The 144,179-nt window shown below is 37.0% G+C and overlaps 9 protein-coding genes across 16 annotated transcripts in view; 3 read left to right on the forward strand and 6 right to left on the reverse strand.

The window, feature by feature from the left end:
* Nucleotides 1–1,235: 1,235 nt before the first annotated feature.
* LOC143031480 (uncharacterized) lies at nucleotides 1,236–15,739 on the reverse strand. Of its 4 annotated transcripts, none has more exons than XM_076195385.1 (2): nucleotides 15,616–15,739; nucleotides 1,236–4,334 (listed from the first exon to the last, which is right to left on the reverse strand). In XM_076195385.1, exon 2 carries the CDS (start codon nucleotides 4,159–4,161, stop codon nucleotides 2,854–2,856), a length of 1,308 nt encoding a protein of 435 aa, XP_076051500.1. In that variant the 5' UTR covers nucleotides 4,162–4,334; nucleotides 15,616–15,739; the 3' UTR covers nucleotides 1,236–2,853. The 4 variants fall into 4 exon arrangements, with proteins under 4 accessions (XP_076051500.1, XP_076051501.1, XP_076051502.1 ...); XM_076195386.1 differs by lacking the exon at nucleotides 15,616–15,739 and adding an exon at nucleotides 14,654–14,749; XM_076195387.1 differs by lacking the exon at nucleotides 15,616–15,739 and adding an exon at nucleotides 14,043–14,351.
* On the forward strand, nucleotides 14,494–23,876 carry LOC143031478 (uncharacterized). 3 transcript variants are annotated; one of them, XM_076195383.1, is made up of 3 exons: nucleotides 14,494–14,660; nucleotides 17,891–17,951; nucleotides 21,001–23,876. In XM_076195383.1, exon 3 carries the CDS (start codon nucleotides 21,045–21,047, stop codon nucleotides 22,878–22,880), a length of 1,836 nt encoding a protein of 611 aa, XP_076051498.1. In that variant the 5' UTR covers nucleotides 14,494–14,660; nucleotides 17,891–17,951; nucleotides 21,001–21,044; the 3' UTR covers nucleotides 22,881–23,876. The 3 variants fall into 3 exon arrangements, with proteins under 3 accessions (XP_076051498.1, XP_076051496.1, XP_076051497.1); XM_076195381.1 differs by lacking the exon at nucleotides 14,494–14,660 and adding an exon at nucleotides 15,651–15,721; XM_076195382.1 differs by lacking the exon at nucleotides 14,494–14,660 and adding an exon at nucleotides 15,666–15,717.
* Nucleotides 23,877–29,813: 5,937 nt separating this feature from the next.
* LOC143030344 (uncharacterized) lies at nucleotides 29,814–32,635 on the reverse strand. Its single transcript, XM_076193497.1, has 2 exons — nucleotides 32,353–32,635; nucleotides 29,814–32,186 (listed from the first exon to the last, which is right to left on the reverse strand). The coding sequence occupies exons 1-2, from the start codon at nucleotides 32,633–32,635 to the stop codon at nucleotides 31,636–31,638; spliced, it is 834 nt and encodes a 277-aa protein (XP_076049612.1). The 3' UTR covers nucleotides 29,814–31,635.
* Nucleotides 32,636–41,673: 9,038 nt separating this feature from the next.
* LOC143030697 (uncharacterized) lies at nucleotides 41,674–44,226 on the reverse strand. Its single transcript, XM_076193881.1, has one exon. The coding sequence runs from the start codon at nucleotides 43,409–43,411 to the stop codon at nucleotides 42,608–42,610; it is 804 nt and encodes a 267-aa protein (XP_076049996.1). The 5' UTR covers nucleotides 43,412–44,226; the 3' UTR covers nucleotides 41,674–42,607.
* An 11,074-nt stretch (nucleotides 44,227–55,300) lies between these two features.
* LOC143030345 (uncharacterized) lies at nucleotides 55,301–75,817 on the reverse strand. The gene is made up of 7 exons (XM_076193498.1): nucleotides 75,497–75,817; nucleotides 67,513–68,823; nucleotides 65,683–65,815; nucleotides 65,048–65,174; nucleotides 64,513–64,744; nucleotides 63,295–63,564; nucleotides 55,301–56,844 (listed from the first exon to the last, which is right to left on the reverse strand). The coding sequence occupies exons 1-7, from the start codon at nucleotides 75,639–75,641 to the stop codon at nucleotides 55,562–55,564; spliced, it is 3,501 nt and encodes a 1,166-aa protein (XP_076049613.1). The 5' UTR covers nucleotides 75,642–75,817; the 3' UTR covers nucleotides 55,301–55,561.
* A 2,555-nt stretch (nucleotides 75,818–78,372) lies between these two features.
* On the reverse strand, nucleotides 78,373–87,718 carry LOC143031481 (uncharacterized). 2 transcript variants are annotated; one of them, XM_076195388.1, is made up of 2 exons: nucleotides 87,418–87,718; nucleotides 78,373–81,447 (listed from the first exon to the last, which is right to left on the reverse strand). In XM_076195388.1, the coding sequence occupies exon 2, from the start codon at nucleotides 81,369–81,371 to the stop codon at nucleotides 79,719–79,721; it is 1,653 nt and encodes a 550-aa protein (XP_076051503.1). In that variant the 5' UTR covers nucleotides 81,372–81,447; nucleotides 87,418–87,718; the 3' UTR covers nucleotides 78,373–79,718. The 2 variants fall into 2 exon arrangements, with proteins under 2 accessions (XP_076051503.1, XP_076051504.1); XM_076195389.1 differs by lacking the exon at nucleotides 87,418–87,718 and adding an exon at nucleotides 81,834–83,144.
* Nucleotides 87,719–93,431: 5,713 nt separating this feature from the next.
* On the forward strand, nucleotides 93,432–109,607 carry LOC143031484 (uncharacterized). The gene is made up of 2 exons (XM_076195392.1): nucleotides 93,432–93,538; nucleotides 98,208–109,607. Exon 2 carries the CDS (start codon nucleotides 98,285–98,287, stop codon nucleotides 99,392–99,394), a length of 1,110 nt encoding a protein of 369 aa, XP_076051507.1. The 5' UTR covers nucleotides 93,432–93,538; nucleotides 98,208–98,284; the 3' UTR covers nucleotides 99,395–109,607.
* An 11,887-nt stretch (nucleotides 109,608–121,494) lies between these two features.
* Nucleotides 121,495–133,369, forward strand: LOC143031488 (uncharacterized). Of its 2 annotated transcripts, none has more exons than XM_076195403.1 (2): nucleotides 121,495–121,633; nucleotides 131,916–133,369. In XM_076195403.1, the coding sequence occupies exon 2, from the start codon at nucleotides 131,963–131,965 to the stop codon at nucleotides 132,677–132,679; it is 717 nt and encodes a 238-aa protein (XP_076051518.1). In that variant the 5' UTR covers nucleotides 121,495–121,633; nucleotides 131,916–131,962; the 3' UTR covers nucleotides 132,680–133,369. The 2 variants fall into 2 exon arrangements, with proteins under 2 accessions (XP_076051518.1, XP_076051517.1); XM_076195402.1 differs by lacking the exon at nucleotides 121,495–121,633 and adding an exon at nucleotides 121,770–121,857 and having other exon boundaries at nucleotides 131,916–133,368.
* Nucleotides 133,370–142,056: 8,687 nt separating this feature from the next.
* Nucleotides 142,057–144,179, reverse strand: part of LOC143031482 (uncharacterized) — a 47,266-nt gene continuing 45,143 nt past the window's right edge. The window contains exon 5 of the mRNA XM_076195390.1: nucleotides 142,057–144,179. This exon is cut by the window's right edge and continues 14 nt beyond it. Coding sequence (XP_076051505.1) covers nucleotides 144,032–144,179 — 148 coding nt within the window. The 3' untranslated portion in view covers nucleotides 142,057–144,031.

Here is a 144,179-nt window from a genome sequence, read left to right on the forward strand (position 1 = left end):
GCACGTGTATTCCTTTTAACCAGTTTTGGCATTTCGTTATATCTTGATCTAAGGTGTGATTCCCCGTTTTTTATTTTTACGTAAAGTCCTCTTTTCATTCCGATCTCATGTTTCAATCTCTCCGTCATCCATCTGGGAGTATTACTATTTTTCCGTATTGACTTTAGGGGGATAAATGTGTTTTGTGCATTAATAATTAATCAGTTAGATTGCTATACATTTCATCCAAATCGCTGACCTGACTGTTGAGCCCTCTCCTTCAAGTGACCTGACCCAAGGTATGCATATTACCCTCCGTGACCTGACCCCCAAACACGCACCGAGACCCGACAATGTTCGAAACGTCCGCACGACATTTCGTATTCAATTTCAAATAGGTTTTTATATTGTCAAAGTTTGCTTTCCTGAAGTCTGGTATTTAGACGTTATTCGTACTTTTTTTTTTTTTTAAGGAACAGAGAGCTTTGAATCGATTGCAATGTTTGGGTCACTGAAGGGAGTAGACAGGATACACGGAGATCTCTAGGATTAGGATGAGAGACATCATGAAGCCATAGGGACAAGCTGAAAAAATCCACATGTATTCTGGATGTGAAGAAATAGCTTTCCACACAGATGTATAAATGCCTGGAAGTCTTGATAATGCAACCCAAGCTAAACCATACAGGACTTTAAGTCTGGGTATGGTAATTAAAGAATAAGAGACAGGACCTTCCCTGTATACTACAATTAGGTAAATACATCTTCAAGTGAACCCATGAATAAAACCTGTTCCATTTGTTATCTTGCATCTTATTCTTCAACTTACCTTATGCTGATAGCATCCCTTAGACTTTTGAGCATCCACTGAAAGAGGCTCAAAACGACTGCTAACTCATCTTTCCCCTTTCAAAGGAGCTTTTGGTTCAACCTGACATTTCCTGTACAACTATTTGGACAATTTGGACCCCAGCAGCCTTGAAACTTACAATCATTTGGGTGGTTCCCTCCATCCAGGGAAGGTTCGACAGTTATATCTCATAACCTTTGAAATATACAGACACATAACAGTTGACACATTGACAGTTATATCTCATAACCTTTAAAATATACAGACATATAACGGGATTTATCCAACTTTTTCTTTTTCCTTTTGTAATCTAGTTTTCTTCATTCATATGTATTATCACTTGATTTCAAAGCTTCAAATACTATTTCTGGAAGGATGAATGATAGAAATAACAGTCAACCTTTATTGCTCATTTAATGACACAATACATATATCCCCCAAAATGTATGTCACAACTATGTAAGTCATAAGATTCTTTACATGAAACATTACTGCCCCTAATGGTTAGCCCACATACCCATTATCAGACAATATGAGATTACCAGTTTGTTTTTTCTTGCTGTTACAAGGTTGATCCCTCAACAGGCAAAACAGCTTTACTGCTTTTCTTACCGACAGTGGCCAGAACATTCTAGTCTGCCATCCAGGTGTCCTGTGCCAAGAAAAGGGTTATTATAGGCCCTTGGAATTTTATAGTATACAAGTTTTACAATACTGTAACTGTGCCTTAGGACAACTGAGGTGGAATACGAAGCCCTGCTCTACACACTTGGGTTCACTACCTCATATCATCTACATTTTACTATGCTGGTCATAAGTTTTATCCTACAGCAGTGAATGACTCCTGAAAAGTGATGCACCTTCCTCCAACAGAGATAATCCAGTGGACTTACTGAAATTTCCCATGACTGCTCATTTCTTTACTGAACATTCTGAGTCCTTATGGTTTTCTTTTGTGACAATTTCCCACCTAAAGTCTGTACAATTTTCTTTTCCTAGCAAGGGAAAACCAACTTCTTCTATAAGCTATCCACTGGGATAAAACAAAAAATAGACCTTCCAATCTGTACTGACTGAGGCAAATGCAGGGATACCAGCAAAGCTAAGAAATCCTTAATATATAAAATGGTGTCATGGCTATCTACACAATCATGACAATGCCACTGTACAACCTAGTCAACTTGATACCTTTTGTAGTGTAACATTTTATACTGAGAGTTTCAGTAAGTAGAACTATTCAACCTCAACCTTAAGAATTTAATACTCTGCTTCCAAGCTTTCATCTGAATTCTGGCTTATATATATATATACATGCACATTTTACATGGCTCAACCATGAATAACAGAATTTCTGTTCTCTGCAAGTACCTCCAGTGTGTCAAGTGTAAGATAATTTAGAGAAAATGTATTAAGCACAACCGTGCAACAATAAATCTGACATGCTTCTTTACTGCCTTGTCAAATAGATTATGTGCTTGTGCATTTCTTTCCATAATTTTTGTCTCAATTAGGAAGTGCTGTCTTTCCTTATATCTACCTCTGAGACATCTACAGTTTTTACATCAGTGCACTTGATTGTGGTGCTTTAGATAACTTGCCCAAGAAAAATTTCATCGCACTAAGCAATTAAGAGTGTATTTCCACATATATTTTTCTAAGTACCTCCACAAGCACATGCTGAATAGCAAATTGAACAATGGAAACATTTCTTACCTGAAAGTGTGTGGATTCAGCTAACTTCATTCAATAAATGCTGCATCACATATAATGAACACTTTAATCTTTCACCTGCATGCAAACAATGCCATCTTTTCAGATTGCTAAAAAAAAAAAAAAAATCATACAATGAACACTTGTGGGATTTTTAATTTGCTTGTGGAAGCATATACGACTTCAGACACCCTTTATAAAAAGAGCAATGCTCCTTATACATGAGATTTTTCCCATGCATGTAAAACACATATCCATTGTATTTTTTACATGGGTATATGCAACATCATAATTCACATTCCCAAAGTACTCTTTTATTTGACTGAATCTGATACTGCAGTTTCAGTCTTAACATCTGACTCTATTTTGACAAGAGAAACATCTACAAAGTTTTGACATGCATGCACCTGAAGGTGCTCCTCCAAATAATTTGCCTGAGAAAATGTCTGACCACACTCGAAACATTCATGCCTTTCAGTATTATGTATCTTGGTGTGCTTCTTAAGGCTACCCTTATGAACAAATGTAGAATCACACATTGAACAATGGAATGGTTTCTCAGCCGAGTGCATCCGCTGGTGTGACTTTAGGCCACTGGAGTCTACAAATGTTTTATCACACTCTGAACACTTGAATGGTCTTTCTCCCGAGTGCACACGAAGGTGTCTTTTCAGACTACCTGGTTGGCAAAAGGCCGAATCACACAATGAACATTTGTATGGCTTTTCGTCTGAATGAGTAAACATGTGTGACTTGAGGCGAGCTTTTTCCGAGAACGTAGCTTCACACGTGACACATTTGTAAGGTTTTTCCCCCGAGTGGACCCGAAGGTGTCTCGTGAGATCGCTACTTTTATAAAACTCGGAGTCACACAATGGGCACTTGTGCTGTTTTTCACCTTTGGGACGATTTTTCTTGGAGTGTCTCACATGATGTTGTGTCAGAAAAGCTGCACTAGTAAAAGTGGCATCACAAATGGAACATTTGAACGGTCTTTCGCCCGTATGTTTCCGAAAGTGATCAGTCAGTCTCCCCGGGGTAATAAACGAAGCATCACAGTGTGTACATTTGTAAGGTTTGTCACCGGTGTGTGCTTGTAGGTGTTTTCTTAAATCACCTGCTCGTACAAACCTTGCGTCACACATTGTGCACTGGTGAGGCTTTTCGCCCGAGTGTGCCATCAGATGGCCCTTCAGAGTTCCTGAATGGGCAAACGCCGCATCACACAACGAGCACTTGTAAGGTTTCTCGCCTGTGTGTGTCCGATAGTGAATCGTCAAGCTCCCAGAAGAAATAAAAGAGGCATCGCAAAGCTTACACTTCTTTGGCTTTTCACCTGTGTGTGACCGATAGTGAACAGTTAAACTTCCGGAGGAATTAAAAGCGGCACCACACAGGGTACACTTGTTTGGCTTCTCGCCTGTGTGTGTCCGAAGGTGAACATGCAGAGTCCCTACCTGAGCAAATGACCTATTACACAGAGAACATTTGTATGGCCTTTCCCCTGTGTGTATGCGAATATGATTTTTGAGAGCGCTGCCACTAGATAGCTTAGAATCACAAAAGCTACATTCAAATTTCTTTGCCATCTTGTCAGAATTCACATTCCCTATCTTCTCCATACTGTCCAGTTCTACTGTAGTTGGATTGCATCTACTATGGTGGATCCAGTCATAAAGTATCAACTAGACTTAGGTGATACCTTCAATATATTCAAGGAAGTGATCTGGTACACATGTCACACTTCCCTGATATTTTTTTCAAATCCATGTCATCATCTTCAGAACAGTCATCTCTGAAATTGCAAACAAAACCTTTATTTCACAACAAAATATGAATTACCCTGGACACAACTACCACAATAAAAAATTAAAGAGGACAATATGATGTCCACTTCAATATCCTCTGAAAAAAACATAATGGTGATCTGAGACATCTAGTGTACAAAATTAACTATTAGGGACTGAATATTTTTGTCACTTTTAATTCCCAGGAAATTGAATCTATGGGCCAACAGGAAGAAAATTTAAAGAGCATCCTACTTTGTGGCAAGTCATATGGAGCATAATTCTATCTGATGAGGAAAGTTAAATTTGATAGAAAAGAAGCAAATGTATGATAATATACAAGAACCTAATGGATGTACAGCTCTTCACAGCAGGAGGGATAATACTGTCTAAACTTCAATCCTTCCTATGTAGCATTATAGAAAGAGAGGGAGGGAGACAGACACAGAGAGATGAAAAGAGGTTGAGAAAATAAGGGTGACAAAGATGCTTTATTGGTCTGGTTGAAGAACCAGTATCTTCTTCCACCAACCCTTCCCACTTTCAGTTAGGGACTGTGGAATGAAACACACACACATATATATTATATATATATATCATGACAGGTGTATGAATGGTAAGAATGGAAAGACACGATTGGGAACATATATATATATATATATGTTGAGACATTCTGACAGGTTGACTTAATTGCGAATAGGAAACACAGGAGTCTTAGTCTGAGTTTATTTCTGCCTACCTTCACAGGATGTTTTTTGGGCTTTTATGGATCTGGAAAAGGCTTATAACAGGGTAGACAGGAAGGCACTGTGGAAGGTATTGCAGATATATGGGATAGAAGGAAAGCTTTTAAGAGCAGTAAAGAGTAGATTGAGAGAAGCGAGTAAATGCCTTGGTGGATTAAAGAGTGTAATGAGGAATAGACATTTGGGAATGGATGCTAAGAGGAGACTGTATGAAGGAGTGATTGTGCCAACAGCACTGTATGAGGCAGAAACATGGAACATAAGAGAGGAAGAGAGAAGGAATTTGAATGTGTTTGAGATGAGGTGTCTGAGAAGCATGATAGGGGTTACTAGGCAAGATAGAGTGAGAAATGAGGAGGTGAGGAGGAAAACAGGGGTGGAAAGGGAGTTGGGAGATAGGGTTGATGAAAAAGTATTAGGGTGGTTTGGACACATGGAAAGAATGAGTGAAGAAAGACTAGTAAATGAGGAATGGAAGGCAGATGTAGAGGGAGTGAACATGAAGGGGAGACCTGGGATGAGATGGATGGATGGGGTGAAAGGGGCTTTGGGGAAAAGGGGAATGTCTGTTGAGGAAGGACGGGAGAGGACAGAAGACAGAGGTGAATGGAAAATGGTTGTATATGGAAGATGTTGTGATGCATGAGGTGGAATGGGTGGGGGGATGGGGGTTGAGGTAGTATGTGTGAGCAAAATTTGACGCAGCCCGAAGGGATTTCTCCCAGTCTTCTCCTTTTGTGCATGGGGGGACAGAGAGGGGGGGGGGGGTCGCCGGTTTGATGAAGCGGCCTTGCTGTGGATGTGCTGTGTCTTGCGACACTGCTTCTGACCCAGGGCAGTAGACAGGGTGCAGGGATGACCCGTCATCCGGGAGGTGATAAGATAAGAGGGAGGGTGGAGAGGTGTGGAGTGTATTCAGGGATGGAATGGGTGGGAATGATTTTATGCCTTTTCCTTTTTGGCTACCTCCCTTGTAAGGGGGAAAAGTCTTGCTATATGTATGTATGTAAAGAGTTTTTACAAGAGCATGTGTTAGGATTAGAAGTGGAGAGAGTGAGTGGTTTGAAGTAAAGATGGGACTTCATCAGGGATGTGTTATGTCCCCCTGGCTGTTCAATTGATACATGGATGGGGTGGTGTGAGAGGTAAATGCAAGGGTAGTGGGTCAGGGATTGGAGATGGTATGGGAAAGTATGTGAAAGAAGGAAGTTAAAGATAAATGTGGGTAAAAGTAAGGTGATGAGATGTACAAGGGGAGAAAGTGACAGCAGACTGGAAGTGAGTATTAAGGGAGAGAGATTGAAGGAACAGGATAGTTTTAGATACTTGGGTGCGAATGTGGCAGGAAATGGAGGAGTGGAAGTGGAGGTAGAATGTAGATTGAGAGAAGTGAGTAAATGCCTTGGGGGGTTAAAAAGTGCAATGAAAAATAGACATTTGGAAATGGATTCTAAGAGGAGATTGTATGAAGGAGTGATTGTGCTGACAGCACTGTATGGGGCAGAAACATGTAATATAAGAGAGAAAGAGAGGAGGAGTTTGAATGTGTTAGGGATGAGGTACCTGAGAAGTATGATATGAGTTACTAGGCTGGATAGAGTTAGAAATGAGGTGAGGTGGAGAACAGGGGTGGAAAGGAAGTTGGGGGGATAGGGTGGATGAAAGAGTATTGGGATGGTTTGGACACATGGAAAGAATAAGTGAAGAAAGACTAGTAAAAGAGGTGAGGAAGGCAGAGGTAGGAGTGAACATGAGGGGTTGACCTAGGATGAGATGGATGGACGGGGTACAAGGGGCTTTGGGAAAGGGGGGAATGTCGGTTGAGGAAGGATAGGAGAGGACAGAAGATAGGGGTGAATGGAGAGTGGTTGTATATGGATGATGCTGTGATGCATGAGGTGGAATGGGTAGGGGATGGGGGTGAGGGAGTATGTGTCAGAAATACATTGATGCAGCCCGAAGGGATTTCTACCTGTCTTCTCCTTTTCTGCATGAGGGGACGGAGAGGGGGGTCACTGATTTAATGAAGTGGCTTTGCTGTGGATGTGCTGTGTCTTGCGACACTGCTTCTGGCCCAGTGCAGTGGGCGAGATGTAGGGATGACCCGTCATCCAGGTGTCAAAATGGGAGGGAGGGAAGAGGGTGGATGGAAATGGAGTATGTTGGGGATGGAATGGGTGGGAGTGGTTTTTATGCCTTTGTTTTTTGGCTACCTCCCTTATAAGGGGGTAAAAACCCTTTGGTATATGTATGTACTTTCACAGGTATACTTTCTCAAAGGTATTCCTTTGAGAAAGCATATCTGCAAAACTAGTCTGGAATACACTCAGACTAAGGGAGGCAGCCAAAGTCAAATGCATAAATCCACTCCCACCCATTTCATCTCCACATACTCCACTCCCATTCACCACCACTTCCCTCCCTCTTTTCTTGACTCCTCCTGTATGACTTGCTCCCTTAATACTCACTTCCAATTTGCTGCCATCCTCCCCTTATACATCTCATCACCTTACTTTTACCCACATTTATCTTCAACTTCATTCACACACCTTTCCAAACTCCATCACTAACTTCTTAATCTCTCTCCTGATCCTGCTACAAGTGTAGTGTCATCAGCAAACAACAATTGGCTTATCTCCCATTTTTCTCCATTTTCTTTAACCATCTCCAATCCCCAGCCCATTACCCTTGCATTTACCTCTCGCACCACCCCATCCATGTAAAGATTGAACAGCCAGGGCAACATAACACATCCCTGGTGATGTCCCACCTTTACCTCAAACCACTCCCTCTCTCCATTCTTGATTCTAACACAGGCTCTACTACTCTCATAAAAACTCTTGACTGCTCTTAACAGCTTTCCTCCTATTTCATATATCTGCATACCTCACACTGTGCCTTCCTGTCTTCCCTATCATAAGCCTTTTTCAATTCCATAAAGGCCCCCAAAAATAAAAACATCCTTACCATTTCCTAAAGCTTTCTCACATGTCTACTTTACCACAAAAATCTGATCCCCACAACCCCTTCCTGTCCTAAACCCACACTGTTCCTCACCAATTACTCCCTCTGTTCTAATCCTGTCAACCAAAACCCATAAGCCTTCCCAACTACACTCAACTGATCCCTATGATACTACTACACTCACACTTGTCCCCTTTTCCTTTGTAAAGCGGAATATAAAGGCACTCCTCCAGTACTCTACCCTCTTTTAGACAAACATTAAATAACCTCATCAGCCAGTCCACCATCACTGTACCTTTTTTTAGACAGTCCACATGGCACCCATCCAACCCAGGTGCCTTACCTGCTCTCATCATTTTAATAACTACTTTCACCTCATCTTTCCTTATTTCTCTTTAATTTTCCTCATTCCTCATTGTCATTGTCTTAGCACTTCCCACTGCAACTACCTTTTCCTCTCTATCCTCCTTCACATTTAGCAACTCCCTAAAATACTCAACCCATCTTCCTCTTATTACTGTCTCCTCCATTATCATCCATCCAAAACACATTTTTATAACTTTAAAAAATTTCTATCATAATCTTACACCCTTTCACATCTGCACTCCTCTTTGCCTCCTTTATCTTATGTTTTTTTGATCTTCTGTTTCTACCTCTCATATGATTCATCCTATTTTGTAACCAATCTGTGAATGCTCATTTCTTCTCTTCTATAACCTTCTTTGCTTCATCATCCCACCACTCATTACCCTTCCTTCTATTTCCTACCATCCCCCTTGCTCTACACACCATCTTTGCACACCTTATGACTCCTTCCTTGAAACATCCCCATTCCTCCTTCACTCCTTGTTCTACTTTATCCTTCACTCAGCTTCTTCTTGTACTCCTTCTCTTTTTCCTTTAAGTAGTTTATTCTAACCACCTCCCTGCCTTCTGTCATTTTCCTTTCTCCATCTATCCTCCACTCTCAAATTAACCTTCACTAAAAAGTGATCTGATATTCTCCCACTCTCTCCCCTTAGAACATGTACATCCAAAACCACTATATAGTCCATTAAAACCCTATCTACCACTCTTCCATCCACCATCCTCTCCCATGTGTACTTATGCTTGACTTTCTTCCAAAACACTGTATTTGCTATCATCAACTCTACCCACATCTCCACCATCTCTCCACTACTATTTTTTCCTGGCACTCCACACTTACCAACCACTCTGTCTATTGGTTCATATCCTACCCAAGCATTGAGATTTCCCAATACCACTACATTGACATTTCTTCCTAAACCCTCTATGCACTTATTTAAATCTATCCAAAAAGCCCCCCTTTCATCTACACTCTTCTCACTACCAGGCCCACATGCACTTACAAAAACCCACATCTCCCTTCCCAGTTTCACCTTTATCCACATTAACCTTGAAGAAATCTCCTTCCACTCCACCACATGTTTAGCTATCTCTTCACTTACTAGGATAGCCACCCCTTCTCTCCCTCATCCTCTCTTCACTGGTTGTTTTAAGAGATCTGATAACTTTATGGATAGGGATAAGTGATAAGGGACATGGAACTGCTTAACCCATTCAACTCCGATGACAAGATGTCTTGTCATTTGGTCAAATAAAACAAAAAATCATAAAACACCAAAATGTTTGATCAAACACCAGAAAAATATGACGTCAATCCTCGCTTCGCTCGCAGCGAAACGAGGACTGACGTCATATTTTTCTGGTGTTTGATCAAACATTTTGGTGTTTTATGATTTTTTGTTTTATTTGACCAAATGACAAGACATCTTGTCATCGGAGTTGAATGGGTTAAGGTCAACTGAGGTTTTCAAAGAGGTGGTGAATACTTGCTAGCTTTATGGCTTAGTCACTTTTTGATCAAATAATGCAAAAAATAAATTCTAATTATTACACAATGTAATAAAAAGCCCAATCAAAATTTTGGTAGCAGATGAACTTTCCTTCACTGATCTTCAGCTGTTCTCATAAGACTGTGATGTCAACCTCGCTATTTACATTCTGATGCAGCCATATGTGTGCACTATAAAATGTCATGCCATGTTGTCAACTTCATCAGTGATCTGTCATATTCCATGTGTTAGCAAAGTTTTATCAAGTATTTAGTTCGAAAATGGTTTATTGTGTCACCGCATATTGTAACAGTGATTCGACGAAACATTCTGCTGCAGATGGACTTCATTTTCATTCTTTTCCAAAAGATCCTGTTTGCAAAAAGGACTGGATCATTTGGTGCAGACGGCATGAGTCATGGAAGCCTGGATTAAAAGCAAAACTCTGTTCAAAACATAAAAAAAAAGCATGGATCCCATTCTAAAAGAAGATGCAACATCAAAAATTGTTGTCATAGCCAAAACCCCAGGTTCGGCAAGCAGATGCTGTCAAAGGAGCACTGCTATTGGAGAGAAAAGAAAAGAAAAGAAAGAAAAAAATGGAGTATCAGTCTGTATCATGTGTATAGGTAGGCTTGTGTAATCTACAATGTCACTGACAATTATTAACAAGCATGGTTACACTTGATTAATGATTTTTGGGCTAGGCCTTAGCAGATTAGGGGTACAGTCATGACATGGGGTGAAAGGCATGACCATGATGACAGGGGCTTCCATAATAGGCCTATAACCATGTCTTGTCAATTGGAGTCAACCAAAGTCTGTTTTTTGAGAGTCAAACAAGTAGATTCCCCCCCCCCCCACACACACACACCACCCCAACAGGAGTTAAGCCTAATTATCCTGGACCAGGAGGGAGAAATTCATACTGATGTAGACCTAATGATTATGTTTAGCTGTTACAAAGTGCCTATGATGAATATTCACCTTCTGCAAGTATCATTACCAGCAAAATTGAGATAGAAAGTGAGTGACCATGGTGACAGTGCCAAACATATGATTGATAGTTTCTCTTCCTCCACAGCAACCCCTACCTATGGCAGATAATTCTATAGACATGTCTGCGAGTATCTTTGGCTAACCTTCCTCTCCCCTTCAGTCAAATTATTTCTCTATTTTCTACATAGGCCTGTTTTATTGTACCTTATCACAGAAAAAAAAAAAAAAATTGTAATTCATGAATCCTTGAAACTTTTGCCTGTAAATATGAAGCTTGGCATCCAAATCTGATAAATCTTCATCTCTTGATGTGAAGTTACTTTCATATCGCTGGCCATGTCCAAGAATGTAAACAACCCTTACATCATCAGTTGTCCTAGAGGTGGAAAATGTAACTACAATATTGAAAAGTTCGTCTGCTATCAGGCATTTTTAAGATCTTACTATTTGGATAAAATCAAGACTATAAATTGCTAGAAACATACATTTTTGTGTTCTAAGCTATATTTTCATGCATGAAATAACAAAAATGAAAGAAATCCAAAATCATTGCAGTTGACTTTTAAGGTTTCTTGCAGTCTCCTTCATCCTTATGTTCTAAATAGTGAAGTACAAGATATTGCTTTATTTTTTTTTAAATATATTTTTGTATAAATATGTAAACACACACACTGAATGGTCCCCAGTGCCCATGCATACATACTGCCATTGCACCATCATAGCGGGGATGGGTTGAGCATAAGATTCGTGTATATGTATGTAACTTGAGCATACAAATATAAGAAACTGTGCTCAACTTATATCTCTCTTGATGGCACAGTGGTTAGAGTCACTGTTCACTTGGTACATCAGAGCTGAGTTTGAGTCCTTGTCTTCACTATGTATCAGTTTCTGCATGTGTCTCCATCGATTGCATTGTCAGTCTTGATAATGATGACATGGAATTAAAGTGAAAAAGTTAATGTGGTTGAAAAAAAGATTAATATATGTATATATACATATTTTACCCATTAAAGACGCTTGCAGTATACATCATTTCTTCAGTTAGGCAATATAGTTTGTATCCCCACTCCTCCTACAATGAACAGAACTAAATGAATTCAATCAATCAGCCATTCTGAGTCTACTGCTAAACAAAGGCTTCTTTCATAGCATTCCATGACTCACACAATTGCACCAATCTCTGCCACATCACTCCTGCAAACTTCTCAATCTCATCTCTCCACCTTCTGTCTAGTTTCTCTCTTCCACTCTTCCCATCATGCAGCATCCACTCAGTAACACACTCCACTCTTTATCATTCATTATCTGCTTAATTTCATTTCCTCTCCACCACCTCCACAATATCTTTCACTCCAATCTATTTTTTTTTTAACCCAAATTGTTCTCTCTTTACAGCTATTTATAATTCCTAATAAGGTAACCTGAACTTCTGGTGATACAATACATTGTTGTCATTTATTTTGTGGTTCAGCATGCAAGAATGGGGGACCAAATCATGCCTCTGGAAAGAAAAACAATAGGTTCCATGACTTGAGTACTAACATCTATTGTCAACATTGAATTTATAATTAAAATCCTCATATTTATGTCAAATCACCACTTGATATGCAGGGGGACAGTCTATCCTCCAGAGGGCAAAGAAACCTAGGGCAAGTCGCATTCACTATGGCACGAGGTATGTAGGCTCGTAAATTTGTTGATTTGTAGTAATATGTGTTGTACGTCCACGCCTCGCATGCGATAATCTAAAATTTCATCTTAAAAATCGAGATCAGACCCGACCCTCAAATGTAACGAAGGTTGACATCTACACTCTTTTCCTTTTGGTTGAGCCCCCAGTACCTTAGCTTGTTATCTTATAAAATAAACATTGAGGAAATGACTGAAATACTTACGACTTAATAAGAAGGGATGTCAATGAAAAAAGTAGTATTCTACCTTTCGCTACTGATGACCTCCCAAAATATTTTTCTACATCCATTTGCTTTTCACTAAGATAATGTTGAAAACATCAGATTTCACCAATTCCTTATGAGGTCGTTTATGTGAACCGAGTCAGAAAGATATGTAAATGTTCCAAGCTTAAGTCAGTTGGCATATTCACCTTTTAGCGTGTCAAAGAGCTACATTCAACGTGCACGAAATTGTGCATTGCCTTGTTTCAGGCCACTAAATTTATTCAGAAACCGATGAATGTGTAAAATTCACATTCAACGAAACTCCTACAATACCGATGTTTCAGATTGTTTACATTCCTCCGAATACTTACTATTCGCACTGGCATAACTTTAATTGATTTTAGCACTTAGCCTGTATTGTAGCAATATAATACTTTTAAACATTAGCAATCAATTCTACTCTGTATATTAAGATATACAACTTTGAAAGTTATAAGAATAAGATAAACAATAAAAACTACGTGGCGACTCTAATCATACAAATGCCGAAATAAGTTTTTGACATCAGTTATATTAGAGGAATATTCATTGCATATTTTTAGATTTAGACATACCTCATATAAGGACAGAATTTTTTTTTACGAATAAACTCTTAGAAAAGCAGTGTGCGCAAATAGCGACCCGTGTTTTATTTGTTTATTTAGAATTGTCAAGCGCTATTATGTTGCTATAGTGTATAGCGACAATATATTACAAATATAATAATTATGTGGTATGCAAGTTACATATGATAATACGTTATATATCCTTGTAGCACAGGTTTGGTTAGGTGAGATATAGTGAGGCTACATCAATTTTTGTTTCGATTTTGACAAACATTATTTGTTTAACCCTAGAGTGTAGAGGTATTGTAATCGAGGTAAAGTGTGTGCTGAAACAATTGTTGTACCTAATTGTAATAATCGGAGTTGGGGCTGTGGTGATGGGGGTTCATCTGCATTTCCATTTGTAAGGCTTTAAATAATCTATGGTATCTGCCTGGATCATTTCTTCTCACAATTCATTAAGTAAATTCATATAACTAATAAATCTATTTTCTTTTCCTTTTCATGGTTGCCTTGCGTTTTACGCACATATATTAGTTGTTATAGACATTTAATCAATTTCCAGATATCTAACAGTCTCAGTTATATTCCTGTCACAACCCGATTTAGTCAGTTCTCTTTCTTTCAGGATCAGACTTTTCTTACCGTCTGGCCAGTCCTCGAATACATGGTTCAGATAGAATAATTGTGAATTATTTCCCTTCTAAAAATTAAAACTTTCCATAAGCCATCTGGCCTTTGATATATGTTGTGCGAATAAACTAGCCAGGGGGCAATGTGTAGTGCTTTTGCGTCAAATGCTGGAGGTCCGAGTTTGATAACAGGAACTACAAACCGATCAAATCGCATTTGAACAGCTCCCAAACCCCTCTTAGGGGTCACAAGTATCAGAAGTTCAATTTTTTACTTTAGTGGTAGCACTGACCATGTAATAGACATAATCCAACTGATTATGTCGTTTCAACACCCAAAACTTCGCGCACTATTCCTCCATATATCACTATTTAGCTGGGAAGAATATTTAAAACCAAGACAAGGCCCAAGTGGTTCCCTGTCTCTATTCGTAGAGGATTTAGTATTCGATTCCTTTCTGTGGGACCAGAAGAACCTTGCCTAACCTCCCTTGGAAACTCGCCCACTCGATAGAACCGTCGAGGGCTCTTCTCATACTAAGAAAATATGCGTATTCTTCTCCAATTTAGGCCTAGCAGCAACTATCTACAAGAGATAGAACTAGGCACACGCAAGCCATACACCTAACAGGTACCTCTCTCCTTTTTTCCTCAATGTACCACACATATTCCTAGATTATCCGAATTACACAAACAGTAATGATACTACACATCGTCGACGACTACACACCAATACCTAATCTGTTAAGCATAAGGACACGAAAAATAAACGCCAGCGAACTAGACCTACACATGGAATGCAAGTTAACATTCTATTGTAGTGCTTTGGTAAACAGAACCAACAATCTTCGACATGGAAAAGTCGTGATATTATATATTACTATCCATTTTTTCTCTACAATTTTTTGTTGTTGCAACAAATCCATCTCCCTCTAAAATCGAAAGATATCTGTACTTTCAAATGAATAAAATTGCCACTATACATACATAATTCTCTAGTATGCGTGCGACTCCCTGTGTAAATTATTACCTAATTTACATTTTGAAAATGTGAACAATTGTGAATACGAAGGGTTGTAATTTTTGCGTACTAAAACTACACGAGTTATTTATTTTCTATATCTAGTGCAACTTCGATTTGTATATTTTTATAACGCACTAGGGTAATTGGAGAATCAGACAGCCCTAATAGTGTATAAGGACACCTCTCTACTGTGCTGTCAAATCACAAGTAACTCAAATTACATGTTAAGTATATAACCAGAAATCCTCATAAATCATCTCAAACTGCGTACTACCTACGCCGAGAACAACAATGCCAGACATAAAGGAATTCGTATGACCTTGCTCATTAAGGATACATGTAATTCATCATCTCGTACGTTAATGAATTTACCAAGAACAAATATCGGTTCGAGACATTAGTAAGAGTAATGAGGAAGCTGTTAAGGAATTATGTTCAAATAAGTAGGAATTATGTTGATTTAAAAATAACGTAGTGTAGTATTCATCTTATATGGTACTAATGAGAAAACATATGAAATTATGAAAAATAAGGTATTAGATTTTATCTTGACTCTACTTACATTCCATGTAATGAGGAAAGAATAACGTCTTGATTCTCTTATAGAAGCCTCGCGGCGCTTATATCGGAGACGTAAACAATCCCATTAAGAGGCTGCCATTTTGTAGGTAAATTGAAGAAAATCGTTGTTAATGGTTAATTAGTCATTGATCGGTGTATTTTTTAATAGTTGTGGTAATAAGAATTAATTATAAATACTGTAGAGTGGGTCTTTTCTGTAGATAATATTTTTATGTTATGCATGAAATTGGAAAATGGCAACCACTGGCTAACTTCGTATTTATTGATGAAGGGGGGTGTGGATCTTCTAACTGTTTGTCAAATAAGATTCTTCGACACGATCGACGACAGTTATGGAATAAGTTACTGTATGCTATGAAACATTAAAACCCAAATTATCTTGATGTCATGTCTCCCATCCACAATAAAGTAAACAATCCCCAATCCCACTTTTGTTTGTTTTTGTTTTATTATTAATATGGTTTAATAATGCACCTAGAGTCCATCACAACGAAACCTATTTGAAAGGAAATTACAGCATTATTATTTTTTTTTTGGGGGGGGGGCAGGTTAGATGTTTGGATAATGTTAACAAAGGTAATTTCTCAACCAAAATTGAAGAAGATGCAAGGCTGTTACTGGCAATTAGTTACTCTATTTTGTAATTGATAAATGACCAACAATGTCACCGGGTAGAACAACTGCCCTTGGACTTAAGAATGATAAGAAATTAACATCCTGTCCCATATGCATTCTAGTACTCCTCCCACCCTCTCCCAGAGGTGAGGAAAGGGATGTTTTTGATGAAGTCTGCAACTATTTTATTTTGAAGGGGATTGAGAATGATCCGATATGTAGTAAAAAAATTCATTTTGCATCAAATGGTGATTTTAGGCCAGTGTGCTATTTCTACCAGATAATATGCAATTTTTTGTGTCATTTTCTATTACCAATACTATCACAAAATAGGCCTTGTTACACATGTAAATTGATTTATATTCGACCATCACAGAAAATACTGAACACTACATCTAATACTGCTCTAACCTTCCCAGACAATAACATAATATCTCTTTTGTGAATCAAGAATGAGCCAATCCAGTAGATGATATTGACTATATAGGAGTCATAGGTATTCTATGGAGGAAACTTAAGCAATGGATTAATTGAATAAGCCAGTTGTAATTAGACAACAGTGTTTTCTTATTGTTGAATCATGTAGGTGGGTTAAAATAAGGTTTGATTGGTTACAGAGGTACATTATTTTTTTATATATATATTTTTTTAATGTGTCTTGCTGCATTGCTCCTGACCCAGGGCAGTGGGTGGGATACAGGGATGACCTGTCATCCATGAGGAACTAAGATGAGATGGGGAGGAAAGGTGGTGGATGGGAGCAAAATGGGTGGGAGCAGGTACATTCCTTTGACTTGGCTACCTCCCTCATAAGGGGGAAATAACTTGGTATGTAGAATAGAAAGTTATACTTTGAAATAGATGAAACTTATACCCAGTGCCTATGAATGTTATATGGTTTTTCTTTCCTATTAAAAAGAATGAATGAATAAGATTAAATGTATCTTCCATGTGACAACCTTTCTGTTCAGCATTCATGATTTACTCACTCTCATTTCTCTCACTTTTTCCCCTTTTTTATGCTTAAAGTATCTGCCTCGCAACATACAACCCATGTACTCTGTCTCACTGGTTGGATTCAGATCAGTAGAAGTACTCGTTAGTGAAGCATGTTAAATGTGCTTCTTTACACTTGAACTCTCCATTTTTTCCATGCTCTATCATTTAATCCTCCAAAAAATTACAAAGAAGTAATGCTATAAGGAGTTTGCACCAAGTGTGATGTCGCTTGTGTCACCTTCATCTTCACCACCTCTTTCATGTCCTTGCACATTCCATCACCCTCCTCCCATTCTGTGACCTAACTCTTACCTACACCCATCTTTCAACACTGACAAAATCTGCTAAATAACATCTACACCTGATATGATGGTACCAGAAGTATCAAGTGATAATGCTCCTCCTAGGAGCAATACTGACCTATTCACACATAACCTATCTTAAACCCAACATATAGTGTATCTTGGGGAGATTAGGTGACTGCTCTGTTTGTTGGAATTTAGTATGTTTAGGTTGAAGGACAAGAGTCAGCTGTTATTGCCTGACTTCACAAAATTTACTTCGTTAGCCAGAATTATGTTGCAGTACTTCTTGCATGTTGATATTGCTTAGAGTACTCATACTTTATTATTTTACAACAGATGGGGCATGGGACCCTATTTTTGGAATGCAAGAGAGGAGGAATGGACAATCTAAGTAAAAGTAAGTTTTGTACTTGTTAATTTATTATGATGGGGGATTACAATATTGATATTGTATTATAATGATTATTGTTGTTTCATTAATAGTAATTGCAGTACCTTCATTATAACAGAATTCCAAAAGGGATTGGTCTGTTATACATTCAGAATGTGGAGGCTTGAATGTTTTTTGAGAAAATTGACCAGTGATTAGCAGACTTTTTAGCCTTGAGATTGGACAAAGAATAGAATAAGATGGAAATAAAATAATGATAATAATAATGATAATTATATTAACAAGAGAACCTAACATATTATTGCTTAGAAGTTTGTGAAAGTGAATTACGAAAAAAAATCAAATCATATCACATTCAGTCATATCTGGTGATAAAGTTGGCAAAATTTGTCTATGCACAAGTTGAATCCATGCCCTGACAGCAAAAGTCCATTATTTTTCATTTAGTTACTATTCAGTATGTAAATGTTTCAGTTTTGCTATCACTTCCTTTTAAAATCTTGAAGGTTTGTATCAAGTCCCCTGGGTCTCCACTTTTTAGAGAAATTAGGCTTCAAAGGTTTTAAGTTTTTTCTTATATTTGTTTTTAAACTCTAGTATGAGTTTTGTGGCTTGGTGCTGTACTCTATCTAATCTGTCATTGTCCTTAGGTATTTGGTGATCAGACAGAAATACATATTTCATATGTGAGCAGACCAGTGACTGGGTAGATTATTTTAAGGTTTTATATGAATGTAGAAGAGGACAGGGGGCTTTGATTGTGGCATTGGGAAATGCCAGGGAAATTACTGTGATGGGAGGGGAATGTTAAGGCCATAGGAAAATAATAAAAAATGAAAAGAGAATACATGAAAGTTGCTAGGGCACATAGATGATAATCCTGTTGAGTGTCTGACAATGGGAGAAGTATAGTGGAATGGATAGTGAGATTGTTCAATGTGTGTTTAACCTTTTCAATATGAGTCATATTCTCACGCACAGCATTGGATGGCTAATGTATGATGCATCACACTACTTGCGATGTAAAATATAAAGTCACTGCTGTATTACTCATTTTTTCTCATTCTGAGTAATGATAAACACAGAAAACATGATCAGACCAGTTCACAGAATTCGGGGGGTCATTCATCTACAACTACAAAATGAATATAATGAAGATGCCAATCCTGGCATCATCTTATACCCATTCACATCTTATGACACCTGTGTAGGTGTCATCGTATCGAAGAGGTTAAGGAAAACATTCCAGTGGACCAGAGGAGTGCATGTATCATTCCACTATACATGGAAAAGGGTGTAAATCTAAATCCATTAGTGTTGAGGCTAAGGTGTATGAGAATGTGTTATTGAGAGGCTTGGGATGGGAACAGTGTGGAAATTGAAGGAAAAGCATTGTTGGTTTAGGAAAGGAAAAGGGACATGGAGGAGCTTAGGAAAGGGTAAGGATGTTTTTTTGGGCCTTTATAGATTTGGAGTCCCCAGAACAGGCTTGACAGGTGCATAGGATGTGCTGTGGATGTATTGGAGGCAGTCTAAAGTTTTTACATGAGTAGTAGAGTTATGTTAGGGTAGGGAATGGAGAAAGTAAATGTTTTTTTTTTTATGAAGTTGGGACTGTGCTAGGATTGTGCAATGTCACCGTGGTTGTTCAACATATATATGGATGGGGTGGTGAGAGAGATAATTGTAAGGGTGTTAGGTAGGAGTTTGGAGCTAGGGAGAGTGGAGTGAAGTGGGAGGTGAGCAAGTTGTTTGTGGATGACACTGCACTTGTAACTCAGAGGGTAGACTGAAACAGTTTGTGGTGGAGTTTGGGAGGACATGTGAGAAGAGGAAGATGAAAGGTGGTATGGGCTGAAGCAGAGTAATGAGATGCAGAAAAGGTGAAGGTAGTGAGTTGGAGGTGGGTTCAAAGAGGCTGGAGGAACTGGAGAGCTTCAAGTATTTGGGGTCACACACACACAGCCAGGAATGAAGAAGTAGGGGTTGAAGTTAATTATATCACAAGGGAAGCAAATAAATATATGGGGAGAATGAAGTGTCATGAAAAATTGGTGTGTGGAAATGAATGCATAGAGAAAACTGTATAAGGGAGTGGTTTTGCCCAGAGCACTGTATGGATTTGAGGCAAGGAGGTTGATAATAGTAGTAATAAATGTTGCCTCAAGTTTTACAGAAAACCCACAGCCCTACAATAGTTGGCAGCAGTTTTCATACTCTCCCATAGATCTCTCTGGGAAGACACTTTGAATTGTTGTACTGGTGTAGGTCACTTTGTGTCACTGGCTCAAAGTATTAGTTGGGGAGCAGCCAGTGGTCGTCAGCTCTCCATGTGTGAAAAGGTGTAAGAAGTAATTCAAGTTGATAGAGAGAGATCTTGGGCCCAGTCCAGAGACTTGATGGGGGGTTAAGGGGGTTGAATGGTTTTAGAATTGGGCAATTCTACATTCCATCTTGCTGGAACACTACAAACTGGTCCTCATCATTGGTTCCTTATGGATTTGAAAGAGGCAGAAGGAAGAGTCTAAATGTGTTTGAGATGAAATGTCCAAAAAGTATGGTGGGGTTATGAGATTGAATAGAGTGAGGAATGTGGAGGTGAGAGTGGGGGATGGAATGAGAACTGGTAGATAGGGTGGCTCCATTCATTAAACTTATTTAGGTCTTCCTGTTGCAGGTTACAGTCCTGTTTTTCACATTTTTTATGATCTTAGCATTATCTCCAAATAAGCTTGCATAGCAAGATGACAAGAATCAAAGTAAGAGAAGGGAAGGACCACCAATTGTAGGTACCTGCCTAAAGTCACTCACACGATCAGAACTTGTTATGTGTGTAATGCCATTGGTTATTAAATTAACCTGACATGCCTGAATGAATGAGGGAATGATGTTGATAATTGTTCTATTATTTTTGTGTTCAAGAACTGTAGACCTCATGTTGTTTGGTATTTTAGAGTACTTGATTGTAGTGTATTGTCATTGATGAAAGAATGCTATATTTTGTATTATAATCATAGTATTATAATATTTTTAATTCTTTGTAAATTAATTTCAGATGGCTAAATGAAATGTTTGTAGCAGTCCTACAGCTGTGACAAGATGTCTGTGATAAAAAATACCAATGATAACCCCTTAGGAAAGCATGGAATTTCAGAGAAGGAATCCGCAACAAATGAAAGTGATGCCAGTGATTCCTGGGTATCATCTAATGAAGTTTATGTAGTTGAAGCAAATAACTTTGATGCATCTGCAGAGGTCTCCCCAACTGATACAGATGACATGTATACATCATCTACTGAGGTGTCTTTGACCCCGAACACAATTAACGAAAGTCATGAATGTCACATTTGTCAAGCTTCATTTTTTGAGGCATCTGCCTTAGAAATTCATATCAAGTCACATAAGGATAAACCTCACAAATGTACAATATGCAGCGCTACATTTTCTGTAGCGTATCATTTGAAACGTCACATCATGACACACACAGGGGAAAAGCCGCATAAATGTACATATTGCGGAGCTTCGTTCTCGCAGGCATCTAACCTAAAGACCCATACAATGAAACACACGGGGGAAAGGCCTCACAAATGCACATACTGTGAGGCATCGTTCTCCTCATCCTCTAGTCTAAAGGTTCATACTAGAGTACATACAGGCGAAAAACCTCACAAATGCACATACTGTGAGGCTTCATTTTCTGTGGCATATAATCTCAAGCACCATATCCAAACACACACTGGTGAAAAGAATCACAAATGTGAATACTGCGATGCCACATATACTCGTGCAGCTCATTTAAAACGTCACGTTATGTCACATACAGGAGACAATCCTTACAAGTGTACAAGCTGTGAAGCTTCATTTCCTCACTGGTCTAACCTGAGGGCTCATATTATGACCCACACAGGAGAGAGACCCTTTAAATGCATACAGTGTGATGCAGCATTTACACAGGCATCTGATCTGAAAGTACATATTCGCATACATACAGGAGAACGGCCTCATAAATGTAAATACTGTGGTGCTGCATTTGCTGTAGGGTGTCATTTGAAACGTCACATTAGAGGACATACTGGTGAGAAACCGTATAGTTGTAGATGCTGTGATCTTAGATTTGCTCAAGCATCTCAGTTGAAACGTCATATAAGGACACACACGGGGGAACGACCATATAAGTGTTCTCTTTGTGACAGTGCATTTTCTCATGCCTCGGGTCTCAAACGTCATATTATGATACATACAGGCGAAAAGCCTTACAAATGTCCATCATGTGAGGAAGCATTTTCTGATCCATCAAATCTGAAAGTTCATATTAGGTCACACACTGGTGATAAACCTCACAAATGTACAATTTGTAATGCTTCATTTTCTCGGCCTTCTCAACTAGAAATTCACTTTGGGACACACCCTGCTGAGATTCCTCATAAATGTAAAGACTGTGATGCTTCCTTTAATACTATATCATCAATGAAAAGACACGCTAGGAAACACAAAGCTAAAAGATCTTCTGCACGTATATCCAGTGCCGTTTCTAATGTTGGAACACGTCTTATACAAGAATATGAGGAATCTGATTCAGATGAGCCTCAAAAAAAGGAGAGGAACTCCCAGAATTCAAAAAATAAGGAATTGGAAGTTGTTTCTGAGGTCCTTAGCCCAACTATATCTCCTGAAGTCCCTAATGAGAATGCATTATTGAGACCAGTAACACATATTGATGTGACAACTTTTGCAAGAAAAATAAAAGAGGAGCCAGTTGAGAGAGGTGGTGTTACAGGGACAGAAGGCTCGGAAGACCCCGCAGCAACTCGAAATGTGATTATCAAATCGGAGGATCCTGAAAGACACAGTGATAATGAGGTCACAAGTTTGACTCTCATAAAGAATGGAGGGGATGTGAAAAGGGACTATAAGGCAGATGGTTATGTTTTTTGAAAATATATTTTTTTAGAGCAAGATGGATGCAGGAAGATGCATCATATATAGAGATGGTATTGTTGATATTCCAGATAATTTTAATGGTTATATAAATATAAAAAGTTGAAATAGTTTACCAGTAATAAGGTTTAATGAAAGGTTTAGAGTACTGATATCTTGGTCTTGCCCCTACAATATGCATCCAAAAATTCTCATGGTATTGGATCAACATTTCTTGCCTACAAAAAACTACTTAGTGTAGATATGAAATTTGATAGTCACTTATTAATCATAGCCTTGTTCAATGAAATTTCTATTTGAAAATTTCATTTGTACATCTTTTGTAGCTAACTTAGTTTTAAAGTGGCCAACCAGGAAGGATAATTCTTACTCAGGATACATGGACCATGAGAATAGCAGTGTTCTTGGAAATGGATGGATTTTTCAGATGGATGTTATGTATGATTGCAGATTATATGATAAATATAAAACCTGTAGGTAAATATACGAGTTTGATTATATGAGGTTTCAGAATTTGTTACTTCTTGCCTTTCTGCCAAATAGATCTGCTTGTTACAAATCTAAAGACATTATCTGCTCTTTTGAGTCATATATATCATTAATTTTCTTCTAAAGAAACTGTTGCTATGGTGTGTCTTGAAATGACATACCAGTGCATGCTATGTAATTTTAAGAATGCCTATGTGATAGGTAAATGTTATTCATGAATAAATAACCTATATATTCAGAGTATTGGCTATAAACTGACTAGTACATCACATAGATATTTAGTCTTCAGCGAAGACATTATGATGTCATTTATATAGCAGGCCAGATGCTGCTCGAGGTTTTTTTTCGTAAAAGAATAAAAAGTTGCTTCCCATCACTGCTCTGTGACATGGCAAGTCATTAAATGATGCCATGTCAAGAATGGTGCAAATGCTAGTTATAATCTGAATAACCTTCCAAAGGTACTGTTCAATGCATGTGAAGTTAAAATAAATTTATATTTAACTTTGTGTATTTGATCCTGAGATTTTTTTTATCACCCACAAATTACAAACACTTTAACTATATGAATGAACAGATGGCAGGAATCAAAAGGTCACAGAAACCCTATTCCAGGGGTATCAAGCACAAATCCTTTCAAGGGCCAATTATGCTCTAGGTTATGGTCTTAAAGGCCATCAAAGATTTGGTAATTACCTATTGACAAGGCTGAAGATTACAACTTATTTTACTTGTCATCCTGGTTTACCAAAAATACATTATTTGAAAACATCTGTACATACACATGTAAAATTGGTCTTACCTGGTAAACACGACACCAATTATCACAATTATAGTAATTAGTTGAAAAATCTTGTCACTTTGTGGGCCACTTAAGACCATCCCTAGAGCCATGAGTTTGACACTCTGCTCTAATCTATCCAAGGCTGGTATATGTGTCATTGGTACAATGGTATGGTACCCACACAGTGAAAATTAAGCAAAATCAATAAGAAACTAAGGACAACAACCAAATTGGTTCCCAGCCTGGCTGATAAACCATGTGAGACTTGAAATATTAAAGCTGCCAATATTGAAAGATTAAAAGAGAAAGAGATGAGTTGATTCAGGTCCTACAAGGGGATAGGCTACAATGATAAAAATAAACCTCTTGATAAGGGATGGAAGAGGTTTAAGAAGTTGTGGAAACAAATTGAGAGATTGAATATGTAAAAGGATATGAAGAAATATAGTTTTCTATACAGATGCTTTGCTTGTAATAGCTTAAGAGGTGACAGTACCCAAGGTGGAACAATGCGTGAATTTGTAGCCTGGTATGATTAAAGAGTATGAGTCAGGACCCCATTAGCATTGGCCCTTTCCTGCATACTACAATTAGGTAAGTACAGCGAGACCTCTCATTATCAGACGTTAATTAGCAGTGTTTGCCTTGTTTTTGCTGTTTTTGGTGCTGTTTAGTGCATGCAATCACTATGCCACCCAAAAAACCGAAAACATAGCAAAAACACTGCAAACACAGCTAATTAACGTCCGTTAATGAGAGGTCTCGCTGTACACATACATTGAATTGTGTTCTATTAGTGCAGAACTATTTTTATGTCACACACCTCCAGTTGTGGAAGGAGAGTAGTCACTATTCAGCTATCTGCATGTGAAAAGAAGGATAATCATAGCTGACAAGTCTTGAACCCATTTCTGGAGATTGAGTGTCCTCTCTGGGCTCTACCTCGAGATGGAGGTGACCGTGTCGATAGGATTTAACCCATTCAACTCCGATGACAAGATGTCTTGTCATTTGGTCAAATAAAACAAAAAATCATAAAACACCAAAATGTTTGATCAAACACCAGAAAAATATGACGTCAGTCCTCTTCGAGGACTGACGTCATATTTTTCTGGTGTTTGATCAAACATTTTGGTGTTTTATGATTTTTTGTTTTATTTGACCAAATGACAAGACATCTTGTCATCGGAGTTGATAGGATTTAAGAACAGGCAGCAGGGAGATGATTTTCTCAGACATACATCTTGCTGGATGTACAGATATCTCTTTGTTGGCTCTCCCACCACCAGAGGGAGTAAACAAAGCCATAAGAGTTTGTGGTCAGGATGTTCAAGAAGAATGAGAAGTTCTGGCAGCAATCGGTTCTACAAGAGAGGTATACATGGAATTGATAGTATTCTGGGTGGTGGGGGGGTGAGGTACAATATAGTTTATGCAGGAAGGAGTGAGAGGGGGTAAATCTGATGAAATTTAAAGAAGTGAGGATGTTCCTCTCCCAAATTTTAAGTAGGAATGTATAAAAGGAATAAATTCAATGAATATTTAACTAATTGCATAGTCAATGAAATGGCAAGTTGACTTCAATATCTCAAGTACAGTGTTTTATACATCGGTTTATGCAATCCAACAAACAGGTGTAGCTTAGATAATGCCATATTTGAGAAAACAGGATGAGAAAAGGACTTGGGAGAGTTAGTGAATTCTGACCAACTCCAGAAAATTGTGCATTAGTGGCAGGAATACTAGCAGGGCATTAAACTTCAATGCAAGGACAGTTACAAAAGTGCAGAGGTGATCACTAAACTCTATTTGGCAATATTTGGACACATCCTTGACTATGTGGTACAGTTTTAGTCTCCATCCTATAGAATGGATATTAATTCACAAGAATCAGTGCAGAGGAGAATAGCCAAAATCATACAAGGGATTAGAAATTCACCTTACAAAGACAGGCTTAGGCAACTTGACTTACACTCCCAGGAAAGACATTCAGTGGGATAATCTAATAGAGGTATTCAAATGGGCCAGGGGCTACATGGGTGGTAAGGGCAAGGTTATCATTTTAAGACATTTTTAGATTTAATAAATTTAGGTTTAAAAGAAGGAAGTAGGCAAAAGCTGATTAAACAATAGAGTGGTCACTGAATGGAATAGATTGGTTACCATATGAGCACTGAAACTATTGGTTATTCTGAGAGGATTAGATGACTTTATGGATAGGGATGGTATGGACATGGAACTGCTTAGTGTAGGTCTTATGGTCTCTTGCAGTCTCCTTCACTCTTGTGTTCTTAAGTTCCTCTCCCATCTAGCCACTTTTTCTGGTTTAATAACAGGATAAAATGAAACACAGAGGTGGACATATAGGAATAGTATGATACAGTAATGGTATTCTCAATTTTATTTGTTTTCAAACTATCTTGTACAATTTATACATTTCATAAGTCAATTAATATATTTGTGACTGACATAACATGCTGCTTTGTATCATCTAGCTTAAACACAGAAAATGTACTATATGTGTTATTACCAGAGCTGGGCGCATTACTGCCAGACAAGCAGTGGGTTACTGATACAGTAACACAAGTGCCCAGCTCTGATTATTTTATGTTTTAGAATAGAGACTGTTAATGTAGTAGTTTAGGTATTATTTTATTGAGAATATTTGTAAGAAGTAAATACTTCTCCATTTAATTTTTCTATCCCTCAAAATCATTCTAAAGGAAATTAAAATTGGTAATGCATTGATGTTAATACACTGTCTAGTGGTAACACACCCAGCTCTGGTTATTACTACCTCAAGCCTGCATTTACAGACAATTAACTTAAATGGACATGGTAATACTTTCATGGGAATTATCTAATTTCTCCAAGCCATACATTTCTTTTGCTATTTTCCATAATCAGGGATGGCTTCTTATTCTTTGAAATTTGGATCTCACATCTACAAGATCTAAAACTGAAAAAATACCTGTTTGCTGAGAATTGGACATTGTATTTAATGTTGTGGATGGTTTATTAATTGATGCCATTCCTTCAGCTTTATGTAACTGAAGACATCATGCCTCCTCTACTATTGCTATTGTACATGTAAGTGCAATCCAAAGACCCACTATCATACATAGACAATGTTACTTTTGGTAGAAAATTAAATACAAATCTTACATAGCAATCATTAGTAGGTATGAAATATTCTGGCTTGACAATGTTGTTCTATATAGGTCACAGAATGGAAACTGCACATGGTTGGAACAGATCTTTATTTGTATGATTTCAATGAACAAGTATATACAGAAATGAATATGCATATTTCTTGTATCCTTCCAGAGTATTACTTTTCTCCAATATATCAACTATATTTGACAGCTACAAAGGTCTTACACAAATCCTTCAATGAGTCTCATGTCAGATAACACTTATGTACTAAAAGTAACTATTGTAATTCACTACCTAAAGCAACAGACCCATGGCTCCCAGGCAACTGGTAATGACCTCCAACTTGGCCCACATGTCACTCAAGAAGGGCACATGTTGCTGTCCAAGTAGGATGAAAGTGGAGAAGTGCAGGATAAGTTTAATATCCCCTATGCAGTGACCTCATCTAGAACAACTTGAATCTATAGCTAGGCCAACTCTTGTGTTGATATCTCTTTAGTGCTGGATGGCAGCCTGAATAGAGTAACACCAGTGTAATTCCTACCTGTTGAGAATGATCCTTTGGCAGGTTTAATGTCTGGGGGAGCAAGATGTAGTACCAAGTAAAAGGGTTTATCTTGGAGGAATTGCTTTGTGATTTGTATGCACACATGTCCCTGTATGGGTGTTCTGGTGCACTTGTAAGAAATAATAGATATTTGTACAATATGCCTTTCCTTTCTTGTTGCATCCAACTAGCTGCACTTGCTTGTTGTGGTAGGAAAGACAGATGGGATCAAGGACTCTTGCATATTACTGTGTACCTATCATTTTCATGTCCTGTTTCACAAGACAACCCCAGCTTGAGTACAGGTGGTCAACTACAAAGGATTACAAAGGTGGAGCATGCCAACAGGAGACCTTTTGGTCCAACTATGGTGGCTGTAGTGCCACTATTCCCAAAGGATGCTGGAAATCATGGTGGGGAGGCATAGTCACTCATTATTCCTATGATCTGCCTGTAAATCATAACAAGGTGTTCCCTCTGCTACCCAAATCCTGCTCTTACTACCGATCCTAGTAAATTAAATTTCCTGTTTGCTTTCACTGTGAGGTCCTGATGAACATAAGAAAGGAGACAGCAAGAGACCATAAGGCCTAAACTAGGCAGTTTCATATCCTTAGCAACTGTCATCTCAATCCATAAATTTATCTAATTATCTCTTAAAATAACAAATTGTTTCAGTTCTCCCCAGATAGTTTTTACTAATTCTATTCCATTCATTAACCACTCCGTTGGTGAACTAGTTCCTGCCTATTTCCTCCTTAAGCCTAAATTTGTGAAGTGATGTGAAGACTGGAGGACACGTGTATCAATTGTGAGGCAAGAATTATAGGGAGACCAGTTCATATGTAGAAAATCTACCATTGAAATTAATATATAGGTTTAATACTGAGATATCTAATCCAGAAATATGCATTTCCTTAAAAATGGATTCAATAATGCAGCCTCTATTTTTACTGAATGGAAATCCAATCAGCACCACAGTAGCCATTAACAGTCCTCACACCCTACTCTACATCTCTATGGCAATACCCAAACTTACCTCTTTCTTCCAACGGTGGTGTCAGTTGTGATTTACAAATGTGTTACTACAATTTTCACCAGTGAGTTACCTCAAAGAGCTACAGTTATGGCTAACACAAAACAGATTATCTTTATCCCTTCATCAGTCCCCAGTAATATTGCTTACCCTAGACTACCATGAAGTAAAGAAGCACCAAAGCTCATATTAAACAATCAACCTCTCCTATTAGACAAAAGCACTATAATGCTTGGCCTCACAGTTAAGACACAAATGACCGCTCCTTACACAAAAGATTTCAGAGTGAAGGGAAATAACCTGAACATAATCAGGGTATAGAATAAGCAGGCACTAGTTTTGGATAACAGAAATATTCACAACCATAAATAACTCAGAACCATTCTTGAACTATGCTTCCACAGTAAGATATCCAACAATTAAGTAAACAAGGGCTTTTAACAACTAATACAAAATATAGCAATACAACTCCAAAAGAACTTCTACACTCAAAAATTTCAATTGTTCATATAGAGTAGCACATGAAAGTACATATATACTTATACATACCAAGAGCTTTTTTTCCCCTTACAAGGGAGGTTGCCAAAATCTAGTCATAATTCCATTTCCACCTATTTCATCCCTACCCCTCCCTCCCTCTTTTCCTGGTTCCTTGTGGATGATGGGTATTCCCTGCATCTCATTCATTGCCTTGAGTCAGAAGCAATGCAGTAAGACACAGCACATCCACAGCAAGGCTGCTTTATTCAATCAGTGACCCCCCTCTCCACCCCCTCATGTAGAATCAGAGATGGGGAAAAATCCCTTCAGGCTGTGTCAAAACATCATTCACACATAACCATTCCCTAACCCCCTATCCCCCACACTCCTTTCCATGCATCACAGCATCATCTATATACAACCATTCTGTCTTCTCCCTTCCTTCCTCAATGCCCTTTTTACTCCATCCATCCATCTAATCCTTGGTTGCCCTGTCATGTTCACTTCATCCACCTCTGCTTCCCACACTTCTTTCACTAATATTTCTTCACTCATTATTTCCATGTGTCCAAAACTATCCCAATACTCTTTCATTAACACTATTTTACAATTCTTTTCCACCCCCACTCTCCTCCTCACCTCATTTCTCACTCTATCCAGCCTAGTAGCCCCTACCATACTTCTCAGAGATTATACCTCAAACTCATTTAAACTCTTCCACTCTTATGTTCCATGCTTCTGCCCCATACAGTGCTGTCAACATAATCACCCCTTCATGCAATCTCCTCTTAGCATCTTTTCTCAAATGTCTATTTCTCATTACACCATTACACTTTTTAACCTTCCAAAGCTTGATTTTCTCAATCTACATTCTACTTCCACTCCTCCCTTTCCTGCCACATGCACCCACAAGTATCTAAAGCTATCCACTTCCTCCAGCCTCCTTTAATACTCACTTCCAATTTGCTGCCATCCTCTTCCCTTGTACATCTCATTACCTTACATTTACCCACATTTACCTTCAACTTCCTCCTTTCCCACACCTTGCCAAACTCTGTCGCTAACTTCCTTAATTCCTCCTCTGATCTTTCACATGCAAGTGATAGACATAAACTGCTAAAGCCCTTGAACCCACCCATCACATTACACAAACAGCTCACTATATGCAACATGAAAGTAACACCAGCAAAATTCTACTTATACTTCTCCAGATATCAACTCAAAAGAGAAATCACTCCCTAGATAAGCAAGCATTGCACTGGTATAGCTACAATCAGGTTACCATCCCACATTAATAGAGCCTACACAGAATCAACCTCAGCCTGACAAACAACACACAGAAGACATAAAGGACATAATACCCTACAGTCCTACAATCATTCCAGATCTACTTTTTTTCCAGAGTGATGTGACCTTGGTGGCTAGAGCCACCTTCCTGGGGGTCTGCATGCCTCTTTCAAAAGAAAATTGGGGCAATAGAGTGGTTGCTAAATTGAGGGGAGCAGTCACTATTTGTCAAGTATTCTTGTGTAAAAAATGTAGGTGAAAATAGTTGAAGGTGAGGAGCTAACACCAGGAGGTGCATAGCTGTGGCTGAAGCCATCACTATGCACTTGGTCTGTTGGGGCAGGCTGAAGTTGATATATATAGAGGATATAATCTAAAGACCAAGTGCTAATCCTTCAGGGCAACACCTCCAAATAGAGGTGAGGATGTAGATGGGTTCTAAAGATGAGCAGTGGAGAGACAATTCCCTCCAATGTCTACCTTACAGAATCACAATTAATTTCTTCAATACAAGTCAAATATCTGTGTGTACATTTGCTGCCTGATGTAAGATGATGCATCACAATACTTGCATTATAAAGTATAAAGTTACAGGTCTTATACTCATTCTCTTTCACCCAGAATATTTGTAACCACTGAAAAAGTGATCAAGTTTGTTCACAGAATAAGAGGGTCAATCAGCTACATCTACAAAATAAATAGAATCAGGAAGCTGATGTTGTCATCCTCATATATTCACTTGCACCTCATGACACCTATACAGGCAAAATTGTATTCAAGGGGTTAATACCAGTAATTAATATTCTATGTAAAAATATATTGTAACATTATCCTAACCATATGATTATAAGGAATCAAGATTTCATTATCCAAAATCACATATTTTTTCAAAGTATTGGCCTTGAAACTAATATTCTTCTGTCTACAGCCTAATGATAAATACTACTAAGGTGTTTTAGTATTATACAACCATCTAATCAAATTCATGTTCCTCTACTTTGACCTCTATAGTTTCTTTCTTTACAGTCCTAGTTATATTAGATTCAGGAATGCTCATTGGTTTCTCAGTAAGTTTCTCTGGATCATTTTTAATGAGTCTTTCATCTGAATGCCTATTCATATTGACATGGGTCCTCAGTTTGGATGCCTGGGAAAATGAAGCCATACAAGAATAGTCATGAAGGTTATAACTTGTATGAGCCTGATTATCTTTTTCTACCATACATGCCACATTAAATGAGTCTTTAGAATGACATTTGTGAAACTTTTCATCTTCATGGGTCTTAATAAGGTCTTTCAGGAGACCAGACTGAATAGATGAAACATCACTTTGGGTGCACTTAAGTTGTTTCTTACCAATGTGAATGGTAACATGGGTTTCCAAATCTCCATTCTCACTAAATGCAGCTTCACACAAAGTACATTTGTACGGCCTCTTCCCTGTATGGGTCAGAATATGCCTTTCTAGATTACTCTTACAACTAAATGATGAGTCACAAAAAGTACATTGATTTGGGTTCTCACCTGTGTGAGTCCGAAATGTGGCTTTTCAGACTATAACAATGAGTAAATGAAGTACCACAAAAATTACATCTATATGGTTCATCTATATGAGTCAAAATGTGGTTCTGCAGATTACTATGCTGGGTAAATGAAGCGTCACAAAAATCACATTTATAAGAATTCTCACCTGTATGAGTCGAAACGTGGCTTTGCAAATGACCTGGCTGACTGAATGAAGCAACACAAAGGGTACACTCATAAGGCTTCTCGCCTGTATGCATTTGAGTGTGGACCTTTAGATTTATTGGATGAAAAACTGAGGCCAAACAAATGGTACACTGATAACATTTATCACCTGAGTGAGAAGGTTTATGGTGAAAAGTAGAATCAGACTCTGCATCCTCTGGAGGTCTCTTCAAAGATGTTAACCTTTGTTCATCATTTTTAATGTCATTTCCATTTGGATACATTTAACCTGTCTCTTGCCTGTGTGAATCATAATATGCGCTTTCAGACGTCCGTTTTGATTAAATGCAGCTTTGCAAAACGTACATTTAAAAGGTTTTTGTTCTGTGTGAGTCAAAATGTATCTTTCCAGATTACTTTTCCAACTGAATGACGAGTCACAGTAGGTACATTGATATGGCTTCTTACCTGTGTGCGTTCGAATATGGGCTTTAAGACTATCACGATGATGAAATGAATTGTCACAAAAATTACATTTAAAAGGTTTTTCACCTGTATGAGTCAGAATATGAATTTTAAGATGATTACGCCAATTGAATGAAGTGTCGCAAATATTACATTTATAGGGTCTTTTTCCTGTACGAGTCAGAATGTGACTTTTCAAGTTACTATGCTGACTGAATGAAGCAACACACAGTGAACATTCGTAAGGCTTCTCGCCTGTATGTGTGAGTGTGCTCCTTCAAATTTCTTAAGTGATAGAATGAAGCCAAACAAATGGAACACTTGTAACGTTTCTCATATAAGTGAGGATCTTTAAAGCGAGTTGTAGAATCTGATTGTGTTTCCTTTGGAAGTCCCTTCGAAGATGTAAACACTTGCTTATCATTTTTATTTCCACTCTCTAAATCTCTTTTCCCACGAGATGACTGCAACATTTTTATCTTCCAACACATAAGGGGACCCAAGAACATAATTACTGTGCATATCTACTTTTAATTTTTACCCTTGTAGCTATTCCTGCATACAACTGAATATTTCCCTCTTTATAGCGAGTTTCATTCATAATGGAAATAAAACATATAAGGACCACTTATATCATGCAGTGATGGAAGAACTATTATAATGTTGCTACTGATGGTGAGTATTGAGCACTGGAGTATGAATGTGGAGGTGGTTGTCCCCATGATACTATGTAGAGTAGACTTTAAAGAGAAGTTGAAAGGAACAAAATATATAGCCTTAACTGCAATTATGTATATACATTCAACCTTACATTATAAGCAATTGAAATAGGTATTTGTGAAACATGGCAGATATTTTAAGAAATGAATGAAAAATATGAAGAGAGGGTAGAGAACGTGCTGGAAGATGTTTGATGGTGCAGACCAAGTCGTGTTGAGGAGGTAGTTTGGACACATAGAAAGAATGAATTAGGAATGACTAGTGAAGAGATTTAGAAAGTAAAAGCTGAGTAAGCCTATGAGGAAGACTTTGAGTGAGATGAATGGTTGGAGTGGAAAGACCTTTGTATAGCAGACCAAGGAAAAGAGTTCAAGAAATAGAAATGTGTGAAGAAGAAATGTGTAGAAATATGTAATGCAGCCTAGAGATGTTCCTCACTCTACTCTGTAGATAACTTATGTTGTTGTCATTTGATGGAGCAGTATGGGAAAAATCTGTTTCAGGCAGATGTGGTTGATGAATTGCACCTTGCAACATTGTATTTGACCCATGCAATAAATGGGGAGGGGCAGGCAACCCTTCATTTTCAATGTACTGAGATCGGAGGAGTAGTGTGAACAAGTCCTTGGGTGTAGGTGTGTGGTCTGATTTGACCAACCCATTTAAAGAATGAATTGTGGTATGTACATGTGTGCACATAATGATCATATGCTGTGCCTCCAAATTACCCACATACTGACTACATGGTTACATCATGTGAATACTTTAAGGACTTTAATGGCACCTCCTATAGCCCAGTCACATGGTATTCTTTTATGTTCAGACACAAATCTCCACTTTTGTGTTATACAAAGCCATATCTAAACTTCTACTATCCCTCATTTATGCTGTCCTCAAATTTCTCCTTCTGTATTCCTGCTTCAATGGTGGAAGGTAATGACACAACTACATGGGTGATTACATTAGAGTGAGGAAATGAAGGATCCTACTTTTTATACTTTCCACCTGTGACTTATGAAAGACTTGTTACAGGTGATTCTAAAGGGAATTAATAACATCCGATATGAAAATGCTAATTAGATGAAAAATATTGGTCTCAAGTACAGCAGCAATGCAAAATTAGGTTAGGTCATCCTATGTTAAAATGAAAATTGTTGTGTGGCCAATTTAAGTTAGGCTGCTTCAGGTTATATGACAAGCTCTATATGGGTTTAGGGTAGGTTACATCAGTACATCAGGTTATGTTACTTCATGTTAATAAGGTTAATTAAGTGATTTTAGGTTTGGTTAGATATAGCAATGTTGAAGGAAAAGTATTAATGTCGGAAATTGTTATCCCTGAATTAATAAATTGCATTAAGTGCTTTTACATTAATCTACTTCAAATTTCATAAAAAAATTAACATGACCTTTTTAGTGTTCATACATTTATAAACTACAATTTTTGCTTAGGTTATATTATTATTACTAAATTCCTCAACAAATATGACACGACTATTCCAGTGAATTATTTCCAGTTCCAACTACATGAATAATTACACAAAATAAGAATTTTTTCTATGCAAAGGTTGGAATGTTAAAAATTATATCAGCGACGATTATAATTTTCTTTTAACCTACACAAAACTACCGGTACACATTGGAGGAATGTCGATTTTGTGTACAATTAATCAAAATGTAAACATTTTAAATCCGACGCCCCATCATCCCATGTCTTCCTTGGTGGAGAACAATAGCTCCCAGGTTACTGGCAAAAGCAACAATAGTGACCCACAACCCACTCAAAGGAATTTTGTTGTTTGTTAAAATGTTCACAATAACGTATATCAATTCAATAATTTTGTTTGCAAAAAATTACCGAAATCTAATGTTGTCGGAATACCGTCTGTGCAAGATGAAGTCTTTTGTTTGGATGGCGGATTAAAGTGCGAGTCGAGAAACAGCCAAACACATCATTGTAGCGTAGTTTCAGGTTGTTTACAACTGCATTTAATCTTCAGTAATGTTTTCTGATTAATTGTGATGCGCAGATAAATATTTGTTTTATTTATCTTGTCGATTGAAGATCATCTGAAGTTAAGATACGACGGCTATATTCTCTTCTCAATTTACCTTTTCTTCGGGATTTAGAAACTACCGGTATTCCTTTTCTTGGTGAGGGGTAAAGGGTTTCGATGCAATTAACCCATTAAACTCCGATGACAAGATGTCTTGTCATTTGGTCAAATAAAACAAAAAATCATAAAACACCAAAATGTTTGATCAAACACCAGAAAAATATGACGTCAATCCTCGCTTCGCTCGCAGCGAAGCGAGGACTGACGTCATATTTTTCTGGTGTTTGATCAAACATTTTGGTGTTTTATGATTTTTTGTTTTATTTGACCAAATGACAAGACATCTTGTCATCGGAGTTTGATGGGTTAAACTAGTTTATATTATGGCTACAGTACGAATATCAACTAGTGCATACCATTATTAACTTCGACAATAGTAGGCCCGCCGCTGGTTGAGTGAAGGTGTCTTGGGAACTATATGGAGTGATGTCCAATCACTCTTAGAGGGGCGGATAATATCCTGGTCGAGAAGTTATTGAGATTCTTGCTTAGCTGCTGCAACTTCTCTGGGGAAAGGCGTCGAGGCTTGCCGTAGACCGGCGGCCCAATTGTTTGGATATGGTGCACCATGTTGTGGGACAGTGTAGTGATGGCCTTGTATGGAGAGTGACGTTAGTTGAGGGAAGTCTTGCAGGATTTGCGTGTATTCGCCGGCTGGCTGACGGGAGGATACCTTGGAAGAAGTGTCGTTGGTGATGGTTCCCGGCATGCGGCTTGTTGCATGACACAGGCAGTTATCCTTGGTGCTGACAGCCATATTGCAGTGCTGTACAAAGCCATAGCCTAATATGTGTTTATGGACGTTTGCGACAACAAAGGTTCAAGGGAACTTGACATTCTGGAGATCCAGGACAACGTGGTGGCGATGGGTGTGCCGTTGGTTGCGAGCAGGGCAGGTCGTATGATGGGATGTCTTTCCTTTGTCTCGGGGCTGCTGCGGGAGATATCTGAATGCTCTCTCACCAAAGGCGGTATGGTACCAGTAGGTACCGCAATTCCTAGGTGGGACGACACTTCGTGACATGTCAGTTAACCTATTCAGCAATTTCCTAATTTCGTTCATTTCCTTCCGTAGCTACTGCACACTTTGGTTCTCGGCACTCGTCGCACTTATTTTGCTCTGGTGGTGCGAGAATGACGCTCTGGACGAGGGAGATAACTTACGTCGGGAGTGCGGCGATATACGCACCGAAGGCTTGTTGATCGATCACCCTCTGCTGAGTGTTCAAATATCCTTGAGCGTGGATGAGCCAGTTGTCAACGTCACGAGAAAAGCTGGGAAGCTTGAGCTTTGAGACTACCATCTTCCTGGTTGCCACACTCCGGGTTACCAACTTGTAGTGTTCTGGTATGAAAGGAAACCAAGGAAAGAAATCAACGCAGTAGTCCTTATATTCATCTTTATTCACCGAATCAGGTGAGAATTTGGCGAGCCCGAGGTCTGGAGCTGGAGGCCCTTCGTTGGCAAGAGGCCGTCTTTCGAACCCTGGTAGCGGCTCACAGTCAGGTCCCAGTTTCTGACTAGTCTTCTGAGTGGCCGCCTTCCCTTTGGCTATGGGCCAATTGCGAACCCTGGTGAGTGCGTGCGCATTCGCTCGCGTTGGTGACGTCATCAGTCCCGGCTCGGTCTGCATGGGAGACGATTGTTGGAGTACCGCCACTACAGTAGTAGTTGTAATAGTCGTAGTGGTGGGCCAACGAACTATGTGGGTGACAGATCTCGACTGTTATCACCATACAATTCCAAATGGAGGTCGTTTACTATATACGAGATAATAATGATAATAAAGTTATAGTAGTTGATGTAATGTGTCAAAAGCTTTTGAATTTTTCCTGAACAAGTGTTTCTTGCTTAACCCATTCAACTCCGATGACAAGATGTCTTGTCATTTGGTCAAATAAAACAAAAAATCATAATAAAACAACAAAATGTTTGATGATCAAACAGCACCAGAAAAATATGACGTCATCAGTCCTCCTCGAGGAGGACTGACGACGTCATATTTTTCTGGTGCTGTTTGATCATCAAACATTTTGTTGTTTTATTATGATTTTTTGTTTTATTTGACCAAATGACAAGACATCTTGTCATCGGAGTTGAATGGGTTAATGCATACACTAGAGAAAGGTGTGTTGACCACAAGTTTCACAACCTATAATAAAACCTCCACTTGTTTACCGAAATAGAATATTAAATTCTTTGCTTTGATGCCCATTTCTTCCCAAGCTCTTTCAGACCAACTAAGTGGAGATCAAATTCAGCGGCGGCACCAGGAATTTTCAGTTGGGGAGGCTAAGGGGGGCTAATAGTAATATGATAATACACATATATTATCCTCATTTCAGAAGGGGAGGGGGTTAATGGTAGGGCTAGCACTGATAGCTGACAAATCTTTAGCCCTGGCAATCAAAAATTCCATTTAATAAAATGATTTCAATGAGTGTTTTAAATTTTCAATTTGCTCATTTCAGTTGGGGGGGCTGGCCACTTTTTTTGGGGGGGGAGCTAAAGCCCCCATCCATCTCATTCTTGGTCACCCACTCATGTTCTTTCCAATCACCTCTGTCTTCACTCATTCTTTCCATGTGTTCAAACTATCCCAATACTTTTTCATCAACCTTATCTCCCAACTCCATTTCTGCTCCCGGTCTCCTAATTTCTCACTTTACTCAGCCTAGTAACCCTTGCAAAACTTCTCGGACATTTGATCCTAAACACATTTAAACTCTTTCTCTCTTATGTTCCATGTTTCTACCCCATACAGTGATACTGGTGCAATGACCCCTTTATACAATATCCTCTTAGCATACCACATTCGTCCCCCAAGTATCTATAGCTATCCACTTCCTCCAGCCTAGCTTTAAACTACCTTTAATAATTTTTCTTACACATGTGACCTACTGTGCTGGTCGAGAACACAGGTCTATGATTGAATGATTTCTCTTAGTTCCTTTGAATATTGAGATCATGTTAACAAATTTCCAGTCCAACGACACCTTCCCCTTTTACAGAGAATGTGCAGTTGGTGTATTTTACCCACTAAATGCTCTCTACATTTTTTTTATTCAGGTTGAGACCCCAAGGCCTTTCTTACTTCCAGGTTTTCATGTCGTTTAATAATTTCATATACTTCCATTGTTATGTCATATTATTTCAATCCCTTTTCTCCCACAATTTTTATGTGATTCAGAAGCTTCATTCATCATTTCAGTTTGCTTTCATTTTCATTCATATATTACCTCTTCAACTTAGATATTCTGTCTCTGTATTCTAGTTCACCAGTTTGTTCTTAGTAATAAATATGGTCTTTTCATACATTTTATTATCAACAATGTTTACTTTCACATGTGCTGACAGTTCAAAGCACAGCATTAACTCACACTTTCAGCCAAAGAATATACAATAAAAAAAAATATAACCCATATGAGAAAATATCACGATGGGACAAAATATCATGATGGGACAAAATATCATGATAGGATATATTGATAGGGGAGGAAAAAATATCACGGTGGTATACAATGATAGTAGAGGACAAAATATCATGGTAGGATATAATGTCAGTGGAGGACAGAATATCATTTAAGAAAGGCCGGACAGAATGTCAGTGAACGATGGGTGGCCGGTGTGGAACGCAATGACTTAGTGGGGCAAAGGGTACACAAGAGATTAAATGATCAGATGTCCGTGATGGGGCAAATGTCCATGAGGCATTGAATGTCAATGAAGTACCAAAAGTCATTATAGAGCAATGTGTCAAAGAACAAAATTATTGAATCTGAATTTAATATTGCCAGATTTAAACACTTTCAACAGGATAGAAACCACAAGAAAGGTGGGGGTGTTCTGTTATACAGTAAAAGCAATGTCCATGCCTGTGTTCTAGAGAAAGTAAAACAGGATGCATATGATAGTTTGTGGGTAGAATTAACCCAAACAAATGGACAAAAAATGAATGTAGGTGTTATAGGCCAAAAACATTACCATTCATTAGCAGACGACAAACTGTTGTTTCAAGAACTGTCTAGTTTCTGCAACAGGGACTTACTGATAATGAGTGATTAAAATTTTACTGACATTGATTGGATGTCCCTGGAACATGGCCATTATAGGTAGTTGCTTGATAGATTTTCTCGGTGACAATTACTTAGGTCAGCACGTAAAAGAGCGCACAAGACATGGAAACTTACTCGATCTATTGATCACCGATGTGGAGGTTGGTGAAACTATTGAAAATAGCGACCACAACTTAGATTTTAAACTCCTAAAAAAGTTTATACACATGCATCTAAAATACCTGATATTAGTAAAGCTCAGTTCATAAGACTATATATCAGGAGCTTCAGCTTACAGATTGGGAGGCAATTTTAAGTGAAAGACCTGTAGATCAGATGTGGGAAATATTTCAAAATACGCTTACTAAGATGATTCATACTTACATCCCATCTAAGGACAGATGTCCCTCAAATCAGGCTCGCCCAAAATGGCTCAATAAAGAAACTGAAAAAAAAAGTATTGCTGAAAAGAGACAGGCTTATAAGAAATAAAGTGCTCAGGTACACCTAACGACTATCAAAGTTATGTAATACCACAGATTTAAAAAGACAATGCAAAATATATATATATATATATATGGAATGAATTTCGCTGATAAATCCACTATTATCTTCTGATGGTCAACTTGAGTATTCAAATGAAGGAATGTGTAATATTTGTTCATTCAAGTCTTTCAAATAAAGATCAGTGCCAAGCATGTGATCTTTAACTATGTGACTTGAGAATTGAAAAGATTCAGACCTATTAATGATTGAAATATATTTAATTTCATATATTTTTACATTGGTGAAAAAATTGCATGAGTAATAGTGAGTCTTGGATTACACTGCTCAAGTTTATTGAAAGTTAAGCTTGTGTTTTCATTATGGAATTTACAAGAGCACTGCAAAGCCATGTCAGAAAAAAAAAAAAATGTATACATGGAATAATTTGCACTGCCAAGAAGCTGCAGCATGTCGCATGTCTCTCTGTCCCTACTTTCCCATTAGCCACCCTCTATCCCTCCCTGCACACACATTCAACCCTTACCCATGCTATTGTTGAATTCCATGTGCATGCTCTCTGTATCCCAGTGGATAGCAGCAGGTGATGCCATAAGTATGGAACACCTGATATGTAGAGGGAAATGGCTGCCTTTCCCTGCAGATCTTGCCCATCATAATGTCATGTTGAGCCTAAACTCTATATCTTGAGCTCATGCAATATCCCATATCCAGTGTTCAAGCACATGACCTGTACCCAAAGCTTTTCCACTATCAATGCTCCTATAAACTATATTTCCTCTCAAGACAATCCTCAAGACTAATGCTCCAGTGTTTCTGTTTGACAGGGTGACAAAGTCATTATTTTTCCTGCCTCATGGCAAAAGAATCCCACATACTCATACATTTATCATTGATGAACCAAAGAGCACAACCTTGACCTCAAGTACCTGGAAAAACCTTAGATTCTTGAATAATTATTCCTAATTTGTATCCTCCCTTTGCTCCACCAGTTATCTAATTTCCTTTGTCAGCAATAAAACAGCACTTCTATTGGAGACAATATAACACCTAAGGGGTGTTGTCATACAAATGGTAAAGGAGAGATTAAAGGAGGAATAAAAGTTAGAGGCAATATTTTTTTTTCTTGTGTGTGTATATACATAAGTGTGGTATATAGAGAAGAAGTAATGCTTGTTGGGATTCATCTCCTATTCTGTAATTTTCTAACATAACTAGACTCAAATTCATGTAAAGTTCCAACTTAATCTATATACTAGATTTCCCATTATATTTGAACTCATGTATTATTTGAGCTTGGGCTATATCACCTAAGCTGTTCCACATGTGTGTGTGTAGTTCATCATGGTTTTGGATCATATGTAGGACTCATGATTGAAAGTTATTTTCCTCCTAGAAGAGAGCTCAGAGCTCATATATGACCAATCTATGGGTAATACTGTGATCTTACACACACACACCCAACTCCCCGCCCACGAGAGTTGAAGTAATGACCCACAGCACAGCAATACTGAAATTATTTCAGCCCTGGGCAGGTTTCAAACCTGGACTGTGCCATAGTGGCAGCTGGGAACTCTACCACTGTGCCACGAGTGTGTGTGTGTAGAGATTTCCAACCATAAAACAATGTCGACATAGTCCATAGGTGTCTTTAATCCTTAAACTACTACATGAAACATGCTGTCAATACCGCCAGGGGGTGAAGGAGACTGATCATTCTATCACAAATACAAATAATTTTTTCAATATCGCAAGTACCTCTACAATAATGATGGATGAAAGAAACTCCCATTAAATTGTATTTTTACTATATATCAAGACATGACAAAAAACAAAATTATAACCCAACATTGTAGACTTTACCTGATAGTTGCTTACTAAAGGATAAACATAATTTCAATTTAACCTGTCACAGGGCAGTACAATATTTTTTTGTCCACTGCTACATGAGTATTCTGCAATGAAATGCCATTTGCCTGAGGTTATGTATCATAAGTCATGCAACTGAAAAAGGTAATTAGAAATTGTGTGAGTTTCATGTCATAGTGGAAAAAAATAAGTTACACATCCATAATCAATATAATACCTAACATGATAGTAAGGAAGACAAAATTTTGAACGATTACACTGTTCAAGAAACGTGAATGTTTTCTTAACATAAAAGTCACTATGCCTCAGTCAAAATCTAACAAATCTTCCAATTTGGAAAATGAGAGTGATCTATGCACAAATATTGATTCTATTACTTACAATAAGTTAGGGAACACCATTTTAAAGGACATGCTATCATTTAAAGGACCACCAACTTGAAATTCAACTTACACAAAACTGATACAACCAGGCAACAACCCTGACCATAAAAATGATCTAATTATCTTCTTTTTAAAACAAGAATTACTTGAAACTCAATATCTCATCCATTTCTTGCTCCTCTACTTTGATTTCGACCTTCAGTCCCTTTCCTAATGAAGCTTTATCTGGACATTCACTTTCATTTGCAAAGTCAAAGCCTGGAACTTCACCTTTAACCAATGGCATTTTCAAATTGTTGGCCTGAAGAGAACAAATATCCAACTTTTCATCTTTTATACTTCTTTCACATGAATGTGTCTTAAGGTGAGAACCAAAATCGTCTGGACAAGTAAATTCTTTATTACAAATGGTGCAATTCAATATCTTGTTTTTGTGGGTTTTCATGTGCCTCTTCAAATTCTTAGTATATGCAAATGCAGTATCACATATTCCACATTTGTAAGGCTTTTCGCCTGTATGACTAAGTAGATGTTTTTTAAGGTCCCCTGATTCAACAAACGCAGAATCACATATCGAACATTTGTGAGCTTTTTCACCCGTATGTCTCATGTGATGCTTTCTTAGAGTCCCAGCCTGAGCAAAAGAAGATTCACAAACCGAACATCTGTACGGTTTTTCACCTGTGTGTGTACGAATGTGCATCTTCAGATGTTCAACACGGGAAAATGCGGAATCACAGAACGAACATTTGTGAGGTCTTTCTCCCGTGTGTGTCCAAAGATGTACTTTCAGGTTACCTGCTCGAGTAAAAGCGGAATTACAAAACGAACACTTGTGTCGTCTTTCCCCTGTGTGTGTCCGGAGGTGAGCTCTTAAATTTCCTGCAAGAGCAAAACTAGCATAACAAAGTGAACATCTATGGGGCTTATCACAGCTACTGGCCATCTTGTTATACTCTGCTTCTCTTTTTTCTGTCTTTTTTTTTCATAAAACTTTCATAACAATATCCATACTACTGAAGGATCAATTAAAACTGTATTTCTATATCAGAACTTATTTCATAATTGTGGTCAAATATATCAATCATTACACATGTATTGGATATTCATTTTCCATATTTCTATATCAGAACTTATTTCATAATTGTGGTTAAATATACCAATCATTACACATGTATTGGATATTCATTTTCCATATTTGAGAGTTAATTCTTCTTTGTCAATATATATCATCTTCATAATAACAAAGCCTGAAATTGTTAATAAAAAGTTTTGTTAAAATTGCAACGGAACCAGATTCCTCAATTTAACTCCTTTGCTATGACGAGGTACTTGTCCTCTCCTTGAATTCTTACCCTGACTTCTTGCTACTCTCTTACAAGGTAGATGAGGATTAAAAAAAAAAAAAAAAAAAAAAAAAAAAAATGGAGTCATCGTTTAAACCAAGTATAAAATCTTAATGCATACACTAAGTTACGGAAGTTTGAAACATAATATGTAACACTCGGCTTTCTATTTGTGAAGCTGAATCAGTAACAGGTTTTTCTCTCTAAAATTAAACTACTACTACCATATCTTTTAGTCACATGAAATGTCATGATTTACAAAGGATTACATAGGCAGAGCATGCCGACAGAAGACCTTTTGGTCCATATCTAGGTCAGATGTGAAAAAAAAAAAAATAATAAATAAAAACTATAATAATGTAAATAACAAATAAAATAAATAAATGCATAGGTATAGTTAAATAATAAACAAACAGGCAAATAGTAAATAATAATAAATTGACATATAACTAATAATAAATGAAAATCAGACAGTCAGACGATAACAAAACAAAAACAAATAATATAAAATAAATTATAATTATTACAGCATCTTGCTTAGGTGTTTATCTAAATGATTCTTAAAGCTTCGAACTGAACTACATTGCACTACCTGTGCAGGAAGTTTATTCCATTCATTAACTACACGGTTGGAAAAGTTGTTTCTACCTACTTCCAAATTGAATCTATTTCCAGACAGTTTGAGACCATTGTTCCTTGGCTGATTCTCATTCAATATGAAAATTTTGTCACTTTTGATGTTGTCAATTCCCTTTAAAATCTTAAAGACATGTATCAAGTCATCTCTGGAATAATCTACCATAACACCAAACCTGTCAGAGGTTGCACTACTAACCTGGGAAGTAGTCAACCAGATGCAAATGGATGCACAAACTTCACCTCCAGAAAGAAAAAAAACCTTAAAGTTTTGTTAACTGTTCTCCGGATTGGGCCCACAAACTCTGTTCTCTCACTCATTACAAACTTATCTACTCGTCTTTAATATTTTTCCACCCAAATAAGGAGGTCAGTAGTTTGGTACCTACCCTCCTGCACCTTCTAGCTATAGACAAAGAAACTAACCCAGGTACTTACACAGGTACATACAATCAATCTTGGTTTCTCTTGCGAAGACCTGCACTCTTCAGATAACTGGCAACAGCCTCCAAGCGGGTCCACAAGTCACTCAGGAAAGATATATTGTGTTGTTGTCTACATGCACAAAATCCATAAACGGGAAACAAAACTACAACCCACACTGCCCAAATTCACAAAATATGCAACAGAGAAGAAAATACTCAACACAAAGGACTTATAACTCAATACACAACGGTATACCCTCTTAAAAAAACAAGGCAAAAAAGAAACTGCACTATCACTATCAGACACCACTACTGAAATAATCATAATCCACAAATAAAGAAAACAATTTACACCACAAGTATCTATATACCCCCTTTACATCAACCCTTTAAGGATACATCCCATAACTCCAACATTTTAATTCACTAGAAAATCAAATATTGTGAGGTGAAGGAAATAAACTCATCTGCTGGGATTCGAACCCCCGCCAGAGCGGAATGCTTCATATAAAGCGAGGACTGTACCACCTGTACTACACTGACCCTTCAAAACAGAACGAATTAGTTCATGGACTAATCATTCTGCCGAGGGCACTCGTGTAGAACGTAGTACTGTATGTACTATATTTAATCAAATCCTTTATGCAAGCTAGTCTTCTGACAAGTGTCTGTGTCATTTTGACAATTGGAAATAAACTCATCTGCTGGGATTCGAACCCCCGCCAGAGCAGAATGCTTCATATAAAGCGAGGACTGTACTGCCTGTACTACACTGACCCTTCAAAACAGAATGAATTAGTTCACGGACTAATCATTCTGCCGAGGGCACTCATGTAGAACGTAGTATGTACTGTACTATATTTCATCAAATCCTTTATGCAGGCTAGTCTTCCGACAAGTGTTTGTGTCATTTTGACATTTGGAAATAAACTCATCTGCTGGGATTCGAACCCCCGCCAGAGCGGAATGCTTCATATAAAGCGAGGACTGTACCGCCTGTACTACACTGACCCTTCAAAACAGAACGAATTAGTTCACGGACTAATCATTCTGCCGAGGGCACTCGTATGTACTATATTTCATCAAATACTGAAGCATTTCGCTCTGGCGGGGGTTCGAATCCAAGCAGATGAGTTTATTTCCAATTGTCAAAATAACACAAACACTTGTCGGAAGACTAGCCTGCATAAAGGATTTGATGAAATATAGTACATACCACGTTCTACACAAGTGCCCTCGGCAGAATGATTAGTCCTTGAACTAATTTGTTCTGTTTTGAAGGGTCAGTGTAGTACAGGCGGTACAGTCCTCGCTTTATATGAAGCATTCTGCTCTGGCGGGGGTTCGAATCCCAGCAGATGAGTTTATTTCCAATTGTCAAAATGACACAAACATTGTGAGGTGACATGAATGCACACAACCCAATCTAGCTTAACATATAAAAAACAGACCAAAGGGGACACAAAATGCTAGAATTCCCAACCTAGAATAAGTCCCAAATTCAACATTTGTGTGGTCATGAGAACTCCCACTCAGTTCATACTTAACCATAACTCCAACTAATATTCACTGACTGACAGAATATGGTGTGGTTTTGTCATATGGGTATACTTTTAATGGATAAACCAATTATATTTTAGTACTCACTGTCTCCTCCATTTCAGCCAATCACATTAGTATTTTCACAATAAAATCATAGAAAAAGTGCATCAGCATCAAGTTGCATTCCATATGTGAAAGATGTGCATATTTGTCTTGGTTGTTGTAATGGTGAATCTGAAATTAGGATTCATTCCTATAAACAATAGTTAATTCTATAGACTTTCTTTGTTGCCATGGAATTTTACCTTCCAAAATATTTTGTTCTGTGCTTAAAATTCTTATTTTCTGCAAATCATGGTAATACTGGTTATTTTCTTTGTATAAATGAATAGAAATTATTAGAACTAAACAATGTGCACCCTAACTGCCTCTCCACCCAAAGCTAAACAAAATTACTGGTGAAGGTAATGTTAGGAAGTCAGAGTGTAATGGATGAAGTAGTTTTTCTACACTATGCTCTCCCTTTTAGATTTTTTTTAAACTATCCCAGTCAATTCCAACATCATCAGTTATATTTTGATTAAAATAAATGTTTATAAGAGAGGACTCCCGAAGATTTCCAAAGATCCCTGAGATGTGCAGCTCTTCATCAGACAGCAGCAGAATGTCATAGTAGTCAACAATTGTGCCTAGATAATAGCATCTTATAAATGGTTATTGAGTACCCACTCACAGTTTCTTTTGAAAAATGTAGCAGAATTTAATTTAATCTGAAGAACAGGAGTTAGACAGTGGACGCTGTTCATTATCCATACACCTTTATATGTTTGAACCCATAATACAATGCCAAACATTAAGAGATTATTAGGAAATGACTGATTATGTTGAAGTTGACTTTGATGACGATGATAATGGGAGATCTAATCATAGCAGTAAAGAAAGTGGGGAGGAACAGGATCAGGTAGAGCAAAACCAGGGATACAGGCTAGGCCTAAAGCAAAACTAGATCATCATCTTATTCTTAGAGTTAGCCTTATCAATGAATTGCTGTAGCCATAGGCCTAACCATAACTTTACTCACCCCCCAGGGAGGTGTGTCTGGGGGATAGCCATAGGCCTAGGTCTAGTGCCAAACATGACATTCTCAGTCTCATGTCATGTAGGAATAGGCCAACACGGACCAAAATCTGGAAGTGCTTAAAGTCATATTCAGCTCCATACTTTATCATAGGGCTTAGACCTAGGCATGTCATTTGTGTAGGCCATCATGCACATTTTGTAAATTAGCACAGATTATAAATTTGTTAAAATGTGCAGCACCAATAATGAATTCATAATTTGGTGTACTGCTAACAAATCTATTAGACATGCACACATGAGCCTAACCTAACCTTTTTACAAATATTCATGATGTGAGCATGTCATATGGATTAGTTATCTGTCCATTCAATTATGAATTCTTTATTGGTGCTACACATTTTATGGATATTCATGTGTAGATTCACAAAATGTGCATTACATAGGCTACCTAGTCCTGTAGTCTATTGGCTTGGAGGGGAGGGGATCTCGCGCATGGAACATGCCCTAAGCTACTTTTCATAATCATGAACTTTACCATGACAGATGACAAAAAAGTTTGGGGAGATTTTTGCTACCCCAACAATAAAAAAAAAAAAGAAAAATTGACTTTTTTAATGTAGTCCTCTTATATGTAAAAAGACAAATTTTGCATGAGTATGTAACTGAAATTGGCATACAGTCTTGCATAAGGGAAAAATTAATCTAAATTAAAATTTTGAGATATAAAAATGATGAGAAACATTCAATGTGCCATAAATGGTTCAAATTGGACTATCAAATCATGCAACCAGTATAAATCCATGAAAAGAGCTTAAAAAAATCTGTAATATGCCTTCATGAATATCCTGCAGTCATAGAGGGAGGGACTTTTACATTTTATAAGGGAACCTTGAACATGAAAACTGTTGTATCTATATATGCTAGGATATATAATACATGGGAGGATCCCAAATCATTAGAAATAGGATCGGGGCAGAGCAAGAGGTATTGGAAGCTTTGGCTTAAAGATGTGGAAATCCAAATTATTGACAGCATTTGTTTTGTTTGCACATTTAACAATATTTTTCACTTGGCAGCTACACAATAGATGATAATTTATTAGATTTTCTCATAGCTATTCAATACATTCAATGTTCAACAATGGTGAAGATTCCTGAAACCATTTTTGAAGACTTTTTCTAAAAATTAAACGAAAGCATTTATATTTCCTGAATTGAAGTTTAATAGCAAAAATATTGTGTGGAAATGGCCAGCAATGCTTTTTTATTTACTCTGCTTGGAATTTTGAAAGTGTCTCCTGTTGTGCATTCAGATCTAGTCATATTAAAGTAAGTATAGGTCTGGTTTGGTGTGGTTAGATTTGACTTGGGGAAAAATTCCATTAGTTTTCCGATTCTAATGAATTGACCATGTTCAGTTGCGGTCTCACTAACTGCCGAACAAACCGAACAAAACCGAGAAAAGCCGAACAAAAACACAAAACCTAAACAAGGGCGGGTTTTGCTAAAATGCACACTTCTATATATATATGGTTGCATTATTTGAACTATTTTCTTTAAAATGTGTGATTTCCATGTAATATGATCAAAGAGAACTTACGTTTTTATCCTCTGCAATTTTACCGACCCCAGCTACGACTCGTCCAGCCCGCCGTCTATGATCACTGGTGGTATGGATCAAACTACATGCTTTTAAGCTTCTTACTGTTGTGTTATTAGTGTAATAGACTGCATATAGTTCAATTATTTAAACTCTTTTCTTTAAGATGTGTGATTTTCATGTAATTTGACCAAAGAGAAGTTATGTTTTAGCCTCTGCAGTATGACCGACCACAGCTACATATACCGTAACAAATTAACATATGGTTGCATTATTTGAACTATTTTCTTTAAAAGGTGTGATTTTCATGTAATTTGATCAAAGAGAAGTAACGTTTTTATCCTCTGCAAAATTACCGACCCCAGCTACGATTCGTGGTTACAAATTTACTGCTAGCCTGCCATCTATGTTCTGCGAATGCAGATCATCACTGAGCATCAGGGTTGCCAGATTGGCATTTTTAATGCCAAATTTTATATTTTTGGAATGTTTTTACTGTGTTTGGCAGTAAAATTTGCTGGGTGGCATCTTAAAGAAAATAGTTCAAATAATACAACCATACATATATAGAAGTGTGCATTTGAGCAAAACCCGTCCTTGTTTGGGTTTTGTTGTTTTGTTCGGCTTTTCTCGGTTTTGTTCGGTTTGTTCGGCAATTAGTGAGACCCTTCAGTTGTATCAGAAATTATTCCCTTTGTTTGGGAGAAACAATAAAAATGGGTAATTTCCAAGTGAAGAAAACATCAGATTCATATAGACTTGATAACTGGATGAAAAATATGATTTTCATAGAGAAATACCTGGAGGATAAATACCAAATTTGTACCCATTTCCCACACTGATCTGACATGTCAGTTTTCTGGCATGTCGTCTTAATGCTATGTCAAATATGTTTGCAGTCTTGTCTGCATTTCATATCACAAGCCACCACTAAAATGAGGAGTAAAAATATGTTCAATTTACATATGTGAGTAACAGCATGTTGGAATATCTTCAGTGTCAAAATGGCCATTAACCCAAACAAATTAACAAGGTTACCCTTGGACCAACTCTTTAATCTTTATGCTGTTGGGTTGCCAAAGAGATGAATGAAATATACTATTGCATCCAGAATAATAATAATAAATACTCTGGGTATGGAAGGTGTTACTAGATATAAAACAATTCCTACTGTACGAGAATTATTTCTACAGAAGTGAATAGAACAGCCTACCAGTTACCTGTATAAAAAGTTATCAACATAATATAACATCATCAGTAACTGTTTAGTGTGAATCTACTATATATCTACACTGGATTTTTCTTGTGGAATTACTGTGATCAAGACTACTTGGATGACGGACACCAAGAAATGTCAGTCTTTGTAACACGTTACTTCATTTGTATATGAAAGTGTGGGAATTCGTTGTCTATTTCGTTTTTGTATACGTACATTGTTTACCATCACAGTCGCACCAATTTACCCCTGAAGCATTACTTATAATGCAGATATATATAATTCATTCACATATGTGGATACTCTAATTTTCATCACTAAAAAGATACGTAATATAATTATGAAAGCCGGATTTCAAGAAACTCGAGTTATATAAAATAATAGATTAATAAACAATGGTGTATTAGTGCCTATTCAGTGTACGGCGGCTATTTCAAAAGAACAACCATACTTCTAAGAGTCAAAACACAAGGGCTTTACATTATATATAGGAAATGAGCAACGCTTGTGAGGTCCTTTTTTTTTATTATTCTCCCATTAACACAACTCCGATTTCATGTATGATTCGATCGCGGGCTCTCATTTTCCTCCAATTAATTATTATAACTACACTTAAGTTTATGGATTGTGCCAACTTAGGCTTTGTTGCCTTCTTAGCTATCTCAAAAATGCATGCACCAGTATGAACTTTTTTTTCCTACACTCTAGATATTTTGTTTTCTTATTTTGTTTCTGTCAATTTTATCCCTTCTGCCCTACGCCCTGAAAACTGCGTGTGTTTATCTGATTGTAGTGTAGGAAACAAACAACACTCATGATATTCTGTCTCATTCCTCAGTTATATTTTGGTTAAAGTGTGTGTGTGTGTTTCACCATTGTCTTGGACCACGTATTATACTCGTGATCGACATTTATTTACTTCTCGAATGAAAGCTCAGGGCTCATAATGTAGTCCAATCTGTGGATAATGGTGTGACCTTACACATCCAACCCCTTACCCAGAGTTGGAGTACTGGCAGTGCTGTGATACTTTTCAGCCCTAGATAGGAGTCGAATTCAAATCGCTGAATTGGCGGCTGAGTGCAGTACTACTGCACCAGCAACCCAGTGTGTATGTGTTTGTGTTTTCTGGTTATTTTCACATTTTTTCGGGGAGATCGGACGTTCTCGAGAAGGCGATAGAGTAAAGGTACGGTTATACGAAAAGCTTGCGATCCAACTTTTGCAATAGTGCATCCTATAAGAAGTAGTTACACTTAAGTCCAGCCTTACCTTATAGAGAAATTCTCACCAATCACGGAAAAGGAGTAACAGCAAGCCCCACCCTCTATATAGAATGAGGAATCTTATTGGCAGACCCAATGCCTATGCCACTTTCTCACATATTTTATTCCCCAATGACTTTGAACGACTCGCGATCTCTCTGAAATGCATATTTGACCATCTTTGCATACAAATCCACACCCACACACCATAGATCAGTCATATATGAGCTCTCTTCCGGGAGGGAAATAGCTGTCGATCACGAGTCCAACACGTGATCCAAGCACATGACCATGATTAATCACACGCACACACACATTATCGAGCACTAAGCAGAATATATTTGTCAGCCATAGAAAATGGCAATTGAAGGGCTGACTCGGTGAGATTATATTATCATTCTTTCTTAATATAGTCGGATGCCTCACATCCCAAAGCGCCTCTTGTGGTCGTATCTTCTCTATTGGAACATGGATAATTTCAGTATTCCACTCCATCACGGTGAGAAGTGTGGATATCAACCTTTTGGTGAGAAGTTTTCGTGCGTAAGAAAAATGACCAATTTTTACATACGGCAGTATTCAAACGACTGTTTGATTATTGCCACGATATACATTCCTACCGAATAAAATGTATATACATATATATATTTATGTCGTAAATATGAATACTCTTAACATATACCTTTAGTTTATTTCCCTCGAATCTCTTCTGAGGTGTGGGCTACAACGGTATTGCGTTTGGGCGTCCCTAGGCTTGGATTCCAACCCAAATCCTGCAACGTTGGACAAAATCCATCCCTAGGTTCGGAATCCAACCCATCCGTTGACTAGTTTAACCGTACCTTATGGAAACAAAGCTCATTGTCAAAGTAAACTCGGCGAGTCAAAATTTTGATTGCAATTGTTTTATTGTTTTATTGCAAAAGTTTTATTGCATCCAACGGAAAAAAAATCACGACTACGTAAGCTGAAGAATATTACAAACAGGAGTCAAATGTGTCACTGAGAGAGGTCATAACCAAGTAACCTATCGCGCAGGTTTTTCCTATACAGGCCAGACCACATTGCTACGAGAGAAAGTGTGGGTAGAGAGGATGTTCTGGCAAATGGTAGAGACAGAAGTGATGAATTTATTGAGTCGAGATAGACGTGCTTTGTTTTGAATGTTCGTGTCCCGAGTCACCTTCTTGGTAATGATTATAAAACAGTTGCCCCAAGTCTTTTATAGGAGACCCACGACCCTCAGGTAACTGTCAACGGTCACCAAAGGGGGGTGTATAAGTCACTCAGGGTGGAAATACTTTGTTGTCTAGGTGTTAGTAGTAAGGGGCATTGTAGGATGTCTTCCGTCTTCGGTGTAGTGATTGCATATAGAGCTGTTTGATGTAGCCAGCCCTATTCTGTGTTGATCTTGTGTCGTTCTGGGCATGCCCATTGGCGGCCCGTGGAACTGAAAGCGATTAAAGGGTGGTTGCAGACCAAGCGGATAACCAGCGACCTCCGATTAACCAAGACCTGTGCCAATTCACAAGCCAGCACACCCTAGCCACTTCCACAAGATGTGGCCCCGAGGGGCCGTCACCTGGTCTCCAAACCGGGCCCCGGAAACTCAAAGAAACACCCAACAGTAAAATTAACCCATTAAACTCCGATGACAAGATGTCTTGTCATTTGGTCAAATAAAACAAAAAATCATAAAACACCAAAATGTTTGATCAAACAGCACCAGAAAAATATGACGTCAGTCCTCCTCGCTTCGCTGCGAGCGAAGCGAGGAGGACTGACGTCATATTTTTCTGGTGCTGTTTGATCAAACATTTTGGTGTTTTATGATTTTTTGTTTTATTTGACCAAATGACAAGACATCTTGTCATCGGAGTTTAATGGGTTAAATGGCCAACTCTTCCCGTTAGCCAAGAAACTTGGCTCCACTTTTGATACATCCATGTTCTTCAACTCAAGTCAATTTATCGAAGTATTTTTTGCAGGAGACCCACAGATGCCAAGTAACTGGCAACAGCCACTGGGTTGGCCCAAGTCACCGAAGAATTATATATTGTACTGTTGTCTTGGTAAAGCTAAAGCGGGTACGATTTAGGATGTGCTCGGTATCTTCCCATGTGGTGATTACATCTAGGGCAATTTACTTCAGTGGCCAGACCAATGCTATGTTAGTGCTATTTCAACCTTTTCGATGCGATGACGAGGCGCGGGCGGGTACACGAGGATGTCGACGTCGGCGTTCTGATTACATCTATTTTGTGGTTGTTGCAGAGTGACCCCTGAATTCTGTGAACTGATAAAGTTTTCTGTGTTTACTCAGAGTGAAAAAGAACAAGTAATATAGTAGTGACTTTATATATTATAAAGCAAGTAGTGTGATGCATCGTACATTAGGCATCTGATGCTGCGCGCGAGAATTCGACTCATATTGCTGGATGATGACCTAAATTTACTTGCGCTAGTGTAGTTCTTGCTTGTTGTGGGAGGGGTTTCTCTGTGTTGAATATGAGCAGAAGGTTGAAGGGAGTGTGGTGGTTGGTCTTGGAGTGCTTGTTTTGTAATCTAAATGTATATATGTTTTCTGTATGAATATACTGCATGCAGGTAGTAGGATGTTGATGTTTCAGTGGCATGCTGCATTTTTTTCTAGTTGGTTGTGCTTGTTATGTAACTGGGTGAATGGGTGGGGTAAAAGATGATGAACTGCACAAGGGATGAAGATGTCTGTGGGCTGGAGGTGAGTTTAAAGGGCAAAAGGCTGGAGAAAGTGTAGCAGGAAATCGAGTGGAGGAGAATTGAGTAAATGAAGAACATACATGTCTGGGGTGTATGAAAATTGTCATGAGAGATATCTGGGGATGAATGTATGGAGCAGACTTGGAATTTGAAGGAGACAGATGGGAAATATTTGAATGTGTTGGAAATTATTTAAGAATTATGGTCCAAGTTACTAGGATGGATAGAGTGAGCATGTGGACGTGAGGCATAGACAGGTTTGAGTGTAGAGTGACCATATACAAATCCAGAAATGATGCAACCTAAAGGAACTTTGTCTTTTCTGTATATTTCTAGAGTGGAAGATGGGGTAGGGTTGCCATGAAATGAAACAGTGAGGGTCAACTTCCTTTGGCTGTTCAGACCTGCAGTAGAGGTGCTGTGTCCTGCATTCCCTTTGATTTGAGCAATGTGGTAGTGGATAGGGATAACCTCTTCTCCACTAAGAACAATGTAAGGTGGGTGTCCTTATAAAAGGGTAAAGACATTTTCACATACTCATAGTTTGCATTCATTAATCATTATGGTTGAATATATAATTTTCTTTAGAAAAAAAAAATAATTGTATTAGGTAAAGTATATGATGACCTCTGTTCTAAGTATTCATAACCAAGTATTTCTAATTTGAAAATATACTATGACCTCTTACCTGTAAATATTAAAGGTGTTTGAGAATAATGTGACTAGCCTGAAATGGGTAATAGGCATACAATTACTAACTCTTTATGAAGAGTGAGTGAAACTATTGACAAAGAAGAGATCCACTATTGTAGCAGAAAAGCTGAATACTGTAGGGTAAGAAAATCTGATAAGGCAGGTGGCTTTATACTCCATCTTACTGGGAATATTTTAGACAAATCATTTCACACTTGCAATGAGTGTGGCCTACAAGGATAAGGTTGTGTATCAACAATTGGAAGAGGTTACAAAAATATGTGGTATGGAACACTTAACTTTATTGAGGCTGCTTTAGTAACAGCAGTACGAGTTTCTCATTTCAATCTATTAGATAATTGATCAACCATGTTTAAGTTGTTACAGGACCAATAATTTAATTTCTACCTTCCCTTGGATACATGAATGCTAAGGAATACTTCATAAGTTATCTAAACTACATGTGGCACTGACAAAAGTTTAAACACTACAAGGACTGAAAATGACCTAATTTCCAAATTACATTCTATGGAAGCCTTACTGTTATATTTTTTATCATCCATTTACTTGATGTTTCTCTACATGAACCTCCAACAAATGGGAATAGGGAAACAATGCCCCACAAAGATTACATTTATGAGAATGAATTCTCATATGTCCTTTCAGAGCTCTTGACTCGGCAAATGCAGCTTCACATACATTGCATTTATAAGGCTTTTCGCCAGTATGGGTTCTTATATGACCCTTTAGTCCACCAGGTGTCGAGAATATTGCTTGGCAAAGCATACATTTGTACGGCTTCTCACCTGTATGAATCCTCATATGATGACTCAAATTACTCGATGCAATGAACGAAGCCTCACACAACGTACACTTGTAAGGACGCTCACCTGTGTGCGTTCTCATGTGGACGTTTAAACTATTCGAGTGAGAAAATGAAACGTCGCAAAGAGTACAATGATACGGTTTTTCTCCGGTGTGAGTCCGCATGTGAACCTTTAGATTACTCGACTGCGTAAACATGGCTCCGCAAAGTGTGCATCTATAGGGCTTTTCGTTTGTATGAATCATCACATGTGAAGTTAGGTTACCAATTTGAGAAAAGGATGCTTTACAAAAAGAACATTCGTAAGGTTTTTCACCTGTGTGTGTCCTCATGTGAACCTTTAGAGTACATAACTGAGAGAACGCAATGTTACAGACGGTGCATTTGTACGGTTTCTCGCCCGTGTGCGTTCTCATGTGGTCCTTGAGAACCGTCGACCTCGAGAACGAAGCGACACAAAACGTACATTTGTGGAGTTTTTCTCCTGTGTGGGTCTTCATGTGTCCCTTCAAGTTGCTATGCACCGAAAAGGAACTCTCGCAGCGCGTGCACTTGTACGGCTTCTCGCCTGTGTGCGTTCTCATGTGAACCTTTAAGCCGTCTGGTCTTGAAAACGTCGCTTTACAAACATCACATTCGTGTGGTTTCTCTCCAGAGTGGGTTTTCATATGAGCGCTCAAATGACTGGACTGAGTGAATGAAACCATACAAACGGTACACTTGTGCGGCTTCTCTCCTGTGTGGGTCCTCCTATGGACCTTCAGATTAGAAAGCTGAGAAAAGGAAGATCCACAAAGCGTACAATGATATGGTTTTTCACCTGTATGAACTCGGGTATGAATTCTCAAAGTACTTGATGTGGCAAATGACGTATTGCACAGAGAACATGTGTAAGGTTTTCCTTTGGCACTTTTAACACGAACTTTCTTAACTGGTTTTGGTGAGTTACATATCACCTCCTTTTTAAGGGTTTGATTCACATCCATTTTGCTCGCTCCTTTGGAGATGATTCACGCAGGAATACTTTCCTCTAAAGAATTTCGACAATGTAGTGTAGTTTTTTGTACCTCCTGTAATAAAAACTACAAATGAATATGCTTGTATATGTATATTTTTATCTGTAATGAAAATACTGTACTACTTCTTCAATAAGATTGCAAGCTATTTCATTCTGCAAAATGCTAGTGTATTTCTGGCCCCAATCTGGAGACTTGGAAATGTCCATCTTAGTGCACCTCCGTGTGGAGGTGAGGAAATTGATGAGAATTTGGGAAATGTACCTTAGGAAATAACACTGACTGGATGAGTTGGTTCATTCTACCATTAAAACCACTTAATTACCACGTATAGGCACCTATCTTCAGTCTTGCAAGAAACAACAGTTTCTCAGTTGAGGAGAGGAAAAAAAAAAAAAAAGGATAGAGGTATTTTGTGGTGGCTGGGTTCATATATACTACCATAAAGAGGAGTGCAGTAGAAGAAATGACACAAGTTTCATGTACCAGTGAGAATAAGCAAGTGTGGAGAGTGAATGGTGTACAAAAAGGCAGCTCAAAAAGGAATATATCTCATGATGAATCACAAGGGTAAATCATGTTAACAGGATACTTTTCAGTCCATAATAAGGTTGGATGCTAGACATGAAAAGATTTGAATCAAACATAAAAAAATAACAAGCTATTAGTCATACATGACAGCATAAAGTGTTGCTTAGGTGCGGGGTGATCTAATAGAGGTGTTCAAGTGGATCTAAGGCTTTATCAAGGGTGATGCAAACAAGGTCATCATATTAAAAAAACAGGGCAGGACTCGCAGTAATGGTTATAAACTGGACAAATTTAGATTCAAAAAGGAAATGGGCAAGAATTGGTTTACCAATAGGGTGGTCAATGAATGGAATAAACTTAGTAACCATGTAGTAAGCACTGAAACTATCAGTTGTTTTATGAAATGATTAGACAACTTTATGGATGGGGGGGATGACAGGTGGTGATGGATACGGAGCTGCCTAGTGTAGGCCTTAGGGTCTCTTGGAGTCTCCTTCATTCTTATGTTCTTAAGTTTATCTAACTAGATATTAAAATTCAAACTGTACTACATGCCATTATTGTGTTATAAAGGCTTCTTAGACCTCTGGTACTACAGGTCTCTCTAGTAGTATAAAATCCCCTGGTGGCATTATTGTACTACTTTGTTGGTACACAACCAGCACTTTTATTCTTGAAGACCATATTCTGCTGAAGTGGAGTTACAGAAATGGTAAAGGAGATTTAAAGAGGGCAGCAGAGAGGAGAGAGAGAAGTTAAAAGTAATTAGTGTTTTTGGAATGGAGAAAATTATCAAGTCATAAAAATATGTGACTCTGGTCTATAGGGGTGTCACAACAGTCCCAAGATATTTGACAAAACAATAAATGATAATAAATAAATAAAATAAAAAGGCAATTCTGATGTAATTACAATAAATTTGCTTTTGGGGCCCAAATCCCCAACCATAACCTAACCTCCTCACACTGTCAAGAAGTTGTATTAACCTAATCTTTTTGAGGCCATCCCAAGCCCCCTGAAGGCAGAGGGGAACATGATGAGGTAGAGATAGTAAGCTATCTATGAAATAATCAAACCAAACAAGTGTAATGGAATACAGAAAGTAACATGTCAACTTCACTATTTAAAAAAATTAAACCATACTTTTACTATTTGTCTTACTTTTTATATATATATAAAAAAAATAATAATGATAGCTACACAGAGAAAAAGGAAACTTTTATCGGGCTACCAACAACCAATAGCACAGGCAAATTCAGGCAGCTCTTCCTGGGGTGGGGTGGGGGGGAAGTGAAAAAAAAAGTACTATGCCACCCACTTAGGAAATATGTTGGTGGATTTCAATAATTCCTTCCAGTTGTTTCAGTATGATGACTGTATGGACATGCAAGCATAAATTGAATATATTTTTGCAACTAAATACACTTGCACCAAAGGGCACATACTGATCATCTATGCAGTTAGAAGTTTTATATTGGAAGGTGCAGTTACCTTGTGATTTGAAAGCACAACATATCATCATTGTCCAGCACTCTGCTAACTGGACAGATCAGTCCCCAGTTTGGTAGATACCCCTAATTCTGCACCTTACAATACAGAAAAAAACCACTTCTGGCCTCATAAAAAGCAATGTGCATCCTTTGCAGCATGTGTATTTAACTGCAATAAAAAATGTATTTCATCATCAGTTTTGGAAACAATTGTGAACCTTATACATTCATGTGGTCACCATACTGAAACAACCAAAAGTAATTACAGAAGAATGCTAACATATCTCCTGAGAGGAATGGAGGGGGGGGGGGCATGGCCTCAATCCCTCCCACTACCTAAACCACCTGTGACCACCAGATTCCTTTACTCAGCGTCACTAGACCCTCTTTGGTAGCAAAATGGTTAAACCTATTCTGATGACTGTACTGATTACTGAACTGTACTCTCAGGCTTCTATTAAACTTCAAATTACCCCCATCGCAAAGTGAATGGGAAACTAAATTATTTGACGGCATATAGATACCTCAATGAAGATTACATCATTAAGTCCAATTAGACTGGATTTAATAAAACTGAAATTAATAATAATGCTCAGCAAATCTCAACGTATGGGAAACAAATCTCGGCAAATCACGTCCCATTATCAATACCTTAACTACATAAGTGAAAAGCATAATTACGCGGTATTTAAGGTTTTAAACTTATAATATAGGCAATAGTAACAAGACAAATAATTACCATGAAGCTATTATGCTTAACATTTCATTGTTTTCCTTGGCGAACGTACAAAATGGCAGCTTCGAACTGTATTGTTTACATTCCGAAGTCAACTGGCTTGAATTTTTCTTTTTCTTTAATAGGTTGCGATTACTCTTGATTAATTCTGATCTTATATGGTCATTGTGAGCTTAATTCGACGCTGATTTTAACAATTCATATTCGGCGGTTGGTTTCAGCTTGTCATTGGTCAGGCTGTCGATGCGACATAATAATTTCAGTGCTTTACTGTTGGCGATAATCTATTATTTACCCTAGGGAACAAACTGAAGCGATCCCTAGTTTGGATCGGTAGTTTGCTGCTGACCATCTTGTATATAAATGGTCTTTAACCTTGAATCCATAGAATCCATTACTGAAATATTCGCAGCCTGTGCACAAACTCCTCTGTAGAACACCAAATTATATATATATATATATATATATATATATATATATATATATATATATATATATATATATATATATATATATATATATATATTATACAGACACACACACATATTAAAAGTGATGGCTAATTATGCATTTACTATCTTTTAGATGCATTTTCCATATGCCTTACTATGGATTTATGTTCCTTTGAGAGGAAGTTTATGACTTCACTGTATTTATCTAGTTGTATTTGCGGGAAGGGGAGCTACGCTCGTAGTGTCCCGCCTTTGTATCTCGCAGTCTAGTTTGCGCTAAAACTCATGAATGTTTTTTGTGAACTATTTCTTTGTCAAGTTTGTTCCAAGTGTCCACCACTGTAGGTGGTCATGTTTGCTATATCGCGATTTCGAGTTCAAGACCCTTCTTCAGTAGCTTTTAGGAATATTCTATCATGTCAGGATAAGAATTATTCCAGTGTTATGTTTAATTATTTTTATATACTGAGACTTCTATATTTGCTCGTCATTGGGAGAGGTCACCGGTCGCCTGGAAGAGGTTACCTGGTAACTCAGGCAGTGATGAATTGTCACGTGCTGGGCATCTAGGGAAAATCCTCCGACTTCGTGTTGTGACAAAATGTCCTGTGCTTGGGATTGTGGCGTTTTTGTCACGACTTTGATTTGTGGGGTTATGTCTCACGCTTGGATTTATGGCGATTTGTCTTATGCTTGGTAGGGCCCTAAGGTCATCTGCTTGTATATTCAGATTTGGGCTTAACTCTTTAATGTATAGTGTTTCTAAAATTGGGAGGCGTCTGTCATCTGTGCATGTTTCCAAAATCTCGTAGTTTTCTTTGAGGATGTTTCTTGTTAGTGTTGTGCCATGGACTTCTCTTAAATTATTTTTAGGGGCTCCTGATGTCAGGTGACATGAAAGGCGACGGGGTAACCTCGTTGTCGTCATGCCAATATAGGTGGAGGGGAGGGCTTCACAGTCCCTCATGCACAAGTAAACCTATAGATGACGTGATTTTTTAAGTTCCTTTCTTTCTTTCTTGGTGGGAGCTATTTTTAAGAGGGAAGTAGCTGGTCTTCTTTGTCTTATAATAGATCACCAATTTTTTTTTCTGGGTTACTTTTAATGAGGTATGTATAAGAGAAAATATCCTGCCCGTATATACTATTTATATATATATATATATATATATATATATGTATATGTATATATATAAATATATCTACATGTATTTATATATGTATATATGATTATATATATGTATATATATGTGTGTATATATATATATATCAATATATTATATATATATATATATATATATATATATATATATATATATGTTATATATATATATATATATATATATACATATATATATATATATATATACATATATATATATATATATATATATATATATATATATATATATATACCAAGATATTTTTTCCTCCTTATAAAGGAGGCAGCCAATTCAGAGACATACCTATTCCTACCCATTTCACTCCCTTCCACCACCCATCTCGTTCCTCATGGATGATGGAGCATCCCTGCCTCTGCCAACTGCTCTGGACCAAACACAATGCAGCAAGACACAGTACATCCATACCAAGATTGCTTCATTTAATTGGTGACCATATATATATATATATATATATATATATATATATATATATATATATATATATATATATATATATATATATATATATATGTATATAAAAGTTAATGTGGTTGAAAAAATATGTATATATATATATATATATTCAACCACATTAACTTTTTATTTTTAATTCCATGTCATCACGAACGAGACTGACAATGCCCACGACGGAGACACGCACGCACACACACACACACACACACACACACACACACACACACACACACACATATATATATGAATATATGATTCATAATGACTTGGTTTAACATTGTAAACTCCCCTATTCAGGAGGCAAGGATAGTGTTCCTTTGCAAAGAACTTTGTATTATGGAATTTAATTAACCATGCCCTTGGTTCAACTCATTGGTGGTAGGGTCTGAACTGGTGTCACCTCGACCTCTGCAGCAAGCGATGATGCTCTAACCTGCTCTGCTTGTAGAATCCCAGTTCTTGACCACAATCCAACCTAGAAAACTACTTCAGAACTAATTTAGTTGTGGACCGAATCAATTTTACTGATCTGCTGGATTCAGCTTTATGGGTTATGTTTTCTACAAAACTTTGAATTTCACCCTACTTTCCATTTTTCTCTGTTCAGGTTGGTTGAGAACCAATATTTTTGTCTACTAAAGCAATATATATATGTATATATATATATATATATATATATATATATATATATATACACACATTCAAAAACGAATTTGTTTGAATTGTACATTTGAAAACTGAGGTTCTGCACATATACACACACACGTTATTTATTAAAATGGGACCTGGAAAAATAAGAGGACATGAAAAGAAACTCAAAAAAGATAACTATAGGAGAGATCTTAAAAAAGAAAAGAAAAAAATAGTTTTCCACATAGAGTACTGGATACCTGGAATAAATTAAATAAAGGAACAGTGTGTGCAAACACTATTCAAGATTTTAAGAAAAAACTTGATGCTGAAAGATACAAAGACGGGTCACTCCCTTCCTGTATAATACAACTGGGTAAATACTTTTGGCATGGTGGTTAGAATTCTCGCCTGCCACTGCGGCGGTCCGGGTTTGAATCCTGCCCAGGGCTGAAATGATTTCAGTATTGCTGCACTGTGGGTTGTTACACCAACTCTTGTGGGTGGGGAGTTGGGGGTGTGTATGCATGCAAGGTCACAGTATTAACCATAGATCAGTCATATGAGCTCTGAGCTCTCATCCAGGAAGATAATAACTGTCAATCATGAGTACAACACGTGATCCAAGACAATGGTGAGACCATGGTGAATCACATATGAAGACATCTTGACAGGTTGTAAGAGTAGGAGAGGAATACAAATAGAGAATGAGTTTAGTCCTTGACTAGTTTTGCACTATGGTGCTTCTTGAGTAGGGATGAATACACAGCAGAAAAAACTGGTTATCAAAAAAAGAAAGAAAAAATAATAATAACAATAAACAAATAAATCAATAATAAACAAACAGACAAAATATAATAATGATAATAATAAATGTGGAGTGAAAGGATACATGGATTCTCTGAGTCTAAGAAGGACTGAAATCCTGCAACCTGGTCAAATTGGCACTCCATAGGATACTTCTGTTTACCTAATGTTCTGACATATTTTAATTCTTTTGCCGCATGCAATGATGCTGATTTTGACAGTTTAATATAATCTATTCTGTTGTTTGTGCAGTTGTTGGTGGTTTCTACAATTTTCTCTGTTACTAAGATTATTGTGTAGAATGCTTGCTGGTCCCATTTTGGTGAATTTCCTTTTTCGTCCATATGATTTATGAGTGTGCTGGTGTTGTGATGGTATTGGACATAGGCTCTGCATTCTCTAATTCTTGAGGATAACCACTGTATTTTTTTTTCTGATATAGGCACGGTCACAACTTAAGTATGGAATGATGTACACTAAACTTATTTGATTAATTTCCATCTTTGGTTTAATGAGGTCATCAATTTTGTTTCCTACATCACATGGAGATAAGGATACCAGTGTGACTGTCTCTAGGCCAAGTTGGAAATGGTGGCTAGTATATAGGCTACACTGTGTTGTTTGCATTTTGGTCCTTTATTCTCTCCCTCACAGCTTTGGTTTTCTTTAGGCTGTGAAAGAAATAATAACTGTGAGCTCATGACATTTACATATTACATACACTCTTCACTCTGGCACTTATACCTACTTCAGAGAACTTTCTTAAAGTAGTTCTTAACTTGGAATAGTGAGGAATATTACAACATGGAAATTAAGGGTACTACAAAACATACTATGCACCAAAAGGACTCATATTTGTCTAATTATATAGACCAGCATTTCTCAACTAGGGTTCTGCAAAAACCTAAGGTTCTGCAAAAGGTTATTGTAATCATGTAATATAGACATCACCCTATCTAACCTATCATTACAATGAAAACAAAATTAGAAAGATATGTTTTTTTTCTCATGGATTCCTTGAGGCATGCAATTTATTTTAAAGGTTATCCAAGGATAAAAGGTTGAGAAATGCTGATATAGACAATAGTTCCAGTTTGCATTGCATTGTAATGTGCTAAGCAACAACTCCAAAGGGACAAGTTGTTTTTTGAGCTAACTGCTTTCTCCATTAGAGCCAACAGGGAGTCAATGTAATAAATGAGGTAGTGACTGATTGACTAAATGACAGTATATTCTGTCACTCAAAACTTTCTTCTGCTATTCAACAATAACTTCATTCTCTGAGCATTAATCTATAATGATGGTGGGGTGAGATGATCTCTGGAAGCTCCTATTTACAACCCACATGGTAGGCAGTGCAGCCCCTTGGGTCATCCTTTACTGGGACTAAGGAGCCAATTCAGTTCAGCAGTAGTCTGCATGATTTTGCAAACCTCTTCAGTATATCCTCTGCTCACCCCCACATGGGTAAGGCACAAGGATAAGGTGCTCCAAATGTCTGACTTGGGAGCCATCCCTTTGGTCACCCAATTCTGTAGGCTTAAGGAAGGAGTAGTATCCCTCTCAGACTCAACAAAGTTCTCCTGTTGTACTCCTGACCCACTCTGTAATACCTTTCCATCAACGGTACAATAAAGCCTCCCCTTCACACCCAGAATCAACCTCACTCAATAAAACAATAGTAATTGCCCACCTTCCCCAATGAGGGAATTGTTGCTGCCACAACAGAACAGCCTCAGAATCACATCCATTAGCTATCACCCCAGTACTAGTTAGGGTCTTTGCACTCCTGAACTTACCCTGTTATCATCTTAGCCCATAATGAGATCAAATGGGCCCTAACCCAGACTACTCAAAATTCTTAGTCCTACATACTACCAGTGAATCACCCCTTGCTACATTAAATCCCTTCATACTGATAAAGATGTAACTTCATGAGGAAGATCCTGCCAAATATACTTGCAGTCAAATAGATCTGTATGAGTGTAATTGAAATCCAGAACCCAGTACAACAAAGTCCAGTATTTCAACCCTTGCTGGTACCTAAATTCAAAATAAACCACATACAACAGTCAACATTACATTACTGAGATTTTTCAGAATTTGAACACAAAGAACCCGAGGGGTAAGGTGTAATCATAATCTAAATGGTATGGAGATTTCAACCTCCACACCAGTGTTAAATTTCCCCCTACCTTAGCTTTCAACCTATCTTTGCATATGACATGAGATACATGAGAAGGTACTCCCTATGCCATACCTGTCAAGTCTTATGTTTTTTGTTTGTTTGTTTTTTTGTAACTCTTATGTAATTTCTATGATTTTCAAGTCTCACTGCGTAAGTTGAAAATCTTACGCTTTTTCTCTGCATGCGATGCTTCTTAATGTGTTTTGAACCATTTGAAATAAATTCCCCTTTTGTAAACAGTCCTGTTTTTCATTATGTGGTGTTCATATTGTATTGTGTTTATATTGTGTTTTCATCCTGCATTTGTTTTGAAACAAATAATGAAAAAAAAAAAAAAAAATTGTTTTCTTATTGTTTAATTACCATTTTGTACACAAACTTATGGTCTCTAATGCAAAATCTTTTGGCAAGACACCACAAGTAGCTTGACAGGTATGCCATGCCCATATTGCTGCTTCAGTTATCGACATTTTCAACATACTACGCAATGGTGTCACTGTGCAACAGGAAAATATGAGAACTGTTCAGCCACCACATGTAACTCCCCTTGCTGAAACTTTGTCATATACACAAACTATGGTCAAGACCAAGCAACTTCATCTTTACAGTGCACAATTTTAAGCATGAAATCCTCAGGCACTGAACATATTTACCATAAGGCTTAAGCTGAGTAATACTGCTTCACCTGGAATTCCATATCAAAAAACAGTGAGATGCCTCCCCAGTGAGGCACCTTTCCACAGCACTTTTGCTCTGGCAGACCCATCAACTGCTGCCATAGATACAAAGGGAAGTGGGGAAACAGTCACTGAAAATTATTTAAGGAAACAAGGTGATTGTCATCATCCATAAGACATTGAAATTGAAAAAAAAAGAAAAAAAAAAAATGGATAAGAAAGGATGCAGCAGGGGAAGAAAACAAAAACAAAAATCCTGATAAAGGGGAAAGAAAATGGAATAGATGATAATTTCATTGGAGAGTGGTAGATCAAAAATAGTAGAAGTGGCATTGAAGGAGATAATCAGAGAATAGGAGAAACAATAAAGTGAAGAGTTAGAAATTGGCATTTACTAATGTAGACAGAATGACACTGGCCAGATTGGAAATATATAAATATCTCCAGGAGAGAGTTTCAGATATAACCTGTTGTACTGAGACTAAGCTTAATGGAAATACTGATAGTTAAATGGGTGAAGGGAGCTACTGTTTTTGGCAATGGGTGAGAGGAGAGAAATTTGTAATAGCAGTGAAAATCATACAACGGTCAAAAGTGCTTTAGAGAAGGCCTAGGTGATAAGTATGAGAATAATAACAGAAAATCAGTAGGAGAGATATCATAATGGTATATAACCCACTAAAGAAAGTCCACAGAGTTAGAATACAGAAGCGTATGTTGGCCTCTGTTTAAAAACTGCAGATAATAATAATAAAGGGAAAAAAAAATAATGTAACCTTGATGGAAGACAATGTGGAGAGGTGTATCGAGGGTGGTGGAGAAATTAGAAGTATTGAATAATAAGGCAATAGATTGTTAAATATAACAATCTGATGACCAATGGGTCAAAGAATCAAGACATAGAGGTGAAGATACACCAGAAAGATTGGTTTAATCTTGAAAGAACCAGCTGTTGTTTAAGGGCCTTAAAGACAGTGAAAAAATATATATGTAAATGATTTATTGAACTTGACAACTTTGTCCAATACAAATATCTCATAATAAGCCTTAATAAGGCTAGTGATGTAAAAACATTTCAATATCAACTATATCCAGTAAATGTCATGTACCTATATACTATCTGACTTTTGTAGCAACTACTATTGAACAAATATCATACTAATCTATGACTATTACAATGGTTTCCATCCTTTTCACAACACAACTTTCTTTCAATCACTTTCTATTATGATTATTCAATAGCAACCATAAAAAGAGGAATTACCAACATCACTGACAAAGTCAGTGGTGCATCAAACATTTTTATTAACAGTAATTCAGAATAAGACCTCCATTCATGTATAATTTTGTTACAATAACAATGAATCAAATTTATTTCTCTGCCATACCCATACAAACTTTTTTGTAAATACACTTTTATAATCTGTAACAACATGATGTACGCTGCAGCATGATCTTTTTCACATCTTTTTCTGATCTTCCAACAGATGGAGTTTCCAAGAATGTGACTTCACTCATTCTTGCTCATCTGTTTTATCTGACACCTGTTGAGACTCATCATCATCAACATTGACCTCTACTCCCACATCTTCCTCTTTACCAGAACCCATGGGTTCAGATGAGGCACTATTTCTGATAATATGCTCCTGGTCCTCATCTTCAATTTCTTTCACACTTTTCATAGTGTCAGACTGCTCATTAGACCTATCCAGCTCGTCTGTGGTAGGCTTGTCACTCATGTGAACACTCATATGGACCTTCAACCTAGACCATGAAGTAAACGAGTCCTCACACAGGGTGCACGTATAAGGTTTTTGACCCGGATGGGTTTTCATGTGAAATTTCAACTGTGATGAGCTACAAAATGAAGTATTACACACACTACACTTGTGGGGTTTGTCACCAGTATGAGTTCTAAAATGAACATTTAGATTTGACGACTTTGCAAAAGCAGCGTTACACACTGTGCATTTGTAAGGCTTGTCACCTGTGTGTGTCCTGACGTGATCATTTAGGGAAGATGACTGAGAAAAGGAAGCACCACAAAATTTGCATTTGTACGGCTTCTCGCCGGAATGGGTTCTTATGTGTTTTTTCAACCCAGACGAGTCGTAGAATGCAGCATTGCAAAGAATGCAAACGTGCGGTTTTTCACCTGTGTGAGTCCGCATGTGTATCTTTAGATGAGACGATGCACAAAATGCAGCTTCACATACGCTACATTTATAGGGCTTCTCGCCAGTGTGAGTGCTCATGTGTCTTTTCAGATTATATGAGCCGGCAAATGTCGACTCACAAACACTACATTTGTGAAGCTTCTCGCCTGTATGCGTTCTGATATGTCTATTCAAAGTAGACGACTGAGCGAATGAATTTTCACAATATCGACACTGATATGGCTTCTCTCCAGTGTGAGTTCTAATGTGATCATTGAGCGAGTACGATCGTGCAAATGAAGCCTCACAATGTGTACATTTATATGGTTTATCATTGGCATGAATTTTCATGTGCTCTTTCAGCTCGCCTGCTTGCAAAAATAAAGATTTACATATTCTGCACTTTCGAGGTTTTTTACCTTTGTGAGTCCGATTATGATATTTCAGAGCAGAAAGAGAGGAAAACGTAGCTTCACAAAACCTGCACTTGAGAGACTTCTCATCCGTTCTTCCCACAACATTATAAGAATATTCTGAGGGACAACCAATATCACCTACTCCACTAGTTTCAGGCCTCCAACTTTTCTGCACTAGCTCCTTCTCAGTAGTTCCAGTCATATGTTTTGCTTCTTCACTATATGTCTCTAATAATGTTGCTTGTCTTGGTGCACCTAAAATTAAAAAAAGGTATGTTTATATAATCATATAAGTATATATACATCATGTAAACACCTTTCGATCTGTTATAAATTTATACATCTAGTTACATAATTCTTTTATAGGGCAGGCCATCATATACTGTAAAAAGTATGTTCTAGTGAATGACAACTTTTAATGAGCAATATATAGTACCTGGCTGGTAATGGGCATTGCATAAATCAAAATTAATATCTATATAAACATGTTCCTGTCATTTGTAAGATTCATAGACAAATGGGAATCAACCTTGTACAATGAAGTATTTTTGATGTCTATCTCAATCTATTAACACCTCTCCACTCAAATATATGACCACTGTCTCTTTCGTCTTTTCTGATCAATTTTGCTTTTAACCCTTTCCCTACTGGGAATACACCTAACCTGCCCTAGATAGGAACATACATCAGTGGTCCAGTCCCAACACAGGTGAAATATATAAGCAGGGTCATGAGACTACAAAGAGCAGCAATCAAAATGATTCCCTGCCCTGCTAACAAGTTGTATGAGGAGACACTAGAAGCATTGTTTAAAGATTGAAGGAAATTTCATTATAGTGGTCAGATCACTGAAGGGGTGGACATATGTGATAGAAAAAAATCCTGATATTGGGTAGGAAAACATTATGAGGTTCTGGGAACACATTGAAAAAGACTACAAGTTTGAAGGATGTGAAAAAATAGTTTCCCACAGTGATATGTAAATTAGCCCAGAAGACAATAAGGCCCAGGCTGGAACAATTCATGGACTTAAAACAGGGCATTATAATTGGAGAATAAAATACAGGATCCCACAGATGTAGCTCCCTTCATGTATAATACAATAAGGTAAATGCAATTTGATAAACACACACACACATGTTGCCCAGCCCATTGTGGGAGAGACATAGACTACAGCAGAAGATTAAAGTGGTGTTTCACTATATGGATAAAGAGATGATGAAGAAACCCATTGAAACCCTGATCTGTCCAAGACTGGACTATGTGTCAGTAGTATATTCCCCACAAAGAGTGAAGGAGTAAGATCAAGAAAATACAAAAGGCAGCAACCAAGCTGGTCCCCAGCCCAGTACATAAACCATAAGAGGAAAAACTCAAAGCACTGTGTCTAACAATTTTGAAAGATTGAGGAAAAAGAGGTGATATGATTAAAGTATTCACGTCACTAAAGAGGACAGGCTGCACTGAAAGAGATCTCCTGGTTAAAGATGAGAGGGCTTTAAGAGGTTATGGGAGTAAATTAAGAAAGACACATGTCTAAAGAATGTGAAGAAATGGGTTTTCCTTATAGATGCATAAATACATGGAATAGTTTAGAAGGTGATATAGCCAAAGCTCAAACAATACACAAGTTCAAATCTAAAGATGGTAAATGGAAATGAAGTATATAGATTAGGTTGGAACTGTACATAAATGTGAGGCTAGATAAGAATAGTAGAGAATAGGAAATGGGACCCAACAAGCATTGCTCCTTTCCTTTCCTGTATACTACAATTAGCTAAATACACACACACACACACATAAGGGAGGGGAGAGCTTTAAGAGGTTATGAGAACAAATTGAGAAAGACTAAATGTCTTGAGGATGTGAAGAAATATTTTTTCATTCAGATGACTAAATATATAGACTGAGCTGGAACAATACATAGATGGGAAAATAAGTATATAGATAGAAGTTGGAACCATACATGAATTCAAAGCTAGGTACAATAGATTAGAGAGCAAGAGACAGGACCTTTCAAGCATTGCTTCTTTATTATATTACAATTAGGCAAATACACAAACATATGAAAAATTTTCCACCTGGCAGAAATTTATACATCTATTTACATAGTTCTCTTATAGATGAGGCCATCATACACTGCAACAAGTATGTTCTAGTGAATGATATTTCTAATGGGCAATTTGTAAAATAAGAGATATAAGCAAGATTAAGAAGGTACAATGAGTATCAACCAAAGTGGATCCTAACCTGACAGATAAGCCATATAATCACTCAATCCATTGCATCAGGTTTTTGCAAAAGGCCCATGGCTCCCATGTTGTCAACTGCCACCAAATTGGCCTACAAATCACTAAAGGAAGAAATACTCTGTTGTCTCAGTATAGCTGGAATGGGGCAATGTACAGTAGAATAAGGTATTCACTGTCTTCTGTGTGATGAATGCACATGGAATGGTTTGTTGTTGTGGTCAGGCTTTGTTTATGTTATTTACCTAATTGTAGTACACAAGAAAGATGCAACACTCATTGGGTCCTCTCTCCTATTCTCTAATTATGGTGGCAGCATTTTCTTGCTGGGCAGTGATCTGTCACACTAGTGTAGTTCTTGCTTCTCTTGAGAAGGATTTTCCTGTGAGGTTAATGTGTGAAGGGGTTTTATGGAGTAGAGTTTGAAGTTTGGTAAATACATGTACATAACACACACATGTAGTTTTCAGGTCACTAAAAGGGATAGATTGCACTTACAGAAGGTATTTCCAGATTAAAGATGGGAAGGCTTTAAGAGATCATGGAAGTAAATTAAGAAAGACCACATGTCTACAGGATGTGAAGAAATACAGTCTTCCATATAGATGTATAAATACATGGAATAGCTAAGATGGTGATATAGCTCAAGTTCAACCAATGTATGAATTCAAATCTAAATATGATAATTGGAAATCAAGGATGTAGATTAAGTTGGTACTGTACATAAATTTGAGTCTAAGTATGTTAGAAAATTAGAGAATAGGAGACGGGATCCAACGAACGTTTATCCTTTCCTGTATACTATAAGTAAACACACACACACACACACACACACACCGTGGTCACCAAGTACAAAAAAATGTATAAAAAAACTTGAAAGAATACAAAGAGCAATTACAAAATTGGCGGCACCAACACTCTCAAAACTATCATATGAAGAGAGACTAGCAAAACTTGAGCTACAGACACTAGAGTAAAGAAGAGAGAGAGGAGATTTGATAGCTATTCACAGAATCATGAAAGGCATAGAAATGATTGATAGAGAGAATCTAATAAAATGGGATGATAGAAATACAAGAAGACACGGAAAGAAAATCTAGAAAGACAGCTATAGAAGAGATCTGAAAAAGAACATCTTTCCTCACACTTGGAACAAGTTAGATGAGAAAGTGGCGTGTGCAAAAACAATACATGAATTTACATACATACATACATATACCAAGGCTTTTTCCCCCTTCCAAGGGAGGTAGCCAAAAAGGGAAAGGCATAAAAACACTCCCACCCAATTCATCCCTAAATACACTCCACACCCCTCCCACCCTTCCTCTCATCTGAGCACCTCCTGGATGACGGGTCATCCCTGCACCCTGCCCACCGCCCTGGGTCAGAAGCAGTGTCGCAAGACACAGTACATCCACAGCAAGGCCGCTTCATTTAATCGGCGACCCCCCCTCTCCGTCCCCCTTTGCATATAAGGAGAGGACGGGGAGAAATCCCTTCGGGCTGCGTCAAAATTTACTCACACATACTACCCCACCCCCCACCCCCCCGCCCATTCCTCCTCATGCAGTCACAACATCATCCATATACAACCATTCTCCACTCACCTCTGTCTTCCGTCCTCTCCCTTCCTTCCTCAACAGACATTCCCCTCTTCCCCAAAGCCCCCTTCACCCCATCCATCCACCTCATCCTAGGACGTCCCCTCATGTTCACTCCCTCCACATCTGCCTTCCATACCTCTTTTACTAGTCTTTCTTCACTCATTCTTTCCATGTGTCCAAACCATCCTAATATTCTTTCATCAACCCTATCTCCCAAATCCTTTTTCACCCCTGTTCTCCTCCTCACCTCCTCATTTCTCACTCTATCTAGCCTTGTAACCCCCACCATACTTCTCAACACCTCATCTCAAACACATTCAAACTCCTTCTCTCTTCTTCTCTTATGTTCCACGTTTCTGCCCCATACAATGCTGTTGGCACAATCACTCCTTCATACAGTCTCCTCTTCGCATCCATTCCCAAATGTCTATTTCTCATTACACTCTTTAAACCACCAAGGCATTTACTCGCTTCTCTCAATCTACATTCTACCTCCACCTTCACTCCACCTTTTCCTGCTACACTTGCACCCAAGTATCTAAAACTATCCACTTCCTCCAGTCGCTCTCCCTTAATGTTCACTTCCAGTCTACTGCCACTTTCACCCCTTGTACATCTCATCATCTTACTTTTACCCACATTTATCTTTAGCTTTCTTCTATCACATACTCTCCCAAACTCTGCCACCAGCTTCCTCAATCCCTCCTCTGACCCTGCCACAAGCGCAGTGTCGTCTGCAAACAACAGCTGGCTCACCTCCCACTTTTCTCCATTTTCTTTAACCATCTCCAATCCCTGACTCACTACCCTAGCATTCACCTCTCGCACCACCCCATCCATGTATAAGTTGAACAGCCAGGGCGACATAACACATCCTTGACGAAGTCCCACCTTTACTTCAAACCACTCACTCTCTCCATTTCCAATCCTAACACATGCTCTACTACTCACACTCTTGACAGCTCCCAAAAGCTTTCCTCCTATCCCATAAATCTGCATAACCTCCCACAGTGCCTTTCTGTCTACCCTATCATAAGCCTTTTCCAGATCCATAAAAGCCCAAAAAACATCCTTCCCCTTTCCTATAGCTTTCTCACATATCTGTCTTACCACAAAGATCTGATCTACACAACCTCTACCCGTCCTAAATCCACACTGTTCCTCACCAATTACTCCTGTTCCTCTCCTAATCCTCTCAATTAAGATTCTCCCATAAGCCTTCCCTACTACACTCAACAGGCTAATCCCTCTGAAATTACTACATTCACACTTGTCCCCTTTTCCCTTGTAAAGAGGAACTATACAGGCACTACTCCAGTCCTCCGGTACTCTACCCTCTCTCCAGCAAACATTAAATAATCTCACCAACCAGTCCACCATCACTGAACCTCCCTTTTTCAGACATTCTGCATGACATCCATCCAGACCAGGTGCCTTACCTGCTTTCATCATCTTTACAACTGCCTTCACCTCATCCTTCCTTATTTCTCCTCCATTCTCCTCACTCATCACTCTCATTTTCTTCGTATTTCCCACTGCAGCTATCTTTCCCTCCCTATCCTCCTTCACATTCAGCAACTCCCTAAAATATTCTGCCCATCTTCCCCTCACTGCCATCTCTTCCATTATCAACTCTCCATATGAAGACGGGACACGACGAGCATAGCTCCCCTTCTGGTAAAATACAACGAGGTAAATAAACACTGCATTTATACATATGGTAAAACTATAGAATTTGGACAATTCCTTTGTCTACGAGTTTAATCTTTTTTCTTTCCCATACTTTCAACTATTTTCTTTTGTCCTTTCCTTTGAACATGAATGCTGGCCAAGAGGAAGTCTAGATCATCCCAAAATTTGAATTATTGGTGTCTGGATTTTAGAGCTTTAAGTGTGTGTATTTACCTAGTTGTATTTTACGGGAAGGGGAGCTATGCTCGTGGTGTCCCGTTTATGTATGTGTGTGTGTGTGTGTATACATATATATATATATATATATATATATATATATATATATATATATATATATATATATATATATATATATATATATATAATTAAATATATATATATATATATATATATTTATATAGTTATATGATTTATATATATATATATATATATATATATATATATATAATTATATAGTTATATGATTTATATTTATATATATATATATATGTACAACATATATTCTTAAGAAAGGTAAATTTAAGAAACACAAATGATATCTTCAGTGTTTAGGTTTCTTCTCTAAGTAACCTTTGGAGCTGAAGGCATCCTGCAAGAGCACAAATGGTAGATGAATTTCTTTATCTACTCAACAGGACTATTTGAATTGATGTTGTCAACTATATTTTTATTTACTTACCTATCTTAACTTGATGCTATTACTATTTCCATTATTCATTTCCTAAATGATTGTGACAACATGACATAGATAATTCAAATTCCCCTGCAGTATGATAAACACTGTGGCAGTCAGGTCCCTCAAACCTACAAATTCCAATATAAACTGCTTGAAGTCTTAATGTTGTAACCTTTTGACCTCCTAATTTGCAACTTAATATTTCTTTTCTACCTACATGGCCACTACCTAACCTACCCATTTTTTCATTTACATCACCACCACTGCCTCTTTTAAATGAAGTTCCAGTACGCTCCATTAATCTCAGAATACAACAACAATTATTGTTTTATTTTGAATGGAGGGGGTGATGTATATAATGAAAGCCTGCAATGGACTCCCCCTCCCCCTCCTCCCAAACCACAACCCAAATATACTGTACTACCAAACCTGTTGCTCATACGGGATCAATTTAGTTTTGGCAAACAGCACATTGAGTTCTTACTATTTTATCCTCAAGTATTCATAATTGCTACTCTACGATCATTGTGCATGGACTAAATTAAAACAGACATTTAAGAACCGATTATTTTTTAAGTTCCTCTTTTCTATAAATATTACTAATGACTTGAATGTGTACTAGTTCCTTATTCGTGCTATTGACATTTACTTCCACAAGTATTCGCCATCTGGTCTTGTAATCGTATACCATCAAATTAACTACGTACCCATAAAGTCACTGTAGAATGGGTAGTACCCAGGACGGGGCATGGGCATTGGATATAAAGAACAGCCTGGACGTGATGCAGGCGCTGAATACATGGAGTGAGTGGAGTCCTGCACTTCATTGCAGAAAGGTGTTGACGTATCCATGATGTGGAATACTGGGGATCCCGAATGTACACTGGACTGTGATTTGTTTACCTACACAACGAGTGACTGCGCATGCGCGAGTTACGCGTCAAGGTTATTATTTGACATGAAATTTATTGTCAATAATGACCAGCGTTTCTATCCTTAGGGACATAATCGCATCGAAGAAATGTAGGTATAGTGGTGGTAGTGGGGAGATTTAAGGAGGACAGCAGAACGAAGGGATAACATAAGTTTCATAATTATATTTTAAATCGAGATATATGGAATGAGAAACGCGTGCATGTGCTAGTCATTACAAGCATTCATTAGATTATATTATGTTCTACAATAACTCTAATAAGTTTTATTAAGAAAAGCTAAAAAACAAAATCATCAGTATCTATATTAATACGGAGTTGTGCAAATACGTAAAATAAACATAAATAGAATAATAACAATAAAATACAATTCATTTGGTTGTGCTTGTGTGGTGTAACAGGGTTGGTAAATAGGATCGAGGGCTCACGCATACAACTATGCATTTATCGTTTCCATGTGGTGTTCGCTGGGAAGGATTTTGGCATCTGCATTTGTACTGGGATGGTTTTGGTGTACCCTATTATTTTCATTGCTTTATTTTTGTAGTGTGTGATTGTTTCCCTGGTGGAAACCATCATGTGAAAGCATAATCAAGTGGAATTCTTAAGAATTATTTGTAGACTGATATTTTTGCTGTACAAAACAATGTTTTTTTCTTTTTAATATATTTTCTGTTGGATTTTCAATGTTAGATCTTTGGCACATGGGCAAAAGATAATGTTTTGGAAGTGATGACTAAAATTTCTCCTCCCAATTAAAGGGTTTTGACATTTTATTTTACCATTGGATGTTCCTGATTAATGATTGTCAGGAGTTAGCGGTGTTATTGATTTCTGGAGTGAAGTCTCAATTCTGTACCTTTGTTTTACTTTGTCTAAGTAAGCCTGTGTTCTTAGCAATTATTTTGTATTCATAACATTGTAGAATGTGTACACTATGCTTATGGCACAGTGCATCAGGCCTGGGAGAGGAAGAAATACCATATTCTGCGGTAGTTAGAGACTGTTATAAGTTATAACAATGAATCTTTTAATTTGGCCACCACTTACAAGGGGAAACAGGTTTTTTATATTACACACATACATATATTTTATATATATATTCAAATTAGTTTTGAGGCAAATATAAATACCTAGATCACTCAAAACAGAGAACTTACTACAGTTTTAAGGATTACTCAAAATACAGCATTGGGATTTATTACATTTATTACAGTAAATAAATCAACAATATACAAATATTTAAGAGTAAATCACAAAATTGTTCCACTTCCTTTTCTATTAATACATTGTATCAAAGGAAACAGGTTGTCAAGTGGTGGCATGAGAGGTAATTATTATTTTTTTTTAAATCCCTCTGGTAATGGATGACATGTTTCATTATCCAATCCAACAATCACAAATTGGAAACCGATACCTACGAATTGCTGGTCCCAGAATTATGTACATGATTGTCTTGAAAATAAACAGTATAATTGATATGACAGCAAACGGAAAAAAAATCTCATTTTCTGGGCAAAAATAAGCCTTGTTGACAATGAACCATTACCATGTATGACTTTGTAGTTGGTTGGTTGCCAATGTCCTGTATCCTTTCTTTCCTGAGCCCTGTGCTCTCAAAGGTTAAGCATTGGAAATGGAAAACTTTAAATTTGTTATACATCATGCTACACCTAAAATACCACAAATTTTATCACAAATGACTGAGTTATACCTAGGAGATATTTCCTTTTAAATGCACATACCTGCAGTAGAAAATGGCACTGTATACAATATACTGCACATACAGTACTGGGTACTGTATTTGGTGCTAAGGTATTGTATTATTATGTTTATGTGATAATTTAAAATAAATCTTGATTATATGCCATAAATGCATAAGAAAAAATCACATACTTTAATGGTATGCTATTCTATAATAATAATTCATAAATGGATAGGTTAAATAAATAATATAAACACACATTGTTTTATTTACACTATATACACTTTTATATTTGTATGTCATTCAAGCAGCACAACCAAGTTATGGAATTCAGAGGGATATACATAAAGATGAAGAACACCAATACATCCAAGAAATCTTTACAAAACTGGAATTCCTGGAGCTTGTCATCAGTTCAAAAGAATGGCAGAAAAAATTATGGACAACTGTAATCAATGCACTGAAGCAGCCACTAGGATTATACTAACAATACCTTCGTAACTTGTGCTTGGGTGCTCAAGGCTAGCACCATGGAAGTGATATGCAAGAACATCAAAACTATAAAAGAATTTACAAAAGTGCGAGAGAAAAAGGACGAAAAGGACATCAAGGCTGCTGTCTACAAGTGTAAGAGATAAAAAAGTTTTGGTGAAACATCGTGTAACCTCAAAACATGCATTCATAAACACTGCAATGTTTGAAACAATACCACTAAAAGGTGTGGACTGGAATAAGGCTGAGTTAACCCATTCAACTCCGATGACAAGATGTCTTGTCATTTGGTCAAATAAAACAAAAAATCATAAAACACCAAAATGTTTGATCAAACACCAGAAAAATATGACGTCAGTCCTCGCTTCGCTGCGAGCGAAGCGAGGATTGACGTCATATTTTTCTGGTGTTTGATCAAACATTTTGGTGTTTTATGATTTTTTGTTTTATTTGACCAAATGACAAGACATCTTGTCATCGGAGTTGAATGGGTTAAATATGTGCGACTGACAGGATAAGGAGTAAATATCTGGATGGAGCAGTTCAGTGTCAAATACAGTCAACCCTAAATTTTATGGATATCAAATCAACATACTTTATATTCTATGGACTTCATCCAATACTGGACAATATACTCCATATTGGACCAAAGTACATTAAATGAAAATAAAGTCTAGTTGGTAGGCACATGCTCAGGACCAGTGAGCTGTGTGTGGTTTGCCAAAACACCTGTTAGCAAAGTTCTTTGTACTACATTATTGGTATATAATATTGATGTTAAGTTTTAAGCCCATATTATGGTGAAATAAAACAAATTTATCCAATAGCACTTTTACATCCAATGTAAATCTGAGGTAAGTTGAAGGATTAATGCCAAGCAATGGACTTTTTCAAGCAACAGACTGGTCTGTCTCCTTTTAATCCATAAAATCAAGAGTTGAATGTACTATAAAACAGAATAAGGGAATGTTTAACATTGCACCCCAAGTAATTCAATTATTTCCTGTGGTGGAAATGGTTTTGGAAGGCAAGTTATGACTTGCCCCAGCCAAGCTATTTGACCTTCCTGAACTTTCCTGTCGCTTCCCTTTCCCACCCCACCCATATTTAAACACTGCTTAGAATAGATAGCACACTGTTGTGTGGTGCGGATTTTGAAATTACTGTTACAAATCATGTTGCCAGATTAAATTGCAATAAGATAGAAAAAATATCAAATATCCTTTGAATTTAACTCACATTAAGTCCAAAACATGTAACTCAAGAGTTAAATATATGCATGCATATATGAATATAAATACATACACACACAACTCAACCCTCAATTTAGGGGAGTTTGGGTTTAAAGGAGTCCATATTCTAAGGTATTATATATTTAAAAAATTGAATTTCATGCAGCAGATTTTATGAATATAGAATTCCATAAACACAATATTCCTTAAATCAATGGACAGATGGTAAATTTCATATATAAATGAACATGCATATGTGAATGTATTATATAACCACTTATACAGTCTGTCCATCACAGCCACAATCACACTAAATACCATTTATTATACCCAAACTCTAACCAGACATGTTATTTTTTTCTCAGCTTGATTTGAAACATATTCCCCTGAGTAATGCCTGATCACATTTATTTTTATATCCTAATTTTGCATTACTTGAACAAAAGACAATTTAATACTCTCACCATTAAGACAACCAAAACTCTCAGCTATACCATCTCAGCTTTCTTTTCAGAAGAACTTCACTCTAAAGGATCATTCTCACTGTACTCAATTGGGTTACCTATATTCATTCTGGCTCTTCTTTAACCATTACTTGAACAAAGGATGGTGCAACATGCTCACTCCCATGGCTGGAGCTCTCCACAATGCCATCAAAACTACCTTCACAAGACTCGTTGTAATAACACTCATCCTCATCAGGTTCTTCCTTAACTGGGAGCATAGTACCCTGATGCAATGCCTCATTATATATTCTCATTTCTGGCTCTTCTTTGAGCACTACTTGAACAAAGGATGAGTCAACAAGCTCATGCTCCCGATGTGAACTCTCCACACCATCTAAACCACCTTCTCCATGTGACTCATTACAAGGATAATTATTCTCATCAAGGTCTACCTCAACTGGAGGCATAATCCCTTGTGGCAATGACTTGTTACATATACTAATTTCTGGCTCTTCTTTCAGCATCACTTGAACAAATGATGCTCCTAAATGCTCATTCTCATCATGACTGGAATTCTCTACATTACCCTCTAAACTAACTTTTCCACAAGATTCATCCTCATCAGGTTCTACCTTGCCTGGAAACATAGTCCCTTGAGACAATGTCTGGTTACACAGAGCCATTTGAATTTCCTCTTTGAGCTTTTGAACAACAGGTCCAACAAGCTCACTATCATAAGGTGTGGAACTCTCAGCAACATCATTCAAACTACCTTCTCTGTAACTATAATCATCATCAGCCTCTTCCTTTGAACCCTTGTTTGTCCTTTCTTGAATCATCCACCAACTAGTTTCAGCACCTCTGTGCGACTCCATATGTTTACTCATTCCTCTAGAAAAGGAAAACGTGGCCCCACAAATATTACATTTGTACGGCTTTTCGCCAGTGTGAATCCTCATGTGATTTTTCAGAGCACCACTTTGAGAAAACGAGGCGTTACACTGCGTACATTTGTGAGGTTTATCTCCTGTATGGACCTTCATGTGTGTCATCAATTCATGAGATTCGGCAAATGTAGCATCACACAGTGTACATTTATGTGGCCTTTCACCTGTGTGAATCCTCATGTGCCTCTTCAAAAGTTGAGGCTGAGTAAATGTGGCCGCACAAAGATCACATTTATAAAGTTGAACCTCAGCGTGAATTGTAATATGCTTTTTCAAATGACATGAATTCATAAACGAAGCGTCGCACATCGTACACTTGTACGGCTTTTCGCCGGTGTGGGTCCTGATGTGGTTCTTGTAGCTACTGGAGTGCGAAAATGCACCGTCGCAAAAAGTGCATTTATACGGCTTTTCTCCCGTGTGAATTCTATTGTGAATTTTCAATTTACACGAATTGATAAACGAAGCCTCGCAAATCGTACATTTGTAAGGTTTCTCGCCTGTATGAACTCGCATATGAATTTTCAGTTTACACGACTTGACAAACGACGAGTCGCACAGAGTGCATTTGTACGGCTTTTCGCCTGTATGACTGCGTATGTGTTTTTTCAACTGACCCGATGCGATAAACGAAGCCCCACAAACATCGCACTTGTGCGGCTTTTCTCCCGTATGGATCCGAATGTGCATTTTCAAATCAAATGACCTGCCAAAGGAGGCATCACAAAGTCCACATTTGTGTTTTTTTCTACCAACCTTCGAAGGGGCTGCAGTATTAAGCACTTTGTTGTCTGTAGGCTTCCTAGTAACATCATCTAGCTTCTCCATTGCTTCTAACTTGATTTTCCCAATCAAGGGCAATTCTTTTCCAGCAAAGGACTCCAGCACTGTTGTTGAACTGCACCTTCAGAAAAAGATAAATTATTCAAAATTAGATTATCTTTACATAAATTCTATGTGTAAGATTGGTAGCCATCTACCTCATATATACTACTCAGCTTTATGATGAAACCATGTATTGAATTAAGCTATGAAGAAATATTGATCATTCCATTCATTTCTTGAACATACATACTGCATTTCCCACTACTGTATATAACACTCATACAATTTGGCTAGAAATATTCAGGAAAAAATAAAAAATAAACACATTTTCTCCCTGACTTTTGTAGCCCATCCCTCAGATTTTGGTTCAAGATTATAAGATACAGGGTATTCTCTTTTTGAACTACTTGAGTAAAACATTCAACTTTCCTTTCAAATACTGATTTATATGCACTTATTGCTAACCTGTGACTTAAGCAGTTTAAATAATAGAGGTGCACCCTAGGCTACTGTAGCCCTGTGTGGACTGGGAGCATTCCTGAATGTGCCATCAGGTTTGATGATAACATTTGGCTGTACAATAACAACAGAATTATTAATTTTATTTCAGTATGTTTGGCCTCTACTATATCACTAGTTGCATTAATATTATATAAAGCACATTTCAATATTACAATGTTGAATCATAATTCAATTACAACATAAATATAAGAAATAATATGGCACAGTAACTCTCTCCAAAGTGGGACAACTGTAAGCAAGTGGTAACAATATTCATTCATCAGAGATAAATATTGTTATCAGACACACAAAACACTAGCTTTTCTATATTTCAATTTTCTTTTAAAATAAAATGAAATGCACATATCACATTACAATTATTCCTGATTTAATACACAATAAACTTGTTGCATATATTATATTACCATTAATTCCAATCAATATACAGTGTACTATATATACATGTAAAGTACTTATTACCTACAGGACAAAGTTTAATAGATTTATGGTTTTAATGCATTGTTCAATTAGTTATTCATCCACAATAAGCACCAAGGAACACAATGTTATGGTAGATATCATTCTCACAGTCTTCTACTATCTGGAAACAAAGTAAGGATTCTGAATAATACCATTTGTGGCAATTGGTTTTTATATCTGGAAGCAATGGACAGCTATTGAACAATGTACTTTGGCATCATAGCTACCAGTTTTCATATTCTAAATTATGTACTCATAAATTGATTCAATTCTAAAGTGGGGAAGAACATGGGAGGTGGATCATGCATTGGAAAGGTTGGAGTAGGTAAGAGAAATGATAAGAGTTGAGATGCTGGTAAGTTTTGCAGAGAACTACATGAGAACAATGAACACTTTCTCCAAAAAGTATGTTGTTTATAAATGGACCTGGAGAAGTCCAAATGGAAGAACAAAGAACACTTCATATTAGATGACAGCATGAACAATGTTACAGCTATAAATAAAGTAAATATAAGTAGTGGCCATAGAATGGTAAATTGCACATCTAAATTCAATTTCAGAGCAAAGGAAAATAAACTAGTTTTGCTTAAGAAAATAAGCTATAAAGGTTAAGGGTAGCAAGAAGATATTTCAATTAGAAATTAAAAATAGATAAGAAGCTCTAAGAAATAACAAGGATACCACCAAGGGTATGAATTTGACTTTAGTGAATCCATAGAGAAAGTAGGGAGTACAAAAAATTAGAGAAAGCAAATATTTTCAAGGTTATTACAGATCAAAACCTGGAGGGATGAAATACAGAGTAGAACTGAACAAGCTCATTAACAAAGGGCAGGGATCAGAGAAAAGATAGAGAAACATAGACCATATTAAGAAAACTATTAAGAAAAGTAACCATATTAAAGGGGCTGAGTGCAGGCTAGTTTTAGGGAAATCTCTGAAAGATCAGATCTGAGGAATCATAAAAGGCAGAGGCAAAATAAGTAAAATAATTTTATCAAGAGCTTTACTCATCAAATATGGTGGCTGAATCAGTATAAATTCATCTGTGGACATTAGAAGTGTACTGGAAGTTACAAATGAGGAAGTAGCATTGCCTTTAAAAAGTATGAAATGAGGGAAAACAGCACCTGGGGAAGATGCCATATTGATAAACCTCCTGAAGGAGCATTGTAAATTAGATCAGCTCTATACCCAGTTTATTTATCAGGAAAGCATTACTGGATCATAGTGTAATATCAGTGATTTTACTTCATAAGAAAAGAGATCAGAAAGACCAAAGTAAACAACCAAGGGAAAAAGCAGGTTTTAGAAATAGTATTCAACTACAAACTATTTGCAGACAATTAATCAACTAATCAAGAAAACAACAGAATATGATAAACATCTTGGTTTAGATTTTGTACATTACAAAAACCTTTAGACTAGGTTGAAAAATAGCAATACTAAGCTGAATATGCACACAAGATGTAAATGAAAATATTGCAAGGGTTCTAGGGAACATTTATGCAATACTGCTGTAATTTGAAAAGAAAAAGTTTGAGATAGGAATACAACAAGGTGATAGAGTTTCACCCTAGCTATTTATAGCTTGCATGGAAGAGATTTTCAGAAGGTTGAGTTGGCTTGAATATTAATAGTGAATATTGTAATCACCTTAGATTTGTGGATGGTATTATTCTTAGTTTATAAACAGCAGAAGACTTGCAAGATATACCAAGTGATTTAAACAAAAAAAGTTTTACAAGTAGTTTTGAAGATGAATATGAGTAAAATCAAAGTAATTTTATTGTTCTTTATATATTCATCTTCTTGTTTTCACTTGACTTTGCTGTAAGTGTGAAAAGACATGCATCAAAAGTGAGTCTCAATATTCTAGGATTCAGTGATAGAGGTTGGACATCAAGTACAATTGTTGACTATCCTTATGATTCATGGTTATTGGGGATAAGCAATGTCATTGTGTCTGACATCTATTTTGTAGTTGCTGTGTTGGGCTAAAATCATCATTTGCATAGATGAGGCTCTGACATTATGCTCTGGGTTTGATGTGGGGAGGTCACTCATGAATAAATTAGTATTGGTGATATCCCTCTACAGAGAACTCTGTTACTTGATGGATAGTTCTTCTGTGAAAGTGCAATATCTACCAGCCTGGAAATTTGCCAACCATATATCAATGTTATATATGTTTCAATATACATTTTTTGACATGGCTGTGTCACAACCTTTACATTTGTTGCTACTAGTATTGTTATATCTGGTAGCACTTTCTCTTTAAAGACCTCTAGTACTTGTAGTGACAATTGTGAGTGGTATGTTGTTGGAATGGCCCTCTTGTATCCATGCTGATTTGGGAAGTGGGTGTTTATGTTTCCTTTCAGTCTGCCCACTGGTATGGATATAGTAAATAGGAGGGAGATAGGTCTACAGCATACTGGGTTTTCTGGCAATATGTTTAGTTTTGGGATGAGAATCATATATCATTGATTGATTTATGGAACTTTTGGCTTGAAGGCCAGAGAATTATATATGCTCATGTAAAGAATGTGCCAAGTGGTTGACAAATTACTTTAAAGCTTATATAAGAAAAGAGGCAAGGATATACTTCTACATTATATGATGATATCTCATCTGCATGATGTATTTAGACATAAAAGATCCTAGTGGATGCCCAATTTGGATTTAGGAAAGGAAGACCACCTAACCTAATCTCACAACTTATATAAAATTAAATTAGCCTAACCTCTGCAGTATATAATAGACATAAAAGATCCTAGTGGATGCCCAATTTGGATTTAGGAAAGGAAGACCACCTAACCTAATCTCACGTAACTTATATAAAATTAAATTAGCCTAACCTCTACATTATATAATGATGTCTCATCTGCATGATATATTTAGACATAAAAGATCATAGTGGATGCCCAATTTGGATTTAGGAAAGGAAGACCACCTAACCTAATCTCACATAACTTATATAAAATTAAATTAGCCTAACCCTACTTAGTCTAACATTCTTATCTCTTAACCAACCTACAAAATCAAACTAAAATCTTAAGCCATCTTGGTATGTTCCCTTTGGATACCCCAGTGGCTTCAGTCCTAATTAACCAGGGTAAAAGTCCCCTGCACATGCAGAGGGGTGCATCATATCTAAGTTGATATAGCCCATGGTACTGTTCCTGCAGTTGTGAGTGCATTACCTAACCTAAGGGGAAAGTTCCCCTAGACAAGCCACCCCACCCCCCCTCCCCTGTGGATTTCCCAACCCTGACTGTGAGGCGGGTGCTGCCCTCAGTAGAAAATATATTACCCTGGCAAGGGGGATGGCTCCCATGGACCCCAATATGCTAAATGTTCCTTTGCCAAGTCGGAAAGCTGCACTAACCCTCATATAGTATGTGTTATCTTCTTCAATTCATATTTAGATAACATCCTTGAGCTCAGATGACATATTTTCCATCACACATATTAAACACCTCTAAATGAATCAGAAATCATTATTTGTACAACTGCTCCTTGAAAACTTATCTCCAAAAAATGTAGCATCCCAATTTCTTTTTAATTTAGTGACTTATTCTTTCATCACAGACATCGTGTTTACACTTTTACAAGATCTCTCATCTCTTTAAATTTTAATTGTATATTATTCTCCATACCATAAATCATCTGTTAAAATCTTAACTCTGTGAAAAAGTGTCTCACTATAAACTGAAAAAATAATTTTTTCATTAAGTATGTAATTTTTTCAAACCATGTGTGTATTAACATTTAAAGAGAAATTATTTGTCAGTGGCAATGAAATGAAAATGTAAAATGAAAGTATGCACATGTCTGTGTGTATATATATAAATATATATATATATATATATAATACATATATTCATATAACCCGCAGTCAAGAATTGGGAAAGTAATATTACTTTACCAAACCTACCTAATAACCTAATAATTGGATAACAATTTCATATTGACAATAAAACAGCATTATATATATATATATGTGTGTATACATAATATATAAATATATATATATATATATTGCAAACTACACATACACTGGCAGCAAGAAATTAATATTCACTGAAGTTACACAGAAGACATCCCTTTAATGCTTACTTCATCCAAGCAAGTTCATAATCATCAAAAAAAGGGTATAAGAGTATGCCACCAACAAATAGAAAATAATATACATAAAATCTAACTACGTACCAAGGGCTTTTACCCCCTTACCAGGGAGGTAATCAAAGTCATAAAGCATACATCCACTCCCACCCATTCCATTCCCATCAACCACCAATGCATACATAAAATTGATATATAAATATTTACATATATATCCACCAATTTTCCCATAATTGTAAGAGATGTATGGTAGTAATGAAGTAGATGACATAACCACTGGTCTACAATGGAAACTAATATCACACCTGAAGCTATTTGACGACAAGTTCCATTTTGCAATTCCCTGTATGACTAAAAAATTACTGAATGACCTAAGATGTGCAAAGGAAAAGTACCCACTGAAATATGATCATAGGTAGAGACCAGAGGTAGGTAAACAGGATCCAGAATTGCAACTGTCACCAATGTTCGGAATTGCTGACACATTTGAAGTTTTGTCCATAGGGCTGAGGGCCTCTTTGGAAGGCTTCTGTAAGATTCCCTCTAATATTTTTCAGGTAGATATGCCTTTTTAAATTTATTTTCATGGCAAATCCTGACATTCTTGCCCTCACCCTGAGAGCTTCTCTACCCTGCTTTGTATCAAGTGATTCGTCCTAAACACCGAGTCTATTATAATTAAAAGCAATCTCCTACTTAGAATAATCACATTAATACTTCTCCATAAATATATTCTTGCGTGCCAAAAACTAAAATCACACTTACCCTTGCAGGAGGGCATAAATTTAATATAAATTCAAGATTGAGGGTTAGCCGTTACATATCACCTAATTGAAAATGTCTACTCGACTTATTTTCTAAAAGTGTGAGATGATGATAACATACAGAGCAACTATGAGATATTCCGTTGCAAATATTATGTGAAAACTTTCACACTTACTCCAATTTATCCTTTTACAGAGTTTGACTTTTCTGTGTTTATGTCGGTTAATAACCTCTCCATTGTTGACCAAAACTCTACACTTTTTTCGTTCCGAAACAAAACGAAGTCCTTATAAAATTTCTTCCAATATAGTATGTACTTTATAGCACTTCTTATTTACATTCATTTTAATCACTGTATATGTTAAGATGTATATACAACTCCTCTGCTGCAATCCTTAAAGTCATTTTGAAAATAAACCCAACACAATGTTTTCAAAGGGAGTGTTGATGTATTGATTTTGCCTAAGGTCTTCCTCTTCCTAGTATGAGACTATAGTAAAACATGTTTACTTTTCAGCTTGCACTTGACATATATAAATTTGTTTCTTCTTTTGGACATATTGTTATATATCAAACAAAGGGGTGCTATCATATATTTTATAAAATGGGTAAATATAGGCAAATATAAACACCAACTTAAAACTACGTTTGACCAATGGAGGCAGAGTAACGGGATCGTACGAGGTTATTAGCGTAATTGCTATCCAGTATTTGTTTATTAAATTAGGTAAATACAGCAAGACAGGGAAAACAAATTACTCTTGTCTAGATGGTACACGCTCGATGCATTGTACAAAACAGAGGGTTGCCACTCAGCATGAGTTTAAACAAATGCGCCAGTTAGATCATTGGATTGACTATTTTAACAATGAAGTAATTTACTAATAGTGTTTATGCAATTATGGATAACCTTAACTACTTTCATGTACATTTTTATGTGACTTTTCCATCTGACTTTTTTATTCATTATTATTGTCATTTTTATTTAGATGTACTTTACATCAAATAAACTAAATCAAAAGGGACACAATTGTCTCCAAAATTGATTTTTTTCCTGCTCAACCAACATTGTCTCTCGAAGAGTATATTCTTGAACGTTTTGCCACAGGAAATTCTGAATGACCTAACCATAAATATTTGACAAGGAGAATTTTATAATTCATTAGATCTTCTTTTATATGAGCATCATATATGCCAGTTTTGATTTAGTTTCTCAATATATTTCTGTTTCTAAATTACTACTTCATTGGTCTTATAATAAATTTCCACTTTCGCTGATAGGATTGCAATTTTATCATGATTAATGTAATAATATAGAGTGGAACTTATATTGCAGAACTGAATGGATTTGTTCATCATAGAATGTTTATCACTTGTCAAAAAAATTGGAAAGGGGAAGGGCATCTAAATTAATTCTAAGTTATGTCAAATACAATATGCCACAGGGATTAGGTTTTCCTCTGAACACATTTTGAGCAGACTTCATCATTACTTCTTCGCAGTGCCCCCTGAGATCTATTCTTGAGCAGGGATCACTAAGTTTTTCTGACAGTGAACTAGATTGCTGAATGACGAACGTAGGCAGCATAATCATTTTGTTCAATACATTACAGTAAATACTTTTTATATAAAAATAAAACAGCATTTGGTATGGTCAATGCGACGGGCCTGCTCAACTGACCTCGCAGATCGTAGTTTGGTGACCATTGCACAAGAGGAATCGATGCCAAGTGTGAGGTATCTGCTGAATATATATATATATATATACATATATATATATATATATATATATATATATATATATATATATTCAACCACATTAACTTTTTACTTTTAATTCCATATCATCACGAACGAGACTGACAATACGCTCGTCGGAGACATATACGGAAACTGATACGAAGTGAAGCCAAGGGCTCGAACCTCAGCTACAGACGTATCAAAGTAACAGTGACTAAGCACTGCGCCATCAAGAGAGATATAAGTCGAGTACAATTTCTTATGTATGCTCGAGCCACATACATGTACACAAATTTTGTGCTCAACCCATCCCCGTTATGATGGTACAATGGTAGTATATGCGCGTGGGCAAGTGTTATTCATATATATATGTATACACACACACACACACACACACACACATATATATATATATATATGTGTGTGTGTGTGTGTGTGTATTCCAGTTGCTTTATTGCTGCTTTGTTCCTCTTGTCACTAACACAAATTTACGGACGATGTTGCGCGACTGTAGAGGCAGGAGACTGTGATATCTGGAAGTCCTTAGTTCGAACCTTAGTCTAGGTGGTGCAGTTCCACTGGAGTACCCCAAGGATCAGTACCACAGTTCTTAATGAAAAGTCCCACTGCACAATCAATTGGCACTAGGAAGTTGGGTTTATGCACGTTCTTCATTCCAAGTATTTTGCCAGCCATTTCTTGTGGTCATCTGCCTAAATGATCAGATAGTGTGTATTTGGGAACTTTGTCGAATGCCTATCTTTTTTTGTCGCCCTGAATCTTGTGGTATCTTTTCGTGGAACCCCTCTGATAATTGCTGAATGATCTTTATGAGAACTGTGCTAGGGAAGTGAGGACCTTGACTCCATGTTAAATGGGGTAGGTGGGCAGGTTTGCTTTGACTGTCTATACCAGGGTTTCTCGACCTGGGATTCGCGGGACGGTATACATGGGTGCTTGGATGACTAACGAAAGATTACTTAAAAAATACTGCACGTCTTGTATCACTGTACAGTGTTTTTTACGTTAATGTTTTCCCGATGAACAAAGTTATTACAATTTGAACACTTTGATATCCATTTCGGTACCATTGCATATTTAATTAGTCTTGATATATTACCATTCTGTATTTTGTGTCAGGTTAGTGGGGGCGCGGGTTTATGACTCGGGGTACATAACGGGGGAAAGTTTGAGAACCCTTAGACCAATGGTTCCCAAACTTTTTTTGGCCGCGACCCAAATCCAGATCGGGTGAGGATGTGGCGACCCCCCAAGCATCAAAAAGCAATTTCGAAAGTCTTATTTTGTTGAAAACACAAGTGTAGGGAAGCTTTTGATTGAAATTATTATTTTTTTCTAACAAGGTCTCGTGACCCATTCTTGAACACTTCGCGACCCATAGTTTGGGTCGCGACCCTTAGTTTGGGAATCGCTGACCCAAGATCTAAGAATATAAGGTCTAACCACTTCCGACCGAATTTCGAGGGAGTTGGCGCAGCGGGCCCGTGAACGTCACCTGGCTGTTCAAAGTGGGGTTAGCGGGTCCTATAGCTGTCAGTTGAAGCTGGTCCGTCGTTCGAAAATGACGTTGCCTTCGCTCGCACCGCTCCACGCAATTAGTTATATTCTGACAAATATTATATAAAATATATATATATATATATAAATATATATAAAATATTATAGTTCCTGTCTATATATATGAATATATAATATATATGATATATAATATATATATATATATATATATATATATATATATATATATATATATATATATATATATATATATATATAATATATAAAATATTATAGTTCCTGTCTTCCTTGGCGTTTCATAGTTTTCTTCAGTGTATCACAAAGAGAAAATGGAATCAGCCTAATGACGTCAGAAGCTGCGCAGAAGAATTCAAACGGTCTGACCTGTATATTTAGACCTTGCGCTGACCTAGACTATACGATCAGTCTTTCCATCTTGTATATGGTAGATAATAATGAGATCAATCTTTATGATGCTGGGCTTAATCGCAGTTTGTTTGGTTTTAAAATGGGGATTATACGAGTTTGTTTCCATGTTGTTGGGTTTTCTTGGACAGACACAGCTTTGAAATCAAAACTAAACTTGAAAGGCTGATCCGACGAAAGGATTGTATTCAAATATTAATTAAATTTCCAGTAGTCAAGTTCGATTACAAACTCGCCTGTGTCTTGGTACACATGAAGACTATTAAACAGTTATTAGCCACAACTCACCCATGACCAACAAGCTTGCTAAACTATGAGTGCTTTTCTTAACTTGGAAAACTATCCGACGAAACGACTGTACTCAAATGTTCATCAAGTTTCCGAGAATCGATTTTGACTACAAATTTGCTTTTGTCTTGGGACACAGGAAGACCCATAAACATTTATTATCCACACCATAACCAACAAGCTTGACAAACAACTGAACACAATAGTTAAACCTTAGACCCAGCTACCTTCAGCGTGAATCTACCAAACACTTGCTCGACATCCTTATATCCTTCCGCCATTTTTTAACCTATATGGACGATGGATCCTTATTCTGTGTCTCAAATAAAGAGACTATTAATCTGATCTATCCATAGCCTTACCAATGACCCGAAGCTCCAGTCATCAGCATCCCTAAAAAAAAATGAAACCAGTCCTCAGCATCCACGAAAACATTAAAAGAAAGCCCTTTTCTTGGTGCGAAATTGCGCGTTTAGGAAAGCCCCAAGTTGCGCCAGTCCATCTATCTTTTGTACTTAAGTTCCACGCCCTTACACAAATCACTCGTAACAGTAAATACAAATATGGGTAAATGATTATTTTATTTTCTATATTTCACAGTGACCGTTACAGACATCATTACACCTTTATTCGGTTGAATCATGTATTTTACATTACTCGATTAGTATGATAGATTTTTGTTTCAAGCATGGATAAATAAACCCGATTCATGGGAATGATGTATGGAAAAAAACTGAATTTTCTAGCAGCCGCAAATCCACAATAAAAATTACAATTTCGTAGTTTCAGACTTCGCTGTCTGTGGAACTTACTAGAGCAGTTCTACTTATTTTTATTTATTTGTTTCTAATTGCTCCCAGATTTTCATTTAAGCATTTTATGTAATTTCATCGATCAATGTGAAATATATTGATTTTTATTTTTATTGCTATCGAAATTACCCCAAAACCGAACCAACAGTAGGTTATCAGGAAGATCTAATTATTTTTCTGAGGATTGTTTTGCATGCTGTCAAAGACCTTTGGTCATTCAACATCCTCCGTCTTCACATAATGCATCTCTGCAATATCATACATTTGCGTCCTAACTGTCTCAGCAGTCGCACAAAAAAGCGCTAGATTGTTGATAGGTTTCTTCAAAAGTGAAAGAAAAAAATCGTTTTATGACTGCTTTATTTTATTGAAGCTATTTTGATGTACAGAATTTCAAGTTACCGTAGATAAGATGTCTCATATAACTACATTTTTATCTAAGCTTATTGTAAAGTTACTTTAACAGAATTTCAGACCCAATTCAATCGTAAATATATAATACTGCTATTTTATGAAATTCTCTTAACTTCATCAACAAATTAAAGAAATAGAATTCGGGTGTTGAAATAGCTACCTATCATGTTCTTTTATCCACAATACATCCGTGGATGTTGCAGTCATGGTATGGTTTATCCGTGGTTATAGCAAATGGTAATTCTGCTTTGTCAGTACCTTGGGTCGTATCAAATTGATTCCCCATTGTATAAAAATATATATTTTACTTTTAATGATAACTAGTATACTTATCCTGATGTATTTTCACAGACATACGCCACCTATTAGGACCTTAGTATTTTCTGTGGGGTGAGGGGTTAATTTATTCACGTCCTTCCACTCCTAATTTCAGTTTCCTTGCAGTATTTCAAGATTAATTATTAGGGAATGTCAACTTTTCTTGTTTGTAAATCTGGTCCGATTTTAGTTCGATCTAGGTGAGTTTTGACTTTTTAGATTTATCAATATCTGAATAATTTGCTTTTCTTCTATGTACTGTCTAACCTAACCTCATAGCCTGAGTAACGCCCAATATCAGTATTTATGAAAATATGGAGGATTATTCAGTGCTCAATTCCTGGTATTTTTAACTTATGTTGTGGTACTTGATATAATGTACTTTATAGAACAGAGGTTAATTTGCAATATTCGTCCTGTCAATAATTAATACTTCCATACAAGCATATACGATGCGTAAGATAGCGTCTTGGCGAATTCGAAAAAGAATACTTTATTTTAGTTCTTATTTTTATGAACAATAAGTAATGAATTCCGTCCACATTCACAATGAACAACATTCATATAATATTCAAACTTAGCGTTTTCCAATTGAGCATTTTACTTAGCTAGCGCTTTTAAGAAATAAAGAATGAAGGTATTGTTTACCTAGGTAAAATGTTTATGGCTCAATATCTGGCCATATTTCTTGTGTCTTGATGTGCTTATTTATCATTCTGCATCCGTCTTCAGATCGTATTCCTCAGTGATAAATTAAAGGTGATGAATTGAATATGCGTTCAGGTTTTTAATGTACCAATTGGAGGATAACAAATTTTTGGTTTTACCTGGAAATAAAGGATTATTGAATGTTGTCACCTAGTAGGTTGCCCTTGTGTAATTGTAGAAAGTAGGCGATATTAATTGCATTAAAACATCAATATACTTAATATTTCTCCGGGCATGAGGATCGTTGGTGTTAATGCTAATTGTCCTGTGGCAGATATGGTAGTATTTAATGAAATCTTGTATAAACAAGGTAGGACACAGGCTGAGGTAATGTACAGTAGAAACTGAACTTGTATGAAGTATCCTCATATAATGTGTGAAATGCACTGGTTGAGAGTGCATGTACTCCCATGCAAAACATAATATATGTTAATGTGGATGCATTATAATTGTAAGTGAAAGTTTATTTTCTATATTTATTTTTTTACTGCTTGATACAAATTTACTAATGTCCCCAGAATTAATCCTTCCATTGAAAATTGACAAAAGCAGTGATGTTATTGAAAATCCTGTGGTGAACTTTGCCAGGGGTGGAGGTTAGTTCAGGTGTTTTCATTTTCTTGGTAATTTATGAGGACCATCAAAACAAAAGAACTTTAAGTCCTACTCATTAAGTTTGGAAGGAAGAAATGGAAATAGATCAAGTAACCCGATTTCTTGGATCCACAATGCACTGGGATCATTCTCTCAACTTGGTATCATGAGGAAAGATCATAATTAAATTGTTGACTCCTCTCTTGAAAGGGTGAATTAAGAATCTATGTTGAGTGTGTTCCTTTCAGCCGAATAATATTGCTTCACAAGTAGGAATGAATAGGTAGGTCCATCAGAAGTGAATAGGTCAATATTAGGGGATGACTTCATTTGTAGCTGGTTCTGAAGGGAACCAAATTTGGTAAAGTGTAGGAAGTTATGTGAAATTATGGGTCACAAAGAATGATGGTGGGAGGTTGAATGTAAATGTGAAGAATGAGGTGCTTAAATAAGTGGAAATTGTAAAGTTGGTGTTGCATACAGTATCAAGTGAAATGAATGAGGTGGGTAATAGAGAGAAGTAAATGTGCCGGGAATGACAGGTGTGATGTGTTGTATTTGGGAATTCATTTAGAGAAATTATTGAGCCCATGTCTTGCTGCACTATATTTGGGTCTGTATGTATGTGATGTGTGGGGAAGACAGCCACTTTCACATGTTCTGATAACAGTGTGTGATCTATGTGTGTACAACTTGCTCACCTACTTTGTTAGAAAAAGGTTATTATTACACAGTGCAATTTGAACTTGTTAGACTTCCTACTTGCACTCCTGCCAAAAGACATCATGTTGGTAAATGCCTCGCAGTCACATGACAGGAATCCAGAATTTTTTCTTTGAGATTGGTGGGAAGGCAGAGGAACTTGCTGGTTCTCATGGGACTGTGAATTCTTGTTCAGAGAAACTGAAGCACCAAATAGTTGAAAAAGTCATTGGTGGTATCATAAGATATCTATCCTCACACTTATATGTAAATATAGTATCAACTATGGGAAAAAAGGACTTATATATGTAGTTATTGTGATTACAGAAAATGTATGAAAAGGGGAGAGAAATCTGGATGAGCCTTGCATACTGGACACCAGCAAGAGCCACTGTTTACAAAAATATTGTTTTGTACTTCCCCTATCCATGTCTGGGTATTTGTTTACCATTTTATATAGTATTGCGGAATAAAAGAGTATTATTGGCACACAATTATCATGGCTAGTAAATCATCTTGCTAGTGGTAAGTACAGATGATAGCATTTTGAAGTATGTTGCATACTTTGATGTTGTGCAACTTCATATATTTACATTAACTCTTGAGGAGAAAATATATTTGAATCTGTAACTTATGTTTCATGGAATGTCCTCACATGATAAAAAAAAGTGTACTAGAATCAAGTACTTTTTTAGTTAAGCTTAATTTTGTGATATATATTTTTTATATTTAAAGTAAAATATGATGAAATTAAGGAAATGATTGGAGGATGAAAGATTATAGGATGTGCATTGAAATATGTTTTTCTTAAAGATGATAGCTTTTGTGCTTAGTTTGATGATGAAATTGGCAAATTTATGTGTCATATTTACTTGTGTTTTTCTATGTGAATTGCTCTTCACCAGAGTAAGTAACTATTGTTTAATTATTAATTTTAGTATTAGTATAAAAAATATGTATATGGACAAATTATGTTACAGCTATTAACCCTAACTTATGTAAAGTCTGTCTTGTTTTGAGATGATGAGAAAACTTACCTGAAAGCTATATGTATCAGTGGTTAACTGAAGTAGTGTGACCAGTAAAGAATCTGATTTTTTTTTTTTTTAAGTGTATGACATTTTGCAGTATTATACACAGATTATTATACAATCAATTGCTTTATGGATGTTTATAATGCTCATGACCTGAAGTATCTCATGATGTGTATAGTAAAATTTAATATATTACATTTAAGTATACCATAAGACTTTTTTTTTTTTTTTCTTTCTTGCCCCCCAGTAAGGGGAGTAACCAAGTCAAAGCTTGCACCTAACTACACTTATCCAAAAACATCTCTTTTCCCTCCGGTTTTAACACATGGATGATGGGTCATCATGGATCCACCACTATGCTGGAATCAGAGATAATGCAACAAGACAGCAATGTCACAGCAGTGCTTTACTGCCAGGGCAGGTTTACTTCCACCACTTTATTACGTGGTACCCATCCCCCTCTCTTCCATACATTCCAGAAATTTACTGAATAGAAAAGGAAATCTCTCAGGGCTGCATCATTTAATCAATTTTCAATCATCCTCCATTCACCCCTGCACTTTGCACTCTCTTCCTTGTTCAGTAGACATATCTCAACAATCCAGTGCTTCCTTCACCTCATTCTTGATCTTCTCTACAAAATCATCATTTGAATTTTGCTATTCTTGCATCTCTCATTTTTTTCGGTTGCCCAAACCATCCCACCATCATTTGATCAACCTTATCTGCCTCAGATCCACATTCCTCAGTGTCCAAAACATTTGGGCTCTTCCTGCCTCATTTAAGTTCCAAGACTACTGTGCTGTGGGCACAATCACTCCCTCATACATTCTCTTAACATTTATCCACTGATACATATATCATGACACTTTTCATTCCTGGCCCCCCAATTAATTTACTTCTTTTATTCTATAATTCACCTACCCTCCCACTTCTCCTTTCCCAAGTACATATCACCTTAAATACTGAAACATATTAACTTCATTCTTTTGGGTTTAAAATTTCCTCTAACCCACTAGTACTATTGCCCTTTGTATATCATGTCCCCTTACATTTGCCTACATTTACTTCAGTTTTCCCATCCAATATGTACTTGCTAAAACCTAAAACTTCCCCATAGAACATCACATGAAAATTATAGGACAGTTCTATACAAAAGCCCTCAACCCTATTCACCTATTTCATCATATCACACAAGCACAACCAACTGAATGGAAAAAATATATTTAAGCAACACACTACTCAAACATCTATAATGTACCATCTGCACCACACAGCACATCCATTCAAAAACATTCACACTCAAATCACAAAACAAGCACTTTTAAGTACAGCCACCAAATTCACTATTCCACCAAACCCCTACAGACATAAGCCCTACAGAAAAACTCCACTCAAGAAAAGCAAGAACCTGATTAGCATGAATACTTCAAGGTTACCATGCAGTTTTGAAATGATACTAAGACATAATAGGCGGCCATACAAACTACCCCAGATGTAACCATCACACAGGAGACACCAAAGGCCTGATACTACCCTTCCGTGCTTTAGCCATACCCAGATGACAACACAATATTTCTTCGCTGATTGACTTCTGAGCCAATCTGAGGGGCTTTTGCCAGGTACCTGGGAGCCATGGGTATCCTACAAAGATCTAGGTAACTGATTAATTGATCCACTCACATTCCCTTCCAAAATCCACCACCAATTGCTTCAGTATATTCTCTGACTCTGCTATAAGCAGTGTCATCTGCAGCTTGCTTATCCCCTACTTTTTTCATCCTCATTAACTACAGACTAATGCCAAGCACCCTTGCACTAACCTTCCACATCACCCAGTCCATATACATGATGAGCATTGTCAATACAACCCTGACACAGCCTTAACTTCACCTCAAACTACTCTCTTCATTGTTAACCCGCACACGAGTTCTTACTAAACATAACTCCTGACTGATCCCCTTTCCCAGAAATCTGCAACACATTCAATAATACCTGTCAGCCATGTCATATGCCTTCTCAAAATCCAAGAATACCCAAAAGACATCCTTAACCTTTACCAAAAACTTGCATATATTGTAAAAAAAATAATAATAGTTACAGATAAATAAGTTAATATTGATGATAATAAAGGCACCCTCTTCCTTTCCCAAACCCACACTGCTCTTATCTAATTACTTCCTCTGCTCCCCCTCTAATCCTCTCCACACCTTCCCATACACCCAGCTATACTTATATGACTATATTGGTTGTTCCAAAAAGTTATGTTAACTTTATTAAAAAAAACTATCACAAGTGATTTCTGGAAACTCCTATTTGTGTACATGTTCATTTGAAGGTATTTATCACATTCCTCAGGAGCCATAACAGATTCTTATTTACATTTTCAGAGAGATATATGAAGAAGATGACAACTTTCAGCAGACATTAGTGCATTAAAGAGTTTTTTTTAGTAAACTGATTATACATGAATATAGGACTGCATAAAGTAAAAAGTCAGAAAGTGAAATCTGGCAAAATGGCCAACACTGTTGGAAAAATCCATAAATGCTTGATCTGTGAATCTGTGTTTTCAAAGGCCTGGTTGTTGAAAAGGCACGCTTTGACACACACAGGCGAAAAACCACACCGATGTCCTGTTTGTGATACAGCTTTTTCTCGTATAGAGAATCTGAAACAGCACCTTCTGACACATTCGGTTGATAAGACCTACAAGTGTTCAATGTGCGATTCGTCGTTTTCTCAGTCGTGTAGTTTGAAAAGGCACCTTCAGACTCACACAGGAGAGAAACCTCACAAATGTCCGATGTGCGAGTCGTCGTTTGCTCGAGCGGATCATCTGAGAAGCCACTTAAGGATGCATACGGGCGAAAAACCGCACAGATGTTCAGTGTGCAATACGGCTTTTTCTGAAATAGGGACTCTAAAAGAACACTTGAGGACACACTCGGGCGAAAAGCCGTACAAATGTCCGATGTGCGAGTCTTGGTTTTCTCAAGCCGGTAGTCTTAAAAGGCACATTCAAATTCACACAGGTGAAAAGCCGTATAAATGTGAAGTGTGTGAGGCGGCATTTACTCAGGCAGGTTCTCTGAAAGTGCATCTACGGACACATACGGGCGAAAAGCCGTACATATGTTCATATTGCAACGCTTCATTCGCCGAATCAAGAACTCTGAAAGGGCACATTCGGACACACACCGGTGAAAAGCCGTACAAATGTACTCTTTGCGATGCTTCATTTGCTCATCTAGTAAATTTGAAGCGGCACATGAAAATTCACGAAAAAAATGGAGCTCTTACCTGCACAATTTGCAATGTAAAGTGTTCTTGTTTAGATGATCTTAGTTCTCATATGAAGATTCACACTGAAACTGTTTTAGAAGAGGGTGGTAATTGTGAATTCTTTTCCCCTGAGGTTATCACTTTACAATCGACCACAATTAAAACTGAACCACAAGAAGAACTATCTGAAGGGGAACCAGCCTTGGCCCCTATACCTTTCATTGATTGTTCAGGTGAAACTTCAGTAGATGAATGTGTAAAAGCAGAAATCAAGAAAGAACCAGATATGTAAAGACAATATCATAGAAGAGCTGGATATGTAAAAAAATGGTGTAGCATAAGAGAGCCATATGTGTAAAGACGAATAGCATAATGTTGATAAAATAAGCATGTTATCGTGGTCACCCTTTGAAGACAAAATGGTTAACATTGTGTGATGGCTATCACTGTATTCTAGAAAAATTGTATTGTTTACTTTTGAATAATTTAATTCTGTACAACATAATTTCTTTCCATTATCTTAGTATCTCCTGAAAATATGAAGAATATACATATAGGGCTCTGCTTCTACAGAAGGGAAAATTAGAATGCAATTTTTTTTTTTAATATGCAGAAGGAATTTTAATTTCTGTACTGTTCCTAGGAAGTGTGAAGACTGCATACAGTAATTTTTTTCTATGTCCTGTGTGGTGAAAATTGCAACTTGAAAGTTTAGGTATGAGTAGCTGCAGTGCCATTCTTGAATAAAGTTGTTCACAAGTGAGCAATATATTCATTCATGGACGCTGCCACTAATGCTTGCAGCCATATAAGCAGATGAGTAGAGAAACCTGGATTTAATTAGTCTTAAATGTACACTGAAGGTTTTGATTTAATGTTAACAGATGGAAAGCTTGTCAGTGTATGTTATTGACCAAACCTGAAGTGTAATAATGTTAACATTGATACATATTATGTATGTGGGAATCACAATTCACGTTAATGGCTGTTTTGGACTTGGTATATGTAATGCTCTATCTGGATGAAATCACCATCTATGGGAATGGATTATGTTGGCAGATCTTCAGAAAAGAGGTGTCAGATCAAGTAGCCACAGGAAATTGTGATAAGTCATACAAGTGGTCAGCTTTATACAGTAAGTGGATACATTACCTAAGACACTACTTTGATTTACATTTTTGAGTAAAGTATTGAGTTATTTAGTGAATGGGGGACATAACTTCTGCCTCAGATTTCACTCACTGGAAACCTACACTGTAGCCCCAAAGCAGCTGGTTATGGTTCTCATGCCCTCCAATAGATCTCTGGAAAGAAACTATGGACTCTGTGTTGAATTAATGTGGAACTGTTTCTATGTTGCTAGTTATAGTAGTAGGAGAGGAGCACTTACTAGTCGTCAGCTCCCCATACATAAAAACAAAGGCAATGGAGTAACTCTTGCCTTTTTTCATTGACTGGAAACCTGCTGCCTCATAGTGGCTGGCAATACTCCAGGGACTCTTATAGATCTTTGGGAAGGAGCATTAGAATTTTTCTTTGTTGTACTGTTGTGCGTCTTTCTATGTAAGCAGTTTTTATTAGTAGGAGGAGAGCAGTCACTAGTTGTCAGCTCTCCATATATGAGTAGGTGGAGGAAATAGACAAAATTGGTATAGATTTATTGTGGGCCCAATAAGGAGACTTGAGTGATGTCCCCACACAGGTGCACCTCCAGATGGAGATGGGTGGCAGGGAAATGAATCTTACATATATGTGTGTGTGTGTTAAGATTACATTATCTTCAAGATTCACAATAATGATGATACTTGTTGCCTTGCTTCAGTGACTAGAAATCTGCAACCATGGAGTGGCTAGCAATGGTCCTTGGGCCCTTTCATAGATTCCTGGGAAGAAATTTGGACTGACGTCTAATGCATAAATATGGGACTTTCTGTGTCATCTGCTTATAGGAATAGGTGGAGGAAAGTAGTTACTGTTTGTCAGCTTTCTGATGTCTGTCTCATGGACCCACATCTTGCAGGTCAACATTGTTGATTCTTTCAGATTTTGTATTTATTTTTAGGCTGAAATGATGTAGGTTGAATGACCAAAAAGAAAAACTTGTTAGATTCTTAAGTCGAATAATTTTAGAAATGGCTTTGTAAAGTGCATTAGAACAGATTGATATTGAAACTAAATGAGTAGTGATAGCCTGTTATTTCTATCAGTGAAATTTCCAAAGTGCAACAGCACTCGGTAGGGTAGTGTTTTAGCTTCATACTTGAGTGACCTAAGTTCATATTTGTAGGGCAGACAAACAAATGGGTGCAGGTACTAAGATTTCATATGTGATCATTATGTTTATATAGGCATGCCTTATGCCGTACACAGACAATGCATACACATGCAAAGCCAATACAATACTTTCCTATCACATGAACACACTACCCTCTCACTAAGGCCTTCCATTCCCAATAATATCAGAGCATAGCTGGATGAAAGTGGGCCATGGTAGTGTGGCAGGTGAGATTACATAGTCTTAGGATCTCCCTTAATGTTCCACACCAAGATGGGAGCTATCCCCAGCAGTGTAACAGGTTGCAATGAAGAATTCTCAAAAAAGTCAGTCCTTTAGTAGGGGAAGTTTCTCTCCAATCATAGCTAAAATCAGATGGCAGAATAAAATCAAAGTGCAATGACAATGTGGGAAAATTAAGAGCTTGAGGTTTAGTGAAGTTGAAGAAAAAATGGAGAAAAGTAGGAAAATTGCTTATATTCTAAAGGGATAAATTACCTGAGCTTAATCCTATTGTCAAATATTCATGTGGTTTTTCAAGAAGTTTGAGGTTAACCCAAGATTATTTCAATATGAAAAAAAGAATTACAGTTTTAATGTCATTTTACATGAGCACTGGGAAAATCATGTTGGGAACCTATTACCATTCAGATAATGTGACAAGTTGCCTAAGTGTTTATGCATCACTGAAGGAGAAAATATAAAATTTGTATTTGATAAAGTCAAGCAAACCATTATTCCTAAGATAACTTGTATAAAATAATTTTTTATTATTCCTTCTGTGTAGGGAAAAAGTATGGTAGACTTCAATCTGAAATGGAGAATATTTGGTTGAGTTATATGGCCTATAGTAAAGTAATGATTACTTTATAATGGGTAGTGGTGGTTTTAGGACAAGCTAGGGTGCAGGAAGACTGGATTAGAGTCCATACTGTTATGTTTTTATATGTATGACTAGATTTTTATTTTGTTTGCTCCCCTCCCTCTCATTGTTATATTGATGTATTCTGAATACAAGGTTAAGAACAAAATATCCATAGTGATTTCATGTTGCTGAAAGATGACTCATATCAGGTGTTATGTAATGTGAAGTAGGTAGGAAATGGCTATGTAATTCAAACCCCTGTTGATAACCACACTTTTATTGAGTAATGTAATTTCTATATATATACAAAGCATTGAATAGATTTGTTTGGTATGACAAAATTGAATGTGGATGAATTGTCAAGTATTGTTTATATATTTTTCACATATTAATCAAGAGTGTACCAGTAGAGACGAAAGTACCCCACAAGTCATTTGATCACTTTGGTGAGATGTTGAACAAGTAAGCAACATTTAACTTTTTTTTTGCATGATATTCATGACCACAATAATAAGAAAAAAAGATAGAAATATTAAATGATTGCTTATCTTCATTTTTAAACAATTTGAAATAGCTGAAAAAAAATAAATCATGGAAATTGAAATAAAACTTTCTGGTAAGACTTTATTGGAAAATTTGCTTTTAATAGGTGTGTGTATTTACATAGTTTTACCTAGTTGAAGATTGTGTTAATGAAAAAGTGAAATGATGTTTTTCAAAGCAAGTGTTTGAAAATATTTTTAATGGTGTATTTTGTGATTTTGGATTTATTGGTACATAGAAGTGAAGAAACACCATGAATATCTGATATGCTGATGTGCTATGGTATTCACTGTCTTTTTTGCATGGTTGCAAGATATAGACCCTTGTAGCTGAAGTGCAGAGAAAAAATTGAGATGTTATATGAAATCCCTCAGAAGATTTCTCGGCATCTCATGAACATGACAGGTCACCAGCAAGGCCATTGCAGAAAAATCAGGCAGCATATTGGCCAATTTGAAGGCTGGCTGACCTTAGTTAAGAAGTTAAAACATGTACAGCCATGGTAGAAGACCCACTGGGTAAATAAATATCTAGTAATTAGTCCATAGGAAGTCACTGGAGAAAAAGGTGGGCAGACAACATTGTTGATTGGATCAGGAAGAATTTTGCCATGAATGAACCCTTACCCCTGCAAAGGATAGTCATCTGGTGTACTTCTTGTCAGTGCTGCACATCACAAATTAAGCTAATTTTTGGGATCACTAAGCAGTAACATATATGTACATATGTGTGGATATTCACTCTGAGTAACATATGTAAATTTGTATTTTGTGTGAGTCGCACTTGACATCATTAGAAGCATATAGGTTCTAGTTGGGTCTCAATGGCTACCACTGACTCCATGTGTCCTGTCATAGTAAATTGGATTAAGGAACAACTTCAATTGTGATAAAGTCTCCTGATGTAAGATCTTTACACAAACACACACATGTATATGTATATATATGAACCATGACATATATATATTGGGTGCAGATTCATTTTGATTCTCTCTAAATTGAACATAACAATATTTTCACAGTTGTTGATATTGTTAATTCAGAATATCAGGAAAACAAAAGTGAGAAGGCTGATGAAAGCTTCCAGTCAGTATTTAATAAGGCGGGGGTTAAGGGAGAAAAGGGTGAAGACATGGAATATAATAATATCATAGTGGAAATATGTAAAGTCTTTGAATTACTTGATAAACTTAAAGTACGAAAGGGCTTATGGCCTGATGGGATCTCAAATTGGATATAGAATAAGTGTGGCGTGCAATTAGTGGATAAATTAATCAACTGATTGCATGTTCTTTGATAAAGGAAAAAGTGTCATTGAACTGGAAGTCTGTAAATATGGCACCTATATCCAAAAGAATTTATGAATATTAAGTTATAGAGCAGTGTTCATGACTAATGTGTGTGTGTGTGACTCATCATGTGTTGGACTCTTAATCAATGGCTATTACTCTCCCAGATAAGAGCTTGTCAATAATCCTATTACCTTACACACACCCAACTCTTTGCCCAGTAAGATAGCCTAAATGTGTGAGGAAATTGTAAAATGGATGAAATACTTATGAGAAATTAATTCTAGTTGACAATTTGGATTTGGAAAAAGTCTTGTGTAACCAACCTGCTAAATGTTTTATCTGATAGTGGTGTGTATAGCATATTTGAAACATCATTAGAAGACTAATGGAAAGGCCTTTTGATGTTTAGAGCATTGAAGAGGGTGGATATAGTTGACTGGAGATAGCTCTTGATGTGGAATAGGGGCATCATAAGATCCTTGACACAAGCTCAGAAGATTACTTGTCTGAACTGTGAAAAATAAGTTTTCCATACAAATGGAAAAATTCCTGGATTAGTCTAGATGATAAAGCACAAGTTGGAACCATACATCAACATGTGAGGTATGATAATGGGAAATTTAGAGGGTCCCACACATAACTCCTTTCTGTATAATACAAATGGGTACAAAGGACCTATGATGGGTACTTGCATGAGGTGGTCCTGTGAAGACATCCAAGAGTGTTTTATCTCTGGTACCATCTTAAAAACTAGGCAGCATCTTTACATTCATTTGGGGCTGACACTCCCATTTAACTGAACCCAAGGTTTCTATGAACTTAAACTGTATTTTCCCCTCACCCCCAACTTCTTTTTCACAGAAAGCTGATAACTGCAACTGATTCCCACCAGTGACCACAAGCCAGTAACAGGAACAGTCTCACATTTATACAATACTAACATCATTCCAAAGTTTCATCCTAGATGTATATGGAGGAAGGGCCATTACCAGCTGCTATTTTGTATATAAACAAATATTGTTTGTATATATATATACATACAAACCTTTTATACCGTATATATACAGAAATCAGTGATGGGCAACTACAAGGGAGATAGACACTAAAGAGAATCACCTCCCTGCCTTCCATGTTCCAAGTACTGCACCATCATTACCCATGCCATCATTTAGAGGTATCCCTGAGGAACTGACACTTGATCTCCAGACAAGGTCCAAGATCCATAATTTCAGCTGTATTCTCTGCCTTTTCATGTAAAGAGAACTGACATCCAAGTACTCCCCTCCTACTACTGCTATAAGAAGTGATAAAATTACCCACATATAACAGTCCAACATTACTCAGATCTATGGGAGGGCTTGAGTACCATTGTCAGCCAGTGATTGACTGGCAACAATTAAACATCGAGTTCAAATCTAAATATGATAGTTTGAAATCAAGGATATATAATTGGAACTGTACATGAATTTGAGGTATGATAAAAATTGGAAAATGGGAGACAAGACTCAACAAGTGTTGCTCTTTGTATACTACAATTAGGTAAATATGCTTATATGTGTCATTTGTTGCCAACTGGAAACCCTTAGTCTTACATCAGCTTGCAGTGGTCCTTGTGTTTTTTCATAGATCTTGGAAAAGAAACTGGACTGATGTCCACATTATATTAGGATGGGACTGTTTTTATGTCACTGGTTTATAGTTGTCACCTCTCCTTGTGTTTAAAGGTAGAGGAAATTAATTGTTGAGTTGATAGCCTGAAGACGATATAAGCCCTTTTGTGTTGTACCTATAGATGGAAGTGAAGTTGGCAGGTTTAGAAAATGGGCAGCAGGGAAGTGATTTTCTTTGACAGCCATCTAACACTCATCATTGATCCCTGTATATACATGTATGCATATGTAAATACAGAAAACTACCAATTATCCAGATTATCTGAATTGCTAGGGGAATGACATAGTCAATTCATTGGATTTTATGGTTGAAAGGTACTTAAAAGATATATGGGACCAAATTCATTGCAGATACATGTATGTGCTATCTATGCTGTGCAATCTCCTTTCTACTATTGTTACTTCAGAATTATTAGCTATTTGTATAGCTAATTAGATTCCAGTAATAAGTTGTGATATGTATTACACTGAACAAGTACAGTATTGATGTGAATGAAACATTCCTGCAAATTATACTATCAAATATAAGTGCAGTACAGCCAGAATGATATTGACTAGTGAAGATGAAATCACTTCAGGTACATTTCACTAAGAATACAGCATATTGTGTGTGTATTTACCTGATTGTACCTAATTTATACTGGAAAGAAACTATGCTTATGGGGTCCTTTTTCTTATTCTATAGTTATCACAATTCATTTTAAGCTCATGTATGGGTCCATGGGGGAGGGGGGTGAATGGGAGTGGAGTTATGTGGGGATGGAATAGATGGGAGTGGATTTTATGCCTTTGTTTTTTGGCTACTTCCCTTGTAAGGAGGTGAAAGCCATTGGTATATGTATGTATGGTTCCAGAATGGTTTGTACCATCAAGGTTATTCATGGACTTTATGCCTCAACATGGGGAACTGACTTCATGATGCCCTTTGATTCCATATCAAGAGAATTTCTTATGTCAGTTTTGTCTGTGCCCATCAGTGATCTGAAATCTCAATTCCCAGCTTTCTCTTCAATCTGTTAATGATAACAGGCCTAGTGCTTCTAGTCTCTCCTTGTATGACTTGTCTGCAAGTCTGGGAATCATGGTTGCCGATCTTAATATTCTTTAAATCCTGTTTATTTTTAGAGTTTGTTCACGAAACATGCCACTGCAGCATATTCTGATCAAGGGCAGAATATAATATTTGTTTTTGTTTATTTTATTTTTATTTATTTTTTCTCCATTGTCCATGTAATGAAATTATTTCTTATATTTTTCTGTAGTTCATACACCTCCCTAACAATCTGATTTTCATCATGTAACAGGTTATCCTTTACCAACAATTCCATGTCCATTTGCCTTTGTAATTGCTTCACTTTCCATTGTGTATGTGTGTGTATTCACTTATTTTGATATATGGGGTTGGAGCTGTGCTCATGGGATCCCATCTCTTTGCCTCCATCAAACTTTGCCTTAAATTTGTGTGTTTGTGTGTGAATTGTTCCTGTAGGTCCCTGTGCTGAATTAATCTCATGGAATTACATGGAACAAAATCTGGAAAGGGAATCATATTAATTTTATTGTTTCATATAACTTTTTTTTTTATACAAACTGTGAGGTGATGGGGTGAAGGGTCATTCCTATGCTGACCCACAAGTAATTTCATTGGTGTGCTGCCAGTTGATATGATGCAGGAAAGAATTTCATGTCTTTCATGGGAGCAATTATTGAGATTGTAATTGTTCAAGGTGGAAAGGCTAGAAGGTAGACTATTAATTTATGTTGAGTAGTAGGAAAGAAAGTTGAGAATTACTGCCCATAGTTCACAAAGTAAATGGTTAAATAGAATTGAGGAAATAGGCAAGTTGCAGTAACTCAGAGAGTGAGATGATGGAGGATTAGAAGATATTTTCCGAAGTGAATAGCAGACTTTTTAAATTGTTATGAAGGAGTATAATTTTGAAAACTGTTGTTAGGGGGAATGAAGTACTTTATAGGATAGAAATGTTGCAAATCAGAAAGCTAATGAGATTTGAATTTCAGATGAAGAATGGTGCATAAGTAGTGTTTAAAGGTGTATGATTTATTAGCATGGGAATGTGATTAAAAAAATGTGATAGAATATGACAAGATATAAATTAGCTTGATTAATTAAAATCTACATATACTAAAGGCCCTTTTATGCTATTAAGGGATGGGGGGGTGATCAAGTCAAAACACACACCCACTTGTATGTTCCAGGTTCTTTTTTAGTAGAACTTAATATGTAAGTATAGTTTTAGAAAGACAACATGGGCTGGAATAGTATGACTTTGTTAATCTATTTTGTGATATAATTAATGGTTGTGATATTTCCTATTGTAATTGTATTCTCTTGTGTAATAAATTGCATATCATTAATTATAAACTTAGCTGGGAAAGGATAATGTCTATCTTCCATGACCATCACAAGCTTCATTGTTGGTCTATAGGAAAGGATAAGCTAGAGGAACATTGTTAATCAGGGCACATGATAGAGGAGTTTAATGTATGTGGTGTTGCAGCTAAATTTGGAGAATATTGTATTTTGACACTGCATAAACCAAGAAAAAACCAGAAACGTAGGTGAGGAAGATTTTATTATTCAAATTTTGTAGCAGTGTGATATTTTTTAAAAGTTTTCTGGCAAAGAAAAGGAAAAGCAAGTGCATCCTAGAGCAGATTTTTATTTCATAAAATATTGATGTGAAATGAGACATAAATTCTTAGTAATATATTGAAAGGCTGAATGTTACATACAACCATAACAAAATCTACTTAAATACTCTGCATAACCATGTGGTAATTCAAGTTGCCTACTTAAATACTGGAGATTTCCCAATAAGTTAATGATCACTGGTATGGATTTGAAGTTTATGTATTTGATATTATGAATATTTAGTGGTATATCATTTTATAAATGATAATTATAGAATGGTCTTATATTGACTGGGGATATAGCTCAGTTTAGCTGAGTCGTGAAAGAATATAAAAGTATTGCCATAGATTTTACAATATATACTATATAATTTAGGTGATGGGTGTAGGTATTATAAGTTATGCATTTGCCTAGTTATGGTTTATAGGAGGAAGGTTATTCTAGGTTTCTATTTTACTTTTTATATATTTTTATTATTATTGTTATTTATTTTCAACTTTGATATGTAGAATAACTGTATTAGCTCCCAATGAGATGTGGTTTGGCAACCCATTTCTACTGACAGTAGTTTTGTTAGAGTTGGAAGCAAAATATGAAGTAGGAAGTTGAGTTGAAGCTTGTGCATTATATTTTTGAGATGTGTACATCTGGGTTTTAAGGAAATTCATCATAAGTTACTTGATTTTCATTCTGGTCTCCTTTAAGGCATGTTCTTTATTATTATTTTACTAATCTCTAGTATCTCAATATCTCCTTTTACATTGCTTATGCTGTATTTGGCCATTCCTGCTTGTTTGCAATCTAAAAAGAAATTAAAATGAAGAGTATGATCATTATCACTATGGTTCTCCATATGTCATTTTTGGCTTTAGTTTCATCTTAAGATTAACTTCGGGAAGCATATTCATGTGTTCCATGTTTATTGGAAACTTGAAGGTATTGAAAAAAAATACAAGTTTTCCTAACTCAATTGTTATGGCAGTTTCATCTTGTCTGAAAAGTGCATTTAACTTCTTAGATCATCAGCTGCTCTTTGCTAACTTGGGCTTTTACACAATGTTTCTTGAACATCGGGTTTCTCTTTGGTGTTGAGGATCAAGTAATCTTGAACATCATGGTGTATTTACTGATCGTGTTATTCAATATTCAATTAACCCATTAAACTCCGATGACAAGATGTCTTGTCATTTGGTCAAATTAAACAAAAAATCATAAAACACCAAAATGTTTGATCAAACACCAGAAAAATATGGCGTCAGTCCTCGCTTCGTGCGAGGACTGACGTCATATTTTTCTGGTGTTTGATCAAACATTTTGGTGTTTTATGATTTTTTGTTTAATTTGACCAAATGACAAGACATCTTGTCATCGGAGTTTAATGGGTTAAATACAGCTCATTCTATGCATGTTCATTTCTCACAAGTGCCTGTTAGGTTTACTAATTTTTCTTCAACATAGCTTCAAAGATGGTTTCTTCCAGTTATGGTTGGTCTTGGTAATTGGTCTTGTGTAAGATTAGTTATTTTCTCTATATCAGTAAATTCATCACTTCTATTGATACCATAATTTGTTAGTGTCCGCTTAAATTTTTCTTCTTGGTATTATGGGTGTGTCAAAGTTACTTAACAAAAACAATTTTTGAACTCTTCAAGCTTAATCATAGTACCATGCTTAAGAGTAACATTGATAGTGATAATGGTAATAGTAATAAAATGCAAATAAAAATAGTAAAAATTTCTGAGGTAGATAATATTCCTAAAGTGTAATTAATTTATTGTAGTTCTACTTGTGTGCTGGTGGATCTTGGAATGCTGACTTAATAGAATGATAGTGTGATGCAAGAATTGCATGTTTTGAAGTATTGGTGCATTGTCCCATGTTTGTAATTTTACTAAGGATTTTTGTTACTGTAGAAAATTTCTATTGAAAAATAGATGCAAATTAATAATCACAGGTTTTGGAGAGAAATTTATCATTTGAAGGTGTCTCAAAATGAAATAAAATGTTATGTAGGACCAGATTGACTAATTGGTTGGTGTGTATGGAGAGAATGTAGATTGATAAACTTCACCCAGCTTGGTTTTGAGATCCATGTTTATGGAGGCTCCAGCTCTGAAGGTACTAGACAAACAGTAGCACATAATTAATCTTGACAGTGGATATGTATTGATGTATTGGTAAAACAAGAGATCCTGTCATGTAAGCTCCTCATGATCCCTTTCATGTGGTAATGAAAGCTTGACTCTCATCATGGCCTGAAAACTGCATATGAATGTTTTTTTTTTTTATGCAGGTTTCATGGAGGATCATGAAGTGTTATTAGCTTGATCTTTTGTTGAACCAAAGCAAGTAATCAGTTTTATCAATGAATGCTTATTGAGACAACATGGTCATGTGGCTATCTACTTAATGCTGATCCTACTCGCACAGTAACATTTAAAACAAATGACCATGAGTGGGCAAAATCAGTAGGGTGCACATGCAGGATCTGACTGCATCAAGATCTTTAGAAGTATTGAGAATGGACCAGGTGTCAAAGAGCTCCCCAAAACTAAAAGGAAAGGGCATGTGAATACTGTTGTATCTGCCTCTGCTAATTTGTTTTTTAAGCTAAGGTAGTGTTTATCAGTTTGTATAATCATTATATAATTGAATATAGATGGCACATATGTAGAGAAGTGCCTGCCTATTTTTTGAACTACCATTTTTGTAGGTTTAATAAGCTACAATAAGTGAATAATTTATGCATGATGTGTATGTTGTTACATGTTTCCAATGTTGAATATTGCTGTCTAAGTATGTGTATTTGCTCAAAGAAGGCTATTTCTTTCATCAGATTCATTATACAGTTAAATGTTTCATACATGAGATATATTATTGTTAAATATGTTGTGAAGAAAGTTTTTTGTCAATAATGTTAAAAGTATTTGTCAAAGTAAAATATTAATGCCTGATGGGAAGGTTTGGTGATATTAACATGATAGTGAAGTTCATTATGGTAGCAGATTAGATAACGGAATTTTAAGTAGGCAGGGAAAGGTTATGCTGGAGCTTAATGAATTTCATTTGGGCATATTTATACATGACACTTTGTTCATTTTGTACTAAGATACTGTGCTCGAAGTCACAACAGATAGTAGTAATTACTGTAAACAAAACAGCAATAAATGTTAATGAGCATGAATTTTTAAAGGAGACAGTTTAGTTACAAGTAGGGGATTATCAAGATGAGAAAAATACAAGTTTTGAGTGAGATAAAAGAGAAAGATGAGGTAGTAATAACACTCGTTGCCTCAATGTTTACTGACTGAAACCTGCAGACCTATGGTCTCTGATAGTCCATGGGCCTTCCCCATATGTCTCTCAGGGAAGAAACATTGGACTGTTTTCTGTGTTGAGTTAGTGTGATACAGATTCCATGTCACTGGCATATAGTAGTAGAAAGGGGAGGAAAACGGTTGCTGGATGTAAGTTTTCTTTATGTGAAAAGGAAGAGATACAGTTGATAAAGGTCTTGGGCTTTGTCTAGAGACAGCCCCTTTCGGTTGTATCTCCAGGTGTAGGTGAGGGTGCTGAGTTGAATATTAAGGGCAGGGAGATGACTGATTTTCATCTTGCAGGACCACCGCTTAGAGGAACTTGTTGGTTCTAAGATAGGGAAATAAAAAGTACAGGTCTTGTAAAAATCAGATGAAAAAAATCAGGTTTGCATTCATGTCAGAGATGAAGGAAAATGAGTGAAAAGCTTGAGAAAAGTGTGGCTAAAGATTAAAAACAAATGGGGAGTAGGTAATGATAGGATATGTGAAGTAGATGGGCAACAGTAAATGGGAAAGGATTTTAACAAGAAGGAAATGGAGCAAGTCATGGTAGAATTTAGAGAAGCAGATGAGCGGCAGAAGAGAATAGTTGTATTAGCTGTACCAAGAGAAATGGCTAATGTGTTATATATATTCATTCACAATTATCTTTATGCAAGTTACAAGATAATAGAGAGGTAGACAAGTCTGAAAAGTCAGATGCCTAATGTTGGTCTGCATTTATTGTTGAATGTTAGGAGTAAGCATTAATATGATGACAAAGGGTTGGGGTGGAACTGAAGGTCAGCATCATTCTGAGAAAGGTTTCACAAGTGAATTCAGTGTTCCAGATGTGTTTCTTAATTATTGGATCTATGTTCCTAATAAAGATAGTTTCCAAAGTGATTAATGATTTCATTATAACCTGTAAATGGGATGAAATCCATGCATGGTGAAATTTCCTCATTCAAGAAAACTTTGAGAATAGACAGATTCCTTGGCAGATTCCATGTAGGGAGAGTGCTGCAGCATAACCTGCCTTCCTTTGACTATAGAAATGCTGGTTCTCTATTCATGACAATGTAGTGGGAACTTTCATAATATAATAAGGTTTGCCCTTTTCTACTCTTTCTCCAACTTCCATCTGCATCCCAGTCCATTTGAGAATCCTATTATATCGGATTTTAAACTCATGGCATCACCCTCAAGCACACCATCCATATAAATTTTCTCACATGTATTGCCCAGTAATCATTCCCATATATATTAACACAAACATTGCTTTATACATTACAGTCATTGTTTTCACTGACTATATTTCTCCTTACTGATTTCATGGCATTCTATGGCTATTTTCATCTGTAATATCTATCCATTCCCAAATATTAACAGCTTTCTACTGGCTCCATTTTATCCCAATGCATTTGTATATTATAATAAGGAGGGAGGGATTGGTGGTAGTAGTGGGAGGTACTAAGAAAATAATATTGATCGGAAGGGAAAATGGAGGAAAAAAAAAAAGATGAGGTGCAAGTAGCTCTGAAAATTATGAGAACAAGTAAGGCACCTGAATTAGATAGGTGTTATGCATAGTGTCTAAAGAAGGGAGGTACAGTACTAGTGGACTGGCTGGTGAGGTTGTTAAATGTGTGTCTAATGGAGGGTAGAGTTCCAGAGGAGTGGAGGAGTGCCTGTATAGTTCCACTTTACAGGAGAAAAGGAGACAAATGTGAGTTTAGTAGTTTCATAGGGATCAGTTTGTGAAGTGTAGTTGGGAAGGCTTATGGGAGGGTTTTGATTAAGAGGAACAAAGGATATAACTGATGAAGAACAGTGTGGGTTTAAGAAAGGTATGGGTTTTGTAGATCAGATCTTTGCAGTAGGGCAGATATGTGAGAAAGTTTGAGAAATGGTAAGGATGTTTTTGGGTCTTTATGGTGTTGGAAAAGGCTTATGACAGGGTAGGCAGGAATGCACTGTGGTTGGTTTTACAGATATATGGCATTGGGGGAAAGATGTTGAGGGCAGTTGAATTTTTACAAGAGTAGTAGGGCCTATGATAGAATGGGAAATGGAGAGAGTGACTGGTTTGAGGTAAATGTGGGGCTGTGTCATGTCACCATGGCTGTTCAGTGTGTATATGGATGGGGTGATATGTGAAGTAAAGGCAAGGGTAGTGGGCAGGGGACTGGAGTTTGTTAAAAAAAAAGGGGGGGAAGGTGAGCCAGTTTTTGTTTGCTGACAACACTGCACTTGTGGCAGGGTCAGAGGGATTAAGGGAGTTTGGAAAAATATGCAACAGGAAAAAGTTGAGGGTAAATGTGGGTAAAAGCAAGATAATAAGATGTACAAGGGTAGAGGATGGCAGTGAGTTGTAAATAAGTCTGAAAGGAGAGAGGCTGGCAGAAGTGGATAGGTTTAGGTATTTGGGTTGCATGTGGCAGGAATAGAAGTGGAGGTGAATTGTAGATTGAGAGAAGCAAGTAAATGCCTTTGGGGATTAAAAAGTGTTATGAGAGATACGCAACTGGAAATGGATGCAAACAGGAGATTGTATGAAGGAGTGATTGTGCCAAGTGCATTGTAATCATATGGGAAAGAGACTTGGAATTGAAGAGAGGCAGATGGGAAAAGTTTAGATATTTACCTAGTTGTAATATATGGGAGGGGAGCTATGCTCGTGGTGACTCGTCTTTGTATCTCTCCGCATCAAGTTTTGTCTTAAAATCTTGTATAGTGTTTGCGCATATTGTTTTGTTGTCTAATTTGTTCCATGTATTAATTGCTCTGTGTTTGATATTTTTGAGATGAAATGTCTGAAGTATGGTAGAGGTTACTAGGTTGGACAGAGTGAGAAATGAGGATAGGAGAGTGGGAGTAGGAGAGATGGCAGATAGGGCTGATAACATAAGAACATAAGAATGATGGAGACTGCAAGAGACCATAAGGCCTACACTAGGCAGCTCCGTATCCATCACCACCTGTCATCCCCATCCATAAAGTTGTCCAATCGTTTCTTAAAACAACTGATAGTTTCAGCGCTTACTACATGGTTACTAAGTTTATTCCATTCGTTGACCACCCAATTAGTAAACCAATTCTTGCCTATTTCCTTTTTAAATCTAAATTTGTCCAGTTTATAACCATTACTGTGAGTCCTGCCCTGTTGTTTTAATATGATGACCTTGTTTGCATCACCCTTGTTAAAGCATTTGATCCACTTGAACACCTCTATTAGATCACCCCGCACTCTGCGTCTTTCCAGAGAGTGTAAGTTAAGGTGCCTAAGCCTCTCTTCGTAAGGCAAATTTCTGAGTCCATGTATCATTTTGGTCATTCTTCTCTGTACTGATTCTAGTGAATTGATGTCCATTCTGTAGGACGGAGACCAAAATTGTACCGCATAGTCAAGGATGGGTCTAACTATTGCTAGATAGAGTTTAATAATTACCTCTGCACTTCTATTCATTACCGTCATAGCAATGAAACCTAATGCTCAGTTAGCTTTATTCCTGGCGCTAATGCACTGCTTCCTGGTTTTAAGGTCCGGACTCACTAGAACTTCTAAGTATCCTCGCACTCAGATTTTTCTAAAAACGTGTTATCTAAGCTGTATCTATTTTCGGGGTTGTGTAGCCCTACATTAAACACACTACACTTAGAGATATTGAATTTCATTTGCCATTTCACCGACCATGTGAACAATTTATCAAGACAATCCTGCAGAATCTGGGCGTCGTCTCCTGACTTAATCAGGCGTCCTATTTTAGTCTCGTCCGCAAACTTACTAACGTCACTATTCATTCTGTCCTCTAAGTCGTTTATGTACATAATGAACAACAAGGGGCCCAAAATCGAGCCCTGGGGGACCCCACTAGTAACATTGCCCCACCTAGATTTTACTCCATTTATGGTGACCCGCTGTTATATGTTACTAATCCAAGCTGTAATCCATTCTAACACTTTTCCTCCTATGCCATGGGCTTTGATTTTATTTAGTAGTCTCTGGTTTGGACACATGGGAAGAACGAGTGATGGAATATTAGTAAAAAAAAGTGTGGAAGGCAGAGGTGGGGGGAGTAAACTTGAGGGGATGACCAAGGATGGGGTGTAGAGGTATTGACCAAGAGAAGAATGTCTGTTGAGCAAGGAAGGGAGAAGGCAGGAGATAGGGGTGAGTGGAAAACGACTGCATGGATGATATTGTTATGCAAAGGAGGGAGGGATTCGGGGGCAATGGGTGCTTATGTGTGAATGATATTTTGACACAACCCAACGGGATTTCTACCCGTTTCCTTTTTTTTCTGCATGAGAGGATGGAGAGAGGGGGTTGCTGATTAAGTAAACTGGCCTTGCTGTGCATGTACTGTATCTTGCTGCATTGCATTTGACTCAGGGGAGTTGATGGATGCAGGGATGACCATCCATGAGGAGTTCAGATGGGAGAGGAGTATAGGGTAGTGGAGGAGAGTGAGATGGGTGGGAACAGGTGCGTGCCTGACTTATCTATCTTCCTTATAAGGGGAAAAAGCTCTTGGTATATAGATACACATTTATATGTTGACTCGTGGCATCTACACTTGGATACCACCATTGCATTTGACAAGTTTTAAATTATCTCCAGTAAACCTTACCAAATTTAGTTGACCTTCTGAAGCTGCCTGTAGCTAGCAAAAGTTTCATTTGTGTATACCTGATGAAATCCCTGCAGCCACACTCTACTGCTCATGAGTGGTAGGACAGGGCTTCCTGGAAACTTCCCTTCAGGTAGGACCAACTGGTGCCTCATGACCCCCCGTTCCTCCTCCTATATAGGGTATTGATTGCATGTTTTATGCATTCAATATTTTAGGAACTAAAGTGACATTCCTATGGACCAGGTCAGTCGGCGTTCTTTATGATCTCCAAGAATGGTGGTCATTTCTGAATTTCGTTATCCCTCTGTACTGGTACCCTTATGTCTTTACTGCCTCTATGAGTAAACCTCAAAGGTGCAATATTGTTCCCAAGGTAAGAAGAGCCGATTATTACTGACAAAATGCATAATGTCCTTTGGGATTGACTCCCATCAAGGAAGTCTGTGCTTCATGCAAGATGGTGACTGGGACTGCCAGTATATTCAGTCACTCAAAATATTCCTCAATTTAACAATAACTTCTTCCTGATGTTACTCAAGTCTTCCAGCGACAATACATGATGGTTAGAGGCAGATGGTGATTTCTGGAAACCCCTAGTTGACCACACAGTAGATGGTGCAGGCCCAGTGGTCTTTCTCTACTAGGACTGATCTAGTGGTACAGCCTGATAGAAGCCCTACTCAAGAAAAATTAGGTAGGATAGTAAATGATATGCTTAGAATCTTCGGAGTTAGACTCTAAGTTCGAGGTCTTTTGTAGCTCCTACGGCGCAGTCAGTAAGTTGTTGGTTTGGCAATGCGGGATACCTCAGTTCGATTCCGTGTGAAACTATGTGGTTGACTTTGCTGTTACTAGCGATCCACTTCAGGTATTTACAACGGCGGAAGCCCATCAGAGGATTCGTACCAGCTTTGGCGATTGCCCGTGAGTTGAACTCGGGATTTCTGTGAAAAAATTAGGGAGGCAGTTGGCAGGCTACCTAGAATCTTCGGAGTTAGTAAAATCTCAAGTTGGAGATCTTCTGTAGCTCCTACGGCGCAGTCTGTCAGGTGTTGGTATGGCAATGCGCGATACCTCGGTTCGATTCCGGGGGGCGACTGCTGGAAATTATAATATTTGACTTTGCTGTTACTAGCGATTCACTTCAAGATCTACTTTCTTCACTTGACAGACTCAAATGAAGCCATCTGCTCCCGTGCTGCCTTCCCTCCATACCACGACAGACGTCACAGTTCTCGGCGGGCAGGTCGAACGGGTTGGTGTCACTATGATCCTTAACCATTTTCTTTGTTGCCCCCCAGCACACCCTCAGCCAACTCACAGAAGAAAATTAATTCTATTAGGAGGCCACTCTGACCCTTGACACATGGACTATGTGCCATGTCCATCGAAACATATACCTCACTTTGCATTCCTCGGGTGTTTTTGCATCCGTCCCATGTTAACAATCCAATGCTTGCAACACGATCTCTCCGTGTGACACCAAGCTTCTCGTATGTCGTTCATGTCTCCCATTCGTGGATGCACTGACGGCATAATCGGAAGGAAACCGGTCTTGCATTTGCTAGTTGTGGGTTCCAATCCTTCTCTATTCTCCGATACCAAGCAATGACTTACCTAGTCCAAGCACGTAGGGTGATAGTGAACGAATTCGGCAGCGGCCATGCGCTTCCTGGGGTAGGCTCCTCAAGCTCCATTTGCGAAGAAGTTTTGAAATGGAGACCGCCAGACACCAACCTTTGTTTGGATCCTCGAATTTTGTATCAAGACTTCCTTAGATGCCCAAGTGTAATACTGGATAACTGTTTTGTTAGTAACATCACATTATCAGGAACCACTCCCAAGAATTATATATATAGATTACCCAGTATTTCGCGATTTCCTCCTTTTTTCTGGAAAATTTTGGTGAATTTATTACCTTGGCTATGATGATTTAGTTCGATCTTACATACTGCCATGTGGAATTCGAGAACTAAATGGTCGCTCTTGCTTAGAGGACACTGTCAGTGTGTTACTATGTGATCCATTACTTATTTCCCACACTAAATTCACCCTCCCTGGAATGGGGGGTACCCTCGTGGCAATCCGCCGGCTCCAGGTTCCAAGCTCCTCCACATCAACAGGAGGAGTCTCGATTCGGTATAATTGTGACCCATGGGCTTTGAGGCCTTAACGGCTCTGTGGACCCCCTCACAGGGAGTTGTGGTGCGGCTTTTGTAATTGCCGATGGGGTGACCGCGCTATGAAGGGTGAGTGACGGAAGCTCCACCCTACAAACGGAGCTTGCTGCCATCTCCAAGGCACTAGATCACGCTCTCTCTGCTGGGCAGGGAGCAGCCGTGATCCCCTCAGATTTATGGAGTGCTGTTGACGTCATTCGGTCGGGGGAAGACAGCGGATGAATTCTACTCAACGACATCAATCCAGTACTCGCCGAACTTCTTGTTCCAACATGAGATGTCTGCAATGTTTCATTGAATCTCCAATGTCCCTGGCACCCATGATCGTGAAATTAAGGGCGTCACCATCAAGGAGGTCAGATTGCTGCATTGCTTCTGGTCCAGGGCGGGATACAGAGATGACCCGTCATCCATGAGGAGCTGAGACGAGAAGGAGGAAAGGGCAGTGGATGGGAATGGAATGGGTGGAAGTGGGTAAATGCCTTCCTGATAAGGGGGGAAAAAGCACTTGGTATATAGATAGCTTCCACCAAATATGTTTTTGGAACAGTTGAGATATTTAAGGACACTGATGGGGGTAATTTTCATTATACGATAATTTTCAAGTGTACCTGGAGTTAATAGAATTGAACCAATGATGATAGACTGTGTTGGATGCTTCTTCGAGATGAATATTGGGAAGAATCCTGTTTCCACCATTTGTCTACAAAACATATTGGCATCCTGACCTCCTAGAATTATTATTCAATATCCAGGCTAGGCACAAGGCCACTTTAAATAACGAGAACTGACAGCTGGTCAATATTTTTTTTCCCTACAGCTGATGGCATAGAATCAAATTTGCACTAATAAAATACAGATGGCGGCCATATGTTATTTCCTAGATATTTGTGGGAGGACCAAAATATTGTAACTCAATACAGTGGAGCTGTGAATTCCCAGCCAGTGAAACACGAGGAAACAGTCAATACTCTTACGGATCTCTGCAATTAACTCATCTTTTCTATTGCACGTGAGTCGTGATCATGGTGTCACGAGCAAATGGAAGAAGATCACCTCTACAATTGCCCGGGTCAGGGAAAGGCAGGATTGTCACTTTCTTCACTTTATTATGACTAACGAATATGAGGATTTTACACGTGTCTTCAACACCGGTTCTAGGCTTACTCTGCATGCTATCCAGGGTATGGCGGGCGACGCCGGGACCCCCCCCCCTGGCGTCCCCCCACGCATACCCTTTGCTTTCTCTCCGAATCACGCATCAATCACACGTCACAAATTACGTCACATCCAGGCACACTATGCAACATTCATTCATGCTCTTTCGCCACAATATTAATTTGATTCAAATAAAAAACATAAAATTCTTTAGCAACATCTGAATAACGTAATGCTTAAGTAAAGTCTTTTACCTTGGTAGTTTGAATGCAAGGATATGATTACAGATTTTTGTTTTCTCTGAGGGTTTACATAATTCATTTGTAAATGAATAAAGAAATAACGCGGTCTGAAGGGATGTTCTCTGTTTTAGCATTTTTCCCGAGTAGATGGAGGGTGGGCAGGTTGGATTATAATGAAGCAATCGGGTAAGCCAGCGCCGGATGTCAGGGCATCCTTTGAAAACGCTGTGTCTCACTGCATTGTCTTTGGCTCGAGTTTTGTGACGGGGCACAAGAATGACCCTTTCGTTTATATATTGTTATTTGTTTGATTCTCATTTATTATTAGTTATGTCAATTTATTATTATTTACTGTTTACCCGTTTATTATTTAACTATACCTATGCATTTATTTGTGTATTCTATTTATTATTTATATGATTATAGTTTTTACTTATTCATTTATTTGTTTATCATTATTATGATTTTTTCGCATCCGACCTAGATATGGACCAAAAGGGCTCCTACCGGCATGCTCCACCTTTGTATTCCTTTGTGCTAATATGAGAGAAGTGACGAATAGATTTTGAATGGTTGGAGGGTGGTATGTTTGCTTTGGCTCGGCTGTCAGTCTAGAGCAGACCATCGACCTGTGAGCTACTCCCCGCCCACTAACCTGACGCAGAATATAGAATGGTAATGTATTAAGACTGATTTACATACAGTGGTACCACAGTAGATACCAAATAGTTCAAATTGCAATGAGTATTCTCTAGTTAAGCATAACATGAAAATGCACAGTGATACACATACATATTTTAATGTTTAAGTGATTTTTTCAGTAGTTATCTGAACACGCATGCAAACCATTCTGCGAACCCCAAGTTGAGAGCCTCTGGTCTAGATGATGTTCAGTTGGATGGTGTGCGTCAGCTGGAGAAGTGCCAGAATCGTTTGATAGCCCTGCAGGATTGCTTTTGGCACAGGATTGGGTAGACTTAAACAAAAGACAATTGCTACGGTTACCGTTGTAAAAAAAAAAAAAAAAAAAAAAAAAAAACGATAGACGTGCAAGAAAGGAAAGTTCTTATTTCTTGAGTTTCTCAATGTGTTTTAGCGCTTGTTTTCAGAGTGCTGGAACAAAATGTTGAAACAAAGCTACGGAAGGTGGACATTCGTAAATGATAGGCCTGATTACTGAGCCATGGATAATTTCCATTCCCTATCTGACCCAGGTGAGCACTGTCTAAACAGGTGATACGCAACTAATGTCGGACATGGCAGGTGGTGATGATGAAAATTTAATGTTAACACGAAAGATGACATGGCGAACACAAAAAGAAAACGCATACCCAATTGATAATTGTACCTGTGGTAGAAAAAGGATTAGTTACCCCTGTAATAAATATGTATTGAAGTTTTCTTTAGCTGGTTGTAAATCATGCTTTCACTAACAAGGAGAATGTGAAACGATTGTTTAAGAAAATTCTTTAACAATTGTTAAGGATATTTGAAACTTGGCACATCGAGCTTTCGTATAAATATATTTAGGGAAAATGCCTTTTTCCTATGTAATATTAGCGTAGGTCGTTTCTATGTCACTGGCTAGGGCAGTTGTCAGCTTCCATGTGAAAGGGGGAGGAAATACTAAGTTGATCATCAGCGGCAGGGAGTCTATTCTATTTGATGTCAGTTTCGGAGAACCTGAACTAACAAGTATCCGTCGGTGGCCCCAGGTAAAATATAAGGTTTATAGTCATGCAGTGAAAATAGAAGAATTCGTTTAAATATATGTGGTGAAAACAGCATTGTCACCACATGAACGGCAAGTTTCTGTGATTGAGTTTGAGTTCCTGGGACTCGATTTGCTGACGACAGTTCCATTGTTTACAAAATGTGACGGTATTAGATCCTGTTAACAACACTTGGAGACAAGGCACTACCAATTAATAATATCATAGTAAACTCAGTTTAAATTTCTATCATATATTTTTGAAAGATAAAGATACGTATGCCTACAATACTTCATATTTTATTGAACTTATTAATGTGCTTATGTATGGAAATAAGCATTGGGAATCCACAGCCCCACTGTATTGATAATTTGAATTTCCACTTTGTCCTCAGTTTTCATGAAGATACATGGTGCTATGTTTATGTGATTTTTCCAAAATAATTCTAACAATCACAAACCAATGAAAAATATGTGTTTAAAGTACTAACCTAATTTTAGTATACTCTCATTAGGTCCAGTCTCCTATACACTCCAATGTACCATACCTAGCCTCAAATTCACAATAAGTTCCAACTTATTCTATATCCTTAAATTCCAATTATATTTAGATTTTAACTCATGTATTGCCCATGTATTGTGTGTGTGTGTGTACCTAGTTGAAGTATATAGAAAAGAAACAATACTCAAAGGGTCCTATCTCCTGCTCTAATTTAATATACCTATCCTCAAATGTGTGTGTGTGTGTATTTACCTAGTTGTATTTACCTAGTTGTATATTGCGGGAAGGGGAGCTATGCTCGTGGTGTCCCGCCTTTGTATCTCACAGTGTCAAGTTTACTTTTAAACTCATGAATGGTTTTTGCGCATACTATTTCATTGTCCTGTTTGTTCCAAGTGTCCACTACTCTATGTGGAAAACTGTTTTTCTTCAGATCTCTTCTGTAGCTATGTTTTTCTATTTTCCTTCTATGTCCTCTTGTGTTTCTCTTGTCCCAGTTTAGTAAGTCCTCTCTATCGAGTATCTCTGTGCCTTTCATGATTCTGTAGATGGTCAGTAGGTCACCTCTCTCTCTTCTTTGCTCCAGCATCGGTAACTCCAGTTTAGCCAATCTCTCCTCATATGGTGTGTATGTATATTTATGTAATTATTATATATAGGAAAGGAACAATGCTCATAGGGTCCTGTATCCTACTCTCCAATTTGTCATCCTAGCCTCAAATTCATGTACAGTTCCAATTATCAAATTTTGATCTTAATTCATATATTGTTTGAGCTTGGGCTATATCACTTAACCCTTAACAGGTAAAGTGGGGTCAGACAGACCCCATACTTTTTTGTTTTTTAATTTTAATATACTAATATATTACATACAGATATGTACTCCCATATACCTTCTTGATCAGTGGAGTAGTTTAATGGGGTGATAGGGTCATTCCTGAATCTTGCTCTATATAAGCTTTATAGAGCTTTTGAGCCCGTCTGACCCCACTTTACCTGAGGTGTGAGTACCGTGGGGTCAGTCAGACCCCACTTTACCTGAGGTGTGAGTAGCGTGGGGTTTGTCAGACCCCACTTTACCTGAGGTTTGTTCATGTCATATAAATGTTTTATCATTTATACTTATGGGTAAATAATAATTTCTTCTTTTTTATCAACAGAAAAACATACATCCGAGTTTGATTTTATTTATTTGTTTAATTTATTTATTTAATTTATTTAATTTATTCCATTTTCCTTCTTTTGATCACATTGATTTTTATCACAATGTTTAATTTCTGTTCTGGTAATGTGAGTTTCTTTTCATATCATGGTCACACTATACTCATATTATCATAAAGCATGACATTCCGCCACATTTTATTTGATTGATTTATCCTTCCCTCTTTTGTTCAAATTTAATTTGTATCACATATTTTGTATCACATATGAATGCTTAATATTTTCTGTTTTGTTAATATGTTTCTTCTCACAACAAGATCACACTATTCTCATATCATCATAAAATGTGACATCTCGCCACATTTCAGGGCACCTCAGTCACTCTATTCCCACACATACAGCTGTAATTTATTTCATCCTTCCCCTCTTTTAGTTCAAATTTAATTTGTATCACATATTTTGTATCACATATAAATGTTTGATATTTTCTGTTCTGTTGATAATATGTTTCTTCTCACACTATTCTCATATCATCATAAGATGTGACATCTCGCCACATTTTAGGACACCTCAGCCACTCTATTCCCACACATGCATCTGGTTCTCTTCTACCCCCCTTGTACAAGATCTTTTGAAAAATTATGGGCTCACATATGTAGGCACACTGAGGGACAAGAAGCCACAAGTACCAGCTCTGATGACAGACAAGACGGTCATCAGAAAAGGGTGCACGGCTTTCCTCTTTGACACAACCATGGCACTTGTGTCACATTTACCTGACAAGAAGAAAAAATTTGTGCAGTTGATCTCCTCAATGCACCAACAACCTGTTATGGATGACTGTGGGAAGACAGAAATCATCTTGTATTATAACAACACAAAAGGAGGGGTTGACGCGTTTGATCAAATGTGTGCCCGATATACGTGCAGCCGAAAAACCAAACGGTGGCCTTTGTGCATAATGTACGGACTGGTCAACGCCGCCGGTGTCAACTCCTATATCACCTGCAATGAAATGAGGAAACGTGATGGACAGGCGGAACTTTCATCACGCTGGAAGTATCTGATTGAGCTGGCAGAAGAGATGATACGGCCATGGGCAGAGGAGAGGATGAACTTCAAGGGGATGCACAAAAGTACTTTGATGACCATCAGAACGGTCTTTGGCTTGAACATGCCCCATCAGCAAGCGGATACCTCTTCTATGAGAAAGCGATGTGCCTTGTGTGACCGGAAGTCTGACAGGAAGACCAAGAACTACTGCCTACACTGCAAAAGACCAGTGTGTCAGGACCATTCAACCCCTATCTGCAATGACTGCAATTAGATTCTTCAGTATCACAAATTCCACTTTCAGTATATCCAATATAATATGTTCTTCATTATCACTAGCATTATGTATGAATTGCTCGACTCATGTCCTCTCAAGAAAACTCAAAACCCTCTGAGACCACAAACTTCCGTCAACGAAGGATGGGGTTTTGCTGAGTCAGGGTAGGAGTGCTTAGAGCCATAAAAACTTATAAATAATAAACTTAGATACCATTAAAAACTTATAGATTGTTTGCTGGACCTAATATCAACCTTCCCTGAAAATTTCATTAAAACCAGTCCATAATTTTGGCGTAAAATTGGTCAAAGTCAAAATAATCACCTCGTTTTTTTTCTTCAGATTTCATGGTTTATGAAACACATTTATTATTCATTCGTTGTAGCTCTGCTTTTCCTTAAAGATAGTTGGGACATTGGTCTCTACAAAATGATGATGACCAACCGCTTCATGTTTCATGCTTTCAGTCAAGCACCCTCTGAAGTCAACAATATCTTATTTTTCACATTTTTTTTGTAATTTTCATTAAAATATATGTCTAACAATTATAGTCACTTTTAAGCATGTAAATGGAAGAATATAAGTTGAAGTACATATGTTTTGATTTCTATGTCAATTAATGCAGTAGAAGTATTTTATTTTTATTTTTTGTGTTTGGGGTCTGTCAGACCCCGCTTTACCTGAATCGTTTGTCAAAAAGACCTTTACCTGTTAAGGGTTAATAAACTATTCAAAATATTTTTACATCTATATCGAAAATTGTATTTCTTCACAACCTTTAGACATGTGATCTTTCTTAATTTGTTCCCATGACTTAAAACCCTCCCTGCCTTAATCACATGATCTCTATTGCCGATCCAATCTATTCACTCTAGTGAACTGAATACTGTAATTATATCACCTCTTTCTCTTTGATATTTAAAAGTTGGCAGATCCAGTGTTATTTGTTTTTCCAAGTATGGTTTATCTGCCAGGCTGGCTTCCAGTTTGGTTGCTGCCCTTTGTATACTCTAGATGTTTGTTATATTCCTCACTCTCTGTGGGGACCTTACCACTGATGTATATTCCAGTCTTGGACAGATTGTGTGTTGTGTGTGTGATCTCAGTGGTCTTATAGGGACCCATGGGTAATACTATGATATTACACATACACACACACACATACAGGTTTAAAAGATTTAAGAGAATGAGGTGACATGATTACAGTGTTCAGGTCACTAAAGAAGATAGATTGCATTGATAGAAGAGATAACCTGATTAAAGATGAGAGGGCTGTAAGAGGTCATGGAAATAAATGAAGAAAGACCACATGTCTAAAATGATGTAAAGAAATACAGTTTTCCATATTGATGTATAAATATGTGGAATAACTTAGAAGTTGATATAGCCCAAGCTCAAACAATACATGAGTTGAATATCAGATATGATAATTGGAAATCAAAGATATAGATTAAGTTGGAACTGTACATGAATTTGAGAGTAGGTAGGTATGTTAGAAAATTAGAAGATAAGAGACTGGACTCAACAAGCATTGCTCATTTCCTGTATACTACAATTAGGTATATACAAGTAGATAAATATACATATGCACACACACTTAAAGCAAAAAAAGAATAGTGGGGTCATATACATTGGGAGAGGAAGAAATTAAAAGAGTGGAAAAAGAAAAGGACCTAGGAGTCATTATTATGAATAATGTGTCCCTTGAGAAACATATAAACAAAATTTTTGGAGAAACTTATAATTTGATAAGATCAATCTAAGTGGCATTACACACCTGGATGAAGAAATGGTGAAGAAAATACTAATTCTCTTTGATAAGACCAAAATTTGAGTATGCAGTGACAAGGTGGTCACCAAGTACAAAAAAATGTATAACAAAACTGAAAAGAATACAAAGAGCAATTTCAAAATTGGCACCAACACTCTCAGAACTATCATATGAGGAGAGGCTGGCAAAACTTGAACTACAGACATTGGAGCAAAGAAGAGAGAGAGGAGACTTGATAACTATAGAATCATGAAAGGCATGGAAATTATTGATAGAGAGGATCTAATAAAATGGGATGGTAGAGATACAAGAGGACATGGAAAGAAAATCAAGAAAGACAATTATAGAAGAGACCTGAAAAAGAACAGCTTTCCCCACAGGATAATAGACGTTTGGAACAAGTTGGATGTAAATGTGGTGTGTGCAAAAATGATACATGAATTTAAAAACAGGCTAGATAAAACGAGATATGAAGACGGGACACCACAGGCATAGCTCCCCTTCCCGGGAAATACAACTAGGTAGATACACACACTTGTCGTCGGAGAGGATGGAAGTCCAGCAATTGAGCTCTGACGTAGCGCTTTGTTGATTGAATTAGGAAAAACGCCTTGTTGTTTTTCAGGATATAGAGTTGTGTTCTTGAGTGACTGGTAAGGTATCATATCAAGTATTTGGAAAGTAGTTTTAGCATAAAATGGAGGAAAGTAAAGAAGAAAAAAGAATGAACCAACAAAGAGAGGATTAGATATGAGCAGAGTGGAGTCATCACTGGGAGTGATCCCAAAGAGAATGTGTATAAGTGTCACTCTAAAGACAACTCAAAGGTATGAAAGCAATGTTTTTTTGGGCTTTCAGAGTGAAAAGGGAGCAATAGAAAAAGTAATGGATATGGAAAGAGAAACTAGGATTAGCAGGGCACTAAGGAATCGAGACATCAACGACTTGATAGATGAACTTATTGATTGATAGACTATAGAGCTTTGCAAATAGAGATGTCAAACTTACATAGAACTAACAACGAAATAATCTGAGAGTTAAATTATCTAAAAATGAACTAAGTATGATTAAAAGAGAAAAGGAAAGAAAGGAAAATGAGGATAGAAACAAAAATGAAGAACTAAAGAAAGAGGTCATAGAATAATTACAAGCAGTGACCAAAAGATGGGAGAATCAATCAAAGAGATGGAGCTTATTGAGAGAAAAAAAAAAAAAAAAAAAAAAAATCAATAGAAACAGGAACATAAAAATAAACAAAACTCTTTCAAAGAAATAATACAACAGCAGGTAAAAGAGAATGCAAAGGAAGCAGTGATTAAGGTAATAATAAAAAAAGGAAAACTGGATGAGAGACAGTGGATAAAAAGAAATGCACTGTGGTTTATGGTGTCAAAGAAAAAATAATGCACAAATACCAAAAAGAAAAAGAAGAGAGAAATTGCGAAGGAAATACTGAAAGCAGTTCAGGACAAGGGTCAAGTGTTGGAGAAGGAAATCAATGACGTGCATAGGATGGGTACATACTCTAAAGAAAAAAAATATATAGGCCAATGAAAATTAAACTAAGGACTCAAATGATAGCTGAAGGGATACCATCGGAGGCGGCAAAACTAGGAAACAGTGAAAATGACAAAAATGTGTGGATAAAAAAAGAAATGAATGGTGAAGAAATAGAGAAATATAGGGCACTAAGAATTGAAGCTAAGGAAAAAACGAGAGAACGGAGACTGAATTTTTTTTTCTTTTTTTGAAGAGTACTGGATCTGAGGCTGAGAAAGTGGTATATCAGAAAAATATAAACATTAACCAAAAAAAGAGAAGAAAAAAAATCAAAAGTGGCATACACAAACATGGATGGTATGATTTCTGGAATAAATGAATTAAATGACTATTTGTTAATAGAGAAACTAGACATATTGGGAATTGTGGAGACAAAATTGAAAGGTCCTATATCATCAAGTATGGTGGGACAAGGTTTGTACAACCATTGGTTGAAAAATAGAATGGATAAACGGGGGGGAGGAGTCATGTTATTGACTAGAAAGGGCTTAAATGTGATAAAGATAAAAGGTAAAGATAATGTGGAAATGATCACAATTAAAGTTGAAAATAGCATTATGAAAAGCAGAATATTTATAGTTGTATATGTGCCCCCAAAAACAAAGGCTTGATCTGATAGTGATCATTCAAAATTACTGGAAGACACAAAGAATGCATCATCTGAGATAATGATAGATGGAGGAAACAAAGTAATGATGGATGACTTTAACGCAAAGGAATTAAATTGGGAAGAAATGACAATAAAAGGTGGAGAGGAACTCTGGGGCAACATTCTACTGGATTTGACCATTGATTATACATTGACTCAATGGGTCAAGGAAAGCACTAGATATAGAAACAAGAACCATTGAGACTTCTGGACCTGAAAGCATAGACAAAATGAATTGCAAGACACCAATTGGGAAGAATTAACACATACTAATACAGTTCGAATTTAAGGAACAAAATGATGTGAGAAGAAATGAGAAACAGAGAAGGAAGATTTAAGTACAATGAAATGGACTTTGTAAAACTTAGACAATTTTTTCATAACACTTAAGAAAAATTGAACATATTCAAAGAAAAATACAAGGAGGGAACAGATAAATATGTACCTAAGAAGAAACAAAAAAGGGTTTACATAAAGTGTTGGTATAACAAAATATGTAGTGATGCTAAAGATAGAAGAGACAAAGCCTGGAAGAGATGGAAATAAGACAAAAAAATGACCAAATGGCAAACATACATCAAACTGAGAAATGAATATGTAGATATACATAGAGACAAACAAACTAAGAAAAAGATATAATAGACAAATGCAAAGACCAACCTAAACTATTTTACAGATATGTAAATGACAAACTAAAAGACAAACATGAAATAGTAAAATTGCACGAAGGAAATAAAGAATATATAGAAGATGTAGAAATGGCTGAAGTAATGACTAGGCATTTTAGGTTTGTATATACAATTGAAAGCTCACAAATTTGGGATGAAGGACAATGAGAAAGATCCTCCTAAATGAAAGAAATTACAGTGACACAGAAAGAAATAAGGGACCAAATAAAGAACCTTGACATCAGAAAATCATATGGGCCTGATGGAATTGCAAACTGGATATTGAAAGAATGTGTAGATGAACTTACAAAATACACAAGACAATTAATTCGCACTCAAAAAAGGACAAGAACCATAAGATTGGAAAAATGTAAATATTGTACCAATATACAAAGGAGGAGACAAAGAAAATCCAACAAACTATAGGATGGTATTCCTTACAAGCACAGTAGCAAAAATATGTGAAAAAGTTATTAGAAATAAATGGATTAAACACTTGGAAGAGAACAATATACTAAACACTAAACAATTTGGTTTTAGAAGTGGAAGATCATGTACTATAAACTTAATATGCTTTTACTCAAGATTGATAGAAATAATACAAGAAAGAGATGGATGAGCAGATTGTCCTTTCTGGACTTACAAAAGGCTTTTGACAAAGTACCACACAAAAAGCTACTAAGTAAAATTTAAATAATAGGTAGAATACAAGGAAAATTATTGGAATGGATGAAAGATTTCTTGAACGGAAGAAAAATGAGGGTGGTACTTAGAGACAAGAACTCAAATTGGGAAGATATGATAAGCAGAGTCCCCCAAGGCTCTGTATTGGCTCTGATAATGTTTGCTATTTATATAAATGACATGGATGAAGGCATGGAATGTTATATGAACTTCTTTGCAGATGATGCGAAACTATTAAAGAGAGTAAGTACAGAGGAAGACTGCAAATCTTTTCAAGAAGTCCTGGACAAGGTTTGGAAATGAAGTCAAAAGAGTGAAATGAACTTCAACATTAAGAAATGTAGTATAATGGAATTTGGAAAAAGCAAAAATAGAATCTCGGGTGCAATATAAAGTTGGTACAAAGGATGTTAAAAATGTAAGCTTAGGAAGGGACCTAGGAGTAACTATCTCAAATAACATGACACCAAACAAACATGTCAACAAATTAGTTGGAGAAACTTTTAACTTATTAAGATCAATTAAAGTGGCCTTTGACTACATGGATGAAGAAATAATAAAGAAAATACTAGTTACACTGATAAGACCAAAATTGGAATATGAATTGTACTATGGGCACCTAGTACCAAATAAAACATAAAGAAACTAGAAAGAATTCAAAGAGCAATGACAAATATGGCACCAACACTTTGCAATTTGACAAACAAACAAAGATTGGACAAACTAAATTTACCAATCCTAGAACAAAGAAGAGAAAGAGTTGATTTGATAACCATTTTCAGAATTATGAAAGGGATGGAAATTCTTAATAGGGATGACCTACTAAAATGGAACAGAAGAAATACAAGAGGACATGAGAAGAAATTTAAGACAGTTACAGGAGAGATCTGAAAAAGAATAGCTTTCCACACAGAGTGAGAGATATCTGGAACAAACTGAAAGAGGAAACAATGAGTGCTAAAACTATACATGACTAAGAAAAAACTGGATGCAGAAAGATAGAATAGTGGATCACTACAAGCATAGCTCTCCTCCCACAAAATACAACTACCGGTAGGTAAATACATAACACCCAACCCACCAATGTTAGAGTGCCGGTTCAGAGTACAGTGATGCTGATTTTTTATTTTTCATTTATATATATATATATATATATATATATATAATTTTTTTTAGCCATAGGCAGGACATCAATTCAGGTCACTAAAGTAGCGGTCAGGAGTGGTGGTACCACTACACTGTCAACCTGATGTTGTGTGTGTGTGTTTACCTAATTGTAGTACATAGGAAAGGAGTAATTCTCATTTGATTCCATCTCCTACACTCTAATAGTCATACCTAGCCCACCAGTGACAACCCTCAGAGTATGTGTATTGATACACCCACAACATATTTTTAATTCTGTTGTCATTATGTTACATTAAGTCAGTGTTTGGGTTTTTCCCTGTTGCACTTTATGGTCTTTCCATTCTGTGCTCTGGCATTAATAGCCTGAGGCATTGTACCAATAACTTCAGAGCATATTTTATGATGTTTTAACAAAAATAAGGTAGCATACTTTTTAAAGCAATACCAACATGAAATTGGCCTAGCAGCAGATATCACACTCAGGATGCAGTCACCACACAAAAGACACAAGACCTGTTATATTACCCTGTCTAACCCATGCATAATTCAAGTAGTACAAAGTTTCTTCTCTGTATGAGTAATAGGCCAGACTTGTGGCCATAGGCAGGTATATAAAGGTTACTGGTCTTCTGCAAGAGAGAACCCAGGTTACAGATTGGTTTAGTGATTACTATTGCTTTCATTCCCAATATTTCTTGAGTTACTTTATTTATTCAACTCATGTACTTTCCCATCAGTGTTTGGAATATGTACAATAATATTATTAATATTGTGTGAAAGTTAAATAATGTTGTTTCAGTTACATTAATTAATATCTTTGACTTATTTGGCAGGATGAGGATGACCATGAAACTTTTATTAAGGTACCATAAGACAATACATGGCTACAAGAAGTAAAAATTTTCATATGATGAGCCACACAAGGAAGGAATCTTTGTGTTGTGAACTTTGTGATGCGGCCTTCTCAAAAAAGTGTCTTCTTACTCAGCATATGAGGACCCACACCGGAGAAAGACCCTTTCATTGTGAACATTGTAGCTCTGCTTTTTCACGAAAAAACTATCTAACTCAACATATGGTAACCCATGCTGAGGAAAAACCCTTTCAGTGTGGACAATGTGATGCTACATTCTCACGTAAAAGAAATCTTGACATGCATATGACAGTCCACACAGGAGAGAGACCTTTCCACTGTGATCTATGTGATCATGCTTTCTCAAGAAAGAGTGTTCTCATTCAGCATAGGAGGGTTCACACCGGAGAGAAACCTTTCAAATGTGACATATGTGACGCTGCATTTTCATTTGAGAGAAGTCTAAAACGGCACTTCAAGATTCACACAGGTGAGAAACCTTTCCACTGTGAGATGTGTGTTGCTACTTTTTCTCATAAGGAATCACTTGATAATCATATGATGAATCACACAGGAGTAAAACCCTTCCAGTGTAGTCTGTGTGAGATTGCTTTTGGAAAAATATCTGATTACACTCGCCATTTGAGAATTCATAAGGGAGAGATACTTTATAGATGTGAGCTGTGTAATGCTCCTTTTGCACATAAAGTTACTCTCAATAAGCATATGAAGATTCACACATGAGAACAGAAAATTCTGTTTAGTTTAAGCTTTAAGATATCTCCATACATAAATTTTATTTTGCTATACACATGAAAATCTGTTCTGGGAAAAGACCTTTCAGAAGAAATTGCTTTCTCATAAAAATAAAGGTGACCTGAAGATGAAAAATAGGACTTATTCATTCTGCTTCTTTATTTTCTTATAACAGTTGCAGCTGATAAAGCTGCAGAATTTTTAATCACTACATATATCTTTATTGCCACATTATAACTGAAAGTTAACCAAAAGTACCATGATATTAAACATTTAATTCCTTTGATATCATGATGCCTTTTGCATATTCTGTTTTGACTAGTACCAAGTAGTTTTATTCAATTTAGGGAAGAACATAATAACAAAATGGCTTATGCTGGCTCAAATTTACTACTTTGATATGATGATGACCTATGAAGATTTTATTCTGAATAGTGGTAGGTCATTTTATTCAGTTTAGGGAATAACACCATTGTGAAGGAGCTAAAAGCTTATCATATTCTCTTGTTATACCTTTGTAAACTTAATTCTGACAAGGAACCAATGATGAATCTATGTAACTTTGACATCAGAGAGAATCACCTCCCTGCTGGACATCTTCAAAACTCGTCAGCATCCTTGCCTCCAACTAGAGCTGCATTGTGTGGAAAACACCAGGAAATGTGGACCTAATCTGGGTCCCTAGATGTGGAACTTGTGTCAGAAACCCAGTGTGAAACATTTAATACTTCATAACTATCAGGGCACTCACAGGGGGTGGGGGGGCATATGCCCTGGGGCAGCACATATAGGTGGGCAGCAATTCTAATCTGGACATGGTGCCCACAAAGCTGACAAAATAATAATAATAATAGAAAAAAAAAGGTCAGAGGAACCGTAATATATGAATTTTGTATTAGAATCAACAGAACATGAAATATTTTTCTCTTATCCTTTCTGCATTTTAAATATATTTTCAATTATTTCACAAGCCAATAGCTATAATAGGCAGTAAGGGATGGTGGTGATGGGGGGAGGGGGGTGTCACTGAGAACATTGCCCAAGGGTGGCACATAGGCTTTGATAACCATTGCCAATACTTAAGTCCAGAACAAAACCCATGAAACCCCCAACTCCTATGTGTGTATGTTTACTTAACTTTTTTTTTTCAACTAATTGAAATGCACAGGAAAGAAGCTACACTCTTAAGAGCCTTTCTCGTTTTCCCCAACTATAGTACCTTGTTTTAGTGTATGGCTCAGTTGAGCTATAATACTTTCCAAGCCACACCAGGAATTGATAGATCTATATGAAAAGATTGTTTTCTGATATCCTTCGGACATATGTAAGTTATTCCCATGAAATTATGATCTATCATCCCAAACCAAGAAATCTCTATCAAGTTTATACTTTTTTAATGACTTCCATAGAACTATGGAGTCACCTCTTTTCTTTTTCAGTGATGGCAGGCACAGTGTTTGTTAACTCTGTACATATGTATTGGGGTGGCCAATGAAACAGTCAAATAATGCAATAATGATAAATATTGTATTAATTACAAGCACTACAAAAACGAGCGTGCGGTCACTTTGTATGCAATTTCAAGACTGACGCTAAGCGACGCAACCACGCTCAGATTTGGCGGGAAACATACACGCCCAAACGAACACTTGGTTCTCACAATAATGTATATAATATAATGTATAATATACAATGCACATAACAATGTCATATCTCACAATAATAATAAATAAACAATATTACAAATACGTATGTACAACACACAAAGAATATTCTATGCCACCATTACATAACTGGGCCACCACCACTCGGTGACCCCACCGAATAAACAAAAAGAAATGACCAGGCAAGACAAAAGCAAACATAACACAGTCCACACACATACAAAGGTGAATACAAAAGTGTGGAAAAGAACAACATTAGCACACCCTAATACATAAACAAGAATACAAGAATATATACATAAGAATCACATACGACATAATGAAGGTGCATAAGAAACACATACAATAAAATGAAATTAGAACTGGCACCAGTTAATCAAAATACAAAAGACAGCAATTGCCAGGACATGACACTTTATAGCTAAACAAGAGGTACACACACAAATCAATATGCTTAACTGAGAGAAGGAAAAAAACAAAACAGAGGAAAGGTCAAGACAAACAGAAATAACAACATAAACACTACATTTTCCGTTATGAAGGCACAGGACCTCTTGAATGGAGAATATAATTGTGAGGGGTAGATACAGAAGGCATAGTTTGTACAGTGGGCCTTGGTGAGGCTGGGAAGAAATTTTATTACTACTGTACTTTTTGTATTCTATCGATGAGAAAATCATCAAAAATAGATGGATAAAACACCTGGAAGACAACAATATAATAAACCCAAGACAATTTGGGTTCAGACAAGGAAGATCATGTACCACAAACTTAATGTTTCTACTCAAGATTAACAGACATAGTGCAAGAAAGGAATGGATGGGCTGACTGTGCCCTCTGGGACTTACAAAAAGCTTTTGACAAAGTACCTTACCAAAAATGATTAAACTCAAACATATAGGAGGGATACAAGGGAACCTACTAAAATGGATGGAGGACTTCCTGATTGGTAGAAAGATGAGAGTAGTGCTCATAGAAAAATATTCAGATTGGAAAGAGGTGATCAGTGGAGTACTGCAAGGATCTGTACTAGCTCCAATAATGTTTGCTATTTATGTGAATGACATGGATGAGGATATGAAATGTTACATGAGCTTCTTTGCTGACGATGCCAAACTGTTAATGAAAGTAAAAACTGAAGAGGATTACGAATCACTGCAGGAAGATCTGAATAAAGTATGGAACTGGAGTCAGAAATGGGAGGTGGACTTCAATATTAAGAAGTGTAGCATAATGGAGTTTGGAAAAAGCAAAAACAGAATATCAGGACAATATAAAATTGGAACCAAGAAGGTAAAGAAAAAGAGATCCGAAAAGGATTTGGGTGTAATTGTCTCGAACAACTTGTCCTATGACAAGCAGATAAACAAAATTGTCAGAGAATCCTACAACTTGCTAAGATCAATAAAAGTGGCATTTACATATATGGAGGAAGAAATTATTAAAAAAATATTGGTCACACTGATAAGGCCTAGATTAGAATATGCGGCGACATTGTGGCCACCCAGTACCAAGAAGAATATAAAGAAAATAGAAAGAATCCAGAGAGCAGCCACAAAAATGGCACCTGCACTCACAAACTTGTCATATGAGGAGAGATTGGCTAAACTAGATTTACTGAATCTGGAGCAAAGAAGAGAGAGAGGTGACCTACTGACCATCTACAGAATCATGAAAAGCACAGAGATACTCGATAGAGAGGACTTGTTAAACTGGGACAGGAGAAGCACAAGAGGACATGAACAGAAAATAAAAAAACATAGCTACAGAAGAGAGTCTGAAGAAAAACAGTTTTCCACATAGAGTGGTAGACACTTGGAACAAACTGGACAAGGAAATAGTGTGTGCAAAAACCATTCATGAGTTTAAAAGCAAACTAGACACTGCGAGATACAAAGGTGGGACACCACGAGCATAGCTCCCCTTCCCACAAAATACAACTAGGTAAATATCCTTCACTTTGTACTGGGACCATACTACAGTCACATACTCCAGTCTAGTCTGGATCATGCAATCTATTTTTTTTTCCCATGTCATCTACGTAGTGAAAAATTACTTGTCAGTAATCTGCATTTCATAAACAATTTTGTTCCATGATTGTTAGTACTGTTTAGGAAGGAAGAATACCAAGAGATAAATTGAGTGAAGACAGACTGCTTAAAGAATGTTAAGGTACAAAGTTCTCCAAGTAGATGCACCAATATATGGAATAATTTAGAAGAAATAATTCAGGGAGCATAAATGAATTTAATACAAATTTAGAGACATGATGACATGGTTATAGCTTCAACTTTATATGTTGCAATTCTAGATAAATGTAACATCACTACTCAGGCAAGAGGTAAGACTAGAGGCAGATCAAGTTGTTAATAGAAAGCGGGTTCCCAATAAGAGTATATATACATTAAGATTTCCTGCTTCAAAAAGTCCTGTATAACATGACAGCATCTTAGCCCCCACTGAGAAGGAGAGGTCATGAAGTCATGCAGAATCGAATACGACACCCAATCCTAACCTACAGCGTTGCTGTGTTTTCTACACTGCCGTGTAGAATGGGAGAGTGTTGCCATACCAGGGCATACATTTTCCTCGGGCGTGTGGCAACTTTCATAGCAAGACATACTAGTCAAACTTTGACAAGATGTTGGTCCTATTTTTTGTATATATACATTCTTGAATGTATATAAGGCCCTCATGCCCTAACATATTCAGTAGAATATAAAAAGTATTTTTTATATTATTGCAAAAAGGAAGCTGAAACTTTAGTGTAGATTTTTTTTTCTACGCCGTAAAAACGTATCTTTTGGGGGTGCAATATTTTAAAAGTAACATAATTACCAATAAAAGTCATAAATTTTGATGTACCATTTATTAATTGATAACTAGGTCTATGATTTTAAACAACAGCTTGAGTTTTTAAACGTTTTGAACACCCCACTGATATGTAGAAAAAATTTCCTCGCGCAGTTGCCACATGCCGCTATTTTTTCTACGTTCTGGTACAAAATTCTACAAAACGGCAGCCCTGCTAACCTATCGCAAACACATCTTCGTACCCGCCCCGAAAATTTATATATGTATATATATATATATATATATATATAAGACATGAGTGGAAGGGTGGTGAGATAAACACAGGGAACCGTTAGGGATTTATTCTGATGTTTCGTCCTTACCAGGACTTCTTCAGAGTACATACACCTTCAAACAATTCACACCCTATATACCCGCCGAAGCTCTCCGCGTTCCGCCATGATCGACCTGACCTCTCGTCCTCCTCCGCTCTGCCTCGCGAAGTATCAAACAACCCGCCGTTTTTTGTGAGTTTAATAAACCCATCGCGGTGGTTGTTGTTTGGATGGGAAGCGATGTAAGCGGCTTCAGTTATTTTTCTTCTCTTAGGAAGTCGTGCAGCACCTCTATTTTGTCCCAGTCTGGTAAGTGGCCATGAGTATCTACATGAACCACTAGCGAATTTGATACTCGGTGTGCCTTGACGTCATTCCTGTGCTCAACTGTCCGCTTTTTAATACCTCTGCTGGTTTCCCTGTAGTAGCTCATAGGACAGTTTCCACACGGTATATTGTAGACGATACTATTTTCTTCGTTGGCCACGACTTTGTTCTGGTTCTTAACCCATTCAACTCCGATGACAAGATGTCTTGTCATTTGGTCAAATAAAACAAAAAATCATAAAACACCAAAATGTTTGATCAAACACCAGAAAAAAATATGACGTCTGTCCTCGCTTCCTGCGAGGACAGACGTCATATTTTTTTCTGGTGTTTGATCAAACATTTTGGTGTTTTATGATTTTTTGTTTTATTTGACCAAATGACAAGACATCTTGTCATCGGAGTTGAATGGGTTGACAATGTCTCCTATTTTTGTTCCCGTGCTGATCGCAATCTTGACACCGGCTCTACTGAGCAACTGTCCCAACCCGCCTTAGTGGCTCGAGTTTGGCACGGACAAATAAACCCTACTATCATTTTCAGTCGCGTCTCCTCTGTTCCTTATGCTTCTTTCTGTTATCTTTAAAGCCTTTTCTTTAAGTCGGTGCAACAGCCCTTCCGAATAACAGAGTTTGGTGAATACGTTGAAAATGTAAGCTATTTAATCTTTGACAAATTCTTCACTGCAAATGCGGTATGCTCTTAGGAAGAATCCTATGACTACTCCACTGTTTATTCACTCATTATGGTCGGAGCAGTAGTGAATGATGCCTTTATTGGTACTTTTTCTATGAACCGAGAATGATGTCTTGTTATATTTCCTCCAGATGACGGTGTCGAGGAAAGACAATTTGTTATCCCCCTCGTGTTCCACAGTGAACTGGATGTTTTGTTCGACACTATTTACCCTCCTCAATTTGTTGTCCAAATTGGTGTTCTTGGGCGTAACGACTAAGACATCATCTGTAACTGTTGAGACAAAAGTATTCAAAATCTTTAGTGCGAGGTCGCTATCTGAAGACGTTTCTGTTTGTCCTCTCAAGAAGCCGAGCTAAGAGTTTGTCATCGCCACAGAAAACAAATTGGGTTTGTTGCGTGTTTTAAGTGTAAGAAACTACTCTGTTGTATACTTATTTAAATAATATATTTCAGTAATTGGCTCTGAGAAGTTGGCACATATTTCATTGGCCGAATTGGTGGTGATAATTTCACGAGTATGTTATCTGAAGCCTCGTCTTCAATGAGACGACACTAACCTACCAAGCGGAAATTATGAATGCCAATCATAGAAGAGAATTTCATTCTTTCAATTTCTTTAGAATACATTTCCGAAAGAAAAATGGATGTTTGCGATATGTTTATCGTGTATTTTCATATGCAATTCTAAAATTAGAATATTGATTATTAAGCCTTCGTTAATATTTTTTTAAGATGGGGCAGTGAAAATGTGAAGAAATTAGAATGTTAATAATTAAGCCTCCGTTAATATTTTTGACGATAGGACAGTGAAAATATTAAGAAATTTAGATCGATAAACGAGGCCCAACTCCTTAGCAAGGCTTATTTTGTCCGTTAGAACCCAACAAAGCGTTCATATTGCATAAACAATTGGTGCAATGTTTACATAGGAGTATTATGTATAATTTTGCTCTACCGGATGAGTTCTCTAGATTTTTGAATGGCAGGCTGAAATTGGATATCTAAAAGTTGAATGAAATTACAAATTGAATATATATATATACTGTATATATATTTATATATATATATATACATATATACATATATATATATACATATATATATATATATATATATTTATTTATATACATACATATATATATATATATATATATATATTTATATACATATATATATATATATATATATATATATATATACCTATATATATATATAATGAAGCTTCTTGGCATTATGAGATGTGGAAAAATATTCTGAGGGAGAAAAGGGTGAATAAATCAAGAAATAAAAACCATATCAATGGAATGTAAGTAGTTATTACTTGAGAAATTGAAAGGGAGAAAGGCAATATAGGCAGATGGGATCTCAAATTAGGCATTGAAAAATATAGCGAACAATTTGTGGATGAAGTACATAAATTGATAGCATGTTTTCTTAAAGAGGGGAAGGTGCTATTGGACTGTAATCCTACAAATGTGGTTCCAATACTCAAGTAGAAAACGAGAGGTACCACTAGATTATATATCAGTGTGAGGACAATGGTAAAAGACATAAATTAGATAATTTGAACCTTGTTCGACAATCATCTTGGATTTAGCTTTTTTTTTTTATCCATTCTGCTGAGTTTTCTAATTCAAGTGAGTGAGTGCATGAGTTATTTACAGTCAAATGCATGAGAGAGAGAGAGCGATGGTTGGATTGTGTATACTTGGAAAAGGCATTTGATAAGGTGCTACATACAGGATTGATATGGAAGTTGAAATAGTAACTTTGAGGTAAATGGAGAAAGAGAAGAACCAGTAGAATTTAAGAAGAATACAAATGAGCCAGAAATTATTACACCAGGACTCAGAAGTAAAAATGAATTTGAAAAGTGTATCACTGATAAATTGATAAAATTGCTTCAAGTTTCAGCAAGTGGGAAAACTTTTTTCCATGTTATATCAGTGTAGAATTGTTCTGAAAGTGTTCAGAACAGTACCAAACACTTGATTTAGAAAAATATTAAAATTGTGATGCAGAAGCAATTCATACCATGCTCAGGCTCCACACCCTGATTCCCTTCAACAGTAAATTCACAGTAACGAATAAAAGTGCAGAGGTAATTATTAAACTCTATCAAGTGATAGACCCATCCTTGACAATGTGGTACAGTTTTGGTCTCCATCCTACAGAATGGACATCAATTGACTAGAATCAGTACAGAGAAGAATGACCAAAATGATACATGGACTCAGAAATTTGCCTTACAAAGAGAGGCCTAGGCACCTTAACTTACACTCTTTGGAAAGATGCAGAGTGCGGGGTGATCTAATAGAGGTGTTCAAGTGGATCAAAGGCTTTAACAAGGGTGATGCAAACAAGGTCATCATATTAAAACAACAGGGCAGGACTCGCAGTAATGGTTATAATCTGGACAAATTTAGATTTAAGAAATAGGCAAGAATTGGTTCACTAATAGGGTGGTTGATGAATGGAATAAACTTTGTAACCATGTAGTAAGCACTGAAACTATCAATTGTTTTAAGAAACGATTGGACAACTTTATGGATGGGGATGGCAGGTGGTGATGGATATGGAGCTGCTTAGTGTAGGCCTTATGGTCTCTTGCAGTCTCCTTCATTCTTATGTTTTTAAGTACAGAAAATGCAAAATAAGGGCTTAAGAATAATAAGAGGAGTACCAAGTTTCCAATGATGGGTTTATGTGGTGGTCAGGCTCCACACCCTGATTCCCTGCAACAATAAATTCACAAGTTTCTGTACAAAGTACAGAAAATGCAAAAGAAGGTCTTATGAATAAGAGGAGTACCAAGGTTCCAATGATGGGTATTGTTATGTGGTGGTCTTGTGAGGTGGCTGTCAGACTTTTGTCTCCATCTGAAGGTGCCTCTAAGCAGAGCCTAAGATCTCTGTCAGCAATGACCCTATTTCCCCTACCTTTTTATGTAGGAAGAGCTGACAACTAGCGACTGTTCCCCTTCTACTACAAGCCAGTGTCATAGAAACATCACAAATACATCATAGATGACAATTACTATTTCTTCCCAGACAGATAAATGGGAGGGCCCAGGGACCTGCTAGATGTTGTGGGGTGGTAGGGTTCCAGTAGATGGAACCTGAAACAAACATCATTATTATGGTATTCCTATCACTCCATTATTCTCCTCTCAGTAAGGTTGGGGATTGTGTGTCCAGAAAATTACATTGATAAGGTTACTTCCTTGGCAGAGCAAGGATAGTCAAATATTCTCTGGGATAGGTGACCTTAGTTGCTGCCTCCCCCCCTAAAAAATGATAATAATGATAATAAATAAATTCACGTCCAGCAGTTCTGAGTACACAGTGGATAAATTTTTCTATTGTAATGTGCTCCTGCTTTCTTTTATGTAAAATGTTTAAGATTCATATAAATCATGCTGTAGATAAATAATTTCATTGTGAAATAGGTGATGCTTCTTTCTTGCAAAAAGATTATAGTGGAATTATGAAAGTCCATACTAGAGAGAAACTTTTTCATTGTGAAATATGTGATGCTGTTTTTTTTTTAAATAAAAGGTTATCTCAGCATGTAAAGATCCATTTTGGAGATAAACCTTTCCATTGTAGGCTGTGTGACACTGCTTTCTCAGATAAAAAATGTCTTACTTGGCATATGATGACTCACAATGGAGAGGAACCTTTCCAGTGTGGACTATGTATTGCTGCTTTTTCACGAAAAGGACTCTTAAGATTCACATGATGAATCTCACTGGAATGAGACCATTTGAATGTAGGCTATGTGGTAATGCTTTCTCTGTGAAAAGGAATCTTGATCAGCATATGATCCACACAGGAAGGAATCTTTTCCAATGTGAAATATGTAATGTTTCATTCTCACAAAGAGGGCATCTTATTATGCATATGAGGGTCCACACTGGTGAGAAACTTGTCTTGCATCTTTCTCGAGAAAAATTGTTCATGATTGGCATGTGATGGTCTACACCGGAGAAGGATCATTCCAGTGTGAGCTGTGTATATGCTTTCTCACAAAGTGATAATCTGAAAAAGCATGTGCTCACTCATATGATAAATCATAATTGTGTTCACATATATAGAGTGCTACACAGTGGCTCATGAAGACTATTAAGATTTCATAAAACCAGAAAACCCATATGAAAAGGGTAATTAAATCATTAGACTTTGTAACTGTAAAGCTGAAGTAGTATAATTTGTTTATTGGTGTTTACATTTCTGTTACATTTCTTGTTAATTTGTATAACCTTGTGCCTGATGGAAGTAATACATGATACTGCAAAATTATGTATAGCTTTATAAATGTGAGAAGTATATTTTGGGTAATTAGCTCTAGAGTATCAGTTATCCAATACCAATTCATTCCCTCCAAAATATCTAAAGTAATCTTTCAGGATAAATGCTATTGTACAGAAAAATAGTAGTAGAAACAACCATAATTTTGTTTATTGTAATTGGAAGGGACTGTATTACAGTAGACATTCCATAATTTGTCATATGTGTGAATAAACAAGTTAGATTTACTGAATTTACAAATAATGACAGTATTTCATATTTTGTATATACTATCAGACCTCACCCAACACAAGTGTTAGGTCTTACGGGGAAAAATAGGTTTTGCCCACCCGGCTGGCACACAACACGATCCAGCAGGTTATTCAGATCATGCTATCATGAATCATGGTCATGTTCAGCAAATGCTGGGATATTTTACCAATTCAGGTAAATGTGAATTTCCTGCATGGTGAAGTCATGTTGGGTAAGGTCTGATAGTATATACAGTGAGACCTCTCATTAACGGACGTTAATTAGCTGTCTTTGCTGTGTTTTTGGTGTATTTGGTGCTGTTGTTTATTGTGTGCAATTACTATGCGAAAACACAGCGAAAACACCGCAAACACAGCTAATTAACGTCCGTTAGTGAGAGGTCTCACTGTATAATCTTATTTTACTCATCCATTTCCATACAATATATGAAATAAATCAAATATGCCTGAACAAATAAGTGTTTAGGTTGGTTAAATGCATTTCATTGCTCTTGCTTTTTTCCCATTCTTCAAAATGTATACATAAGAATAATATAATTCCCATAAAAGATATATGTCTAAATGAAAGAATGAAAAAAAAACAACAACTAAGGGGCAATGTCTTAATAGTTTGACCAGCTACCAAAGGATCCTTAATTTTGAAAAGTGGCTGCATGAATGTGCATGGTTGCAATAATGTGAGAAAAAAATTAATGCAAATAACGGAAGTAGGTTTGATATTCTAACTATAGGTGAAGCAGATTTAAAATGCCAGTGTGTAAGTGGAGTGGTCACTAGAGGCAACTGTGGTGTAATCAGTAAGCACACCTGCCCGGAGAGTGGGAGGTCCTAGGTTCAGTTCCTGAGCAGTGTCAGCTTTTCATTAATGCTTTTTATCACACTGTAAGGGTGAGGGAAGAAGAAGCATACAGAACCTCATGTCTGCATGTTGCTATCTATGCTGACTCAGGGTGGACCATCATTAGACATTACGGCCACTGGTAACACTGAAGTACTGCACCTCAACACAGGTCTTGACTCGAACAGCTCGTATGGAAATTTTCCTGCAGAAAGAATATAGGCTCCTCTCAAGACCTACCTTTTCCATTTCAGTCACCAAGTTGCCATTA

Source organism: Oratosquilla oratoria, chromosome 12, assembly GCF_046742065.1.
Source record: "Oratosquilla oratoria isolate Oo_2021 chromosome 12, ASM4674206v1, whole genome shotgun sequence".
NCBI classification, from domain to species: Eukaryota; Metazoa; Arthropoda; class Malacostraca; order Stomatopoda; family Squillidae; genus Oratosquilla; species Oratosquilla oratoria.

Coding starts and splice junctions, on each gene's coding strand:
- LOC143031488 (XM_076195403.1), top strand. CDS start 131,963: ATGGCTACAAGAAGTAAAAATTTTCATATGATGAGCCACACAAGGAAG.
- LOC143031484 (XM_076195392.1), top strand. CDS start 98,285: ATGAATATAGGACTGCATAAAGTAAAAAGTCAGAAAGTGAAATCTGGC.
- LOC143030344 (XM_076193497.1), bottom strand. CDS start 32,635: ATGTATCCAAATGGAAATGACATTAAAAATGATGAACAAAGGTTAACA. Junction 32,187..32,352: donor CCACGTTTCGACTCATACAG/GTGAGAATTCTT, acceptor GGACTCACACAG/GTGAGAACCCAAATCAATGT.
- LOC143031478 (XM_076195383.1), top strand. CDS start 21,045: ATGTCTGTGATAAAAAATACCAATGATAACCCCTTAGGAAAGCATGGA.
- LOC143030345 (XM_076193498.1), bottom strand. CDS start 75,641: ATGGATACGTCAACACCTTTCTGCAATGAAGTGCAGGACTCCACTCAC. Junction 65,175..65,682: donor ATAAGTTTGTGTACAAAATG/GTAATTAAACAA, acceptor TTTTGAATTTAG/GTACCAGCAAGGGTTGAAAT. Junction 63,565..64,512: donor GAATTGGCTCCTTAGTCCCA/GTAAAGGATGAC, acceptor TGCCTATATCAG/AAAAAAAAATACAGTGGTTA.
- LOC143030697 (XM_076193881.1), bottom strand. CDS start 43,411: ATGGCCAGTAGCTGTGATAAGCCCCATAGATGTTCACTTTGTTATGCT.
- LOC143031480 (XM_076195385.1), bottom strand. CDS start 4,161: ATGGAGAAGATAGGGAATGTGAATTCTGACAAGATGGCAAAGAAATTT.
- LOC143031481 (XM_076195388.1), bottom strand. CDS start 81,371: ATGGAGAAGCTAGATGATGTTACTAGGAAGCCTACAGACAACAAAGTG.